This window comes from Lagenorhynchus albirostris, chromosome 14 (assembly GCF_949774975.1).
Source record: "Lagenorhynchus albirostris chromosome 14, mLagAlb1.1, whole genome shotgun sequence".
NCBI classification, from domain to species: Eukaryota; Metazoa; Chordata; class Mammalia; order Artiodactyla; family Delphinidae; genus Lagenorhynchus; species Lagenorhynchus albirostris.
The window spans coordinates 44,554,127-44,698,305 of NC_083108.1; the positions used below are offsets into that span (position 1 = coordinate 44,554,127).

Genomic DNA, 144,179 nt, shown 5'->3' on the forward strand with positions numbered 1-144,179 from the left:
TATAATTAAACTGTTTCAATTAGACCGATTAGTCAACTGAAAGGAAAATCAATTATCCTGGTAAGAAAGGAAAGAAAGGGAAGGATCATTTACCAAGTGCCTCCCATGAGCTCCAAGAGCGAGCAACGCTCCTTCACGTTCACTTTCCCATTTAATTTTCACAAGACCACAGGTAAGCATTATTATCCCAAATTTACAGATAAAGAACATAAAGGTTTAAATTCACTAAGTAATAAGTGGCTGCTGGATTCAGCTCAGCTGCTTTACCTGGCAGCATGGCTTATATTCTTTCTGTTTCATCTCCAGAAAAAGTGACTGCAAACTTAAATTTAAATAATGTAGGGGAATATTGTGTGTGTGTGTGTGTGCGTGTGTGTGTGTGTGTTTTCCTAGTGATCTCTCTTAGTATTACAAATATCTTTTACCATTTAGCTCAATCTAAAGGTGTAATCCCATACTTAATGTTTGGGGAAAGAAAAATCCCCTGGAATTAAAAACTACCTCCCAGATAAATGAATGATTTAACCGTGGAAGGTTAAAAGAGTATGGTGTTCATGGTAATAAAAATTTGTTATAAATTAAATCAGGGACAGATAATTTGATTAGTTTCTCTAGCCAGTTCTTCCTTACCCTGCTTTTCTGCATTTTCTATAACTCTGAGAAGTGCATAACACAAAATAAATAGTTCAGTTGTGAAGAAAATTTATCAAAATGAGAGGAAAAAAGAAACTTCCAAACCCCAACTCTTTTTTCCCTGGTGCAGGGGGAAGAAAACATTAAGAAGGTAGTCTTTCCTTACAAGGTTCAAAGTTTTTACCAGGAGGCAATAATTGTCCATATTATAAACGTAGAAAGTAAGCAATAGAGAATGAGGAGTATTCCCAGAGGTGTATACAATGTCCTTGACAGATAAAGTAATCTCTGTTTCTGGATTCCAGCTTCCTTTGGAAACTCTCTTCATTCTGGAACACACTAGGTTGACAGATATTGTCTAGATTTGGCCTGATGTATCAAAATATCTTTCCAGTATGGTTCTCAAATATTCAGCATGGGGAAGGCAGTACTAAGGTTCAAAAAGTAGAACAATTACTGTATATTACTCATATATCAGCCAGCATAAGGCTCTGTACATCTCTATGTATCATCCATTTATGCACAAAAAAAGAGATATTTAATGATATGATTTGGCATATTGAGGACAATACATTGGAAAGTGTATTTGATCCGAAGAAAACCGTAAATTAGACTGACTGAGTTATAAGCACTGCTTTTCCTAGGATTCACCAACCTGAAATCATTACTCTCATTTAGGGAAGCTCCCTGATGCTACAGGGAATGTTGACAGTATCTCAGAAAGACAGCAAAGGGCAAAAGACCTGACACTGACAGCTGACATGACCAGGTGAAAACTATTCAACAATTGTCCCCACTTTTCACATCATCACTCGTCTCTTCTCTCCATATAAGACTTGATGGTTCATGAATCTAGTAAAGAAGGCACACAAAAATCACAATACAGTTAGAACCATATGTAACCATTCCGTTCATCCTTTCTCTGTGTATGTGTGTTTGTTTTTTGCTTTTGTTTTGTTATTGTTTTTCTTTGTTCTTCCTTTTTTTTTTTTGTCTCTCCATAGCCCTACTGAAGTCGTTTTTCTTCTAACTTTGGATGGAAACCAAATCAGCCCCACTACCTTTCTGATCACTTTTTTGGACACAAAATACTGCTTTAATTTCACAATTATAAAAGCTAGTCTTTAATAAAGACTAGTTCTATTTAATAGTCACAATGATAAAAATTAATTTAGTGTTACAATTTTGTATAACTAATATGGGCCTCGGATAATCAAGAAGTCTGCATCTGGAGACAGAGGGGACAGTCGTGGGTCTTTTCTCAACTTGTGCTTGAGCTTGACTCCTCCTTCCTTAGGACCTCTCAATCAAGGGACACTTTCATATAATCTACTGTCACTGCTCTCAGAAACTGATAAAATGTTTGAACTATACTCTTTCTCTTGAGCGTGTTTAGTCAGTTCTTTGGATTCAACCCCATTTCTGCCTATCTTTCACTTGCACTTCCTCAGAGTTGATATGAATTTCCAGTCCCTTTGTGAAAAATACTAAGACAAGGCAAAAGTTATTTAGCTGTTTCTCCATACAGTTCTTGGTCCCAGGAAGCTAAGCCAATTAACACAGATTACACATCAAGGAGATTCCAATATACAGTTTGCACATCAAGATTTGCTTTATGACGCTCTTCTTGCTCTGCTCTCCAATCTAAAGCTATTATATCTGCCCAATCTCAGGTAGCAGCTGCCTTAAAATCATCCAGCTTGGTTCTCACATATATTCCCTTCTCCAACTTTCCATTTTAGAGACAATACTAAGATTCTGTCAAGATGGTATCCACTCTTGCTGCGATAAGTTTAATAAACTCAGCTTTGCCTGATCAGGGTTTTCTAGAGTTCTTTGGGGTGTTGGCACAGAACTTTGATGTCCCCCTGACCAAGGCAGAGGCAGCTGTGTTCTGGGTGGTTACCTGTTTCTTCCTCAGCACCTCTTAACCCGGAAAACCTTCAGCTTCTCTCAGCTCAAGTCTCTCAGTCTTTCCAGGCAACCTTGCTGCCCAGAGCCTTGGCTAATGTTTTCTTCAGGAGTGGATCACCTTTAGGCTGTAGACACCACATTTTTCTGGACAAGCCCACAGTGTACACAGAGATCTTTAGTCTTTACACACTTCAGGTGGAAGTTCACTATGTTCCCCAAAGCAATATAAGACAAGTGTGATGCTCTCTAGCCTCCTTGAAGTCCATTTCATAAGACTTGGGGTCGGGAGATGGCAGCAATATACAACCACCCTCTTAGGATTTCACAACACAGGGGTCTTAAAAGAAATAGTCCTCACAAATCCTTCTTTAATTCCTAACACATAAATCCTTATGTCCTTAATATGAGTGAGAACTTCAGGAGGCCTCTAAGTAGCTTTGGCTATCTGTGTTTTGTATATTTTACAGGGGAGCCTGTTTCACAACTCATGGATCATAGATAACAAAGGTATCTATAATTTTAGAGTCTTAGGCAAAGCATCCATTTTCATATACATGTCATGGGATAGCTCATTTTCCTAATAGAATGCCTCCCCTCCTTTCATGGTAACATAGTTTCATTATATATCCTGAAGACCCAGCTAAAGACTGAAATTCCTATCCTCCCTTGAAGCTGACTGTGACTATGTATCTAGGTTCTAACCAATGGAATTCTAAAGAAGTGATGTGCAAAACTTCCTCATCATCTATAGAGAAGAAATTGCTTATCCTCCACTACTTATCTTCTTTCTTTTACACGAAATAGAACATGGACATGGTAGGACCCAGTTTTAACCAGTACTCTAGGGAATGGAAGAACAGTAGGATGAAAGGAAACTGGGTCTCCAAAGAATCAGGTCAGGCAGAACTTTTCAACTCTAGATCATAACTTGTATGAGTAAAAATAAAATCTATATACATTTTTTGTCTACGTATTACAACAGCCCAACCTGCATACTAACAAATAAACCTCCTACTATCTATATAATAACAGAGTTAAAATCTAAGCACAGTGCAGTCAAAAAGGAGGGTAATTAATGTATGCAGAGCACTCAGAAATAATCAACATAAATAAGCACTTAATAAACATTTATTTATATTAAAATTGTTTGTTATCCAGCTTGTAGGAGAGAGGAAAACATGATTCTGATTTAGGGGATACAACAGCTTCTCTGACCCTCATATTCATCCTCTATTACAGGAGAAGATTTCACTACATGGTAAAGTGGTTCCAGTCCATAATTCCAGAGTTTAATTTCCAATATTACAGAGGTGTTGGGAATGGCAGCCTATCAGCATCATTCTTATACCCTTCTACATACACCTTCTCAGCTATGGGTTGCCTCTGATTTTGTGGTTCTTCTTCTCCCTTGCTTATTTTATTCAGCATTATTTATTGAAAAAGAGCAAGAGCAGAAGACCCACAGTATGATTTGTCCTGTTTCTAACTCACCTCTATGATATTGTCAAACACAAGTTGTGGAAATAATTTCCAGTTGACCACATGCTAGAAGAAGGAGAAGGAGAAGGAGGAAGAGGAGGAGGGAGGGGTAAGGGAGGAGGGGAGAGGTGAAGAAGAAATCTAACGTTGACATTGCTTTTCAATTCTATGAATCTTAAATGCTCCACTTGAACATAAACTCAGAATCAGACTTATCTCCAAATATCTGATGTAACAGAAGATACGTGTACGAATCATCAATTTGCTTGGGAATTTTTTGCTGAAAGAAAAGGAAGAAATGGGATTGCTTGGAGAATCTCTGGTAAGGAATGGAAGGGAAGGATACAGAAGAATGGAGTGGATGGTTCGATATCCATTCAAAACACTGATTGACCTGGCTTAAATCGAGACCTGGAGTATGGTCTTTACACTCTAGTGAAAGAGCACAGGCAAAAGTTGGAGGAGCTGATTTCATGGAGAAGTTGTGAAACTGAAATACAGGCAACACTGCTTTAGTAACCAGATGACAAGACACAGAGGGGGAAAAAAAAAACTGCATCACATCAAGGACACTTGGGATGCTGCTTTGCCATCTCAAAGGCTTCTAGTCTAAAGATTTGCAATTATTGAAAACAAACTATCAAGCATTTTTAAGAATCCCAATGCCCACTTTATCTTATAATTCAGGTTGCTCCATATGGGAAGTCTATCTAATTCCGAATATGGAAGCAAGGATGTTGATTTAGACTGGGTGATTACTAAATTTCCCCAAGTTGGCTCATTCATTACGATCAAGGAATTCAAATATTATTATAGTCTTGGTTACCCTATTGGAAGTACATGGTGGGGACACTGTAAATGTAGGTCAACGCCAGAGCAGCTGATTGAAGTTGGGTAATAATAATATAAATCTCTGGGGCTTCCCTGGTGGCGCAGTGGTTGAGAGTCCGCCTGCCGATGCAGGGGACACGGGTTCGTGCCCCGGTCCAGGAAGATCCCACATGCCGCGGAGCGGCTGGGCCCATGAGCCATGGCCGCTGAGCCTGCGCGTCCAGAGCCTGCGCTCCGCAGTGGGAGAGGCCACAACAGTGAGAGGCCTGCATACCGCAAAAAAAAAAAAATTTTTTTAAATAATAATAATATAAATCTCTGAAGTAGCAAGTTGAATTGCCTCAAGCCACAATCATTATTTGTGTAGTTTTCCAATAGGTACTCATAGGCCAAAATGTCTTGTTGTTTAGCTGTTGGTTTTCCCATCTGGTTTTTGGCATAGGAAAGACGTTGATGAATCCTTCAGAGCACACCTTAGCAAACAAGTGTAAAATAAAATAATGAATTTGAATGGATCTGGGGACAACATAGGAAATACATTTTTGAAGCAATAAACATCAGTTTGCTCCTGAAAATTTAACAGATTAGCAGCCCTTAAATGATAAGAGGGTGTCAGGGTTCCTCTTTACCTCAGCATCACAAAAGAAATTCAGGTAGCTTCCTGCTTCCTTTTATTTTCTCCATTAAACATAAACATAAAAGTAGCTTCCTCTCACTTTTCGTTTCTAAGGTTATATAGCAAAAATCACATTTATTTACATTTTCTGTAACTTTCCATTTCAGTGAATTCACAGTATTGATATTAACAAACTAAAGATTTGAAATCTGCCTTTTGAACCTATGCCCCCAAATTATATTTTTCAGGTAGCTAGATTACATCAATATAAATTACATTTAAATATCATCATTTTATGAACTATTAGACTTCCTTTTGTCATTCATTATCTCATAATTATTCATTTTAATATTAGGTCTGGAATTTTTTTTAGCTGGCATTGGTGAATCATCCTTCCTTTCTCCCAAAGAATCTCTTGCTCAAAGAAATCTTATTTCTGAATAATGTAAATGGTACATAATGTTCATCTATGTACTGCTTTGTAGCTCTGAAGAACTGTGCCTCTAAATGACAAAAAGAAAATTCAGTTTCTCATAATTTACGTAGAAAAAAATCTAAAGGCTTGACTAACACAATGGCTGTGCTAAAGTATTTGATTTATTCAATTATGAAATATTTAGAGTCACTCAGAAAATGCCTACCTATTTGTGTGCTACCTTTCTGTTATACTGATACATTAGGACTCTGCTTCCCAGTAATTCCAGGATGAGTAATGGAGTGAATCAGGTGGCCAATGATAAGAAAAGTCATCATCGTGGACATTCCAGGGCCGGCTCAAACAAATCATGTCTAAGAATTCCCCTACTGTTTCGGAAGACATTTGTTGGTCACATCTATAGCAGCTCATTTCAGGGGCATCTAAAAGGCAGCGCAGAGCTCCTTTGTTGTAGTTATTTTTGCTGCAAAACAAATTACCCCAAAACTTAGTGGCTTAAAAAGAGTAGTCACTCATTATCTCTCACAGGTTCTGTGGGTCAGGAATTCAACAGGTGGTGGGCAGGGGCAGTTCAGTGGCAGGTTCTGGCTCAATGTCTCTCACGAAATAGAAATCAGAGACTGGTTAGGACTAGGGCCATCTGAAGCTTGAGTGAAACTACAGGATTTGCTGCCCAGGTGGCTCCCTCACTTGGCCCATCAACTTGGTTGATGCTGATCGTTGGACAGAGACCTGTTTCTATCCACCTGGGCTTTTACACATGGCTGCTCGAGTGTCACAGTATGGTTCCTGGCTTTCCCCAAAACACGTGATCCAGGAGACCAAGGCAGAAGCTGTAATGCCTTTTATGATCTTGCCTCAGAAGTTATACTGGTGTCATGTTCACTGTGTTCCATTGGTCACACCAGCCACTTCTGATTCAATATGGGAGGGGACCACACAAGGGTGTAAATATCAGCAGGAGAGGATCACTGGGGGACGTAATAGAAACAGCTATTACCCAAAGCTTGTTGCACTTCATCAGTTTTTAACCACAAAAATGTAGAATTGTCTAAAAAGCTAAAAATTTCTACCACATGCATTCTGCTCCATGAATCAAAAGAAATAATACCCTCCCCACACTTTGACTGATGTGAGAGAGAGAGAGAGATTTTCCCTAAAAACAAAGCTCACATGATATAGTGTTCTGTAACAAACCCTTAAATTTTATCAAGAAAAGTAATATAACATTATAGACAGTTTAGTAAATCAAAAAAAGTCACCAACTGTAATACTATACAACACAACTCTTCATATTATGTATTCTCAGTGTTTGTTTATATGCATAAATATATTATTTGCATGGTCACAGTAATCAAGTAGATACAATTTATATCCTGCCTTTTTTTTTTTACTTAACATTTACTTAATATTTTCATGTCCCACTATTATTATACTAGTTGAATAAATTTAAGATGGTGCTGGAAAAGTTTTGTGTAGGCATATAAAGGGTTACTTGTATTGATTTCAGTTATTAATCAATGAGAATTCATGTGACCACCAAATTATCTCACTAGCTTCTCTAGTAACCTAGAATTTCTAATGTATAACAATTATATAGAAATACTTTTACTGCATTTAAATATGTAATTTAATAGATAGTACCCTTATCATGTTGTAATATAATTTCCTAAGATTGTTGCTTCTTAATAAGCTTCCTTATTTCCAATTGTTGAAATATTCATTAAATATGGCAATATTTGCTTAACAGTATTCATACATATTTTTATGACAATGAGCATTTTAAATCCCAGATATTTTCTTAATTTGTTGAATGATAAGCATAAGGAATTCTCAGTTTAATTGGGAAGACAAATAACACATGCTGTAGACAAATGACATTGACAAGAGACTTTACGCCAGCAGGGAAGAAGTAGTGTAATAAGGAAGAAAACTCCCCACGTGATCTAATTTAAAGCCCAGAAGAGCTTTAGGAATGTCTGAGAATTAATCTTTTCATTTATCCAGAATGAAAGGAGACAATTAAGGTTAAGAAAAATAAAATGGAAATGAGCAGATTTTTTTTTCAAAGCAATATTCTACCCAGTTCCCTAAGAACTGAAGGTTTATAAAGACAAATTTAGCATTAGAATATTTTATACTTCTTTCTTATGGAAAGAAGAAAACAGGATTTGAGGCTGCATACATTTACTTTAAAAGACAAATGGACAATCAACAAAAAGTGTCAAACTTGAAAATTAGATATTGAAATTAACATGATATATTATAATTATGTGCCTTTCTTTCCCTGTTCACCTGGGAGTTCCATCAGAGGAAGATTCATCTTGTACTTTTGTCACCAAGTGCACTGTCTGGCACAGAGACAAGCAAGAAACACTCGCCAAATTAACTTTTGAAATTGTCTTCTAATTTTAATGAAAGTAGAGAGTCTCAACTAACTGAATATAAAATTTGCCTCTCTTTCCTAAACTACTACTTCATTCTGTTAATTTCAACATCTTGAATGTTCTGACTTTGGCCATTGACAAGTTTAGTTGTCTTTGTAATTGACTGGAGATGGTGTTTCTAGTATTATTTCCTAAAATTACTTAAAAGCATATCAAGTCTAACGTCCAAGAAAATATATATACACACACAGACAAATACAGGGCCGTGTTAAGAACTAATAAAACATGACAAAACCCACCCCTCTCATCCACATCGTCAACCTCACTCTGAAATCAATCTCCCTTAAATATTTATGTTTTCGTTCTTTTTGATGGCTGCCTCCACTTCTCTAAATAATAAGTTTTATTACTTTTTCCAGATTTGTCAACTGTAGACCATATTTATTCATTTGCAATCACGAAATAATTTGATTTCTTCCTTTTCCTACTCTTTGAGAGTTACATTTCATTTTGAGTTATTCTATTGTTTACTTTTGGAACTTTCACTGATAGGCTTCTACTTCTATTTTCTGTTTCCTTACTGCAAATTAGTACCTTGACTCCTTGTTGGGAGAAAAAGTCTTCCATGGGTTTCTCATGCTGCAGTCTTCTGCTGGATAAGCCAAGAAGGCAAGGCCCTGACTGCTCTTTACCAAGGCTGCACTAGCAGTGAACAAGGGATGAGGTAGTGTCACCTCTGGGGCAAAAAGCAGTCTTGCTTAATGGCTGCTTTTAAAGATGGGGATTCACCAAGCTCGGTGTCCCTCACGTGTTATGCAAACCCGCTGTGTGCACAGCATCCTGCTGGATCCATCTACGTGGCACAGGGGAGGAAAAAAACTGACTGAGACAAGATGCTCACTGTGCTTGGTGTGCTGTGAGTAATATGTCCTTTGGCTCTGACCCAGTAGCCCTGGGTCTTCTGCCCGCATCTATAAAACAGTAATACGCCAACTTAGCTTGTAAGTTTGGGTGAAATTGAATCACAAAACTGACACTCCCATCTATGGAAGATGATGTAAAATGTGATTGGTCTCCCTGTCTTTTCTTCAGCCTCTTTCAGCTCATGTTCCATGCCCAAACACACACGCCACCTCAGTCAGTCATGCTCTAACTTTTACATTATTAAGGTTTTTAACATTCACCTCTCATTCTAAAACGTTAATTAATCTTTCTGTGCTTAGTCCTAAATTGGCTGTATAATCTAAAATCCAATAAACAGTTTACATTATTAATAACTATTTAGTTATTAATAAACAGTGTACTAGGATTTTATGTCTCTCTCTTTGAGACCAATGTTCCATTCCCTGAAGCAACCTAAAGAGACTTCTCAGAGCATCAGGAGTCCTTCAGTGTGAAGAGTGTCTCCTTCCTCTGAAGGAAATCTATTACTTCCCTGATATTTTCTTCCATTTTCTCTGCTCTCTCTTCCTGTACTCTTTTGAGTTGATGGTTATAGTGACTATTCACCTTCACCTGCTTTTGGCCTCTTGATTTCTGCTCTACATTCTTACAGATTTGCTTAACTTAGGCTCCACAATTTTTGATTGAATTTTTATATTTATTGTGGTATTATTTTTTAATCTATAAGAACTCTTTCTTGTTCTAATGCAGCTTTTAAAATGATCCAGTTCTAGCTTTATTGATATAACAGTCTGTCGCATCTCGTGAACTGTTGTGGGGTTTTTTTTTTCCCCTTCTATTTCACAAATTGATTTTTTTCTCCCAGGGTAGTTTTCCATTTATTAAACTTTTTTTCTTCCTATTTCACACTGACTGTTTCCTCCTTCATATGTGGTATAGAGTATGCTATGGTATGTCAATCATATTTCTCCTGCAGGATTAAAGGATTTATTCCCCCAGCTACTGAGATAGTTGTCAAGTGACCCCTCTCAGCTTTCAGTCCACTACTTGAATTGCCTCAGCTGGCTGTTCCATTTAAACAAATGCCATGTGCTTTTCTTAGGACAGCTACAACGCAACGTTTAATCAACAATGGAACATAAACCCTCAGAGCCCTTGCTCCAAAACCTTTGAAGGACTATCTCAGCTTCAAAGTCCCCTGTAGGGTCAGCTGTATCCTTGTGGTAAATGGATCATAGCACCATTTTTCCCTTTACCCAATCCTACCACCTCTCCCTACCCTACAGGTGTTGATTCCAAGACCTCTCCCTCATACATGTCCTGCGCGATACTTTCAGTGTTGGCTTCATGGGAAACCCAGACTTCAACATGTGATTGTTGGTTCCCCAATACATAAGAATTAAAACTGAGAGTGTAAGAACCCTCTGCTACTAGGTAAAATGGTAGGTGTCCATATAATTCTTCCCTCTGAATGGCAAACATTTCTGGAGGGGCTGCATAGCATCTCATTAGTAAGTTTCAACTTAGGGTAAGACTAGGAGACAGTATCAGATGTGTCGACCCACAGATGCCAGAATGAGGAAGGCTCTACTTTGTGAAGCACAACAAACACTCTAGAGGTCTTAACTATCCCCCAAATTATTTTTACATATAGTGCCAAAACGTTGTTAGTGGGATGCCTGGTAAACCCCTGGATTATAGAGGAATCAATATTTCTATACAAAGAACTTCAATGAATTCCTTTATTTTTTAAATCCCATTCTCTACCACATTTCCTAAAGCTTTGCCATGCTTCTAACAGCAGGTAAGTTCCAATTGTTACTGTAGTCTCCTCTAGACTATTCTGGACTCTGATGTGTTTTCTCCATTAACACTCTTCCATGTTCTTTCTAACTTGCAAAAATTTGTTGAAATAACCCATTCGCTGATCGATCCTCTTACTATTCTCTTCATTGAATTCAGCGTATATTTCTATGTTTTATTTCAGTGGGGTCTGAAAATGGATTAGAAATAAAGAAGTACTCAGTTTGTTATGCTAAACTGAAAACACTCTCCCAATTTAAACACTATCCTACTTACATGAGACTTCATCACGTCTATAAATTTGTAGGCATGTGCTGTCGTAGCAGTAGCACTGTCCAAAAAACCAGGAGGCTTGAGTTCTAGTTCATATATCAAATAATTAAGCACGTGGCATTGGGCAAGTAACTTTACGAAGTCTCATTTTTTTGCCCAAAATGTTTATTCAAGGATAGTTATTTAAATTTTGGAGAAAATCTTAAATATTTGTGATGACTGCAAATTTAGATACACGGCTATAGGGAAAAAAATGAACAACAAATCCAAACCGTATATTTTCATAACAGCTGAAGGCTAATATCCTACTTTAATGCTTTTCAGGATGTTAGATTTGAATATCATTTAGATTCCAACTAGAAGGAGTATTTAATTCTAGCAGCTTCACTATGTAAATTAGAATTGGCCTACTTTCTGAAGAGATTACTCGTATCTGTTGGTTCTTTAAATTATCCCGTCAGTTATGACTCATGTGTCCATAAGCCAGTTATTGATATGTTTCTGGGAACTCAACTTTCTCTAATTGTAGCTCTGTTTTTATTTATTTTTTTATTTATTCTTTTTTAACATCTTTATTACAGTATAATTGCTTTACAATGGTGTGTCAGTTTCTGCTTTATAACAAAGTGAATCAGTTATACATATACATATGTCCCCATATCTCTTCCCTCTTGCATCTCTCTCCCTCCCACCCTCCTTATCCCACCCCTCTAGGTGGTCACAAAGCACAGAGCTGATCTCCCTGTGCTATGCAGCTGCTTCCCAAGAGCTATCTATTTTACATTTGGTAGTGAATATATGTCCATGCCACTCTCTCACTTTGTCCCAGCTTACCCTTCCCACTCCCCCTATCCTCAAGTCCATTCTCTAGTAGGTCTGCATCTTTATTCCTGTCTTGCCCCTAGGTTCTTCTGACCATTTTTTTTCTTTTTTTTAGATTCCATATATATGTGTTAGCATACGGTATTTGTTTTTCTCTTTCTGACCTACTTCACTCTGTATGACAGTCTCTAGGTCTATCCACCTCACTACAAATAACTCAGTTTCATTCCTTTTTATGGTTGAGTAATATTCCATTGGATATATGTGCCACATCTTTATCCATTCATCTGTTGATGGACACTTAGGTTGCTTCCATGTCCTGGCTATTGTAAATAGAGCTGCAATGAACATTTTGGTACATGACTCTTTTTGACTTATGGTTTCTTCAAGGTATATGCCCAATAGTGGGATTGCTGGGTCGTATGGTAGTTCTATTTTGAGTTTTTTAAGGAACCTCCATACTGTTCTCCATAGTGGCTGCATCAATTTACATTCCCACCAACAGTGCAAAAGGGTTCCCTTTTCTCCACACCCTCTCCAGCATTTATTGTTTGTAGATTTTCTGATGATGGCCATTCTGACCAGTGTGAGATGATATCTCATTGTAGTTTTGATTTGCATTTCGCTAATGATTAATGATGTTGAGCATTCTTTCATGTGTTTGTTGGTAATCTGTATATCTATTTAGGGCTTCTGCCCATTTTTAGATTGAGTTGTTTGTTTTTTTGATATTGAGCTGCATGAGTTGCTTGTATGTTTTGGAGATTAATCCTTTGTCAGTTGCTTCGTTTGCAAATATTTTCTCCCATTCTGAGGGTTGTCTTTTCATCTTGTTTATGGTTTCCTTTGCTGTGCAAAAGCTTTTAAGTTTTATTAGGTCCCGTTTGTTAATTTTGTTTTTATTTCCATTTCTCTAGGAGGTGGGTCAAAAAGGATCTTGCTGTGATTTATGTCATAGAGAGTTCTGCCTAGGTTTTCCTCCAAGAGTTTGATGGTGTCTGGCCTTACATTTAGGTCTTTAATCCATTTTGAGTTTATTTTTGTGTATGGTGTTAGGGAATGTTCTAATTTCATTCTTTTACATGTAGCTGTCCAGTTTTCCCAGCACCACTTATTGAAGAGACTGTCTTTTCTCCACTGTATATTCTTGCCTCCTTTATCAAAGATAAGGTGACCATATGTGCATGGGATTATCTCTGGGCTTTCTATCCTGTTCCATTGATCTATATATCTGTTTTTGTGCCAGTACCATACTGTCTTGATTACTGTAGCTTTGTAGTATAGTCTGAAGTCAGGAAGCCTGATTCCTCCAGCTCCATTTTTCTTTCTCAAGATTGCTTTGGCTATTCGGGGTCTTTTGTGTTTCCATACAAATTGTGAAACTTTTTGTTCTAGTTCTGTGAAAAATGCCAGTGGTAGTTTGATAGGGATTGCATTGAATCTGTAGATTGCTTTGGGTAGTAGAGTCATTTTCACAATGTTGATTCTTCCAATCCAAGAACATGGTATATCTCTCCATCTATTTGTATCATCTTTAATTTCTTTCATCAGTGTCTTATACTTTTCTGCATACAGGTCTTTTGTCTTCTTAGGTAGGTTTATTCCTAGATCATTTATTCTTTTTGTTGCAATAGTAAATGGGAGTATCTTCTTAATTTCACTTTCATATTTTTCATCATTATTGTATAGGAAAGCAAGAGATTTCTGTGCATTAATTTTGTATCCTGCTACTTTACCAAATTCATTGATTAGCTCTAGTAGATTTCTGGTAGCATCTTTAGGATTCTCTATGTATAGTATCATGTCATCTGCAAACAGTGACAGCTTTACTTCTTCTTTTCCGATTTGGATTCCTTTTATTTCTTTTGCTTCTCTGACTGCTGTGGCTAAAACTTCCAAAACTATGTTGAATAATAGTGGTGAGACTGGGCAACCTTGTCTTGTTCCTGATCTTAGTGGAAATGGTTTCAATTTTTCACCATTGAGGACGATGTTGGCTGTGGGTTTGTCATATATGGCCTTTATTATGTGTAGGAAAGTTCCCTCTATGCCTACTTTCTGCAGGGTTTTTATCATAAATGGGTATTGAATTTTGTCAAAAGCTTTCTCTGCATCTATTGAGATGATCATATGGTTTTTCTCCTTCAATTTGTTAATATGGTGTATCATGTTGATTGATTTGCATATATTGAAGAATCCTTGCATTCCTGGGATAAACTCCACTTGATCATAGTGTATGATCCTTTTAATGTGCTGTTGGATTCTGTTTGCTAGTATTTTTTTGAGGTATTTTACATCTATGTTCATCAGTGATATTGGCCTGTAGTTTTCTTTCTTTGTGACATCTTTGTCTGGTTTTGGTATCAGAGTGATGGTGGCCTCGTAGAATGAGTTTGGGAGTGGTCCTCCCTCTGCTATATTTTGGAAGAGTTGAGAAGGATAGGTGTTAGCTCTCCTCTAAATGTTTGATAGAATTCACCTGTGAAGCCATCTGGTCCTGGGCTTTTGTTTGTTGGAAGATTTTTAATCACAGTTTCAATTTCAGTACTTGTGATTGGTCTGTTCATATATTCTATTTCTTCCTGGTTCAGTCATGGAAGGTTGTGCATTTCTAAGAATTTGTCCATTTCTTCCAGCTTGTCCATTTTATTGGCATATAGTTGATGGTAGTAATCTCTCATGATCCTTTGTATTTCTGCAGTGTAAGTTGTTACTTCTCCTTTTTCATTTCTAATTCTATTGATTTGTGTCTTCTCCCTTTTTTTCTTGATAATTCTAGCTAATGGTTTATCAATTTTGTTTAACATCTCAGAGAACCAGCTTTTAGTTTTATTGATCTTTGTTATTGTTTTCTTTGTTTCTATTTCATTTATTTCTGATCTGATCTTTACGATTTCTTTCCTTCTGCTAACTTTGGGGGGGTTTTTTTCTTCTTTCTCTAATTGCTTTAGGTGTAAGGTTAGGTTGTTTATTTGAGATGTTTTTTGTTTCTTAAGGTAGGCTTGTATAGCTATAAACTTCCCTCTTAGAACTGCTTTTGCTGCATCCCATAGGTTTTGGGTCGTTGTCTTTTCATTGTCATTTGTTTCTAGGTATTTTTTGATTTCCTCTTTGATTTCTTCAGTGATCTCTTGGTTTGTAGCTCTGTTTTAAAATCACAAGTGAATTTATGCGTTCATGTATGATTTGGTACAGAAGAGGGGCATTCCATTAGTTTCATTTGCTCTTGATTTGGGCATTTCAAAAATGATCTGGCCTATTTCCCTATTATATGCCCATTAAGCTTATTTTGATGAATATGAGTCATCTGCAATTTATTGAACATAACATGGAAACAAATCATTTTTAAAACTGAGCAAAACTATGTCACAGGTCAAACATGAATAAGGTCTTTATCATCTTTTTTGGAACATTTTTGTCAAATAATAATTGAAGTGTCTAATATAATTCCAGCCTTTTAAATGTTAGTCATCTATGTGGGATCTGGAGGAAAAAACACTGTAAAATTTCTGCTCCAGTATATTTGCTGCATTTATTAGAATAAAGCTTTAGATTCTTACTGTGAATAGATAGGATTTCCACATAACTAGAAATGGTGTTATAAAATTCCATCAAAGAGAACTCATTTATGAGCTGGTAGGGACTAATAATGACCTCTAATTGTGTGACAGGATTAAGCATTTGGGGCTTTCAAATTCATTTCATAGGAAAATCTTTGAATATATATTGTAAGTGAATGTCATAATTATTTTTCTAAAATAGTCAAGTAGGAAATGTGTAGAAACATTAAATGACTTAATTTTCAGGAAACTATAACACATAGATAATCTTTATAATGTAGTTCTGAATAAGAATTTCCCTGGTCATCTATTTCCAGATACCCTAAAAAAAGTCCACAATATGCCCTTGAAATCATTTCCAGATCCAGATATCTTTGACATTTGAAAGTAAATTTACATTCAAATAGAATCCATATTTTCACCATTTATTTAATTTCTTTAATTAAGCCATTGACTGTGGAGCCAAAACTAGATTTGGAAACTGACTCCACTCTTAGTAAGTATGTAACCGTGGGTGAGCTACTTAACCTTACTGTGCCTCTGTTTTCTCATCTGTAAAATGGGGATAATAATTATTTCTACCTCATAGGATTGATTTAGAAATTAAATGAGTTTTTACAGATTAAGTTCATACAAGATTCCTGACATATATAGCAAGCTTACAATATGTGTTTGCTATAACAAAAATAATTATTACTATAATGGCAAATAAAGGGCACATTTTTTCCTTTACTTTATTATATTCTCACATGTTTATTAAATCACCTTGACTTTTTTCATGTCAAAATTAATACTCTGATGTCTGCAACTTTTCATAAAATTCTAGTAATTTTCATATATTTACTCACTTTAATTTTAGGCAAAATAATGTTTAGTGAATTTTCTGTGCCAAAACTTACATTAAAAATATGGGGTGGGCTTCCCTGGTGGCGCAGTGGTTGAGAGTCCGCCTGCCGATGCAGGGGACAGGGGTTCGTGCCCCGGTCCAGGACTATCCCACATGCCACGGAGCGGCTGGGCCCGTGAGCCATGGCCGCTGAGCCTGCGCATCCAGAGCCTGTTGCTCTGCAACGGGAGAGGCCACAACAGGGAGAGGCTCGCGTACCGCAAAAAAAAAAAAAAAAAATGGGGAAAGTATCACTATTATGGAACTTCGTACCCTTAAGGAGCTTACAAGCTAGAGGACTGTTACCCACATAAATAGTGTTCAATGGAATATGTGGACAAGTGCTTTATTTTCACTTTGGAGATATAAGAGCACAGAGAAGGAAGGGTTAAATTCCACTAAACTGATGAGACAGGTGACATTTGAGATGAGCCTTGGAGAATGTGTAAGATTGCAAGAGATAGAGATGAAAGGAAGTTCATTCAGGTAGAATTTTTTAAAAAACACACTAGAAAATATGTAAAATAGAAAGCACAGGTGTATTGACATGAAGGCAAGTCATCTAGTGGTCTAATCCAACTTGAGTTCAGAAATATTTAAAAGGAAAAATTCTCATAGCCACAGGGTTAACTAATTCTTATTATCTTACTATAATGCATATATACATATCACAATACCAGTTTAAGTACCTCCTGTTATAGTTCTTACCTAAATATAAAATTAAAACTTCTATAAATTACATTAAAAACTACCAAACCAGTAAAATTCACAGCAAGAACATTAATGCAATGTAATGAATGATAATATTTGCAAGTAAATCACTGCTCAAAATAGGAAAAAGTTAAAGCCCAGGTCCTTCTGAATTTGTCATGTCTGTATATATTACCATATGCCTCGTGAAAACTCAGTTCTCCCACTCTTCCTCTATGTCCAAACTACCAGGATACACTTGCTTATAGAGCACACAAAGACATTAACTAGCAATTGTTGATGCTATTACATGATTTATGTATTAACCCGATTTCTCTTATAATTTCCTTTCAACATTTAAGGTAGTCCTTCTTGGTGCCAATATAATTATAAACACAAATACAAGTTCAATATGAAAATAATGCAATAGGTTAACCTATATATGGTTAGATACACATGTATCAATACATATATTTGGAGAGAGAGAAAGAAAAGGAGCCCGGACAGCTGTCAGTCAGCCAGTCCCTGGCTTTACCTACTGAACATAAACAATTTCACAGAACACCAGCATCGAAAAAGACCTCTCTGTGACCATCCTAGAGCAGACAGAGACAAGACCACTTCATAGTCATGTCTGAGCACAGATAAAACAAGATCAAACAGACAAACAAAAAATGATCGAACAGTGAAAAAACAAATCACGAAAATGATCAAACATGGCATTCCCCCAGCTAACATCAGTGACTGCTGTTTCCTTACCAAATGGTGTGTTAGCCTCACTCTGTTCCTCTTCCATCCCAGATAAAACATATTAAGATAACAATTGATAGAACTGCCCCCACTTTCTGAGAGCACCCAACCAAAGCTTCACTAGACTATCAAAATCCTAACACAAAGTCTAATCCTATAGGAAGGTATTAGGAAGTCTAAGCCTTCCTAGCACCCCTTTTTTGGTTCCCCATGTTGTGTAGTCTCTCTTATTGCAAGAAGCACCGATAAACACAACTTTCAGTAGAGACGTGTTCCTGGCGGTCTTTGACTAGTGTGTGTTAAATATATAGATGAATAGATAGATAGATAGATATAAATAGATCATACATACATAGCTGCATACATATGTATATGTATACATATATACATATTTGTGTGGATATATATTTGTTTTCATCTAAAGCTTTTAGTTCTCTCAAAACCCCAAGTGAGAAAAAGCAAGAACATAAATACTTAGAGGTATTAAGTTTACATCATGTCACTGATGGACTTAAAGGTCAGGCTCAAAGCTTTATTCTAGAGACAACCCTTGAAGGAGAAGTTACAGGATCCAACGTTAGAAAAGTTAACGGTTTATGTACACTACCCATGCGAACTTTATTTTCCCCAATATTTTCCTAGGCGTATTTCCATTTCTATTTCAAGGGTTCTTTATTTTTTAATAAGTCATTTCAACATTCAGGCTATAGAATGCTTCTCGCACAGACTACTATTTTTTTTTTTTGGTCCAAAGATATATGTTAGTATTTTATAGTATATATGACCTACATAATACATATTCTATATGACAGGAACCATACCATTACCCCAGTATAAAAGGGAAATATGGACATAATCCATTTCACTTAGTAACACCAAAATAGGCACAGAACTTTGAAAGAAGCTTGACCCATGCAAAGCATATTGTACTTTTCACCTCTCCTGCCAACCATCTACTAGTCATAGGTAGTAAATGACTACTGTTCCATACTTGATGATTTAGCTATAGTAATCTATTAATAGCTCACAGTCTACCTTAGAACATAATGACCCTGACCCCTTTCTTCAACTCTTTTTGTTCCTTATCCATCATTCATATTATGTTATAAATAGGGTTAACCATTACATGTATATTAACATTTCTAACACTAAATTTGAGATTTAAAATTGCTCCTATATATAACATCTAAGTAAAATTCTAAGGCAGGGGAGAATGGTGTTTAAAGACTGGAGTTATATTAAGATAAGGTTAAAGATTTGGAAAGTACATAGTACTTATTAAAACTGGTAGCATTTCCAAAAAACCTTCTATGTTGGTCAAACTGTGAGAGCAAGAAAATACTATGCAGAAGATGGAGAGACGCTCAGAAACAGGAGTCTGCAGATGCATCATCAAACCCCAAATATCCACTTACTAGAAAAAAAGGAAGACAAGAAAAACAAAAGAACAAAAAAATTGTATTTGCTAAATGTCAGTGCTAAGACCAAGATTCAGTATTCTTACTCCAAATAGGAAATGGGCTGATGCTTACAAAAGGTTACAAAGATTCAAGTATCCGGCTGTCATAGCAAATCCAAGTATGCCCTTGGCATCTGGAAGGACTGGTATTAGACAATGGAGACAAAGTTAAGGGTTCAAGGAGAAAAGGCATATTATCTACCAAGACCAGCATTACAGTAACAGTGCTAAACCAGAAATTTTCTGACTAAAGTCTTTCAGAGTCACCTTGGTCTTCAAGTCAGAATCGGTTCCAAAGTCTGAGTTAGGATTAAATCTATAAATACACGTGAAAGTGATCGTGACCATGAGAAAGAGAAAATGTAGAAGCAGAGCCAGACACCCCAGTAAAATATAATTAGGAATTTTTATTAAAATAACTATTACAATTATAAACAAATTAAATCTTGGCTATAAAAGTATTCCACTTCAAGTGAAAACAATCGTGATTAATCTGTGTAATTCAGCATTATAAGATTTTACCCATCTCTCTCCTAATTAAGATTACCAGTTGGGCTACCTGGCTCCATTTCAAAGTAAATTGTTATATTATTAACTAAATACCATAGATTTTTCTCTGTCTCATGTCTTCTAATAACAGTGACAAAAATTCAGAGAAGACTAATTAGCAAGGGCATCAACATGTATCTCAGAAGAATAAACTTACTGCTTCATTTTCTCAGCCATATGGCTGAGAGATCACACTAGGCGTGACCTTTCCAGCAGCGAGGTCAGAATTTCATTTATAAATAGATAATTGGAAATTTATCCATCTGAGATTCCATGGTGCTGAAGAACTAAGTTTTTCAGCGATAGCTATTAAAAGACCCAAAGGATAAAAACCATCTTCTTTTCAACACCATATGAGCAGGCTTGGGGGGATTGTGAAATACTTAAGTAAAAGTTATATGAAGTTATGTGTTTGTGTATGTGTGTGTGTATGTGTGTGTGTATGTGTTTCTTTCTAATTATATATGTGCATATGAACACTAGTTACAGTAAAACGAATTAAAATATGCCCTTACCATGAATGAATTTCTCAACAACTCAAGTGGCTTTTAAAGATAAATTTTTTCCATCTTATTTTTGGAAGTTCCAAAAAATTACCTACTTTCTCAGCCTTGCTCTCTATCAATGATTCTCAGTCCTGGTCGCACATTAGAATCACCTCGGGCATTCTATTAAAAATTGATGTTATATCCTACTTTCGAGATTTTGATTTAATTAGACTAGGGTACGACCCTGGTATTTTTCAACAGTTCCCCACGTGATTCTAATATATGGTCAAGGTTGAAAACTGGTCTAAATGACATGTGTGGTGAGCACAAAGATGAGCCTCTACCCCAGATCTCTCTCTAAGAGAGGACTCTCTGTCCAGCTGTAAGAATTGAGGTCAGCAGACCACCCAGCTGTTGGCTCTTTGAAAGTCTGTCTTAGCTGCTAAGAGCCACCTTGCCTGGGGTCATGCCCTTCCCAGAGCAGCCAAGTCATTGACTGAGTGAGGTGAGGGTATTAAGGTCCAGCTATAATTAAGACAATGCAGGACCCTCTGATGGGCAGAATTTGCTCCAGCTCCTCATTATGTTGACCAAGGCTTTATCAAACCTGTATCAGAATTTGACTTCTTCTGCCCAAATCTGCTCCCTACCCCTAACTTTCACATATGCTGATAATAAACATCTTCTGCTCCAAACTCCATCACAGTATATGCTTCTGGAGAACTCAGTCTGTGACAACAGAATGATATCATGCTCACGGATGGTGGTAAAGATCTTTAAACTGTGTATGCCCCTCATTTTTAACCCAGCATTACTTCAAGGTTAAGCATTCAGACTCTGGAATTAAAATTCTTGGATTCATATCCCACTTCTCTGTGACTTTGTTACCAGTAATTTATCAATACTTCTCTGTGCCTCAGTTTTCTCATCTACAAAATATACATAATTATTGTTCCATAATAGTAAGATAATTATAAGGATTAAGTGACATAATCCAAGAATCATTCTTAGCATGGTGACAGGCACACGTCACTTCATACGCTTCAAATGCTTCATAAATTGTAGCTATTTCCTGGGGGAGATTAATTCTATGTGAATTGGATACGACTGTCCTCAACCCACCCCTAGATTCAGAGATGGACCTGAGACTCCAGCCTTTCAAAGTTCTTCTGGGGGTGGGCTTTTTTATTTTGGAGGTTTTTTTGTTTTGTTTTGTTTTGTTTTTCATTTTCCCTTGGAGTAGAATCTATTTCTGTGGGAAGCTGAATAATGGCCACAAAGACATAAGAGAGAGGCAGAGAAAAGGTCATATGACAATGGAAATAAAGTTTGGAGTGATGTGCTTTGAAGATGGAGGAAGGGGCCACAAGCCAAAGAACACCAGCAGCTGGTAGAAGCTGGACAGGCAAAGAAATGGATTTTCCCCTCAATGTCTTCAGAAGAAATCAGACTGGCTGACATCTTGACTTTAGCCCAGTGAAACTCATTTTGGACTTCTGACCTCTAGAACCATAAAGGAGTAAATCTGTGTTGTTTTAAAACATCAAGTTTGGGGTAATTTGCCCCAGCAGCCATAGGAAACCAATTTAGTTTCTGACCATCTGAACACACTTCCCGTTTTAGAACCATCCCCCATTGTGTGGAAGTTGTTGGAAAGCAAGGCCCCATCTCTCTTCGTGGAGAGCAAGAGAGGCTTTTATGTCATTCTGGGAAACAAGTTCCTGAGACACTGGGGATTCTTGATAGTAAACCAGAGACTTACATCAGCTAGCTTAAGCAGATATGAAGTTAATTGAAAAGCTGCCATGAAGCTCATAAAAATATGTTGGCCGGACTTGGCTCAACAACATATGAATCCTGTCTTATAAGCTGACTTGGGTACCACTCCAGTGAGAGCCTAATACACAGCAGCAGTGACCAAACTTGAATCCCCTACCTAAGAACAACCAGACGCCTAGGGACAAGCTCATTGCCTTTAATGCTTTCCACATAAGAGGGAAGCAATTTGTCAGCACTAGAATAGAAATGGATTCTAATTTGGATTTTACCATTCTGCAAGCCATACCAGCTGTAATCTTCTCATTTGCCTTCTATGCCATCATTTTATGCTAACAGCATTGCTTAGGATCAAGAAGTCAATGCATAGCAAAATAAATAAATATTTTGGGCTGGTAGTCCAAGGATTCATTGGTTTTACATAAAAATCAGACAAAAATAGATGGTCTTGTAGAATAATGGAATGACATATAGAAGACTTAAAGAAAGCTCTAGTTTAGAAAGAACACAGCTCACCAATGGTTGCATCAAACTGAAAGCTGAGACTATTAGACCTGTTAGTCCACTGAGAGATAAGGCAACGAGAAGATTATATTGCTTCTAGGACTATGGTTATTGACAATCAGCTGGAAAACAAACATTGCAACTTTACAGCGGAAGAAAGAAGACGTATGAATGAAATCAAGAGATTGCCTGAGACAACTCCTTATATTAGCATGTTCGGCAGTAACCATGAATGGAAAACTACAGCAATCCCATACAAGTAAGAGGCTGCCATACGTCAGAAACTATGGTCTACTCACCACACTGGATAAAGAACTTAACTCCAAAAGCTGAGTTACTAGTTAAAGTAAAATGAGACACGAAGTGTATTACAGAAGAGAACTTTAAAATAGAAGTTCCAGGGGCTTCCCTGGTGGCGCAGTGGTTGGGAGTCCGCCTGCCGATGCAGGGGACGTGGGTTCATGCCCCGGTCCGGGAGGATCCCACGTGCCACAGAGCAGCTGGGCCCGTGAGCCACGGCCGCTGGGCCTGCGCGTCTGGAGCCTGTGCTCCGCAGTGGGAGAGGCCACGGCAGTGAGAGGCCCGCGTACCGCAAAAAAATAAAAAAATTAAAAAAACAGGAGTTCCAATCTCAAAAACAGTTGAGACAAGTAAGTAATGCCTTACTATATTTCCTTCCTTCCCTGATCTGTCATATATGTATTTAAACATTCAAATTGATTTTCCCTTCCTCTTTACTAAAAGGGTAGCCTTTAATGGATATTTGTCAGCTTCTGCTACGTGGCCTTTGAAAATATTTCCTAGTTGGATGGAATCCTCATTGGGTGGATTATGTTTAAAGGTAGGAACCACTCGTGAAATCTGAAGGGGGCACAACATCTCTTTTTCTGCACTCTGGCAGTTAGGACACAGGCATAGCATCTGGATTATTCCAATCTGCTGCTGCTGTCCAGAAATACTTAGAGATTTTTGTGGGTTTAGTTTGGAGAACAGGAATTACTGAGCCAATACTCTATCGTCCAATGCTAGAAAAGTCAGCAGTAGTAGGGAGTGACTGATGGCGCCTTAGCCTCCGTAACTTATGCCCGTTTATCCAGATCAGTTCTCTAGACCGCCCCCCCCCCCAATTTGGCAGACTACTAAATATTCTTCCAATAAATTTATTTTTTCTTCTTTACATAAGTTACGCAGTTAGCTTCTGTTTTGTAGCAAAGAATCCTTTTTGCTGCGTGCAATTTAGTAAACTCATAAGATGTAAATCTTGGATTGATAATGGCGATTGTTTGCTATATGAAAAGATTGTGTCTGAGAAAGGAAAATAGAGAAAGAGAGAGAGTTCTGAAAATAACATGAACCGTTGTATCTACTGGTGCTTGAAGCCATCTACCAATGGATTTTTAATTCAGTCACATGAGCTAATAAACCCCTCCCATGACCCCTAGCTTTCCTTTGTTTGTTTGTTTGCTCTACTTAGACTAGTTCCAGTTCCATTTCTGTTACTTAAAACCAAAAGAATCTTGAATAGTACATGAGTGTTTATGGGAAAAATAGCATTAATTTTACAGTTATAAGGATTTCATGTGCTATTTGCACTTTGTGGATCAAATCCTAAATAACTGTATCTAAAAGAGCTCATGGACTTGAGGACACGGGGGGGGGAAGGGTAAGCTGGGACAAAGTGAGAGAGTGGCATGGACATATATACACTACCAAATGTAAAAACGTTAGCTAGTGGGAAGCAGCCACATAGCACAGGGAGATCAGCTCGGTGCTTTGTGACCACCTAGAGGGGTGGGATAGGGAGGGTGGAGGGAGACGCAAGAGTCAGCAGATATGGGGATATACGTATATGTATAGCTGATTCACTTTGTTATAAAGCAGAAACTAAGACACCATTGTAAAGCAATTATACTCCAATAAAGATGTTAAAAAAATAAATAAATAAAATAAAATATCTCTTTCTCCCAGAAAAAAAATTAGAAGTTTGTTACTAGTAACCTCAGTTTCCTAAGTCAGCGTGAAAGAGGAGTGCTTTTTACTTGGAATTACCAGGATTTCTTCATGTCTCAGGGAATGAACTGAAGAAGCATGTCCAATTAAATGCTTCATCATATCTGAGAGTTCAAGGTAGGTATCAAAAGTTAACATGTGTGTGTGTGTCAGATAAGAAGGGTAAATAAGAGTAAGAAGCTATGGGGTCAAATGAAAGAAAGGGAGGTTCTTGGTACCAGTTCTGGAGACAACTTTTCCACTTGATCCCATTATTTTTTTGCAGGGATGTTGAGGGTCCCTGTAAAGGGGTTGAGAGAACTGGACTACTAGGTGAACCTACCACACCAATGCTGATTGTCAGTGACTCTTTACTAATCGTTTTCTGTCTGACTATTAAATAATTGACAATTAGAAAACAGAAACAGACTCACAGACGTAGAAAACAAACTTATGGTTACCAAAGGGGAAAGCAGAGGGGGAGGGGGGATAAATTAGGAGTTTCGGATGGACAGATACACACTACTCCATGTAAAATAGATAAACAACAAGGACCTACTGTATAGCACAGAGAACTATATTCAGTCTCTTGGAATAACCTGTAATGGAAAAGAATCTGAAAAAGAATATATATATATGTGTGTGTGTATATATATATATATACACACACACACGTATATATCTGAATCACTTTGCAGTACACCTGAAACTAACAGAACATTATAAGTCAAATATACTTCAATTTTTTAAAAATTGACATTATTAATAACTGTGTTGAAATTTCCTATTAAGACAGATTGATTTCTTCAAAATTCAAAATTTCACAATTCTCAGTGGCAATCCCTCCCTCTAAATACCTCCAAAGTCTTTGCCTCACACCCTCCTGGCTCTTTATGTCTTATCAATCCTCTTCCACACAAATCTTCTTCATTATAAATTTTCTCCTATGTACCATTATATCCTCTCTCTCAAGTTTCTCATTTCTCATTTTCTCATTTACACCATCCTGCTCGGTGTAAACAAAAGGATTTTCCTCACAACTCACCCTACCAAAAAGAGGAGAGGAGTTAATATTTGTTCTGTTCACTTTTATTTTGGGGGAAATTTGTTTATGCTATCACTTAAATATATACTAACACATACATCATACACATACACATATACATCTTTATGTATATGTATATACATAAAGATGGGGTGTAAATACCTACAAGGAATGGGCAGCTGGTAGGGTTATTCCTGTGAAGTAAACTGAGATGCCTGCTCCAGGGTAAAGGGCTTGGTTTGAGTCTGGGGCTGTAGAGGCCATGGCTGTGTATATCGTGCCAGTAATAGATGATGTGTCAATTTTTGTCTCTCTTCCCACATCTATCATAGCACTTTGTGTGTATGATAAATAGTAGTTTTAGTGACTGAAATAGCAGAAACACAGTTCCTATCCATTGGTAACTATTTAAAAATTCAAATAAAGGTTTTTAGTGAATAGTATGTTTATCAAAATTACAGTTATATTTGTACTTGATGAGCATCCAGTAATAAGCCCTTTTTACTAGCCATCTTTTCGGTGTGTGGCATTTATTAGGTGCTAACATGTAAAAAAGGCGCCTTCCAATCTTCATGACACAATACTGAGATCCCTTTGAGCCTATTACCAGTTGCCAAGTACAGTCCTGTGTAGCATTTTGAGTCCTTTCACTAGCAGTTAATTGATTTTGAAACATGAGGAATGTAAATTTGTGATTTATTTATCCTGGCTGCCTATAGCTAAATCAAGGTTTTAGAGGGGTTACAGCAGTAGTTCTCAGCTTGGAGCAATTTTGGCCCCCAGGAGACATCTGGCAATGTCTGAGACAACTAGGGTATGGGGTGCCACTGTCATCTGAGGCCAGGGAAGTTGCTAAATATCCCACAGTGCACAGGACAGCTGCCAGAAACAAGAATTATCTGGCCCAAAATGTCAAGTGCTGAGGTTCAGAAATCTTGAATTGGTATAAGGAACAACATACAATAAATGCGCTGTTATGAAGAAAAATATTTCTCTTAGTGTCATGATGAAAGTGATTCAGCTTTTCAACCTTTTCCTGCACGTACGTACCCCCTTGACTTGCTATACTGATTTCTATTTCATTCTAAAATGGATTTTGCATTCAAATTAACCAGGTCTGACTGCACATCATTTAAAACTTAGAAAGACAAAAGAGGCCCCTAAATAAAAAGAAGGAAAATCTTTCTTCAAATGCAAAAGATTAGATTTAGTGCTTCAACTGTTACAGAGGAGGAAGGTAGAGAGAGGGTACTAGAAGGAAGAGTTGTTAGAGATGAGCATGCTCTCTTTTTGTCATTAAGAAATAAAACATCGGGGGGCTTCCCTGGTGGTGCAGTGGTTGAGAGTCCGCCTGCCGATGCAGGGGACACGGGTTCGTGCCCCGGTCTGGGAAGATCCCACATGCCGCGGAGCGGCTGGGCCCGTGAGCCATGGCCGCTGGGCCTGCGCGTCCGGAGCCTATGCTCCAAGTGAGAGGCCCGCGTACCCCAAAAAATAAAAATAAAAAAAAGAAAGAAAACATGTCTGCCTAACAAAGTTAAATGATCCAAAGAATAAAGCCCATTACAAAGATCAAGAATTGTGACACCATGGTACAACTCAATCCATCACCAAAACCAGTTATATACATTAAAGAGTTATATCAAGCAATATTGTTATACCAAGAACAGCAAACCAACTGACACTTCCCAAATGTGTCCCTGTGTCTAAATGTATATGGCAGACGTAAAAGAAATCCGCTATGTTACGATGAAAATGGATGAGAATTTAAACCAGACTCTCACATTCTAGTTTTCCAAGAGCTAGGCCAGGCTGAATAACAATATAATACACAAATGAGCAATTTATTATTATAATGTTATCAGCAAAACTACAAGCCCATCAAATTGATATGTTGTGCATTAATAGGAATCAAAATGTCCGGATGCAGCAAAGAAGCAGCAAATTCGTTTTAGTAGACATGGATGATCTCCATGCCTAAAAATGCCTGAATAATTTAAGAGTAGTTGTGGGAACTTAAGAGATACCATACATGTTAAAGTTACACCGTATGGAGCCCCAGTTACACATCAACAGGTTTAAAAAAAATAGACTTTGTTAATTCAATACACTTTATATAGTCAAGCACCTCAGTTAGAGATGTTTTTTCAGAATTCTAGTTTCTTTTTAGTAGTCAAATGTCTATTAAAATGAACCATATGAAACTGCCATTTTTATAGGTCAAAAACTATCCAATATCAGCAATTTCAGTTGGTTGCATCTATATTTCCATACTGCTAATAATCTTGTTCTACTTCTCCTATAATATTTATGTACATTTGATGCTAACAAATAGGCCGTTGATTAAAATATGACTATTGTATGCTCTCATATTTTAACCAGATATTTCATTTTGCCATTATTTGGGGAAGGAGATAAATGGCGTCGGAGATTGTGGTGTGTGAGAAAAAGTGAGCCGGTTTTCTGTCTTGACATTTGCATAAGTCAATGCCTCTCTGAGCTACTATAATCTACTTTTTTAAATGCTTTCAAGGTGCTAAAATTTACTTTCTCTTATTAAAGATTGGCTTAATCAAAATCTTAATTTTTTTCCTAATGTTTACTATCTTATTTATTTTTATACAATACATATTAGAGAGTTTTGAATATATATTCATTTGATTTTCTAAAGACTTATAATGTTGTTTTCCTATTTTTTGATTGTGGTAAAATATATAATATAAAATTCAACTATCTTAAAACTATTTTTAAGTGTACAGCTCAGTGGTATCAAATACATTTATAATGTTGTGCAACCATCACCACAATCCATCTGCAGACCTCTTTTCATCTTGAAAAACTGAAACTCTATACCCTTTCAACAATAGCTCCTTAGTCCTGCCCCTGGAGACCACCATTCTATTTTCTCTATGATTTTGACTATTCTAAGTACCTCACATATGTGGCATCATACACTATTTGTCTTTTTGTGACTGGCTGATTTCACTTAGCCATGTCCTCAAGGGTCATTCATGTTGTAGCATGTGTCAGAATTTCCTTCATTTTTAAGGCTGAATAATATTCCATTTATGTATATGACACATTTTGTTTGTCCATTCATCAACTGATGGACCATTTGGCTTGCTTCCACATTTTAGTCACTGCGAATAATGCTGCTATAAACAAGGTTGTACAGATATCTCTTTGAGACCCTGATTTCAATTCTTTTAGGTATATACCCAGAAGTAGACTTGTTGGATCATATGGTAATTCTAATTTTAATTTTTTGAGGAACCACTGTACTGTTTTCCACAGTGGCTGTACCATTTTACATCCCCACCAATAGTGCACAAGGGCTCCAATTTCTCCATATCCTCACCAATACGTGTCATTTTCTGGTTTTGTTTTGGTTTGGGGGTGGTTTTTTTCTTTTTTGATAGTAGTCATCCTAATAGGCGTGAAGTATAATCTCATTGTAGTCTTGATTTACATTTCCCTGATGATTAGTGATGTTAAGCATTTTTTCATATGCTTATTGGTCATAGGTATATCTTCCTTGGAGAAAAGTCTATTCAAGTCATTAGTCCCTTATCAGATACATTATTTGCAAATATTTCCTCTCATTCCTTGGGTTGCCTTTTTACTCTATTGATATTGTCTTTTGATGCATAATTTTTTTAATTTTCAAGAAGTCAAATTTGTCAGATTTGTCTATTTTTTCTTTTGTTGCCTGTAGCTTTGGTGTCCTATTCTGGAAATTATTGCTAAATCCGATGTTGTGAAGCCCTTGCCCTATGTCTTCTTCTAAGATTTTTATAGCTTTAGGTCTTAACATTTAGATCTTTGATCTATTTTGAGTTAATTTTTGTATATGGTGTTATGGGTCTTATAGCTTTTTATTATTCCTCTTCTGTGTACTTCATTGTCTAAGTATATTCTGTTTACTCATTCAGAATACTTTACTTCTAGATTGTAAGCTATACTGGGATAGGAGAACATATTTGTTTCATCTTTATATCATCCTCTACCATCATATAAAGAAATTAATAGTTATCAAAATATATTTTTAATTTATAAAGGAATGAATGAATTACTTCCAAAGATAGCGGATCTAAGAGTTTAAAATCTTACTCTTTGAAGCTTATTTAGGTTTTAACTCCTATTCTCTGGACCTATTCCTGGACTTATTTGGGGGAAAAAGTAATGGGCAATAGTGTAAAGCAACACTTCAGTATGTGTGATTCTAAAGAGTGCATCTATTATGTATGATATTCGGATATTTTCAAAACTTGATGGAGAGGAAGTTATATCAAGAGGAAGTTTTTCTCACTCCCCTCCCTCTGACCTTAAAATCTGAGAGAAGAGGGATAGCGAATTAAGAGAAAAGTTCTAAGGTACAAAGTCAAGAACTTGTTCTCTGTGAATAAAAATGTTTTGCTGTCTAGAAGACATAAATAGAATGGAGATTTGCTACTGTCTAACAAGCTACATTTTGTCATACATGCAGAATATTTTTAAGTCATGATTTTCATTGAATTTAAAATGATTTTCCTGATGTCTGCTCATTACACGAAATTAAGAAAACACAAATTTTAGGAAAAGAAATGACAATCACATATAATCGCAACAAAAAGCACTGCTTACACATGGCTGTAATTTCTTGTACTTATTTTATGTAGATAGATGCATGAGTGTGAAAAATATGGAGAGAAATAGATACAGAGAGATCATGTTTGAGAGTGCAATCACAATAGAATAAAAACCAAATTTAGAGCAAGAGCACAAAAAACGTGCAAGATAAAAGCAGAATAGCTTCCTACCACAGACCTATGTTCTGCTTTTTCCATTTAACATCATACTTTAAGCATTCCCTTTGTTACTGAAAAAGTTTTTAAGTGGTTTTAAGATATTCCTTTTCATGAATATATCATACTGAATTTAGTCACTTGTCTATTGTTAAATATATACTTATTTCTAATTTTTAATATTGATCTCATGTTACAGTGAACTGTTTATACACAAAGGTTTGCACAGTGACTTTTTTCCATAAGAAAGTTTCCTATATGCAGAATAAATGGATTAAAATATACGAATCCTTCAAAATTTTTATATATAGTACTAAATTGTTATTTGTTTTAAATGATGCCAATTTACTCTTCTAGAAGTAACGGGACAATCTTACTATATCCTTACCAACATTGAATATTATTAGACTCTTAAAAATATGTTTGCTAGTTGACCATTGTAAAGCTCTATCTCAGGGTTTTGGTAATGGTAATGTTTTTGATGAGAGCTCAGTACATTTAGGACAGCACACCATCCCTAGAATGGAAAACACAGACAGTAAGCCTTCCTATACAAACTTGCAGCATCTTTCACTTGTTGTCCCATTGCTTTTTGGAAGTTATAATTTTCCACTGGATGGAGAACGTGTGTGTCTGTTTTTTTGTTTTTTTGCTTTTTTCTGGGTGGGAGAAAGTAGAGACAGAAAAAAAACCCTGATCATTACAGGAAGAGTATCCATGCTATAAAAGTAGAGTTGTCTGGTTTTATGATTTACTTAGATTACCTGGGACAGGGACAGATGGATGGATAAGGACAAAATATCTTTTTGACTTTGTTCCTGGGAGATGCTGCTGCTATTTTTTGAAGTGGAAAATGTCTGAGTGGGCTATCATTTGTTTAATGAAACTCTTCGGAAAGGTTGCGTTTAATTTTCTGTGCCGTGAATTTCAACATTTCTTATCTTCGCAAGGACACTAGTGGGAAACTTGGAGGTATTCTATATAGGCTTTGGATAAGCAAGAGTTTCAGCTACAAGAAAGAAACTCCAACTACAATGACTTAACCAAATGCACCTTTATCTTCCTCCCATTATAAGGAGTATAGACTTAGACAGTTGCTGACACTTTTTCAGCCGCTGAAGGATATAAAGCAGGAATGGGCAAACTATATCCATTGGCCAAATTTGGCTCGCCATCTATTTTAGTGACTAAAGTTTTATTGGCACACAACCATATCCATTTATTCAAATATTGTGTGTGAATACATTCACAATAGGAGAGCAGAACTGTTTGTGGCAGAGATGGCACAGCCTACAAAACCTAAAATCCTGGATTTTACAGAAAAAGCTTGTCAATCACTGATGTAAGGTATAGAATCTCTGGGATTTCTTGACATTTTCCAAGGTTGCAAAATGGCGGCTATGGTCCATTAGAGAGAAAAAAAGAAAGGGGAAAAAATAGGTAGAACTAACTGTACCTAGCCTCTATTATCCAGAAAATCTAAAGTCATCCCAGAAGATCCCATCAGTACTTATGTCACATTAGCCAAAACTTAGCTATAGGAGAGGCTGTAAAAGTGAGTATCTAAATCCTAAGGAGAAAGAAGAGGCTGAGAATTCCTGTTGGCTCAGTCCATAAGCAATGCCCTGTCGTAAGCTATTTCTAATTTTTTTAAGTTATTGAGTATTTTAGTTTGGCTTCTGCTCACTTGTTTTTCCTTCTCTGTGTGATTATATGTGCAACATTATTAGCAAACAAAGAGAAATAGGAAATATTTTAAATTATTTATATTTATAAATTTAAATTTAAAATATTTTAAATTATATATAATTTAATATTGTAAATTATATATGATCATAACTCTGGCTGTTATTTTCTGGATTGTTAATAATTCATATACATCATGTAAGACTTCTGCCTCCTTCTAAGTACAGTTTAAACCCCTGGACATTACATTTAAAACATACAGAAGACTATGAAAAATGAAGAGAAAAATGCAGACCAGCTAAGGACCTGGGAATTCAAGGAACAACATAGCAGTGAATTCTCTGTTTTCTTTTTGCCTCGTATATGTGAGACTAAATGCTGGAGAAAAGGACAAACAGAAATGCCAATAGGCACAGACAAGAGAAGCCTGAAGAAAGCTTGCTCTCTCTGTTCAAAGCACCAGTAAAAAGGCAACTTAGCGTGACCGAAAGCTTGAGACAAAAACTACTCTATTCCAAACAAATACCACAGAAAAAACTCTGCCCCCACTCCACGCACCACTAGACTAGACTCCCACTTCACCAGGTTATAATGAAGCACTATCACTCCTCTGCCAGTATCAGTGAAAGCCAAGGGCTGGAAATTTCATCCCCCAGGGGGTAATGAGGAGACCATGGTGTCAGTGGAGGGCACACGGAGAGCCTGGACTTGTCCCCCCACCTGATGATAATGAGGCACCCGTTCCCCTGCATGCTGGGGTGGAGTCAGAGAAATCATAGAGAGTCTGGACTTTCATAACCACCCGACTAGAAAGAAGCCATCCCCCACCAGTGTCCCAGGAGGTTACATGGGGAGCAAAAACAAGGCACCCATGCACCTCTCCACCAGTGTGATATCAGTAGACCTAGTGGAGAACCTGAACAACTGCAGGCATCCAGCAATAATGAGCAGACTTCCCTTCCCCAGGTTATAAACGGAGGCTAAGTAGGCAACCTGGACTTCACTCCCATGCGGCAGTAAAGAGATGGAGATGATATCCCTCTACCTCTTCAGGAACAGTACCAGAAAAAGCCTGCTGTAACAGAATCTGTCACACAACATAATTCCCAAACTGTCCAGGTTTCGGCCAAAAATTACTTGTCATACCAAGAGCCAGGAAAATCTCAATCTGGAAGAGAAAAGCCAATCAACAGATACCAGTACCAATATGATACAGGTTATTAATTACCTAATAAGAATTTGAAAGTTGCCATCACAAAATGCTTTAACAATCAATCATAGATATGTTTGAAACATATGGAAAATAGAAAGTCTCAGCAAAAAAAAAAAGGTAAAAAAAGAATCAAATAAAAATTTTACATTTTTAATTTTTAAAAAGTCTCCAGATTTATTGAGGTATAATTGACAAATTAAATTGTATATATTTAGAGGGAAGAGATATGGGAACATATGTATATGTATAACTGATTCACTTTGTTATAAAGCAGAAACTAACACACCATTGTAAAGCGATTATACCCCAATAAAGATGTTAAAAAAAATTGTATATATTTAAAGTGTACAACATAATGATTTGATAAGCATATAGTATATTGTGAAATGATTACCACAATCAAATTAATTAACACACGTATCACCTCACACAGTTACTATATTGTGTGTGTGGGGTGAGAATGCTTAAGCTATTTCTCCTAGCAGATTTCAAGTATACAATACACTACTATTAACTATAGTTACCATGCTGTTCATAGATCTCCAGAACATATGCATCTCATAAATGAAAGTTTGTACCCTTTGACCAACATATGCGCTGATATTTGTTATTTCCTTCCATCTGATAACTTTGGGCTTAGTTTGTTCTTCTATTTCTAGTTCCTTTAGGTGTAAAGTTAAGTTGTTTATGTGAGATTTTTTTCTTAATGTTGGTGTTTATGCTATAAACTTCCCTCTTAGAACTGCTTTCGATGCATCCCATGGGTTTTGATATGTTGTGCTTCCACTTTCATTTGTTTAAAGATATTTTTTGATTCTCCTTTGATTTCTTCTTTGATCCATTGGTTGGTCAGGAGTGTGTTGTTTAATTTCCACATATTTGTGAATTTTCCACTTTTCCTCCGATTATTGATTTCTAGTTTCATACCATTGTGGTCAGGAAAGATCTTGATATGATTCCAACCTTCTTAAATTTGTTGACTCGTTTTGAGACGTAACATGTAATCTATCCTGGAGAGTATTCCGTGTAGGCTTAAGAAGAAGGTGTATTCTAATGCTTTTGGTTGGAAATATTCTGTATACATCCATTAGGTTTATTTGGTCCAAATATAGTTAAAGCCCAATATTCCCTTACTGATTTTTGTCTAGATGACCTATTCATTATTGAAAGTGAGGTACTGAAGTCCTCTCAATTGTTACATTACTATCTATTTCTCACCGCAGATCTGTTAATATTTGCCTAGTATATTTAGATGCTCCAATGTTGTGTGCAAATATATTTATGATTGTTATATTCTCTTGATAGACTGATCCCTTTATCATTATCTAATGACTTTCTTTGTCTCTTGTTACACTTTTTTACTTAAAGTCTATTTTGTCTGATATAAATATGGCTACCCCTGCTAACTTTTTATTTCCATTTGCCTGGGATATCTTTTTCCATCCTGTCACTTTCAGTCTGTATGTGTCCTTAAATCTCAAGTTAGTCTCTTATAAGCAGAATATAGCTGGGTCTTGGTTTTTTATCCATTCATCCACTCTATGTCTTTTGATTGGAGGGTTTAATCCACATTAATAGTAATTATTCATTGTTAAGGATTTACTATTGCCATCTTCCTAATTGTTTCCTGGTTGATTTTTAGTTCCTTTTTTCCTTTCTTCCTCTTTTACTGTCTTTTGTGACTTTGATGGTGGTCTGTGGTGGTATCCTTTGATTCCTTCTCTTTATCTTTTGTGTATCTACCATAAGTTTTTGCTTTGTAGTTACCATGAGGCATACATAAAACTGAGTGAAATTAGCAGTGTCATATGTTAATTTATAAGATCAACATACAAATATCAATTGTGTCTATTTACTAGCAATGGAAATGGAAACCAAGAGTACCATTTACAATAGCTAAGAAAGAGAGAGAGAGAGAGAGAGAGAAAGAAAAAGTGTACATCTAATAGAACATGTGCAGGGCTTATATGCTGAAAACTACAAAATTTTAATGAATGAAATCAAAGAAGATTTAAATAAATGGAAAGACATAGCATGTTCATAGATTGGAAAACTGAACATAGTAAAGATGCCAATTCCCCCTAAATAGATAAACAGGTTTGCTTCAATTCCTATCAAAATATCAGCAAGATTTTTTGAGATATATGCAAGATTATTATAAAATGTATGGAAGGGCAGAGGAGCTAGATAGAATAGCTAAAACAATTTTTAAAAAGAAAAAGAAAATGGTAAGAATTGGTCCACCCAATTTCAAGACTTATTAGTTACACTAATCAAGATGGTGAGATTATTAGCAGAAGAACAGACATTTAGATCAATGGAACAGAATAAGGAACCCTGAAATAATCCAAAAATACTGTCAACTGACTTTTAAGAAAAATACAGAACAATTCAATGGAGTGAGGATATTCTTTTCAACAAATGGGAGTAGAGCAGTTGAGTGTTCATAGCCAAAAATATAAGGCTTAATCTAAAACTCGCACCTTATACAAAAGCTAACCTGAATGAATCATAGATTTAAATATTAAACATAAAACTATAAAACTTTTAGAAGAAAAATATACGAGAAAATGTTCAGGACCTAGGACTTGGTGAAGAATTCTTAGATTTCACCCAAAAAACAATTAGTAATTAGTAAGTTGCACACTATCAAAATTAAAATAGTTTTGCATTGTCAAAGACTCTGTTAAAAGAGTGAAAGGTGTAGCTTGTAACAAACCACAAACTGGGAGAAAATATTTATGAACCACATTTCTAACAAAGGACTCATATCTAAAAAATTTTAAGTACTCTCAAGACTCAACAATAAAAAATACTAATAATCCAGTTAGAAAATGGACAAAAGATATAAAGAGACATTTCCCAGAACAGGATTTATGGATAGAAAGATGAGTACATGAAAAATTGTTCAACATCCCCAGCCATCAGGGAAATGCAAAGTGAATATGAGATATGACTATACTGAGATATGACTACACTCCTATCAGAACAGCTAAAATAAAAAATAGTGACAATACCGAATATTGGCAAAAAGTCTGAGAAAATGAATTTCTCACCTATCGCTAATAGGAATGTAGTATGGAAAATAGTTAAGAAGTTTCCTTAAAAAAAAACACAAAAAACTAATCATACACTTCCATATAACGCAGCAGTCTCACTCCTGGGCATTTATCCCAGAGAAATGAAAACTTATATCCACACAAAACCTGTACATGTCTATTCATAGCAACTTTATTTGCAATAGCCACCAAACTGGAAAAACGAAAATATCCTTCAATGAATGAATGGTCAAACAGTGGTACATCCATACCATGGGATTAAAAGAGCCATACCAAGGAAAAATCAAATAAATAAAAAGAACTTTTGATACATGCAACAACTTGGATGGTTCTTAAGCACTGAGTTTAAAAAGCCAATCTCAAAATGTCACCTCTTATGTGATTCCATTTGAGTAATATGCTCAAAGCGATAAAATTATGGATATGGAGAGCAGATTAGGGGGGTGTCAGGGGTTAGGTATGGTTAAGGAAAGTTGGTGGGGTGAGAAGGGGGGATGAGTGTAAAGGAGTAACTCAAGGGAGATCCTCATGGTGAGGGAATAGTTCTCTTTCTTGACTGCATTGGTCGTTGCACAAATCTGCACATGTGATAAAATGACATAGAACTATGACTACACAATATACTAATGTCAATTTACTGGGTTTGATATTGTACCATTGTTATGCAAGAAGTAGCCATTGGAGAAAACTGGATAAAAGGTCCCGGGGGCTCCGTCTGTATTATCATTGCAACTTCTTTTGACTCTATAATAATTTTAAAAATATCAATATATAAAAAACGTTAAACTTTGTAGCCTAAATTGGCCTATGCCTTTCCCTATTTAATTAAATATTACTCACTTAACACTCAAAATCATCTATATCTGGATAAAGAAAGAAAGAAATTTTCCTGATTTTTTTTTTCTAGTTGAGAAAATGAGAACCTTAGAACAGGTCTACAAGTGAGATCTGAGAAAAATCTTTTGCTCTCAAGGCCACAATGTTGACTAATTTTAAATGAAGTGTTTGGATTACATATTAGGAACATAAAATGTTTAAAGACAAGCCACTTAAACAGATATCTAGGTAAATGTAAACCATATGAACTTACGTAATGATGAGCCTTGAGTATACTTGCTTAGCTTAGACTTTTACGTAAAAATAAAGCATCAGCCAAATGTATGTGGTGGTTTTTTCATGTCTATTTAATTTTTCATAAGTTCTTTATAAAATTTATTACACTGTATTAAACCACATAATAATTATTACTTACTATTTAATTTAATTAGGTATTGGTAGATCGTTAGGAACTGCTAGCCTACTAGCACATGAATGCTAATTCATGTAACTTTTAAAACAGACTCTCGGGGAAGCATAGACTAATTTGGTCATAAAGCCATAAGCTGGCTATCCAGGTACTCAATGATCTCTTAGGACCTACCAGCTCTAAAATACTGTAAAAAAGACTGTGCAATATCGGAACATATTTCAGCAGAACAACTGAAAATAGCTTAATTAGTGAGTAGAAATAGTCATAGTTTGATACAATTCTACTTGTCAGAGGCTCTCATATTAGACTTTTTAATACAGCTTTATGTTGTTAACAAAAGATATAACTAATGCAAAATTGAAAATATTATGGGTTCAAATGGCAGACTAAATACGTGCATTTATTTCAGCTGCCTACCCCAAATCCAACTGCAATACAAGGAAGATATATAGAAGATAATAAATCTGTAACAATACTAAAAATGAGAAGAACCCTTTAGCAAACATGATATTTTGACAAATATCTGGATGATAGAACAAATGAAACCACATTGACAAAGAGGCTAAAAGATGCACAGGAGAAAATGGAAGTGGCAGAGTGGGCCTCCACTTGGGTAGTGTTTTCAAATACTTTCATGTTTTCTTTGGTTTTATTGTTACATTTCACTTTTTAACTTTTGTGGAATTTGTTGATTAGTATAGAGATACATCTTTATTCTTTTTCCTATGGGGCAGTTTCTCAACACCATTGACTACATGGTCCATCTGACTTAGTCTGGGTTCCTTCCAAAAGCAGAGTCTGGAACAGAGGTTATCTACTTTTTGAGAGTGTCTTCTCAAGGAGCAGGAGTAACGGAGGGGGGTCAACAGAGAAGGACTGAAAGTCAATTCAAGTATTATCCAGTGTGCCACAGCTTCAGGGGACTAGGTACCCAGTGAGGGACATTCTGAGGTGCTTTACAACATGTGACTCAATTGAATCTCAAAAGAGAGAAGAATTCATCCACTAACTCCCATCCCTCTTCATGTGGCGTGGATCACGGTCAAGTGTGCTCACGTGGGACTATCAGAGAAGCTCCAGGACAGGAAGCAAGAGATACTCAGCACATACTTACGATGGGGAGCTGATAGCAAGGAGGTCAAAACCTGTACAGAACAGTGCCCCAGCACTGGGCTGGAATCAGAGGTCAAGCCAAGAGGATGTAGGGCAGCGCCCCAGTGGTGTCAGACACACCTTCCTTTCAGAACTGATTTGAAGTGCTCACTTAACCACACATTAAATTTCTATAGATATATTAAGTCTCTTCCCAGAGTCTTTATTATGTTGCACTGGTCAATTTTATTATTATTCCCGTGCCAAGAAAACCATTTTTTATTATAGTAGCTTTATAGTATAAGTTGATATCTGCTAGGAGCATGTCTCTTATGATTGTACTGTTTCAAATACGTAATGGATATTTTCCTTATTTTATATTCCAGATGTGCTTCAGAATCACTTTAACAAAACAAAAACATCCTGTCAGGATGTTGATGTTGTATTGCTTTGAACCCCCAGATTAATTTGAGAAGACTTGAGAACTTTATGACATTATGCTTTCCCATCCAAGAATATAATATTTTGCCCCATTTGTTCTAGTCTTCTTTTATGTCCTTTGGTTAAATTTTATATATCTCTTTGTACATGTATTGCATAGTTCTTGCTAGGTTTATACCTATGTATTAGGTAGCTGTTAACAGATTTTTTTCATCACATTTTCTAATTGGTACTGTTGCATGACAAAGCTGTAGAATTTTGTATGTTGATTTTCTGTGTGATGATCTTGTTAAATGAACAAGAGTTATCTGTTTTCAACAATTTCCATTTTGTTAATTCATTGGGATTTCTAGGTGTCCAACCAGAGACTACAGTTTGTTTATACTTAAACCCATTTTAATTTTAATATTTTAATGAAATTGCTCTTCCTGAAGTTATCAGTTGCCTCCATGTTGCAAATTCATGGTTACTTCTTCAACTGTCCTCCTATTTGATTTTTCATCTGAATCTCACAGATATGACCACTTCTTCCTTCTTGAAATACTTGATTTTCTTGGTTTTGGTGATAACCCTCTCTTCTGATATTTATTTTATTTCTCCAGCCACTCTTTTCTGGTCCTTTTCTCCATCTTACTACTAAACTTTGAGATCCTCATGATTCTGTTCCAGGCTTCTTTTGTTCTCACTAAAAACTTCCCCTTGGAAAATTCCTATCACACCCATGAGTTTAAATACTATCTATCGTTTGTTAACCCCTAAATTTACATTAGCAATCCAGTGACAAACCAAAACTGTGGCAGCAGAGAATTTGCCCCTGATGCAGACAATAAAGAGATGCTTTGCCTGACAATTACAAAACAGACTAACAGTCAGCTATTTATCACCATTCGCTGGAAATTTTAAACATCAGTGATAAAATACTCCTCTCTGAAAAAAACAAACCAACAAAACTTGATGGATTAAGTTCTAAACAATTGCTATGATGATTGTTGAGTTTCAATAATGTATGTGTAAGCTTCAAACTAGTACATTTTAATCTCATACCCTTTAATAAAGAATATATTCTAATGGAAATTAACTGGGGGAAACTCTTATACAGTCAGCCCCTGATGTACCTGGAGTCACCTAGACACATCAGTTTCAAGATTAATTTCATAAAGGTTAAAAACAGTTTGAGCTTGATTCATACACTCTCCAAATCCAATGGTACAACATATTCCTGCTTTTAAATAGTAGATTCCAAATAACCAGTGATAGCACAGTAATTATAAAGATGAAGAAACAGAACTTGAGTTATTCCAGTTCTGTCATTCGATGTGACCACTTGATGTTTTAATTCAGACTTGCAGGTTTTCAACTGCAGAAATATTTCAAAACCACTAGAATCAATCCGGAAGAAACAAAGACATGAACATTATTGTAATTTCTGGAATTTATTATGAAATGGGATTTTTATGAATCTACCCCAAACTTATCATTATATTTAAAGTTCTCTTTGTATATCTTTTGCTTCATGTGAAAGAGGTTTTGTGAAAATAAAATGAATAAAAAGAATTATTCAATTATCTAGGGGGGAAGATATATTGACAAATTTTGCTGTCCTAGTTATTGAATGAAACATATGTGATAAAGACACATATTTTCATAAAACCTTTGAGAAATTTACAAAAGGTTCAAAAACAAACTGTAATGTCATTATCCATTATGTTTGCAAAACAATAGGTAGGTATAATTTATTCTACCTTTCTCAAGATACTTTAATATAATTAAAAAGTATTGTTCCATTACTTTTTCTTTTTGTGTACTAGAAATACAAATACTCGATAAGAAATGTTTCCCTGCACTTTTTCTGGTTATTTTTTATTAACTGCTTCATATCAGAACTATTACTGAAAATAATTTGGTCACATATAAAAGAGGAACGTGGGCTTCCCTGGTGGCGCAGTGGTTGAGAGTCCGCCTGCCGATGTAGGGAACACGGGTTCGTGCCCCGGTCCAGGAAGATCCCACATGCCGCGGAGCGGCTGGGCCCGTGAGCCATGGCCGCTGAGCCTGCGCGTCCGGAGCCTGCGCTCCGCAACGGGAGAGGCCACAACAGTGAGAGGCCCACGCACGACAAAAAAAAAAAAAAAAGAGGAACGTTTTAAAAAGTGATCCCTCCATCTTGGTATAAAGTGGTCAAGAGCTCATGTCTGGACGCCAGACCTTAGTATTCAATCTCCCTTTTTGACATTTCCATTCTAAATCATTTCAAGTCTAACATATCTTAAACTGGACATTTGATATTCTTGCCAAAATCCACCCCTCCTAAGTTTTTTCTAATCTCAGTAAATGATATTTCCGTCCCTCTCTTTGTCTATTTTAGAAAGTGAAGAGGCGTATTTGATTCCTCTCCTTCCCTCATGACTCCTCATTTAACATCCATCAAAAACTTCTGTGGCTTCTTTCTCCAAAATAGACCTGGGCTCCAGTTCTAACTCTAATAAATCTAGTCTAAAGAATGTTATGGTGACCTAAAATATGGATAAAAGAGAAAAGCACAAGGTAAAAAAAAAATTGAAGCCAAAGTCATTTTTTCCTAATATTGTTTGAGATCCACAGTGATGACAGACAGGCCTGTAAGGGCACACATGGAAAACAGTGAGTGTAGGTGGGAGGGGAAAGGCAAACATTCGTTCCTAAAAGGCCTTACCCTCCCCTCTCCCCAGACCCCCCTCTTATACCTGAAGCCCAGAACTCCTTTCAGATATTGACATAATGCCCATTGGAAGAGTATCACTCAAGTGACATGAAGAATTACAGAGGAAAGAAGAAATAAGTAGAAACGAGGATATGAAGAACAGATGTGACAGATGAGAATATAGTCTACAATATTGTTGTGGGAAAATAAAAGTTTTTAGAACTAATGATTTGTGTAAGTGATTTGCACAGCAAGCCTACATATTTCATTTAGCTTCAGAGCACTTCACCTGTGTGTATTTGCTTTACTGTTATGTTTCCATGAATTAAAGAAAAAGACTGAGTGATTTTGAATGCCTTCGTGTTTTGGTAAATCAAAGAAATAAAACACTGTTAATTGCTCCTACAAAAAACCTTATGTATAACCCATTGTAAGCCTCAATTCTCGAGGCTGAGCTTTTTATTCTCATGTATTTTGATCTGCTTAGAATTTAGCCTCATAAAGTTGCACTGGACCAAATCCAGGTTGGGAATGTTGACCATGAGTCTCTGAAAACTCATGAATAATTACCAAAACTAACTTTGTTATACTTCTGACCCAGACATTAAGCTGAGGGCTGACTTCGAGGGATCTGGGATGGCTTTCAGAAGCTTTATGTGTTTATCCACCTCTCCCCATGGAGCTTCACTCAGAAAGAACAGCTGCATCATATTCCAAAAAACAAACTTCCAAACCATAAAATCACTAGATGCTAAGTGAGTTAGGCCAACACTCTATCTGAAAGGGAATTATAAATTCAGGCATCATTGCTTTGGCACTACTCAAATGTGATGTGTACTTTATGGTTCAGAATTAAGAGTATGAATCCATGTATGTCACCAGATATCACATGTTCAGTTTTTAGTAAATGGGACTCCTAGACCTTGATGTACTAGGCAATATGTAATATAAAAGCTGGACAATAAAGCAAAGAAAATGTCACTTTTTTTCTTTCTTTAGAGTGTAAATTGCTTGAAGAGAGAACCTCAGAGGATACTGGGTTCCTTTTCTGTTTTTGCTAAAAATTTCCTAGACCTTGGTGTAGTCTGCAAAAAATGACGCAATTCTTCACCTTTCCACGTATCCATAACCTTCGCCATAAACTCTGCAGGGCTCTCCTACTCTGACTCTGGCCATGTGATTTGGTTTGGCCAATGGACCTTACCAAATGTAACACAAGCAGAAGGTTGAAAAGTGCTTGCATGACTGGGCTTTTCTGCTCCCTGCTGCTCTAAGATTTCCGTGAGAATATTCCCAAGCTAGGATAGTGAGAGTCACTGTAGTCATTCCAGAGGAGACTATCTAGGTCTGCCAGCAGGCAGCCAACCTCCAGACACATGAGCTAGTCCAGTCAGGATGAGCAGAGCCGCCTAGATGACCCACAGCTGACTGCAGACAAGTAAGCCAACCCAGCCGGGATCAGCTAACCCCCTCAGCCTCATGAGCCAAATATAAACAGTTGTGTGTATATAACCGACGTGGCTGAGTGTTACACAGCACTACTGTGGCATTAGACATCTGATACAACCTTCTCATCTTTTAAACAGATTTCAAAGCACTTTAATACTTTCCACAAGGTTAGTATGATGTAATAAAGACATAGATATCACAGAAGAATCCAAAGTATCTTAAGTCAGAGTGCCAGATCTGCTACTTACTGGTTTTGTGACACATGGAAAAGTATTTAAATTCTCTGCACCAGACAACTGGGTAATTATGAGGATTAAAAGCTATGTTGTACCAAACTCGTTGTGTGACCCTGGGCAAGTTACTTAATCGCTTAATCTCATTTTTTCATTAGTGAAATGACTTTTAGAATGGTTGTTATCCCTCTAGAGTAACTGTGATGTTTTTTTTTCAAAAAAAAATGATATAAAGCATTTAACACAGAGCTCAACAGTTAGAAAGTGTTGAATATATACTAAAAACTATTATTTTATCTATTAACTCCAATTTTAGTTCTGACCAAAAAAAGCAGGGCATGGTGACTGAAAGATTTTCACTAAAATGCACTTGTTACTCAAGAAGGTCTTCAGGGCCCTGAGTGCAAGAATCTGTCTCCTGTGGCTTCCTTTTATTAGCACAAATGAGTTGTTTGATAACAAATTAGCTAATTGTCACCTTGGAAGGTGATAAAGTCTTCATAGCACGGAATGAATTTTAAAATCTGGTGGTTTAACTGGAGAAAGCAGAGAGGTAAGCTATCTCTTGTTAGCCAGCAGGCCCATATGAAATACCTCGTAGGAAACCCCTGAGGATGGTGAGAGCCCTGTGGGTGACACGTAGGACAGAGAAGGATGTTGAAGAGAGTGATGTGAAATCAGATAATCCTGGCGAATTTTTTTTTTAAAGAAGTCATAATTTCCATTTTATTTACAATGCATTTGAATTTAGAAAAACAGAAAGTTCTCAAATTCATTTTTAAGATTAAATCAAATTCATTTATTGATTAAAAATAACTTGAAAACCATTCTCATTGCATAAGTAAAATGTCTAATTAAAAGATTAACACAAAAATGTATTAAAACGATAATACCTTATTACCAAGTAGAATTTATTTTGGAAATGAATTTAACCCCACTCAGCATATGAATTTAACATATTTTCAGTTAGAGTTAGGACAGGTTTTGTTGTTGTAGTTATTTTGTAAGATACTTGTAGAGAAGAAAAAATGTCTAAAGGAGCTATGAAAATACTGGTGTGTGTCTGTGTGTGTGTGTGTGTGTGTTTAGGAGACATGGGCTTTGCTTACAAGGGTCCAGACTATGCTTTAAAGATATATCCTATAGATGTGGGATATATAAAAATATCAAAGGAATGGAATAGAAAATACGAAAAGAGATCCCTATACGTTTAGTATGTGACAAAATTGATGTTTCCATCCTGTGGGAAAGGTATGGATTCTTTAATAAACTGCTTGCCCAACTGATTATTCACGGTGAAAGAAATATAAAAGGATATGAATCTTCTACTGTATACAAAATTAAATGCTAGATGGATTAAAACTGAAATACGAAAAGTAAAATAATTACAATCCTTCAAAAACATATACCATAGTATATTTAAAATATTAAATATCCCAAAAGAGTAAAACTAATTTGTAGCTACATTCATAAAAACGAACACATTCCATAAACATAATAGTAAACAAAATGTGCAGAGCAGTATACTCGGCATGGATCCATGAATACAAGGGTCATGAAGAGAACTAAACAATACATTGTTCAGGAATATGCATATGTATTTTAAAGCCATAAACAAAAGGAAAAGGATTATTAACACAAAAATGCAAGACGTTGATTATCTGCAGGAGGATAAAAATGAGATGTTATTGGGAGAAAACGCTATAATTAAGCTGAGGTGGCACATGGATGTTCAGTATACTCAAACATTACGTATGTATTATAGAAAGCTACATATATACATAAATAATACATATTTATGACAAACTCAGAATTATAAAAATTTGGAACACTGCATGTCTACTTTAGGGGTTAGGAGAATTTCTTTTCTTTTTTTTTTTTTACATCTTTATTGGAGTATAATTGCTTTACGATGGTGTGTTAGTTTCTGCTCTATAACAAAGTGAATCAGTTATACATATACATATATCCCCATATTCCTTCCCTCTTGCATCTCCCTCCCACCCTTCATATCCCACCCCTCTAGGTGGTCACAAAGCACCGAGCTGATCTCCCTGTGCTATGCGGCTGCTTCCCACTAGCTATCTATTTTACGTTTGGTAGTGTATATATGTCCATGTCTCTCTCTCACTTTGTCACAGCTTACCTTTCCCCTTCCTCATATCCTCAAGTCCATTCTCTAGTAGGTCTGTGTCTTTATTCCTGTCTTACCCCTTGGTTCTTCACGACATTTTTTTTTCTTTTTTTTTTCTTAAATTCCATACTAGTGAATAAACCAAGCTGTACAATATGGAGGGCTCCCATGAGATAGTTGATTGATGCTACAAATAATAGAATTTGGTCCCCTAGAGAGTCTGTGATGTAGCGATTTAGGTGCCAAAGACGAGTGCCCCAAATCAAATGTAACAGAGAAGGAAGAATGAAAACAGTCTACAGGGCTCAGTAGAGGCAGAGATAGGACAGGAATCCTTTTCAGCCTAAAGGCAGAGAAGTGTTAACAATTTTCAACAGCTCAAGGATCTCAAGGCAGACAAAATAAAAACTGCTGGCAATTAAATGACAGGGTCTACCTGAGCACTAAAAGACCCATAGAAAGGATTTCTCTGTTTTTGTATTCTGCAGATAATGAATCTCAATATTTTAGGATGCTTTTTATTAGTGCGTGGCAATATGAGGAATAATGCCATTTGGGAGAAATAAATACCCAAGAGAACATCTTTTATGCCTCTGAAAGGGAGCTGGAACTTGGTAAAGCCCTCCGGCAAACTGTGCCCCAAGGACCAAGACCTTCCAAGATGAAAAGCAGAAAAGAGACAGCTCTAGAGGGCAAGAGGCTGCCTCTGATTTAATGTGCACGAACACAAGTGGTCCAGAAGTGAGGACGAGGAGGAGGACAGCAGGGCCAATGAGAACAAGTCTGTACACAAGAGAAGAGCAAATTATAAGGAAAGTGTCACAGCAAGACAGATGATTTAAGGAAACAATAGTCACTCTTTTCATAAGGCCTGTTTGGTTTGTGCAATTAAAAGCCTTAGTCTGGGGCTTCCCTGGTGGTGCAGTGGTTGAGAGTCTGCCTGCCGATGCAGGGGACGCGGGTTCGTGACCCGGTCCGGGAAGATCCCACATGCCGCGGAGCGGCTGGGCCCGTGAGCCATGGCCGCTGAGCCTGCGCGTCCGGAGCCTGTGCTCCGCAACGGGAGAGGCCACGACAGTGAGAGGCCCGCGTACCACAAAAAAAAAGCCTTAGTCTGCTACTGCTGACCAGTGACTTGGTGGATCAGAATAATGTTATTCCCACTCCACACCCAGATAGGGGCAAGCCATCATCACCTAATCACTTCCCTAAGAACTGATTTTCTTTGTCTGCCCTTAGAGTTCTGAGCTGAATGGGTCTAACTTTTCCTTAAATTTGATGGAGGAATCAGTTACAATTAAAACAGCTAAAAAGAAACAGTAAGAGGTCTTGAATCTTTGTCCCAGAGCTGCCAGCGGCCTGAACTTGGGCATTTAATTCCTCCTTGGTGAAAACAAGGAGGCTCAATTAAAGAGATGTTGTTTGTTAGCAGGTTCCTGACTGGAAACATTGTTCTATAAAAACACTGCAAGGCGTTTTTAAAAACAGCAGCACAGAAATTATAAAAAGCAGCACAGAAACTGCCATCAGAAGTGCACAGGAGATTCTTTCTACAAAAATACAGAAAACCCAGAAGTTTTTCTTTGCCTTCAACAACAAGGTGGCCCCAAAATTTTAACATGGATTTCCATATTTGGATGCCATAGACCTAGGTTAACACAGTCAAACTTACTGTTTTCCAAAAGGGCTGTAATATTTAAAGTATTTTCCCCAAGATCATATACACACTAACATTAGAATTGATCTTATTAATTTATTAATTAGTTCAATAAATGTTTTGGAGGACCTGCTATATATGTATTTCTCTAGGTGTCAGGGATAGATCACTGAAACCAAATAAATACACAAAAAAGAAAAATCCCAATTCCCATGGAACTTGCATGCTAAGGGGGGGAACTGAACAAATATAAATAAATAAGTAAATAAAGTGAACAGATATAAATAAACAAATAAGTAAACAAACACATATATTAGAAGATGTAAGTGTTTTGGAGAAAAATAGAGGGTCAAGAGGTCATGAGGTATTTGAGGAAGAAGCCAAATTGCTCAAGGTGACTTTCACTGACCTTTAAAGAAAGATCTACAGGAGGTAGAAGGAATGAACTTCCCAGGCAAAAAGAACAGCAAAAGGATGTAATGACGCTGAGGTAGGCACATGCCTGTGTATACAAGAACAGCAAGGGAGCTGGTGGGGCTGCAGCAAAATGGATGAGGGGGAAAGTGGTAGGAGATGATGTCAGAAAAGAAGTGGGAGCTACGTCGGCTCCACCCACCAGTGGGTGGAGCCACATCGGCTCCACCCACCAGTGGGCCAGCACTACCACCAGGACCCCTGGGGCCCGCAGCCAGCTGCCTCGTGACCTGGCCCCACCCACCAGGGGACAGGCTCTAGGACCAGGGTTCCTTGGGCCATGCAACCAGCCATATCAGTTCCAACCCCACCCACCAGTGGCCAGCAGCCACTGTACTAGGCAAGGCTGGCAACCAACTGGACCAGGGATCAGCCACACCCACCAACACACCCACTGTAGACAGTCTGCCATCACACAAGGGCCCACGCAGACTACATAGAGAGCAGCCCTAGAGTACATAGCTCTGGTGACCAGAGGGGCAATGCACTGCTGGGCCCCATAGGATGTCTCCTACATAAGGCTCATTCTATGAGTATCACTTGTACCCAAACCAAAGATATCACACACAAAAAAATTATAGGCCAATATCACTGATGAACATAGATGCAGAAATACTTAACAAAAGATTAGCAAATCAAATTCAATAATATATTAAAAGGATCACACACCACAATCAGTGAGGTTTATCCCGTGGGTACAAGGATTGCTCGATATCTGCAGATCAATCAAGGCAATCCACCACATTAAGAAACTGAAGAATAAAAATCATATGATGATCTCAATAGATGGAGAAAAAGCTTTTGACAAAATTCAACAGCAATTTATGATTTAAAAAAATAATAATAAAACTGTCCACAAAGTGGGTATAGAGGGAACATACTTCAACATAATAACGGCCATATATGACAAGCTCACAGCTAACATCATACTCAACAGCAAAAAGCTAAAAGCATTTCTTCTAAGATCAGTAACAAGACAAGGATGCCCACTCTCACCACTTTTATTTAATGTAATACTGGAAGTCCTAGTGACAGCAATCAGACAATAAAAAGAAATAAAAGGAATCCAAATTGGAAAGGAAGAAGTAAAACTGTTCCTGTTTGCAGATGACATGACACTATACATAGAAAATCCTAAAGTTTCCACCAAAAAACTACTAGAACTCATCAATGAATTCAGTAAAGTGCAGGATACAAAATTAATATACAGAAATTTGTTGCATTTCTATACACTAACAATGAACAATCAGAAAGAGAATTTAAGAAAATCCTATATAAAATAGCATTTAAAAATACCTAGGAATAAATCTAACTAAGGAGGTAAAAGACCTATACTCAGAAAACTATAAGACACTGATGAAAAAAACTGAAAACAGTACAAACAGATGGAAAGATATACCGTGTTCATGGATTGAAAAAATTAATATTGTTAAAATGACCATACTACCCCAAGGCAATCTACAGATTCAATGCAATTCCTATCAAAATACCAATGGCAATTTTCATAGAACCAGAACAAATATCTCTAAACTCTGTATGGAAACACAAAGACCCTGAATAGCCAAAACGATTTTGAGAAAGAAGAACAAAGCCAGAGGTATCACAATCCCTGATTTCAAATTATCCTACAAGTTACAGTAATCAAAATGGTATGGTATTGGCACCAAGACAGACACACAGATCAATGGAACAGAAAAGAGAACCCAGAAATAAACCCACACACTTATGGTCAATCAATCTATGGCAAAGGAGGCAAGAATAGACAAGGGAGAAAAGACAGTCTTCAATAAGCTGTGCTGGGAAAACTGGACAGCTACATGTAAAAGAATGAAATTAGAACATTCTCTAACACCATATACAAAAATAAACTCAAAATGGATTAAATACCTAAATGTAAGCCTGAATACTATAAAACTTCTAGAAGAAAACACAGACAGTATGCTATTTGACATTGGTTTTAGCAATATTTTTTTTGGATATGTCTCCTCAGAGAAGAGAAACAAAAGCAAAAATAAACAAATGGGACTACATTAAACTAAAATCTTTGCACAGCAAAGGAAACTGTCAACAAAATGAAAAGACTGCCTACTGAATGGGAAAAGATATTTGCAAAAACTACACCCAATAAGGGGTTAATATCCAAAATATAAAAAGAACTTATACAGTTCAACATCAAAAAAATTAAAACCTGATTAAAAAATGGGCAGAGAACCTGAAAGAGGACATGCAGATGGCCAACAACAACATGAAAAGATGCTCAACATCACTGATTATCAGGGAAATGCAAATCAAAACCACAATGAGATATCACCTCACAACTGTCAGAATGGCTATTATCAAAAAGACAGCAAATAAAAAGTGTTTGAAGACGTGGATAAAAGGAAACCCTCATGCACTATTGGTGGGAATGTAAAGTGATGCAACCACTATGGAAAACAGTATGGAGTTTCCTCAAAATTAAAAAATAGAACCATCCTATGATCCAGCAATTCTACTCCTGGGTATTTATCTGAAAAACAAAAACGTTAATTAGAAAAGATATATGTACCCCCTATGTTCACTGCAGCATTATTTACAATAAAAAAGGTATGGAAGCAACCTAAATGCCCATCGATAGATGAATTGATAAAGAAGATATAGTATATACATATATATATATATATATATATGATGGAATATTGCTCAGCCATAAAAAATGAAATCTTTCCATTTGTGACAACATGGGTATACCCTAGAAGGTATTCTACTAAGTGAAATGTCAGAGAAAGACAAATACTGCATGATTTCACTTATATGTGAAATTGAAAAACAAAACAAATGAACAAACACAACAGAAACAGAGTTACAGACACAGAGAACAAACAGGAGGTTGCCAGAGGGAAGGGGAGTTGGTGGAGGGGAGGAAAAAATGGGTGAGGGAGATTAAGAGGTACAGTCCTCCAGTTAGAAAGCAAATGAGTCATGGATATGAAACGTACAGTTCATATTTAAATGAGGAATGTAGTTAATAATCATGTAATATCTTTGTATGGTGACATACGGTAATGAGATTTATCATGATGAACATTTTGAAATGTATAAAAATACCAGATTACAATGTTTTGTACTGGGAACTAACATAGTTTTATAGGTCAATTATATTTAAAAAACAAACTCATAGAAAACAAGATTGCATCTGTAGTTGGGGGTGGGGGATTGGAGGAAGGTAGTCAAAAGGTACAAACTTCCATTTATAAGATAAATAAGTACTAGGGATGTAATGTAGAACATGACAAATATAATTAAAACTGCTCTATGTTATTAATGAAAGTTGTTAAGTGAATAAATCCTAAGAGTTCTCATCCCAAGGAAACAATTTTTCTCTTTAATTCTGTATCTATACGGGACGATGGATGTTTACTTAACATTGTGGTAATCATTTCACGATGCATGTAAATCCAATCATTATGCCGTACACCTTAAACTTATACAGTGTCATATGTCATTTATATATCAATAAAAGTGGAAGAGACAAAAAAAAAAAAGATTGGCATGCCTATCTGTATTCAAGGGAAAAATCCAAGTGAGCAAGTAGATACAAAGCCTGGAATTTTGGGAAACATCCAGTTTAGAACAATAAACATAGAAGTCAGCAGCAGCAGTTGGTGTTTATAGCCATGAGACTGGATGACATTAACAAAGGAATGAATGAAAGCAGAAAAGAAAAGAGGTCTGTGAACTGAGTCCTGAGCATTCTAATGTTAAAAGACTGGAGGTGAAGTGTCACTTACTAAGGTGACTGAGAAGTGGTCAGCAAGCCTGAAGGAAAACAAGGATAATGTTGTGTCCTGGAAGTCAAGTGAAGAGAGTGCTTCAAGGAGAAGGGAGTTATCAGGTGGATCAACTGAGAAATAGCCATCAGATTTAGTAACGTGAAGGAGGTAGAGTGTTGATGGAGCACTGTCCTTTCACTGAAGTGAGAAAGGTTATCAGGTGAGAGAGAGGAAAGGGAAGAGGTGTTTGGGGTTTGTGGAGATGGGAAAGTATGCTGCAGTTTCCCAGGAAAGAGGAAGAGGAAATGGGCGAGGGGTGCACAGTGTGATTCTTGATTCCATGATTCCAACTGTGCCAGCAATCAAGAATTTTAAGTGGGATGAGTCACCAAGGTGTGTCTTTTCCTCCAAACACATTGAGCCATGGAGGGGACTGATGGAGTAAGCAGAGAGTGGGATTTAACCAGAATTAAGATGAGTGTGAAGAAACGAGAGAAGGAGGGAATGAGAGAAGGTCAAGGACGTCAAACATCTGTGCAAGGGAGTGATGACAACTGACCATGCAATGGAAGCTGGGAAGAGAGGAATGAAGACGTGAAGGGAGGGAAGACAAGTGAAAATCAATGTGTTATAAGTCCCAATGAGAAGAAAAGAAAGATTGGTGAAGTACGGGCACCAGAGGAAGTGAGCTGGAAAAATAGGTGGTAATTTGAATGTAGGATACTTAAAATTAGAATTGGAGTCACATTTATGGGAAATGCTAAGACCAAGGGTATAAGCATGAGTGTGAGGGGTGGAAGGAAGTTGTTGTTGGACAAGATCTTAGGAGGAGAGGAGATCAAAGAATTGAGAGTCCAGCGTATTGGAGAGACATTCTACATGGATATTGAAATCACAACGCATTGTGTCAAGAGTAGTATTTGAGAGCACCATGTTTAGGGGAAGAAAAACACACCGAGTTCTTGAAATGTATTCTTTTATGTGTGCCCAAGAATTTGTAAAATGACTTAAGGGACTAGATCAACAGGGAGTACACACCATACTTTACTTGAATTGATTTATGGGAGAAGCTGTAAGTTGTGTTCACATTCTCGTATTGCTAAGCATTTGACTCTCTCTGGTGCTTCTCTCCATGTGCTCTGGGCAACATGTTTTATTTTATTGACCAAAATCTCATTTATAGCTCAATTAATGCAGTGGAGAAAACACAGTACATGTCAAGCCCTTTCATTCTTTATGGTCTGCACTGTGATTTTGGCAAGCCAAAGCCAATTCATTCAAAAGAGAGAGCAAAGGAGAGCAGATTTCAGTTCATCCTTATTAAGAGCCAGAAATTCCTCCTGCTCATACAAAATCTGTGGAAATGTTGATACCAAAGTTACTGTGTCTTAGAGTTCAGGACCCTTTGGAAATTTTAGTATGTTTTTTAACTTACTTTGAGGTTTATTAAAAATGCCAGCCACAACATTCAAACGTGTATACACACATGCAAACACATATAGAAAGCACAATTTACCAGGGATATGTCATATTTTATTCTCATCACTGAATAAATTTTCATCCGCATTCTAGTCACTTGCTAATATTTCCTTTCAGAGTCACTTGGGCAATTTACTGTGCTATCCTGTTGCTAACAGGTACCTATACCTAAATCATTTGTGCTAAAAATGTGGATGCAGAATATGGCACTTGATATCATTCTGCAATGTAGCATCCTTTGAGTATTGTTTGATTTTATCCATACTTCCTTCACTAGAGATTAAAACCTACTATACACAGTGTGCTATCAATTTTGGTGCAAAAGTTCTTGTCAAGGGACTTCTTACAAATACGATATAATAATATAACTGATCTGTTTTCCCTCTACTAACAACTATATAAAATAATTGATTGCTTTGCTTCTCTTCTGTATGAAGGAAAAAGATGAGATTTGGGATAAACCACAGTTATGTTTTATTAATGCATATCCACTTAAAATAAAACCAACATAAGCTGTGGATAAATCAATATGCTAAGGTTATATGTCCTTGAACTTTAAAAAATGGTTTGATACCCTATAATAAAATCTTATTTTCAACAAATGTTTCTTGGTGATATAGACAGTGCCACATAAATTTTTTAAAGTGACAAAAATAGATGGTAGTGTATCAGATTCAGGGTCAAGTTGTAAGATATTTTCTTAATTTATTTTTATTTGTCAGAGACAAGGGTTGGCTATTTAACATCCAGCTAAAGTTGCTGAAAAGGCTATGAAGTTATAAAAAGGATTTGAGTTGGTCAGGAATACCAAAAGAAAAAAATCGATATTGAATTTTATCATATAAACCGTAACAGTGAAAACATGAACAAACTTTAGAGGAAAATAAATTGTATTTAATTGTAAAAGGGATTTATAATGTCATATGAGATTTAAAGATGATGAGGGGTGAATGAAATATTAATTGGAAAATAAGAATTGTTTATTTTTTCTTTTTTTCCTATACTTAGCATCAATTTAATACATCTTTTACTATCTTATGACTTAAATAAGACTATGATCCAGTTCCTAATTAGATGTACATCTTCAGCTTTAGATTTTTTTCTGCTTTCCATCATTATTCTATTGTAAAGTACAAAACAACAGAAGGGGTATCCGATATTCTCAGGAATCCCAGCCATCACAGTTTCCTAACCACCTCTTTTCCTGACTCAGAACTCCATCAAGCCCTGGGCTACTGGATGTTTAATTCATGCATATTTGGCAAGGTTTATCTCATCTGCAACTTGAACAATACATTCTCGTATAATTCAAATTTGTGTTACTACTACCAACACAACAATAACGTAAGTTCAACATCTGGTGTATGAAGTGGAAAGGCTCTAAAAAGGAACACATGAAAAACAAAAGTATAAAGCAAAAGATCTGTACTGTTTCCTGAAATCTGTGCCAGGTCTAATGCTGGGTCAAATGCAGCTGCCAACCTCTCCTGCTTTTGAAGTTCCATGCACTTTATCTCTTCTTCCTTTTGGCTACAAAATCTGTTCCATCTTACATCTCCCATAATGGGCGTGAAGCAAAAATGAAGAATCTCTATCACTCTCCAAATCTCACTAACTCTTTGGAGTTCTATGGCAGGGACTCCACATGGAGCCCAGTTCTGTACAGGACATTGTTAAACTCATAGCCAGTTGAAAATATTGGCCAAATGTTTTCAATCCCACTATCACTTCCCACCATGAATTGTGAATTACATAAAGCTAGTAGGTGGCCATAAAATGCACCAAAACCTATACTGATATTCATTCTTTCTCAGAGTGCTGCTCTACTCTAAATAAGAGGCTAGAGAAGGTATTCTAGCTCCAAAACTAGATGTATTCCTAGTGAGTCGTTACCCTTCTGATGTGGAACGTGGAGTTCTTGATTCCTGGCTATGATAAGGATTGCTAAAAACAGGAGGAAACCTCAAATCAAAAAGGAGGACCCTCCACACAGGCATGATGAAGTATGTGAAATGGGCAGTCACACGATATTCTCCTCTTCTTAGAAATCGAACCCCCAAATGTTAATTGAGCACATGGGCCCCCAGAATAAAGACCGCATAACCAGCTTTCATGTGAGCATCTAAGTTCCAGCCAATTCAATATATTCAGAGGTGGTGGTGAAACTTTTAGGAAGTGCCCTGCTGCTGGTATACAGATGAGATGGCTGAAGTTGAAACAGGCATCTTGGACCACAAAATGGAAGTCAAAATGGAAGTTGAAGATGATGAAGAAACTAAGTAGAAGAAATCTGGCCCTTGATGAACGTGGAAGCCCTGGACCTCTTACCGAGACTTACATAAGAAAAAAATAATTGTATCTTATATCTGCCACTGTTACATATTTTTCTTGTCACATGCAGACAAAACTAATCATAACTAATACATTAGAGAAGACTAATTGTCTCATTTTATTAGAAGCATTCAGAAACAATTATGAAAAAGTCCCTTTCCCAGGTGCTCCTATGAGATGATTTCAACATTATATGCATTTCAAGAAGCATAATAGCATTGGAGAAGGTAGTTAATTCAACACATTTTGTTCCCTCATCCCTCATCTTCTCTGAATGCTACAGTTCCCTTTCAAGCTTTTAATGTAGTGTTGCAATCATTACAAATGTTCATAGCATTGCTGGTTCTCCTTACAGACATCTGGTGGGGTTGCCCTTCGCAGACCACTTGAGCTCAGGTGGCTATGTGACTAGCTTGGCCAATGAAATATGAGCAGAAGTAACATATGTCACTTCCATGTGAAAGCTTTAAGAACATGTGTGACATTCCCAATACCCGCTTTGTCCCACAGTAGTAATTATAAGAGTACTTGCCAAGATTGTGCCTCTGTCACTTTGGATCCCTGAATAAATGTTATGAATGCCTTTGTCAACCCACACACAACACAAAAAAAACAAAACATGATGCAAAACAAGAACTAAACTTTATTTTATTGAAACTCTAATTTAAGGGGAGAGGGGTTGTTTTTGCAGCAAAAATTAGCCTATCCTGACTGATACAGGTAACTCTCTGAGCAGTTATTATGACCCAAATCATCCTGTGCATGACTGTATATTGAGGAAGCCGAATTCAACAAATTCTTAAAGGTTGAACAGACAAGTATCAAATTTCTTTCCTAAGGGTTTTCTCTCTCCACTGGACTCCCCAGTATCATCATTCAAACACTCTCAGGTCTCTCTTCCTTCACACAGCATCTTTCAACACGTGCCTTTTCAAGACACTACCTCATGTATCTTCTTGGTTCTGTTTCCAAACATCTATGAAAGTAAGTCTCTATTAGCTCCCTCCACCTACCCAAAGCTCTCATCATTTATATCCAGATCATTCCCAAATGACCTGCAGGTCTTGTCCCCACCACTCTGCTGAAAACACTCTCTGTAAAAATATCAATGACTTCATAGTTACCAAAACTACAGCCTTCATCCTCCTCAACTACTTTGCCCCTTGGGCCCCTGATGACATTTCTCCATAGCTTTAATGATAAAGCTCCTCTAGAGAAGCTTTTCCTGCCTCTCTTATCTCTTTAACCACTTTTCTCCATCTCCTTTCCTGATTGCTTTTCTAACATCAGCCGCCACCAAGATTCTCCAATCAATCTCCTTTTCATTTACTCTCTTTATTTTTTTACATCTCTCCAGATGGGCTCATCAACCCCATCATTTATGAACTGATGTCTCAAAATCTGTTATCTATAGCCCCAAAACTCACTCAACAATTATTCACAAACTTCACAGAGCTCTAGCTTCTCATAACCAAGCAGAAATCATTATCTTCTGCCTCAATTTGAGGCTGCTTCTTCTATTTTCTACCATATCTCAACTCAGTATGCTAAAAACCCCAGTAATTCTGGACTCCTCTTTCTCCCATCTCCAGTCAGTTCCTTCAACCAGTTTCTCTGCATTATCACTGGCGATTCTTTCGTTCGTATTTGTTTCATCTCTACTAGCTCTTGGAATAGGCTCCTTACTGATCTCTCTGCCTTTGTTGTCTACCTTTCATTTATGAGATCTCCTAAATTCTCTCTCTCAATTCTTGATTTGATTATATATTCCCTATAAAATGAAATGCAAGTTATCATTGATTACAAAGCCCTCTAAATCTGACTTTATAACATGTTTGCTTTATGTCCTACACTACCCAACGAATGCCATAATGCAAAACCTTAGATGACTCTGTATGCCTCAGATATTTACAATCCCCAGGGTTCCTCTTCCTTGTTACATGTCTCTACTATGCTTTATGTTTCCATCTCCCTATTTCCTCAACTAGGCCATGAACTACTCCATCTTATTAAACTTGGTATTTGCAATACCTAATCTATCTATTCTAAGCAATAAAAAATTCTAAGCTTCTATCATTTTTTGGTAAAAAAAAAAAATGAATAGACCTGCTGTAGTTTCTTTCATCTTTACTACTGCTTTTTTTATTTCAGTCAAGCTCAGTGTAAAACTAGTTTTCACTCTTTGTGAAAGTTCATGTTATCAAAAAGCAAGTCTTTCACTTAGGCAGAAAGTATTTTATGATCTTTTGTAGAAGAGGAAAGTCAGTGCTAAATTACTTAGAAATAGTTTCAGAATGCTATAAAGTAAAAGCTGTGATGAATAACTTGTCCGTACTTTGTATGCTGAGACATTTTTGAGCAAATCTTAAAAGCAAAGCATAGGAATTTAGTCATGAGACTTTCAGCAAGATTAATGGAAGTAATGCTCCTTAAATCCCCTGGCACAGCTTTGAAAATGTCCCACTTGCTATCAGGGATGTCGTTGTGACTTAAAATTCTGGCTTTAGTTTCAGGTTGCAGATTGAAGGAAGCAGTGGATGTGTTTGATATTGACAACCTTGTGGCCTTAATTATATAATAACAGGATATCAGGTTTTGATGATAATCTAGAGACTATTCTATCTGATACTTGAATTCTTTCTACAGTGCTAGTCAAGTAATCATGCTTGACTAGCTCTGTAGAAATAACCATTTCTACAAATGACCATTTCATTTAGACAAACCAAAGACAAAGATTAGATTAACTTAATTTATGGTGGTGAAAGATATAAATTTTAAAACTTTAGAGAAAGGACATGTCATCATTGCATAGCTTCCCAAATACCCCAGTAAATTTTGAAGCTTCTAATGATAGTTGAAGGACACTCATTAAAAAGAGGCATCATATTTATTTAGTGTGGGCTCATTAATGTTAGAACATTCTTGAAAGAGATCTCTCTATACTTAGCTGATCATGGGATAGCTCTTGTTCACAGATACCCTTAAGATGAGACATCTGTAGAAATTTCTCCTCAGAGGGGAAATTTTCCTCCATTTCTGGTAGAGAGAGGAATATTCAGGAAGCTAACATTAAACTTAAATTTTTAAGAATATTTATTTAGAGGAGCCAACATGCTCTGGAGTTTTCTAAAACGAATATTTTCCTTTCAGAGATCTTCCACATAAAGAAACCATTCTTAGATTTGATGGAAAATTCTGCAAACTCTGTGTGAGTCCCATCTTGATTTAAATCTGCAGTGGTCCAACCATTGTGCAAAACTTAACAACCATCATTCTAAAATTCCACATTCTTTTCCCTCTGTAGTCAAGAAGCGAAATACATTAATGCTTGAAAAAATGTTTCGTTCTAATAATATTTATGGTACCATTTTTCTCCTGTCGAAATCATCTTAAGAAACTTCTGAAACACTAAACTTCCACTAAATGCGCCACCAATTTAAGCCAAAAGGATGTCAACAGCAAACATATTTTAGCATGAACTATAATCTATATTTCCAAAGAGGTGGCTGGTTCTAACGCAGGCTTCTGCCAGAGTGCCAACCTAAGAAGAAGCAAACCAAACATATTTTAAATGGAAAAGCCTAGAGTTCAAAGAATGGCAAGCTACAATCCAAGCGTTTTACAGTTTGATTCATAAAGTAACTAGAGAGTGTGCTTTTGAAGTGTTATTGTTTCCCTTGGCAATAAGCAGAATCTTTGTATATCGAAGGCAATCATACTCCCTGGTCTAAATTATTTTAATCTAAGTAGTCCTTTACACAAAGATCATTATCTCTTAAATATCTAAAATGTTCAATACAATCTTCTTGGTAATGAAACAGGCAGCTCTCACATTGAAAGTCTGTGCTTTTGTGGGGAAAACTCATCATAATAACAATGTAGATTGAGACTGGGTATTGAAAATACACGTTCTTTTGTTTTAAAAGGACAGTGAAATATATTTGAGAAACAAGTTCTGAGTTTTGTTGACCTGATAGGCAATGCAGAATATCAAATAATGCCACTGGGAAGACAGAGGAGAGAAGGCAACAGAGGATGCTTTCTGGATTTCTGGAATATTTAGGGCATGAGAGGCAAGGAAGATGGATAAAGGACAAGATAGAATAACCTCTCCAAGACATTCATCCTAAGGAATGGCTGAAGAAAGGGAAAACATGTGGCTCTAAGAAATCAGAGTAGACCCATAATTGGACTTCAAATGCCTTTGAGGAAAAGTCTGCATCCAACATTGAGGGAGTAAATAGTTTGAGACACAAAGGATGCCCCATCTTTAGGAACCAAAGTAATTGAGAGTTGGCATGCTTTTAGCCACGTTCTCTGAAAGTAGATTTGACCCCGAGTCATAGGGGCCAAAATACATTACAAAATCTTTAACCAAAATAGCTTTTGATCTGATAATAAAAGCATAGACAGGCATTGTGGGATAAATTGACACAAAGGTTGGAGGATGAAAAAGGATGAAATAAAATTAAAAATCAATGTGATTAATTTTGTTAATCTATGCCTACCCTAGTTGAATACAAAAGAAACAAAACTTTAATGTATTTATTCCTCCTTGACATATATATGTCATTTTTGTTGTTGTTATATAAGTGTTAACATATGTTTTAGTGTTCAGTTGGATTACACATGTCTTTGTCTTGATGAAGAGCTAAGTGAACACGGAGAAAGTATTTTCGGCAGACCCTCCAAAGAGGGGAGGTGGAGTAACGTTATTTGAATATTGGTGACTTGAATGGAAGCTGAACATTTGTACCCCAGATTTACGTGGGAAATTGGCTTTTTTCAAACATAACTTTTACCCTTTACTCTAGGCAAATGATTAACCTTTGATGTTGGAATGCTGTGTTTATGTCATTACTGTACTTGTATGTCTGTTTTACCAAGTGACCACACTCTAAAGAAATATATAGGTTAAAACGTGAGCAAGTTATTATTTGTCCATAACCTCAATATACTTGAATGGCCTTTACATGCTACCTAGTTTTAGCAAAACCAAAGTACAGAGGTTCAAAGAAACTTCTAACATGTCTAATTATCTTTGTCCGATATTACACTTGTAATTATATAATTGAGATCACATGGCCATGGTGGAGAGGCATTCCATCTAAAACTTATCCCAAATCACTTCTTTGTGGGCAAACTTTCTCTAGCCACTCTCCACAGTCAAAAAGGAAAGTTGTCTAATTTAGTCTAGATTATAGCATTCCCAAGTAAAAATAAAGTTCTTTAAACCATAGCTATGGAGGAAGAATTCTTCCTAAATTTACACAGGCACCAGAATTTTGGACTTCATAGTTGATCTGATTAAATTAATTTAGGTATCAATAATGAACTGTACCTAGACTGGGTCTTTAAATTGTGATGTTTTGAGTATTGCAAAATAAAGTTTCAGGAAGAGTTTACCCCACGCTCTTTTGAGAACCATATACATTTTTATGCCTACTTATACAAAGGGAACTATAAGGGATACACTGAAGGTTTTTATAACAACTTTCAGTTCCTTGCTAAGGGAATTTGTTTTCATTTCCCCCATCAAGTTTAAAGTGACTCTTTCTATGGAAAGAAATATTTCCCATTTCATCGAAGACAGTGACTAACAATGGAAAATAATTGCAGCCAACAGAGCAACCAAAGAAACACATACAAAAGCAACAGAGAGGTGCAAGCCATACTTATCCATTCCTGCACTTACAAACAACTATCAAGCCTAAACAAAGTTTATATAAGCAAAGTTTGTATTGCAGAGAAGACTGGACCCTAAGGCAGAAGACCAGTATTTATGAACACAGAAGAACATCCCAGGTGGGATAACATATCCCTGGCTGGGGCGGCTATGACTTTTCTTTGAGAGAATAAAATGAGGTGACTCATCTTTATCTAAAGAATATTGTGAGGTAGCAAGGTACAGTGGATGCCAATTGCTTTTCCTTTTTCACACTTGCCTTTCACACTTCCTCTTTCACACTTGCTTTTCCTTTTTCACACGTGTGGATTCCATTCACACAGATGCACATACACTATGATTCCTGTGGAAGCTTGCAGTGACCTCACGCTCTGGTCATAGTTCATTGATTCAGAAGTGAGCCCTTGACCCTAGATGGGCCCGTATGAGTCCCTGGTCGGAAATTTTGCAACTGGGACTGAAGAACTCAAATCTGGTTTATATGATGAAGAGGAGGGGAGCTGTCATAGGCTGGTGCCATTGAGTAAAGAAGTAGAGAAAAGGGATTTGTGATGAAAGGGAAAAATGAGTCAAACAGCATAGTATGGCAAGGATATTAGAATAATGTTTGATTGTTTCAGACATCTAGTGTTATTCCTCTCCCCAGGTTTGTAGACACCCAGATGTTCTTATCTCCACTAGTTTGAATTGGTTTAATGTTACTAGCAAACAAAACAGCCCAAAATATAACACTAGAGTATAGCACATGTGACCTAAAGAGGTAGGATGGATGTCTTGCTTTCAGGAAAATGGTGCCCACGAGTGTATTGGATTCTAACCACCTGGACTTCCTTCTCCTTGACTCAGGAGATACAGCTGACTTCAATGAACAGGGTGCTGAATATGCTGTTAGCCTCTGTCATCCCCGGGAACTTAACTGCACCGACCACCAAGAGGCAGATGCTTCATGGTCCCATCAAGTCCAGTGCTTCACTCTTCGGTTGATAGTGCTTAAAATACACTAATTTATAGTTCTTATCAAGGTAGACTGAGCCAAGCAGCTAAGTGAATTCTCGAAAAGAGCCCCCAGGCAATCAAAAATAAGCCTGATAGAAGATAAACTGATATAATGAATTTCATGTAAAGGTATATGTGAAAGACACTGAGTATCACATGCAAGTTTTACTTGTGATAAATAATACAGGATATAAAAAATAAATAAATAAATACAGGATAACACTTTTAATCTCTTAATACCAAACATTACACAGATAACACTTGCTTTTCTTACAGTTGCTTCTGGTTGCCTAGCTACTAGTTACTTGGTTCTCTGCAGCGTTACCCTATAAAATTTTCTACTCTGAGAGGTTTAAGGTGAATCTGTGTTTTATAAGTCAGGGCCCACAGCAAAATCTACTCAATCCCAAGACTCAGGTTAACGAAAATCAATTCAATGTGAACTTAGAATGCATGCCATGAGGGGCAGGACTGACTTACACATCAAAGAAAGTGCTTACATGATGTGATTTTAGGTGGGCCCTCTCCAATACCTTCCTCATCCATTGATTCATATAGAAATTCGACCATTCTCTCAAAAAGTTAATCCATTATGAATGAAAATTCCCAAGAACAGGCAGTGAATTACACTGTTTTCTATAATTCACATCTTGACGGAAATGAACAATGTGAACACGTTAGTGGAGGAGTGAAGGGAGGTGGGACCATGTACATTTCCCAGACCTGTGGCTGGTAAAACAGTACCAAACCGGGTGACAGAGTTTGCCAGAAGCAAATCCTTTCACTTGATGACTTTTCCTTACTTTTTACCTTACTGGAAGGGCTTAAATGACATTTGTGAACATTTTAAAGACATGAATGGCAATTATGAACAAGATTATTTTTGTTTTAAATACTATGTCAGAAGTTTCAGCAAACTGATATCTAGGTGACAAAAGTGTCTGAATTACTGGTCACTGTTGCCTGAAGGACTATTTTTGTGTATGATGACTCACAATAATTATGACTATTATTTCATTAGCACATATTCTAGTAAATATTATAAATGATGCTTTCCTTGATCATTTGGATCACAGAAATATAAAATCACTGCTAAATTATTAAAGTGCAATATCCTTCAAAGGGGAAACCACGTAATAATCGATTTCTTTATCTCTGACAGTGCCTAGAACAGAAGCTGGGAAACATCAGAAACACTAAATATTTCAACTCTTGAAAATTATTTAAAACAAGATATTAAAAAAATCTAAAAAGTCTAGGTTCAATTATTTTATTTTATATTTGGTCTTAGTTCTTCTTATCATAATCTTAGATTTTCTTTCCCCTAATTCTTTAATAAAATCATGAGTCACAGGAAATCATGCTACTCATTGGAAATATAATCTTTTTTGAATGTTATAATCTTTTTTGAAAGTCAAATAGTTAATATGTGTGCTTTCATCTTGTACATAACACAAAATACTACGGCAGTGTTTCTTGATCTTAGATACAGCTATAAACACTTTTGAACATAGAACATGCATTAGCCACTCACAAAATTCATGTTCTCAGTAACATAGTTTGCAAAATACTGGTTTAAATTTCCCTACACTTTCTCACCAGGAAATGCATCCAGCTAACTCAACACTTTCTTCCCTAATTTTCAAGGCTTCATTTTCTTAACTGGAACAAAAATGATCATGACCACCTTCTTCCCTTCTCACAATGGCTGTACTTACAGCGCAGGGAAAGATTTACTTCTGGCTGTCTGTTCAGGAACTATACCTCTCGATAAAAAGCTTACATAAAACTTAGGTAAATGTTTTTACACTTCAATATTGAAACAGATGACTTTATTAAGGGTTATAATTTTAAAATCTACTTTTAATTTTTAAAGGTCCACAGTCACTTTTTAAACTGTTCAAAACATATCATGGAAATTACAAATCTGAGTTGCCAACAATCTCACAAGGAGGACTACCCTGGTGGCGCAGTGGTTAAAAATCTGCCTGCCAATGCAGGGGACATGGGTTCGAGCCCTAGTCTGGGAAGATCCCACATGCCGCGGAGCAACTAAGTCCATGCGCAACAACTACTGAGCCTGCGCTCTACAGCCCGTAAGCCACAACTACTGAGCCCGTGTGCCACAACTACTGAAGCCCACGTGCCCAGAGCCTGTGCTCTACAACAAGAGAAGCCACCACAAAGAGAAGTCCGCACATGGCAACAAAAAGTAGCCCTCACTCGCTGCAACTAGAGAAAGCCCGCGCACAGCAACAAAGACGCAACGCAGCCAAAAATAAATTAATTAATTAATAAAAAAAAATCTCACAAGAACTCCAGCCTCAGGGCTCCTATATCTGCCCCCCCGCATTCCCACTCTTTTAGAATAACCTCATTTCCAAATATTTGTTGGAAGCCTTTTATGAGTCCAGCAGTATTTTCTGTACTTGAAGATATACAAGTAAAGGAGGCAGGCAATTCCCTGCCCCCAAGTATCTTATAACACAGTAGTGGATAGACAATTAGCAAAGAAATAAACCTTTACCCTAAATTTTTCATCCCCAAATCTATCTCCAGGGAAACCCTGCCTCTGATGGTTACGTGCTGTCACTAGGCCTCTGTTATTTTGAGAATCTGATGACTCCTTTTGCTATCAGTGAGCTCAATTCTGTAAGACCATCCCCTACTCTCAGTCCTGGCTTGTAGAAGATGGCTACTACCTACCTTCTCAGTGATGCAAGTGCCCCTTGGACTAATGCATTCCTGGCGATGCTGGCTGACAGTGTCCTCTCCCTTTAAACACGGCCATCGGGAGAGATTCTCAGCCTCACTTATTTGAGTTTTTTGAGCCTTCTTCTACCATTTTCTGCAAGAGTTCTGGCATTTTTATCACACTTAGAATGGGCCATTGCTTTCTTCAAGATTTCAAGAGCCAAAGCAGCATCATGTTAGCTCCAGGGCCCTTGCCAGGTAATTAAATATTCCAGTGTTAGACAGTGCTTCCTATCAACAAACTCTTCTTTATCCAACTTTCTTTAATGGTCCTCTTGCTCTAGTACTCTCATAATCCAGTCCTAGAGATATCTTCAGATTCCTGACAGTGTATTTTGGCTAGGTCCTTCCGCTGTTTATTAGAATAGCACTTTTCCTCCCCTTACAGGCTCAGCATTTCATCTCTCTGACCAGTTCATTCTGTGACTTCACTCTTGTTACTGTTCTGGTGGCCTGAAGGAGACGGGAAGGGTCATATCCTGAAGGTGGGGATGGGGACATGTCCCATTTTGCAAAGCAGATGTTTTCATCATCTTCAAGCAAGTGGGAACAGGAGACATGAAGCACTACTACAAGTACAGATGGTTCATGAAAATCTTGAGTTATAATGTTTTCCAGTACATCAGTCCAGATGTCTCTGTCCAAAGTATCAGGGTTCCAGTTGTTCCAACTAGGGCCGTGACTTTGGCATAAGACTTGCCGGGACTAAGAAATCAATTTTCTTGTGAGTTCTGTTGCTCTTATGATTAGGTCCTGGTCCTGGTCCTCAGCTCTTTCACCCTCTGGCTGTAGGAGATTAGAGTTTCTTCATATGCTTCTCAGAAGGTCCCCTTGCTTCCACACTTAGCCATTAATTTTTTTTTATTGAATGCATCAATGACTCCCAGCAACAACAATCAAATTCTATAATTCTTACAATTACTACCTCTTCCAACCTTATAAAGCACCTGAGATATTGCCCCACTGATGCATTTTCTTCCATCCCATTCCAGCTCATCATGAATGAAAATTGTTAACAGTTGTACCACTGCAACTGTGCCAAGAGCTTCCCATGCTCTTCCTACCACCAGTGATGGGGTCTTCACTGGTCCTCGTTGCAACTGGCTGGTGGCAATTCAGTTCCAAAATCTCATTTTAGATTCTGTCTCCTCAGAGCACTCCAGGTGCCACCTCTCTTGCTTTGGAAAAGAGAGAGGTGAGTTTTTACTCCAGACTGGAGAAAGAAGTACCTTAATCCTGAGAGGCAGATCTGAGCAGTGCAAAAGAGCATCCGTTACAAGCAGAAGACAAGATGGTACGTGCAGCTGCAATGCAGAAGATGGCAGTGCAGATGCAAGTTGGTTACTTGATTTGATGGAGGCAAGATAAGGTAATTCTTTTTAATTTTCTCTCTCCACGAGAAACAAAATGAAATAAATAGTTGAAGATGAGTAAAGGGACTTTGAGAAGAAAAAATAATGACATCATTCTTTTTAATGGTGGTACAGCAAATCGACAGGAAAGTATGATAAGATTGCCAGGAACCCCTGAAACTTACTTGAGATATATTGTCATAAATTTAGGTGAAACAAATTAGCATATTTGCGTGTTGTTCTTCAGCAACATTTAGCTTCTCAAGAACAAGCATAGAGTAGGCAGAGAGATGAGCTTAACAAGGTTGAGGTTTTGCTTGTGAGTACAGTGGTGGGAGAGAGGAATACTGGAATTGGTCTTATAGGGAAGGAAGTAAATTTCATATGAATTGTAGAATCTAAACTAAGGAGAGATACTGAGGATGTGAAGGATACCAATGACGAAAAAATATGATAGGATAATAGAGTCAAATGATTGGAAAATCTTTATGGGCTAAATAATTACAGAAGCAGGTGATACTAGACTTAGTAAGCTAGAAAAACAGGAAATGCTGAGGTTACAGTGGGTTGCTTATAAGAGAGAATCGGGTGCACCTATCAAAATGAAAATCTGTAGAGTACCTCCAAGGGGTTGGATACTTGAGTTGGTTTTGAGGAAATGATCATTGGAAGTGAGCAGCTCATGGATGTGAAAAGCCAGGCTGTGGACTGGGTTATCTAACTGATGTTAAAGTCACCAGAAGAAAGGTAGGAGGGTGGTGGTAACAAAAAGGTAAGAATCATGTTTAAACTGCTAATAAATAAGGCAGAGTTACCAGGCACTTGGTAAATACTGCAACAAGGAGGGGCACTGCAATTCAAACAGCTCAAGTTTTAGGGCAATGAAGGGCTAACTGAACTTGAATGGTGATAAAAGGAAAAAGGACATTTACACCATCTCTAGGCATTGTGTTATATGGGGTGTGAGAAAGAGAGAAAAAGAATTTTTTTAAACAGGCTGTAAGGCTGTAGAGGAATCCAACATCCTCAAGTGAAAGTTAGGTTTCAATAAAACCAGAAGGGAAAAGCAGTATTTAGAGAGGTTAAAGATGACACACAATTTTACTGATAAAATAACCTGAGTTCCAGAAAGCACGGTGGGTGTATAGGCAGTGGGGGTATGGAGAGAGGAGAGAGGAAGAAGGATGGTAACTAGGGCAGTGTGTAGATTATATCAGATTACAGGATCTCTAGAGCCAAATGGAGGTGTATAAAGGTAACCACATATGTCTTGAGGGGTCTGGACTTCTGGTGAAGACTGAGATCAAGAATAAGTACAGCATGAAGATATTGATCCTGATAAACTCTTAGGAAAAAGTGAATATTCAGTTTTAGTTACAATCTTCCTAAAACTGTCTCTGGACCATTTGTTATGGTGAAGTCATTGGCTTGGAGGCTGGGTGGGGCAGTCTCAAGATCCTAGAAATCTCCTTTTGTCTTTCTTAATCCTGGTATGAATAAGATCATGGGCAGTGAAAGACCCATGACCCAGGAAAGCCAATCTTCAAACTTCAACATCTGGCTATATGGATTGCTCTGGGACAAATAAAATCTTGCCCAAGATTCCTAATCAGAGCTAGCTGCAAAGACGTATTTTCTCTTTGGTGACTGAGGCATCTGTTACTGAACCCATGTTCCCCGCCAAGTCTATCTGCTGATGAGAGAATGGGCGCTCCACAGAGAGAAGCAGAGAAGAAAGAGGAAAAGCCGACTTTACATATTCCAGTCTCTGAATTCAGTTGTCACTAATGCCAACACCAACCACACCCTTTTATATGTGAGTCAATACATTGTGCTTTTTCTATTAGTCTGATTCAAGTTGTATATAGTGTCACTTGCAGCAAACACACTCAACCTGGACATATATTTAAAATAAACCCATTTTAAGCAGTGGGACAGTTCCAGATCATACTCTTGAAAGTTAAATAGAATGACCTTGACAGGTCATCTAATCCATTTCTTTGCCTTCAAGCAGAAGGACACTTAAACCATCCAGGAATGCATGTGGATTTTTAATAAATACCATCTGTTGGTGACATATGCCTGTGGGATTCGTATGTGTAAATTACAATTATGAGACACTCAAAAAAAAACAAAAAACAACTATACTTTGCCTTTGCCTTCTCTGGAAAGTGATGAATCATGTTAAACAGTGCATACTTTGTTTCTCTTTTTGAAAGGGCATCACCAATTACTTTAGCAATTGATTTGAAACAAAGCTGAAACTACCTTAATGAGACTCTCAAAATTTCTGCTTTTTAAAAACATATTCAACTATTATAAAATTTTTAGTTTTACAAAGTCTTACCTTGGACAAGGACTTGTTTTCTGCCATTATGGAAGAAGAAATGTAAGTTCATGCAAAACACTTTCTTCCCAGAACAGTATGACCTCATTTCTGACGTTATCAAAGGTGCTTCCAGAAAACACTCCACAAACCAGGGCAATGTTGGCGTTTTTTCCGTGAGAGCCAGGACCAGTGATCAATGCTCAACAAATAACAAAGCTTTTTCTAAAAGTTAAAGAGAAAGGTTTGTTCAGGATCCTAAGAGAGTACTACCAATAAGAGGGAAAAGGATGAGATCGACATCAAATCATAACACATCAGGTACTTTACTGTTCCATTATTGTTAATAACACATGAAATTGTAAGTAATATTTGTTTTTGTTTTTGTTTTGCGGTACGCGGGCCTCTCACTGTTGTGGTCTCTCCCATTGCGGAGCACAGGCTCTGGACGCACAGGCTTAGTGGCCATGGCTCACAGGCCCAGCCGCTCCGCGGCATGTGGGATCTTCCCGGACCGGGGCACGAACCCGCGTCCCCTGCATCAGCAGGCGGACGCTCAACCACTGCGCCACCAGGGAAGCCCTGTAAGTAATATATGAAATCAGACTGAGTCCATCTAAGGATTGCAAGTCCAGACACGGATAAACACCTATTTCAGGCTTAACTCTGTGAAGGGGGTATATATGGTGACTATTCATTCCTGAAGTCGAAACAGACCAAGAAATCAGTGAAGTCAGCCCCATTCAAGTCCTTCCCACAATGCACAATGTTGCCTGAGAGAGCTCTTTAACTGGGATTTTATAAATTCAGAAAAAAAGGATGGGGAGGGAGTTAAATGAAATTTAATGTCCCCATTCTATACAATACACTATTTATGTTTAAAATATGTGTGTTTCAAAATAAGTGTAGGCTTGTATGTGTGTATATCTGTTTGTTTGCATATTGTGCATATATTTGTCTCCCTGAGTCTCTCTCACTATTTCTGTAAAACATCACAGTGGGAAGAGTGTTACAGACGGTTTTTCTCAGAATTCTCCAGGCCCGAAAGGCACTGTGGTACTTCATCTGTAATAGACACCAGCCACTGGAATGACTTAGCATAAATAAAATGTGATATTCAAATCAAAAAAGAAAACTTGTTTCTTTGTGCAATTTACCCCTTTCTATATAATAAAAGGAATCATATTTTCTTCAAACACTTTTCTAAATGCAATAAACAGCTCTCTCCTACTTCTGGTTGAAAGTGAAGCCAAGTTATTTCACAGTCAATAGCTCCAAGAAATAGCATTTTACATTTTTTTTCTACAAAATATATGTAATTTGTTAAGAATTAAATAATATTTTGTATACTTTGAGTTTTCCTTTATTACATGTACTACATTAAGATGTTAACAATTTATGAGAAATTTTAATTCAAATGTTGTACCTTTACCTATATTTCCCAAAGTGAACTCCACTGAATTCTAATCACAAGAAATAATTGGCAGGGTCTTTATGAAAAATACATTTGGAAAATGCTCTTATTAATATATTGAAATCCCTTAGACATGCACTCTCACGCACAAATTTATATAACCTCATATAATCCAAGATTCCCCAGATTTATTTTACCATAGACCACTCTAAGAGAAATGCCATAGACTACCTTGAGGGAGACACCATTTCTATTGACTTAACTTTAAGTGGACAAGTCTACTGTTCATAGAAATGAATTGCATGTAAAAGTACTAAAAAAAAAAAAAACCACTCATTTATTCACAAATGGTTGTGTAAACACTCCTTCCTCCCTGGAGAACTGGAGAAACCCTTGGCCAAGGATGCCTGAGGATGTGACCCCCCTCATCTTGTACTTTCCCCCTCACGTCTCTGGCCCACACTGCTCCCCATGCCCTACCATAGCTACTTCTGTGTATCATACCTGATATGTTAATTGCAAAGAATCCTCAGACTTGAAATCTCTAATTGCCCTGAATTCAGTCTGTCTCTGAGGTACATTTTCATTAATTTAACTTAATACCAATAAGAGGAGAACAAAAAGGAATGAGGGAGAACATAGGCTGTGTTTTAGGTAAGATGCTCAGTGCAGGAGCTGTCCTGGCAAAGGAACTAGCTTTGATGCACTCAGAGACATAAAACCATGGTCTTCTTGACCAAGAAGACAAAAATATAAGTTGAGCATTTTTTCTTGTTCCAAACAGACCTTAAGTGCATCTTTTATATTTTTCTTCGCACTTTTCTAAAGTATTTTCTAGCTCTGTCTGGACCTTCTAATAGTCTGAGTATATCACGGGTATATGCCACACTTCTATCTTCATCCTGTGCTCTTCTTACTAGCTTTCAAATACAAAGTTTTTAAATATCTGATCATCTGAGAGCAAACTAAACAGCCATAAGACCTCATCAAATACTGCATCTTTGCCATCTCATCAGCTCCTCTGTAATTACATCCCTCCCCTGACCATTTCTAAGTGGATCATTTCATCTTCACTAACTTCTGCAATTTTTAATGCTTACCCATCAAACTTTTTCTTAAACCTTTGGTTTTTCAGCAATATAAAATTTGAATAAGTGAGCAAATGAGTAGTACTGAACTCAAATCAACTCATCATCAACTCAAAAGACATTATAAAAGAAGGGAAAATGTTTCAAAACAGAACCCAGAAGATTCAAAGTTAATTTTCAGGTTCTGCATCACTTCACTGTTTTATATTTTTACAAGTTCTTCCAACAGATAGAACAATAAAGGGAGATAAAGCCGTGGATCAATAAATAATGATTACAAAGAATTATTTCACTACATTCTAACAGGTAAGTAAATTATATCCTGAAAGTGCTTTGATTGGCTCAGATCTTTAGTGCTTTGCTAAGGAAACAATATTTTAGGTTCAAGGCTTCTAAGAGATCAAGTGACTATGGACAGCTTCCTAATCAGAAACAACATGCATAATCCAGGCCAGTCATCTCATGATTATCTACCTTTGGTCAGCGGGTTGCCTGGATAAGAGAATATGGACGAACCCCGCCAAAGAAAAATAAAATCACTATAATAAACAACTCACTGAGGAAATGTCATTTTCATACATATTTGCAGAGATTTTATTCATTGAAATTAGACGCTTCCAAAATGTTTGCACTGCCTCAAACCCAGTGGAATTTCTACATGCAAATTCCTTCTCCGAGTAAGTCATTTCCACTTCTTTCTTTGAAAAAGGTCAAATGTGGCCTCCTCCAGGAACATACTCATGACCTGCTCTCTGCCTAAAACAAGGGTTAGGGCATCTTCTTCTTGGGGGGGGCCCTTCGATGACTTGCCCCCTTTTTCCCACCCAGCTCTGGAATAGGAACTTCTATGTACCCTACACATAATTTTTGCAATGACATTTAACAGTAGTATCCTCATGACCCAATGACATATCTACTTGTATGTCATCCCCAGAAGACAGTGCTTTCCTGGATGGCAGGGCTGGGGATTTTCCCTCTGTGTTTTCAGTACATGTATTCTACAAGAAGGTTTCTCCAAAGAATTGGGAAATAAAATAAAGGCTGCCCTCTTAGACTGAGATTTAAAATCAACAAAAGATAGAAATGAATATATCTTTTTAGTTCAAAATCAGACCAATCAACTCTGAGCCTTCTCGTACATGCACATATCTGGTTGACTGAAACTTAGTTATTAATAATTTGTTGTGGGGAAATGGAGCTCTCCAGTTCTCTAAGATCATGAGAGAGTCCCAGGGGGTTTACTTTTTTGGCCACACTGCGCAGCTTGTGGGATCTTAGTTCCCAGACCACGGATTGAACCTGGGTCCTCCACAGTGAAAGCATGGAGTTCTAACCACTGGAATGCTAGGCAATTTCCCCAGGGATTTAGATAGACCAAAACATTTAGGTACGCCCTGCTCTCCAGTCTACTTAGGACACTGTTGATACCATCTGAGCTTGTGGAGCAGCCTTCTGTTCCCATGCTAAGCCTGGCCACAGAAATCTTTCACCGTCAGTCTCGAGGTCTCCGCGGTTAATGTTCAGGCCGTAGGCATCCCTGTGTCACACTGCCTCTTTATCCTCTTAGGAGGCTGCATAGGACCCCATCCCAGGTACCCAACATGCAACCCTGATTGTCTACCCAGGGTCCAGGGTAGAGGCCTCTCAGAACTCCTCCACCCAATCACTCATCCTTCCTCACTCCTTTTTGTTTGTTTGGTTTGGTTTGGTTTTGGCCACACCAAGCAGCATGCGGGCTCTTAGTTCCCGGACCAGGGATCAAACCCATGCCCCCTGCAGAGGAAGCACGGATTCTTAACCACGGGACCACCAGGGAAGTCCCTCACCTCACTTTTTTTCCCTTTAGCCTGGCTCTCCCTTATCTCTCCTCAATGTGAACTTTCCCCTGAGGGAGAAGAAGTAGCATAAGGATAATTTACCTTTGGTTCTACAACGCTGGCCTCTCTTTCCTGAGGTGTAAGTGGGAAAGGAGATGTTAACAACAGATAGTTTCTTTTTATTTTCTATTAGCTCACTTGTTAAGCATCCTTCAGAGGAAAAGACTAGTCAGCCATGTCAGCAAAAACAAGGAATCACTGAGGTGAGCATTGTTAGCGCTAATTCAAAGACACACCCAGGAAGAGGCAACCTTAGCTGAGCGTTTTCAGGTGTTGTAGCCCCTTTGCGGGGCTGACACATTTGTGAAGATTCACTGCATTAGGTCAACCTTCAAAGCTTCTACTTCCCGTGATTCAAGTTCCAGATTTACACCCAAACCCTTCTAGCTATAGCTTGGCTTCCTCTGCAGTTCAGCTGATGAGGATAAAATGTGACAGGCATGCGTGAGTGCTGATTCCAGGCTGCGTGGCAGTTGTGTTTTCTTATTGTGGAGTAATAAGTTGGCATTCTGATTTCATAATTCAGTCTCAGGAGCTTTGATAATGTGCACCTTTGGCTAGAGAAATGGATTCCCTATGTACGAGCTGACAATATACAGAAGGTGGAAGGCCAAATCGGGGTCATGCTACCACAGACAGCCTTGGGAGACCGCAGGGAAGCTGTCCCCCCAGCACCCGACAAGCCCCCCTAGGGTCCTCAGATGCTTTCCCTTTATCTCTTCTGCAGTCTGAATCCATACAAGGGGCTCAGTAGCTATCTGTTGAATGATTAAACATTTTCCATTTCTGTAGCATCGTTTAGATTAAAAAACAAGTCCCAAGCATCATATTTTTTGATTCTTAAAAATAGTAAGGGTACATATGAAAGTTAATATGTTCATTTTATAGGTGAAAAGAACTGTGCCATAGTGTTTTGTTGACTTGTTTGAGGTCACGATGCTAGTAACAACCAAGCCGCAATACCCTCAAAAAAGTGACTGCAGATATTTTTAACCTGGACGTATCACTGATGCCTTATTACCAAAAATATGCCACTCAAAACACATATAGATAAATAATAGTATAATAGCTAAAAGTTATGCAGCCCTTACTATGCGCAAGGTACTGTGCTAAGCAACTTACGTACATTAATGTGTTCAGTCCTATGAAGTCAGTACAAACTCCTATTCTTTCATTTTACAAGTGAGGAAAATAAACCTCAGAGAAATTATGTAGGTTGTTTAAGGTCACCCGGTTAGGAAGTCGCAGAACTGGGAATTAAACCCGGACACTCAAAACCTATGGTCTTACCCTATGTTGTATAGTAAATATATGAAAATCCTTGCCTGGTTGGATACCGTAAATCTTGGATTCTTCTTCCAGCTTGATTTGTCATGTGCAAGAGGCATCTTTTCCATTTGGTTTAGTAGCCATGTTTGAGATTTGGCTTCTGTGCTCATATCTCATCATGCTTGTACTTGGAAATCTGTCACTTCCTCCAGCCCCACCACGTCTGCCAACTTATGCTTTCGTTTTTTTAAAATAAGTTTATTTATTTTATTTATCTTATTTTTGGCTGTGTTGGGTCTTTGTTGCTGCGTGCGGGCTTTCTCTAGTTGCAGTGAGCGGGGGCTGCTCTTCGTTGTGGAGCACGGGCTCTAGGCACGTGGGCTTCAGTAGCTGTGGCTCGCGGTCTATAGAGCGCAGACATAGTAGCTGTGGCACACGGGCTTAGTTGCTCCGCGTCATGTGGGATCTTACTGGACCAGGGCTTGAACCCATGTCCCCTGCATTGGCAGGCGGATTCTTAACCACTGCGCCACCAGGGAAGTCCACTTAATGCTTTCTAAGATAAGGACAATCCCCAAAATTGACACCTAAACTCCCAGTTCAAGATAACCTAAACTCCCAATTCTAGATTTCCCCAGTCTGACTCAAACTGCTTCCAAATAGGCCTAGTTATGATAGACAAAATGAGATGAATTTTTATTCTATTGAAAGACAATTCCATTGGAATACAAGCACTAAATAACATCCCACCCCCAACATTTCTCAGATTTCAGATCAACTTAATAGACAGCAACCTGTATTTCAACAGGTATCTCACCTAACAGAATCCTTCGTGATATTCTTGAGAGTATTCTCTCCCCAGGCCACCCACCACAAACATCCATGTTACTCTTTCCTTCAATAAATACTTATTGAACCACTAATAGGTATAAGCCACAAGCCTAAGCTGATGCCTTTGAGAAACAAGGCAAAGGCATAGCCATTGTTGTCAATCCGCTTACTATTTATTAGAGTTAGAGGATGTACAAAAAGGAGTATTAGAAGAAAAGTATTATTAGTTGCAAAAGGTATGTATTTAAAAACTGTGGAGGTTTAGAGGAGGGATTGTTTCATTTATTTTAAGGAGTCAGGAGGCCTCATAAAGAAAGTCACATTTAAGTTGGAGTTAAACAGGAGTGCCAAGGCAAGATGCTATTCCATGTTGAGCAAACAGCAAGATCAAAGGACAGGGGCTGAGACAAAGCAGAACATTCATTTAGCTGGGCTGGAGCACTGGATGGATTGAAGGATATAGCAAGGAGTCATCTGGAAAGGTGGGTTGGGACCAGAGTATATTGCACCTTGAATGTACAGCCCTGCATTATACTCTGAAGTAACCATGGAAGGGAGTAGCGTTCTTTTTGTTACACAGCACAGTGGTTAATAGCAAGGGACACCGGAGTCAGATAAATTTCCAGCTTTACCCCATAGTATTTCAGTGATTTTGAGAAAATCACTTAACCACTCTAAGTCTCAGCTTCCTCATCTGTGAAATGATAATGAATATAAGAACTACATGTCAAGGGGTTGTGATGACAATTAAAGCGGCGATTACAAAAGGATACTGGACATTGAGGTTAGCGATAGTAGGTACTAGGGAACATTATTAGTGTTAAATGAGTAAATAAATAGTGAAAGACTTTTAAATTTCTTATAACTCACTCTGCATGCCTTGGAATAATTTCTAACTCATCTGTGTCCCTTTGACTGTGACAAAGGAATTCTACATGTGTGCAGTTGAGCTTATATGGATACCTATGTCCCTTCAGCCCTTCTACCACTTCTGTGATTGCACTGGCCTTTCTGGCAGACACATCACACTGATAGTTTATATGAATCTTCTATGTAGATAAAACCTAAAGGACTTTTCCACAAATACTGTACCTGCCATGGAAGGCCTCCTGAATCCTGACCTCATGCAATTATTTTTTTTCCTAAATGTAGAAAACTTTACACCATCTCTGTTAATTTAATTTTATTAATTTCAATCAAACTTTTCCTTATAGAAATCTTTCTAAACATACTAATTTTATCTAGCATGTAACTATAAATCACCTGAAAAGTTGATAAGCATTGAACTTATCGCTAAAAATATCTAACTGGGTTAGAACAAAACAGTTCTGAATTAAATAGCTTTATAGGTCCCCTCTGGTTTATTAATCCATTAATCACTACTGTTAGGCTATGATCATTCAACCAGCTAGACTTTTCTTAATATTTGTACATTCTTTTTGCTCAAAAGGCTATCTTGACACTTTGGATCATATACTCTGCCCAACTAGGATGTAAGTTATCTGCCCCATTATCTATAATAAAAAGGTAAAAACTAGATGTTGTTTCCAAGACTTGTACTTTGTTAACATGTGCTGGGTTTCTATGATCACTGTTTTCTTAACTAAACACTCCCCAATATTTGTTTTATATCTGTGCTTTTCTCAAAGTTCCCAATGTACACACAGAAGAAGGTTTGCTCACCAGGAAAGATCTGGCCAAATGTCCTTATGGGAGCTTTTCCAGGGAAGTCAGTATAGATTCTGAAATTTACACATTGCTGTGTGGGTAGGCAGCATGGAGTTGGATCAGGAGACAGTGCAAGACTTTTAGCTACATCTACTTAATATATCATGACATATGTTTATCTACAAAACCCTTTATAAGGCAGCCTGAGTAGCTTAGGTATTACATGTTATACTATTTGTAAGGCATATTTTAAGGTATTTTGCAAAGAGAACATATTCTGAAGTCTTTAACTTTTATGTGGAACTATCATGGATGCAAAGGAAGAACACGATAATTCTGTTTCCTAAGGTCATTTCATTCAAAGACAACAGCTGGAAATTCTGCTATTTTGAATAGGCTTTAGCAATTAACAGCATAAAAAAATTAACAGAGAATGCAAAGATTTTATTCTACCCAGCAATCAAAAGTAGTTGTTCTATCAAAAGGAGCTGAAAGAGACTTCTTTTGACCCTGACCACCAGTTCCATTTGTAGTTCATTGTCCCAAATCTCTTGTCCTAAAAAGCCTTCACAGAGCAAACACCTTAGTAGCTTGTTCTGTCACCTCTATTGCACTTTGTCCAATAAATTGTGTCAATATACTTCCTATTCTCAAGCTTTTCTTCTGACTCCACGGGATGCTGGCATCATTCCAAACCTGCTGGGTCCCAATCCTGGTTTTATAGAAATTTTTTTAAAAAATCAATGAGAGAAAAAAATGTTTCTGGATAGCTCAGCTGACGTAGCCACAGGCAGGAGCTGGCTGGCGCTATTCGGTATTATCCACATGACCAGCTAGACAGAGACTTTGTTATTTCACAGTTCACCTTGCCATCCAAGTCACTCAATTGTTGCAATCAGTGCTAGTGCTTCGGGGTGAAAATAAATAAATAACAAATGTGGGCTAGCAGAGGTTCTGGCTGGCTCTGGGAATACACATAGAACAGCAGTACAGCCTGCTGGGGTCTAAATCAACTAATCAATTCTTGATTTTTTTTCTTTTTCTTTTTTTTTTGTTTATACTTTGTCAGCTAATAGATTGTGACCCATGAAATTACTTCTTTGAAAAGGAGCTTGCTGTAGGTAATCCTCTTCTTTCTAAAAGAAAATCTACTGACTAGGGCATCATTGAGTGAGAGCCCCTAGCACGGGTTGCTGCAAGTCAAGAGGCAAAAAGGGTAGGGTTATCTAGTAAGCAACAAGAAGAGACTCCTTGCTTTGAAGTAGATGAACTCTTTAAAAGGTGTTAGAAGGTACCTTCCCATGCAATAGCCTAGGGAATGATACAGTTCATCCGAAGAGCCTCATTCAGAATGGGAAAAATAAAAATACAAACCTATCCAACTTGGCATGAAAAACATAAATGGGTTTGAATAATTGAAAGCAAGACGACGTTACCATACTGCAGCCAAAACTCGAAACAGCATGCTGGTTCCTGTTACATAGAAAAGCAATCTAGGGCATTAGCTCATGTGTCATTCTTTCTACTTTCCTTTAAGAAAACTCTAGCAAGAGGATTTGTGTTTTAAAGATCAATGCCAGATATGAGCACCATGAAGAATGAGTAGGCATGTTTCTAAAATGTTGAAGAGGCAGGTTTTTAGGAGAAAATACACCTATTCCTAATTTGAAGTCCTGCCTTTCCTGTTTTGTGCCAAGTAACAGGCTTTGTCATCCATTACAGAAGCACAGGATGTTTAAATGTTAAAGGAGTGAGAGGAAAAGGAGGTTGCTAGAGACGATTCCATTTCTATTACCTGTTTTAAAAGTAAGAAGAGCATCATTTTAATAAACGAATGAAATACCTGTTTTCATCAGCAACAGTAGCATTTCATAGCTTTGCTTCGCTATCCTAACCTCTCCCCAATTAGTTCTCATTCTCTACCATTGCATTGCAGCACAACTCAGATTTGTACAAAATATAACATACCTTTCCCTCATGCATGATGTCCAAGTTACAGTCAGAACTTGACAGTAGTTCAAGTCATGCAACCAAGTAGGTTTCATTTATAAATAGAAATTCTTGTCAGTTTCACAAGGTAGGAGGAAAAAATATAAAAACAAGTGGTGAAGAAATAAAGAGAGCTGATGCGTTGTCACTAGGACACACTGTTTGGAGTAAAAGGTTAATTTCATCAGCAGAAAAATTACAATCAGAGCAGAAATGGCTGTAATCAAACAGAAGTGCATAGCGGGGACAACATATATTGGAAAGCAATGGGAAACTGGATGGAACTTGGAACAACTAGCACATAAAGACCTGTTATTGAATGAGACTAGACAAGAGAATGTATGACCAATAAATTCCAATTTGATTAAGAAGGTTATAAGTATCTGGCGGAGGAGAAAGAAGACGGCTGTCTACTGATTGTGGGAGGAGAGCTTATTGATTGCCATAGCCTCTGAGCCTGTCAAATGCTCCAGGCTTAACAAAACACTCTGTCACACCTCCTTTTTCTCTCTTACATGTCAATATCCCACCCACTCCCACTTTCTGTAGGCGCTTCCTCTACAAAGAGTGACTTGTCTCATTTCTGCAAGCTAAGCAGATGAAACCTGGGTGTAGAGAAGTCCACTGTGACTGGTAAAGTAAACCAGATTTTCTCCTTTAATTAACCATTTGCTTCAATTATTTACTGAAATGGAACTGCCTCTCAACACTACCCCTAGAGCAGGAGGATGCACCTGGGCCTGGCACTACCTGGCAATGCAAGTCTGGTCACTCCCTACGGTGGGCAGGTGATGTGTCCCAGTGCCGAGGTGGGGCCGTATCCAAATCACTGAAGATAGATTTCAAACCACACAGGCCTACCACACAATTGCACCCTAAGGCTACGGTCGCCCCATAGGTTGGTAAATCTCTCCCAGCATTTATAATTAGCTTCAACACATCCAATGCTCACCTCCACTCCAAAATGAGAAGCCATTTGAGACTGAGGTTCAAAAAAGGAGAAAATTATAAGGAAATTCATATTCACTGTGGCTTATTTTTATACTTTCAAAGGTTGAATTTATAAAATAAAAGGATCCAAAGGAGTTATTTTGCTTATTTGTTTTATAGGGTTTTTAAAATATTATGTGTTTGTTTCCTTCTTATATAAATAATGCCAAGTGAAATAAATGTGAAAGTAAAGAATATTTAGTATGAATTCAGAGATTCTTTTTCCTATTTGACATATCAGAAAAGTCACAATCTATATAAAAGAAATCCTACCGTAGGTCTTAGTTGTGGTTAATCTCATTTAATTAAGAATTTATAAGAAGGTCTATGAAATGGGGTCATTATACTTCAGACTAGGTCAGATGGTTTCATAAGATGATATTTGGAAAAATACATTTTGATTAATTAATTAATTAATTTACTGGTCACTCCATGAAGCCTCAGGATTTCTGCCATGTACATAACTTCCTATGAATTCACCTTTCTTATTCTAAAGCTTAAGCCCTTTCAATGTCACCTTCAAGTAGCCTGAGAAATCTCTTTGATTTCTCAGGCTACTGAGAAAGAAATCTCTTTATCATTGAACCACAGCAATAGTATTTGACTAGATGGGTGGATTGACATTTCCTGTTTTTGTACCAATTTTTCCATCAAAGATAGTATACTGGTGTCAGGGATGATTTAGACACAGATGTTATCTTGCTACACTGTTATGCCTCTATGATTACTTGGTATGAGCTGTAAACCAGATAACAATGGATCTAAGTTAAATATCAGTTTGTGTATCAAATGTGCACTGTGTTGTACATTCGTGTGACCTATCTAGGAAGAGAAAAGAAACTGTTAGTGAGCATTCTGTATGAATTCAGATGTGCTGACAAGATGGGGTTATATGTGCAAAAGATTTACTGAGGGGGAGCAAGATGCAGGTCTGACACCTGTGAAAAGGAAGACAAGGGAAGATGATTGGGTAGAAGGAGTTTCCAACTGCAGCACAGTTTCAAAAGTTTCAGCAAGGTTGATGGGGACTCCTCAAGTCAATCCATAAAAGGAGTTCTATATCTCATAGGAAAGGGCTGCCTTAGTACCCCCACTATGTCAGTCATTGGCTGGGAGCAGCCCACCAGGAAGAATGGTCTCAAGGCAAACATGATGTGGGGGCCAGGGGGGCAGCTGCTAGTGCTGTCAGTCAATTATGCTCCACCAGCTGGAGATCTGATAGTTGTATTTTCATGGCCACCATCATTAGTGTAACTTTGCAACATTTCATTTTAGCTCAGATAAAGAGATTGGCTAAATCACTGACTTCAATTCATTTAAAACATGGGTAATATCAAGGACTTATAATGGAGATTAATTTCTTTCATAAACTTTTAATAAGCACATACTATAAACTGTTTCTAAGCCAGCTGCCATGGACAGAAAAGCTATTACAACACAATACCAGCCTCAAGGAACTTGCACGTACAGTTGTACACGACAGAAGGAAAAACAGGCAATAGATGTGCATTGCTTGCTAAAACCAAATAAGATGTATTTTATCATAACATGGGAATCTTTTAACATGCTTATGATATGTTCACCCAATGAAACATTTAATTAAGCACTTGAGTACAAAAAAAAAAGAAAACTGTTATGGTCAGCCATTTTCCCAAAGCAGACAGTAAACCAAGTGGTACTGTAAGGAAAAATCAACATCTTCATTTTTAAACTTAGAGCATTTCTGTTAAAATAATTTAACATTTTGCAAATGATACAGAATTTTTATAATTAATGAGTTATTTTCCTTTAATTAGATATGCTTATAAAAATATATGACCTCACTTTTTGTTTTTTTCATTAATTTCAGCGACGTTTCTGAAAAACTAGAAATTCCATGATTTCAACTGATAACACCTCACACATGTAAGAATGAGGATTATGAAAGTTCATTCTTAAGGAAGAAAATCACCCCAAGAATTATTTATTGAATATCTATTCTTTGCCAGATACTTCTCTAGATGTTAGGGATATAGCAGTGAAGAAAACAGGTAAAATCCCTGTCTTCAGGAAGCTCACATCCCTGTCAGCGGTGAGGATGGAGAGACAAAATAAACAAGATAAGTAAGATACAACATGATATGGACCTATATACACTACCAAACATAAAATAGATAGCTAGTGGGAAGCAGACGCATAGCAGAGCAAGATCAGCTCGGTGCTTTGTGACCACCTAGAGGGGTGGGATAGGGAGGGTGGGAGGGAGGGAGATGCAAGAGGGAAGAGATATGGGGACATATGTATATGTATAACTGATTCACTTTGTTATAAAGTAGAAACTGACACACCATTGTAAAGAAATTATACTCTAATAAAGATGTTAAAAAAATTTTTTTAATTAAAAATAAAATAAAATTAAAACTTAATCTCCAAAAAAAAAAAAGATGACAATATTCTCTGACCTGAAAGGGCAATACTCACTTAGGAGTATGAAGGGGAGGGGTATTTATGCTATTTCTCCAGGAAGACAATGGAGGTAAACAGGAGATAAACAAGTAACAATTTAAAGCAGGAACATACAGAAAGAATGTGTTGCTTTCCAGACGATGCAAGCACCGTGACCGGATGGAGGGTCAGGGAAGGTGGGATGGGACAGAGGCAGGCCCAGGCACAGGCCAGGCCAGATCAGGGAGGACTGAGTTGCCATGCAAGGGGGATTTGACCTTATCCTATAAGCAGCAGGAAAACAATAAAAGATTTTAAGGATGCAAATGAAAAAAAAAAAAAGATATAACATGATAGTAATACACCTGCTAAGGAGAAAAAAGAAAGCAGAAAAGGGGAGGATAGAAATTTAGAGGTATGAAGAGATAAGTACTAGAAGTTTACATAGGTGGACCAAGAATGAAAACTTTACTGAATTATAAAAATTGTATTCATTTTTTTCCAACAAGCATTTGTTTGTAGGTGCCAGGTGATGTGAACACAGAGAGGAATAAGACAGTATCACCGCCCTCACATGGCCTTTTAAGTAGTGAGAGAAAGAAAATCAACAATCAATGCTACATTCCAAAAAAGCTAAGACACAAGCTAAAATTAAAATATCAAAATACCCTTATTTTCGCATTTCTAAATCAGCTGGTGATGAAAATACTGATAGATTTCACTACATAAACAAAAGTTGAAGCCTCCTGATATCAAATAAACCAGCAACTGTGCAGTGTGATGATGCCAGCAGTATAGCTTTTCTAAATAATAAATCAGGAGTGTTAAAGAAGACAAAACAAACAAAACTACGGACAATATCCTCTACAAAACTAGGAACAAGGAATCCCCGTGAACTTAGGACAGGCATGAGTGTGGCCCAAACACCAAGAGCTGTGTGCCCTGAACAGCATAACAACTAAGTGGTTGGAGCACTGAGGAGTGAAAGGGGCATACCCACTTATACCACAAGCCATGGGAACCAAATCTTACTCCAAAATAATCACAACCAAAATGAGATAACCCTATGGAGGCAGGGACTAAAGGATCTGGGAACAGCCTAAATGTCCTTACAGGATACAAGTTTCACAGAGAGCAAACAGCTTCTGAATGTGAGAAGATCAAACACAGCTGTGTCGGTGTAGGTTCCGGAGACATTCAGAGCAAATACTCATTTTCAGAAGTGAAAAACTTTACTCTCAAGGAACACTAGTGGAAATACATGCTAAGGTGAGTGGGTCAGGAACACTGAGTGTAAAAAAGAGAGTGAAGCTTCAGAGAGAGCATAGAGGCGCCCAAAGAATGCTAGTCGTGAAAAGTAGTATAAAGGCAAAATTACAAGGCTGAATCTGACAGGCCTACATGACTCAGGGTTGAAGAATGCAGTTGAAGACAGAAAATATTTCTGATCTACACATATCTATAAAAGACAGAAAAGCAACTACAGAAAGGCCTTTCCTTGAGTATTTCACATAAAAACAGAAAGGAAATTCTCAGTCCAAGGAGCTCTCCACAAGAACATCTTCCTAATAGCCTAAGAAAATACACGGCTTTGAAACGTGGGGTGCGGGAGCTTACAGGCTATAGTGTTTCAATCTGAAAAATAAATAGACATGGCAACAAACGTGCACACAAAAATGACCCTTCACGGCTGGAGGTTTTTAAAAGGCCAATTGTAAGAAACTTAAAATTGAATGACAGAGAAATATTACCAAATGTTAGGTAGTAATTTTAAATTAAATGTACAAAGAGTTTTAATGACTTGGGAAAATGCACCACAGCTTTAGGCTCTTCCAAATCATCGTGAGACAGTCCTAGAATTTTTATTCTGCTAACCAATTTAATGAATAGAATATTCCACAGCTATCTACTTCATAACCAAAATATCCACTGGGGTATCCTTGAAATGATTTCTCTGTGCCCTTAGAATACAAATTACCTCCACTCCTTCTTTTGCAAGAAGTTATATTTTTACTTAAATAAGTAATAAATTATATTTCTCTTTGTTAAAAAACACAACAAGGGCTTTCCTGGTGGTGAACTGGTTGAGAGTCCGCCTGCCGATGCAGGGGACACAGGTTCGTGCCCCGGTCCGGGAAGATCCCACATGCCGCGGAGCAGCTGGGCCCGTGAGCCATGGCCGCTGAGCCTGAGCGTCTGGAGCCTGAGCTCCGCAATGGGAGAGGCCACAACAGTGAGAGGCCCGCGTACCGCAAAAAAAAAAAAACACACAACAAAGCAAATGAGGCAAACATCTAGTACATGAAGCATAACGTGAAAGCCTCATTTACCACTACACCAGCCCCTGTTCCTTTTCTCAGAGGAAATCACAGGGTGAATCCTTCTATTCTACTCTCCACAAATTCATACAAATGCAAAATATATATACATAGGTATATGTTTTCATATGTTATATATGAAAATGTTATATATGAGACCTATGTATATAATTATATATACATATGTATATGTGTATACACACACACTCACATACACAGGCAAATACCAATCCAATGATGTCTTTACATAAAATTTCTGTCCATTATCAAAGACTTCAGCAATTTATTTCCCATCAACAGTGTTTGCTCACATTCTGGCCAAAAAAAGTTCTTATCAATTACTTCAAATTTGTCAACCTTATGGAAGAAAAGTGTCTTTATTATTTTAATTTGCATTTAGAAGTGTAATAATTTTCATATGTTTATCAACCATTTGAGTATCTTCAACAATAAATTGGGACTTCCTTGGTGGTGCAGTGGTTAAGAATCCGCCTGCCAATGCAGGGCACACAGGTTCGAGCCCTAGTCCAGGAAGATCCCACATGCCACGGGGCAACTCAGCCCGTACACCACAACTACTGAGCCTGCACTCCAGAGCCCGTGAGCCACAACTACCGAGCCCACATGCCACAACTACTGAAGTCCGCGTGCCTAGAGCCTGTGCTCTGCAACAAGAGAAGCCACCGCAAGGAGAGGCTTGCGCTCCGCAACAAAGAGTAGCCCCCGCTCGCCGCAACTAGAGAAAGCCTGCGAGCAGCAACAAAGACCCAACACAGCCAAAAATAAATAAATCAATTCATTAATAAAAATATAATGAATTGCCTGTTCATATCCATTATTCATTTTCCTATTTAACTGTTTATCTTTTTCCTTTAGATCCATACTTGCTCTTTATATTTATGCATATTTATCCATTATCTATTGATGTGTGGCCAACATTTTCTCCTGTTCTTTATTTTTGAGATATTTTAGTAGAAGTCTTAAATTTTTTATTAGATCAAATTTGCCAGTTTTTAAGGCTTTTGGGATTTGTGATTCTTTAATGAAGAAATTTTACCCCCTGTTATTTAAAAAAAATAATAATTGAATTATCTTCTCCTATTCTTTTTATTGTTCATGTACACATGATCTTTTCAACTTCCTGCATATAGTTTCTAGAAAAATATCCACTTTTCTGGATTTTTCCATTTGTTGCCACGCAATTTACCCATTATTTTTAATGTTTTAATCACTTCAATATTGATAACTAAAACAACTCTAATTTCTAATTTTAAATAGATTTATTCCATATTTCACTAAATCAGACTTGCCAAGGTTAACTCTATTTTACTGATTTTTTAAAAAGCATCAGCTTTTAGTTTTAGGCATAAAATAACTCTAAAAATAGTTCAGGGGGCGGGTCCTGCACCGTGGCAGGAAAGTGGCAGGAAAGCAGCCACCTCCGCGCATTTTCCTGGGAGCTGAGGGCGAGTCCCAGGCCTACCACTGGCGCCGCCAAGGACTTGGAATTTGTGGCTAAGAAGGAGCTGGTCCCCATTATCCCGAACTTCAGCCTGGACAAGATCTACCTCATTGGGGGCGACCTGGGCCCCTTCTGCCCTGTCTCCTCAGTGCAGGTGCCTCTGTGGCGGGCGATCAACCCAAACCCAAGAAGGGTCGGCTGCTTCTTTCCGAGTGGACGGACACAGAAAAGTTGGAGAAGATGAAGGATCATGAAGGAAAGGAAGAAACGTTCCCCCCTGACCTAGCCCTTACTCCAGGGGAACTTACCAAACTCCTACTAAATAAGGTTTCGGACAACATCCCGAAAGCAGATGAGATCTGGCCACTCGCTAGCCAAGCTCTGGGCGTCTGCCGACAGCTTAGTGAGACAACGGGTGACACGCGCCGAGCTGGATAACTTGACCTTGATGGAGGTCAACACCCCCGGGCCTTCCTCCCACCAGCTCCACTACAAACTCCGCACACACCTGCAACCTTCTGAAGGTGCCCAGTCTCAAGACTTCGAGGGAGAGACAGGTTCGTCCAGGCCCTTGTCTGAGGCAGGAGGCTCCCGGGTGGTGTGTGAGCGCTCAGGACTGGAGAGAGAGACTCACATTTCTGGAGTTCTAGAACCACTTTTGAATGTCTGAAAAAAAAGTGCAGTGAAGCAAGGAACGGCTCTGTAACATTGTTAGAAAGCATTGTTAGAAAGGCTTGTGCTTAGTCCTCGACACGTGCTGTAATTCCACATCTGTATCTAGGAACCAGCTGGCCTTTCATGCGGGAAAGAAAAAAAGCTTTGGCAGAACAAGCGGTTTCCCCCAGCAGGGCCTTCAGGCTCTTGATCGCAACTGTCATGCGCAGGTGAGTGGCCCTGGCTGGAAACTGTCATGCGCAGGTGAGTGCTGGGTGACGTCACTTGTTGCTTTCAAAAGATAGGGAGATAGCGGGAGTGCCGATGAGGCCGTGGCATTTTTCTTTTCCCTTTTTGATCCTGATCTCTTGAGCTAAATTTAGGATCTCCCACAGAGGTGGTTCACACAGAGGAGGAGAGCACATGAGTGGCTAGCGACGGTTGACCCATGTTTGTCCTCTAAGCTCTGATACACAATGAAGACGGAATAAAAAAAAAATTCAGCAATGCTTCATTAATTCCTGTCTTTAATTTTATTAATTCTTTCATTCTATTTTCTTTAGTTTTATTTTATTATTTTCCTAGCATCTGAATTCATATGTTAATTCTTTTTCTTTTCCAGTTTTTATTTTTAAATATACATATGTATTTGATTTATATGGTGTGTTTAAAATTTTATCTCTCTTCTGAATAGATTTTGAGCTTTTTAATAGCAAAATTACGCTGCCAATGACATCTGTGTTTTGATATTTGCACACAGTCTGAGATTTGCCTATTAATAGAAAATTTCAAAGTGTTTAAATGTATTTTCATGATTAATATGTCGGGTCTTCTTTAATCTAGTTTCATGCTTTTGAGTTATTGTGCTTCCTTTACATTATACTTTATTTAATTTTTTCCTTTTCATTTTAAAGGTAAACATCCTGTTTTTGTTTTATAACTGTTAGGCTTGCATTTTTAAAATATTAAATTTCAAATATCTTTATTTATGAATATTAGTATTTTAAGGGCCTATCCTGACCTCTTCCATGTAGAATGAGAAAATTACCAAACTCTTTTATTCCACTTCTACCCTTCCGTGCTTTCATTTTTTTTAAGAATCAGTACTTAAACCTTGATTATCTTTTTTTTTTTTTTTTTTTTTTTTTTTTTTGCGGTACTTGGGCCTCTCACTGTTGTGGCCTCTCCTGTCGCGGAGCACAGGCTCCGGACGCGCAGGCTCAGCAGCCATGGCTCACGGGCCCAGCCACTCCGCGGCATGTGGGATCTTCCCGGACCGGGGCACGAACCAGCGTCGCCTGCATCGGCAGGTGGACTCTCAACCACTGCGCCACCAGGGAAGCCCCTTGATTATCATTTTTAAACTATTTTATCATTACAAGTTTGTTATAGTAATTTTGCAATTTTCCATCTTTTTTTCTGAACACAGTTTACAAATTCTTTGTTAAAATGTTTATTTAATTGTGCCTCTAAATCAATTCTAAATCAATAGAACTGAACTTGAATATGACTTTAAATTGCTTGATAGTTGCTTGTTTTCAGAACAATATAAATAAAGTGAAATACAGCAGATATTTTCCTGGGAGCTGAACAATATAAATGCTAGCTTTTTAGTCTTTCCCTTTACTTTTCCCAGTGAATATGGAAACTTGACTGGGTCCAGATCTCTTACATCACAACCTTTTCCCTTAAAATCCCTTATGTCAAGAATGGGTTTAGGAATGGTAACAGGATGGGAACTCCCTCAGCCTGAGCGTGGCTGAGCAAACGCCTTGGCAGTAGGTTTACCACACTAGTCACCTGACTGCAAACAGCCCCAAGCACTAAACATGCCACATTTCACTCCTCTGGGGCCATGTTGCAAAAGTGTTGGAAACTTCTGTGATAGATCTTGCTCTGTTGTTTTCTCTTCTTTATAAGTTTTGGAAAAGTTTGAAATCCAGGTATTTTTTCTTTCATTGTATTTAATTTTTTTTCCTTCATCCTAGATGCTTGTAGTTTCTTTTTTATTTTTAAATGTACAGACTTTTATCAGAATGTGTTTACATTCAGTTCCTTTTCATTTAAACTTGACAACTCATGGGCCATATGAGTTTACAGAGTAAGTTTATCCTGGGTGTTTTCTCTCATAATATTTTTACATTTTCTTTTAGGTCATTTGTTATGATTCTTCTTTAGGAAAACAACAAGTTTCCATATTTCGTTGTTTATCTTTTGTGTTTATCATCTTTCCATTAATTGTTTGCACCTCTTTTTGCTGTCCTATGCATTTTAGGCAACATCTTAAGTTAATCTTTTATGTAATTTTTGATCTTCTGCCATGTCAGTCCTATTCTTTACTTTGTCTGCAACAGGTAAAAATTTTATTTCCACTTTTTAATAAATTTTATAACATTTTTATTTATTGTACTTAACCTTTATATTACTTTACATCTCTTGGCCCACACATTTTTTTCATCTCTATCACCTTATGTCATCTCTTTTCTGTATTGTCATATGTATAATGTTTTATAAAACTTGATTAGTTTCAAAGTTTTATACTGATTAAACTACAATGAAATATGTATCTACTTATTATGTATGTATTATTTATCCTTTCTTTTTGTTATGAAATCTCTTCATAGGCTTTACTTTGTTTTCTTTTTCCTTCACATATGCCAGAGTGGTGATAATTCTATACAGGCATCTATTTTTCTGCAAAAACAGAGAACTATATGATTTAGGGACCTCTCATTCTCCAATTGAACACCACTGATTTCCTTGCATTTGATCTAAAGTTGGAAAGTTAGTTGACTGTCTGTTTTTTCAATTATCGAAAAGCCTGAGGAATACAGACAAAGAATTTTGTCCAGTGGGAAAGCTATCTTTCAGTGTTTCTGTAAATAGAAAAGTTAAAAATATCTTATGCTACACATCAGATCCAGCATCTGAGTGTTATTACCAACTGCCTCAAGAAAGAATTTCTGTGTTTTTAAAAAGAAAAAAAAAAAACCTGTCAAAATCTGTTGTCACTCACACTCTACCTCTACCCTCCACCTAAGCTCAAGCCTTCTGGCATATCTACACTCAATTCCACCTGGTTGCCATCAACCTCACCAAAGAAGAGCCCTGAAGCTTTGGGCAGGTGCCTTTTCCTATCTAAAGTAAAAACTCCAGAGCACCCATTTAAGTTTGTATGTAACTTAATTCCATGTTTTTTTTCTACTCAGGTAACTGTTCCTCAGACTCATATGAATACCTTGAATAAACACCAAATCTTGTCTTCTCTCTCCATTGTGCCCCAACATTGCTAGACAAATAATTGTTTGTTCAGTGTTTGCTTCCTTACTTGCCTGCATGGCTGATTGGCTGATTAGAGAAGTTCCTATTACCACGAGCAGTCTGGTGTTTGGGACCCCCATTTCAAATGTAGATTCATACTGCTGGTTTGGGGGATTCCTAAAGTTTGGAACCTGTGTGATTATATTTCAATACACCAGTAAAAGAAAAAACATGGCAATCATATCTCAGTACAAATCCCAATCCTTTATTCTATCTGATCAGGAATATCTGCTGTATTTCACTTTATCTCCTTTAAGGTGATAAAAAGATAAGTGACCAGTAAGGACTCTGTAGATACAGTAGTAATGTGACTTTAAAAAGAGAAGTAAGTATGGGCACCAGGTCAGAGGTGAGGTCTGTTCAGGGCAGAAAGACCTTTCCTGGTGGGCTATTTGGTCTGTGAATATCTAGTCCAGTGCTGGCCAATAGAACTTTTGGCAATGATGGACATGTTTTATATCTGTACATTTGGTACAGTAGCCACATGTGGCTATTGAACCCTTGGAATATGCCAGAATGACTGAGAAAGTGTACCTTTAATTTTATTCAACTGTGATCAATTTTAGTTTAAATAGCCACATGCACTGAAGACCAAACAAAACTCCTGGTCAGATCCTTGACTTGTCTTTAATCAACTTCCCTCCCGTACAATCCAATCCTCCAGTTATCCCCAGCTTACTTCAAGGAGATTTTGAAGCAAATTATTAACTTCCTTAGCTTTTTGTTTGTTTGTTTTTAGATAGATCACTCTAGATTTTAAAGGACCATGTGTGTTATATCTGGAAGGTTGAAGGAAGGAAGTATCAACCTCTTTCCTCCAGGAATTCTGAGTCTTGTCTCACAGCTACGACACAACTTACGGTCAAATATGAGTTCGCTGGAAGACTCGGGGGCCCTGTAAGTTTGACAAGGATTTTAGGAAGGAACTGGACTCTTTTATCTTCACATTGTCTTTTCTTCTCCCTGCTAAGTCTCTTCCATTCATGGAAGAGTCAGCCATCAGTGAACTCAGTAGTCCTCATCCACTCTTCCCTAAAACTAGCAAAATCTGTTCTTGTAAAAACAAACACCTAAACCTCATGCTGTTTGTTAAGTGTGTGAGGAGATTTACTATAGCAGATATTCAACTTCTAATATCACTGTGTCCGTAAAATTCTGCATTTCCACTGCTACTTATCATATTCTACTTTTAAGGAAAAAACTTTTTGCCTAATGACCTATTTTATGCAGAGCATGTGGTTGAAATTAAAGTACTACTGTTCATTCTACATACAAAATATTTTTCATCTTGGGAAAAACATTGATTACTCCCCGAGAACACTGCTGCACAGTAGTTACTACTTTACCATTTTGCAGATGAAGAGGGAGAAGAGGAAATGAATAAAGACTAAAAGGAGAACATCTGTGTGTGGAGCCCTAGCTGGAATCAAAGTTAGACTTTTAAGGTCTATGATTTTTCATCTCAACCTCAGACCTGTCCTCGCTCTATATAAAGTTATAACTATAATTCACTCTCAATTAACTGAGTATATTTTACATAGTTAACCTAAACTCATTCCAACAAACAGCCTTCCGAAAGAAAAAAGAAAGAAAGAAGCTAATAAGACTAGCCACATCGTGCTGTTAATTGCCGTCAAATGTTGTGTTGACTTGTTCCATGGGAAGGACTCAGCAGTAAATATGTGTGGAACAGGGATAGTGCTACTTCCTTCCTCCACCCTGGTTTAGTCACCTGGAAAATATCACGAAACCACTCAGTCCTTATGTACCATCACAGGATTTATAAATCATCCACAAAAATGGCTGCTTCTGCCCCCAAATCTCTGTGTAACTATACATAATGGTATGTGGATGGGTGGGCATAGGGGGCTTGTAACTACTTAGGGAATCTTTAGGTTCATAAGAAAGAGAGGAAGTTGTTTCTCTTTTGAGAAACATCTTTGAAGGTTTTACTCCAGAGGAAAATCTCCGTTATAAATATCCTGTCCACTTGATTTCACCTATCCTGATGCCTAAAATTTTGCCAAATAGAATTGCATTTTAGTTAACAATAATTCTGTTTTAAAATCCAAATATCTTTGAGAATATTGTAGGTCTGTCCATTCACCAACACCTCAGCAAGCTTTGTTAGAGAAATTTGATTTTTAATTTGTGGGAGCTGCAGAATAACTGCAGAGTATGCAGTAGAACAGGCCTGGATAACCATGCAAAATGTAGACTAGTGGTCCTCATACTTTCGAACATGTAACATCAAATTCTAGAATTTGGAGAAATGGGAAGTTCTTAGTCCCACTCCAGAGATTCTAAATCAGTAGGTTTGATGTAGGTACAGGAATTTGCATTCAAACAAGTATCTCTAGGTGATTCTGATGCATGTTGCTCAGTTGCAGGAAATGTTATGCCCTGGAGGCGTGCACAGCACATTCTGTGCACCCTACATGGGGCCCTGTGCATCTCCCATTTTGATAAGCGTTTAGGTAATTTGAGTGCATGAAGCATAGGGGATCATGAGGAAAGGGCTAAAATGGAAAGATAGATGAATATTTGAAAATGACTCAGTGCCATTTCAAAATTTCATTAAAGTTTGGCTTTGCAACGTCCCATTTTCTTCCTCCTCTTCCTTCTTCTGCTCCAGTTCTACAAAACTCCCTACTCACACAGCCTATAATCTATTTTACATAGTCTTATATCATATAGACAAAATATTTTTTTCTGTATTGCCTTGGGAATCTGTCAATAATTTTAACATTACTTCAATAAGAAAATTTATAAAGTACAAACAATCCAACACACCCCTTCCCAAAGGTAGAAACTTAAATGCATACTAAAAAGGAAATCAGGCGGAAAAAATGCCAAGAGAAAAATAAAGCAACTCTATCTTGTCAAGAACCAGCATGTAAATTGATTATATTGCCTCTCAAAAAACAAAAATTGCAGTTATTAGGAGTGAATGAAGGGATTATTGCCACATTCTAGGGTTTCCAAAGTCTTTATATTGTTCCTTAGAATGTTTCAATTAAATTTTTAAAATGTAATATAAATTCACAACCAGATAAGTACAAAAGAATATTCTAAAGCCATTTATGAATGAATTTTGGACTATTCATCTGCTTCTCTCCATTAGGACAGTCAAACTGTAATGTCTTTATTCCTTTGTTATATGAAGCGTGGAACTCAGACTTGCAGCATCACCTGGGAACTTGTTAGGAATTAAGAATTACAGGCCTTACCTCAGATCAACTGAATTCAAATCTACATTTCAACAAGATTTCTAGTGACTTGTATGCACATCAACATTTGAGAAGCACTGTTTTATTTCATAGCAGGACTTACCTCTGAGGGAACTCAGAGCCTGCATGCTATGGACACTCTCCAGTGTTGGTGATATTATCTTGAGTCTGGGTCTGAAATATTCAGAGATTATGACTTTAGAATTGATTTTCAGAAATAAATTCATTTTTATGAATGCATGTTTCTATCAAAAAATTATATTGTTGACATTTTAATTCCTATTAAGGATTCTATAAAACAAGGCTAAGGTCCTCAATTTGGTAACTGACCAATGGATAGAGATAATGGCAGAGTCTCTTTCAATAGAGAATAGGACCAAGAATCCTACTAATTAGGATTTTTTAAATACATGTTCAAAAACACATAATACTGTAAAATAAATGCCTTTTCCACACTTATCCATTTATTTACCCTAGTTAGACTATGGTTGGCCACTTTCAATCAAAATGCAGAAGAGAAAACTGTTACCTTGAGCAGCCAGAAAGCCCTCTACATTTCTTGGGTTATGAAATTCAGAAACAAAATTTAATGCCTTCCTTCATGACTCTTCACCTCAAACATCTTAAATCCTCAGTAAAAGACATCAACAAAATTGTGAAAAACACACAATAAAATGGAGGAAAAAAAAGAAGAAATGGATAAAAGGGTTCATTCATAAGTGACATTTTAAAATTTATCTTTTTAATTTAAGCTATTTATTTTGCTTGGTCATTGATTAGCTCCTAGAAAGTAGGTTCCAGATCCTGAAACTAGGGTTTGTTTCTCTGGTGACTTAATCCTATCACCCGCTGTGTTAAGTAAAGTAATTATTTTACCCTGGATCAAGGACAGAGTTTCTGTCCTTTGAGGACTATTTCCCTCACTTTATTCCTTAACTGTAACTGCATCCCATACCCAAGCCAATCAGCATGAAAATATATGCATAATTTTTAAAAGCAAGTTGCAAAAGAGTAGGTAGATGAACACAAAGCCATTAGCATAATCAAACAATTCAACATTCCTTTAATGAATTCCTGATGTATGCAATGAAAAAGCTTCTTTTATTCACCATAATAAAACACTATACAATTTTGATGACCTAATTTTTGCTCATTTAAATTATTTTATTTTTAATTTACTTTGATTTACTGATTTCTTATTGCTAACTTTGTATCACTTTAATTCATGACAATCTCTGATTGTTTTCTCTTAGCATTTTTACAGAGTTTCATCCATTTTAACAATCTCTTTTCAAACATTTTGATATTTCCTAATCAATTACAATACTGTAGGCAATCAGCTTCTCAAGGACAGGGCTTAGGCATCACTTGGGCTACATCAAATGTATGTAGCACTTCCATATTAATGGGAGTACCATTAGTATGGAAATGCTACATACATTTGGCAGAAAAAAAAGTCACAGCTAGTATTAATCTTTGATGAGTACATACCCTCACTTATATGAATAGAATAAAGGGAGACAGATGTTTGTGGTTTAGCTTATATAATTCAAAATCTTCATTTGTGCTATATAATTGCATATATTTACTTTTACTAATAGATGGAGAGTACATGTAGCTAGACACAGCATTTAAACAGAAAGAAATACAGCTTGATTTTATAGGATTTTGCCCTTATTAGGAGTTGGGAGCTCAGCTACCTCTGTAAATACACAAACAGACCTATACAACCATATGCAATGCTTGTAGAGTTTCTCAGTGTCTATCATGTAGCTTAATGCTATCGAAGTACTCCAGTGATAATAAACTCAAGGCTCAAAGGACAGTAAGAATATTATTCCATATAATGTATTATGCATCAATAGTTTTAGCCAGGCAGATCCTACCAGCCTCTCGGGCCACCGCAGCAGAGCTAATGAAAAGAATAGTAACTGATTCAAAAAATGGAAAAGTAGAAAGAAGAAAGGGAGACCAAAGGGAGTAAAAATATAGCAGTAAAAACAGAGACCCTTCTTTCTGGCCTTTTTTTTTCTTTTTTCCTTCTAGCCATATTTTTCTATCCACCTTTCGTTCTACAAGTCTACTCTGTGGATTCTCTGCTGTTATCTGTCATTCTCCATTCCCCAAACCTTCATCCAAGCCTTCTTTTGCCTCCACTTTTCTTTCTCTTGTTCTGTTTTTTCCCTCTGTTTATTTGCCATCAAGCTCAATTCAAGGTTAAAGTTAAATACATACTTGTTGCCAATCAGCCCCAGATATTTACTTGTCAAATTAAAGCTTCTAATTCAAATCAATCCATTATTATGACCACACGCTAATTGTAACCCTAATTAATATGTATATCCCACAGTTCATGACATTAATTCCACCTGAGCAATATTCTTGTTTTTTTCTGCATGGAAAAACTACTCTGTCACAAACAGCAAATTTTAAAGATTCGTTGAAGTCCGTTTGCCCTGTAATAGTGTCTGGTTGTCATTTTTCAAGAAAGATAAATCGGGTCCATTACCAGGAAATAGTTGCTATTGCCAGTTTTTTTAACACCAAAACTATTCCCTGATCTTTAAAATCCCTTTCTATTGATCTCTCTCATATCGGATTGTATTGGAAAGACATATTTTAGACAGTTTAAGATCCTTTCTCATCATTGCATAAGAAATGAAACAGACAATTTCTATTGATGGTTACTCAGAGATACGTGCTTCATTTCTTGGGACCCATACGAAAAAATCACGCACTCTTAATATCAGGCAGATTACACAAATTTGCATGATTATTCTGAAAAGATGATTTAACAAGATGTTTGAAGTAGCACAGAGAGAAGTTTTTTCAGCTTCATTATTTTCCAAAACAACACAGATTACCAGCATTGCAAAACTTCCTCCGTCTAGCTTAAACGTACTACATGCTCGAGTGTTTTAACATGTGGATTTTTTAATCCTAAAGGAGGACTTGCCCCTGAATATCAGGAATTTGCCAACTTAATTAAACTATCGCAGTAGTGTTTTGAGGACATTCATAATTCTCTTCTGGCTTTGCTAGTCCCTTCCATCAAAGCCACGTATTCTGAGGGTCCCTTACATTTTGCATCCCGCTCTCTGCTCAGATCGCGTTTCATCATCAAGCACATTTCACAGCAAGTGTGTGTGCACGTCTGCTCATCTTTTTTATGCTTGCTGTTCACATAAAGACAAGAATCCCATTTATGAAAACTGGCGCAGGAGAGTATCAGTCAAAAATTGGGGGACCATCAAACTTTAAAATGTGCGGCAAGAATGCTATGGGAATTTTGTGATATAAATTTGGTGGGTGGTGTGGAAGCTTATTATTGTGCTGTATTTTATCTTTGTAAAAGGCCTTAACATTTTAGGCAAAATGACCCCAAATAAAATAATACCACGTGATAGATAGAGAGAAGGATGGATAGATAGATAGGATAGATGTGTACATATATATGAACATAGAACAACATTTGATATGTATGAGTTACTTAAACATGAGTGAAGAAGGAATTGAGAAGAAAAGCTTCTCACTCCTTCAGTTCCCTGGTTAAGACCTCAGCTTGCCTTCCTACACACTCTGACTCCTGATAGCAGCTCTTGCCCACTTCCCCCTGCCCCTCTGTCCCCTCTGATTCAAGAAATTGAATGTCGCAACCCAATAATATGCTTCAAGCAGTCTCTGTCACACAAGTAACGTCATTAGGATCATGAAAAAAAAGTCATCAAAAATATAACTAATAACCGCCCTTGTGTCACTGCCATACAAATGCTTTCACACTGGCCTTTTTATGATTAAAAAAAAGTATTCGACCACAGCTATTTTTTTAGAGAGAGAGCAAAATTCAATACTCTACCGTTCAAAAAACTTTTGCAAGCTAGACCTGAACTTATACATTGAACCTAAATTATGTTTGAAATAGGTTCCTTTATATAGTTTAGAACAAATGGTTTCCAGATGAGAGTCAAAACTCAAATATAGAGCCTCGAATTCAGAACTGTTCCATTGGTTTATGAAATTTGTAGGCTGAGGCATCATTTTGCCTTAAAATCATTTTGGCTCAAAATCTGCTAAAAGCATATATTTTTGGTCTCTTGGCTCCTTGGAGAATGGTTATCATGGATGCTATGGAATTTCCATCAATTCCTAAAACAACCAAATATTCTACTTTTGGAGACCTAAATAAATAAGAAACACAGCTTTTTTGAACTTGTAGCATAGTATCAAGTTCAAAAGGAAAGTTTGGAGCTAAATCCATTAGATGGAACAAAAACAGAGCAGATCTAGGCAAATCATCTGCATTGCCTCTGTCATCCTATTCCTTTCCATTTTTTGGATTTTCTTTTTTTTTCTGTATTACCAGATGCAGAGTCTCCTGCCTTGGGAAAGGGAAATATAAAAAGAGTACGTGTGTTTTATTCTTTCACAGAATGTTCTTCTCTTTTGAAACCAGAAAATATTCAGAATCATAAAATAATTTGAGATTTACATTTTTTATGACAAATCCATCCCTCTTTTAGCACAGTGAATGTATGCTGCAGCTTACTGATATAGTAACAATGTAACATGAAAGAGAAAGACCAGAATTTTGATTTGGGAGAATTGGGGGTGAATTCTAATTTCAATGCCTACTAAGTAAAGATCTCGCTGAGTTTCAATTTTCTCCTCTGTAAAATGGGAATAATATCTAGTGTTCAAGGATGTTGGGAGGGTCAGAGATAATGTATATAAGTCGATAACACAGTCTTTGACCCATAATAGATGGTCAGTGTGAGAACTATTACACTGCTGATATTCTAGGAACAAACAGAATTCACATGCCTGCCCTCAGATTTATTCAGCAGTACCTCCTTGAATCTGTGTATATCCAAGAGCATCTCAGGTATGATCTGTCATTGTTAGTTATCTCTATTCTCCCTCTAAGAAAAAGCCCGGTTTCACTATGGGTTTAAGTATGAATTGGAACTTGGTAGTCACAATTCTAAAATAATTGGAAACTAACTAACTACTGTCACATGAACCAGCAAAGCAGCTTATGCCCTTTTCCACTTTCTCCAATACATTTTCTTGCATGCAGCGTTCCTTTGACAAATCTTATCATAATTTATATTTAAAGAAGCACCAATAAATTGTACATGTAGTTCAAAGTTGTTAAAAGAAAACTACTTGAAACATACTAGGAAATAAATCTCTGACAAATCTGTCTCCCCATTTCCCATGATTTCTTCTGTCTTCTTCTTTGTCCCTCCCTTATCACTGAAGTCCCAATTCTCTCCATTTGCAAAGGTTACCTCTCTCCCTTGAAAGGCAATTCCTGTCTCCTTTATAACTATCACAGTAATATGGTGGCATATTTTTTACTGTGATTATTATTCACAAGCAAGTACAAAGCTGTTGCTTCTGTAATAACACACGCCGGAAACCTGGGAATTGCTTTCATCTTCTTTATCTGTAGCAGCAACTCATCCCAAGGTCACCTTGGGCTGCCGTGTACTGTCTGTTACCTCTGTCACTTCCTTAATGCGTGACCTTTCATGTCCTGGCACTCCTCACTTGACCCATCATAAAGACTCCAAATTGGTCTTCCTGCCTCTAGTCTTGCACCTCTGCAATTTTTCTCCCCACTGTTAACAGAATGTTCTTTTAAAAGCACAAATCTCACCATAGCACCAACTGTGTAAATCTTTTTTCTTTTGTCTACTTCATGAAAATCGCAAGTCTGGGGCACAGCTGCCTGTTGTCTCCTGAGAAGGTAGGTTTGGGCAGGGGCTCAGAGCTTGGGTTTTAGAGTTGCCCTCTCCTGGGCTTACAGACCGGTTTCTGCACTTACTAGCTGTGTGTCTTTTACACCGATCCAACTTCTCCAGCTTTGGTTTCTCTCTGTAAAATGAGGATTGCCTGGAGCATTAAATGCAATAATTAATTTATAGTGACTAGCAGAGGGCCTCCCTCCCACATAGAAATCACTTGGCAAGTGGTTACTGTTATTCTTAACATGATGCCCTACTTTCAGTCTACCGTCATTGTCTACTTCTCCCCCGTCCAACTCCACACACCGGCAGTTCCCTGACAGGGTTACACGTTCTCAGACCTCTTCACCTTAGAACACACTACCTCTGCCTAGAGGATTCTCCGCCCCTGCTCACCTCATTAATAACAGTAATAATAATATTAATAATGCAAAGTACCTATGACTCAGTGCCCACAATCTTGGGCAAGCAAGAAATAAAACATTTTAGTATAACTAAAATTATTTTTCTTTTTTGACCTCCATTTTTCTGGGGAGTGAAAACTTACTATCAATCAATGCATGAATCCGTCTCCCTTTTAGCATCCTCTTGGGGCTGTGTCAGTTCTGAAACACTCACATTGCACCAGAGTCCCGGGAAGGGGCTGCTGTTCAGTGATCTTTATCGGCTGTCCTTGCATCCCTGATAATTATACTGTCTTCATCTAGCCCTTGGTCATCAATCAGGCAGTCCTGGAAACTCCATGCTAGTTCCATGCTCTTCTTGGTCACTCAAGTATTTATTCTGCTACTCCTGCCTCACTCTTGAAACTATGAGACAGTCTGGTATTTCTGCCTACATCCCCCAGATAGTGATTTCTTCTCTGGGGTCTTGTCACGTCCCTGAGTATAACTGTGTCTGCACGTGGATGCACAAGGTACTCTGCAGAGGCTCTGCCCACCCTCTCCTACCAAGATTTAACCCTTCTGGTGGCGGGATCTGGGGGGAGGTGCAATGTCCCTTCTGAGGGACCCACCAGCTGAGACCCCATGAATCCTTCTTCTCAACTTTATCTAGTCCGACTAATCAGAGTTTTTTCTAGGCCTTGAGTCCTTTGGAGTCTATTCATGTTCTACCCCAAAGTTTTTTTTTCTCTGCCTGTGGCTGTAACAAACCTTTCCATGAAGCAATGAAATCACCAGCTTCACTGCTCTAATTGCGAACGGCAAAGCAACAGTAGGCAATATTGGAAGAAAACAATATTTCTTACATTTCAAGGTATTATAGCAGTGCAATATTAAAAGTAGCTAACAGTTACTGGGTGAGTTACATACACCCTCACACAATTTACAGTCTGTATCAGTTGGGGTCCCAGGAGGCCACAGACAGTGCACTCGAATTAGGATGCTTGGAGTTGGGCTTAATAAAAGGACTATTTGCAAATATTTGGGCAGAGTGTAGACAAACCAGAAGAGGGAATGCAGTTCTCTGGGGCTAGCAATGGGGTGGGGAAGGTTACCATCTCTACACCCAAAGAAACAAAGATAGGGAGCAGTATCCTGAATCCAGAATGAGGGGATCCTGGAGATCTATCACCTTAAGGGAAGTAGCTACCTTTAATTAAGAGACAGGCAGCTTCCCACTAGCTATCTACCTTATGTTTGGTGGTGTATATATGTCCATGCCTCTCTCTCGCTTTGGCACAGCTCCCGCATAGCACAGGGAGATCAGCTCTGTGCTTTGTGACCGCCTGGAGGGGTGGGATAGGGAGGGTGGGAAGGAGGGAGACGCAAGAGGGAAGAGATATGGGAACATATGGATATGTATAACTGATTCATTTTGTTATAAAGCAGAAACTAACACACCATTGTAAAGCAATTATACCCCAATAAAGATGTTTAAAAAAGGAAAAAAAAAAAGAGACAGACAGCCAGCGGCAATTCTGTCAGCAGGAAGCCCTTGGAATAAATACCACAACCTCTTTCCCTGCCCTCACTCACATCTCCTTCCAGGGCTCAGGAATGGAAAGTTAGAGCACAAACAAGGGACACCTGTAGAAGTAGGCCATCAAGGGTTTGTAGAGCAGAGAGTAAGATGGGGAAGAGTGGAGAGCAGCTCCACAGGGTCGGATGGAAGAAACCAGCACACAGTCCATGAGAAAACTCCTCTGTATTCTTTAAGTTCAACTCTGTCTTAGCTCTGGCTGCTATAAGAAAATACAAGAGATTGGGTGGCTTAAACAAAAGACATTTATTTTATTTTTTTAACATCTTTATTGAAGTATAATTGCTTTACAATGTTGTGTTAGTTTCTGCTGTATAACAAAGTGAATCAGCTGTATGTATACATATATCCCCATATCCCCTCACTCTTGCGTATCCCTCCCACCCTCCCTATCCCACCCCTCTAGGTGGTTGCAAAGCACCGAGCTGATCTCCCCGTGCTATGCAGCTGCTTCCCACTAGCTATCTATTTTACACTGGGTAGTGTATATATGTCCATGCCACCCTCTCACTTCATCCCAGATTACCCTTCCCCCTCCCCGTGTCCTCAAGTCCATTCTCTGCATCTATGTCTCTATTCCTGAAAAAAGACATATATTTTCTCTCAGCTCTAAAGGCTGGAAGTCTGAGATCAGGGTGCCAGCATGGTCGGGCTTTGGTGAGGGCTCTCTACCTGGCTTGCAGACGGCCACCTCCTCACTGTGTCTTCTCATGGCCTTTCCTCAGTAAGTGCACGTGGAGAGAGAGGTCTCTCTTCCTCTTCCTGTAAGGCCACTGACCCCATCATGAGGGCCTAACTCTCATGGCATAATCTAACCCTAATCACCTCCCCAAAGAGCCACCTCCAAATACCATCGCATTGGGAATTAGGATTTCAATGTATGAATTTTCGGAGCAGTGAGAGGGACACAAACATTCAGTCCACAACGAACACAGATAATGTTTTCTTTAATGAAATCTTCCTCATCCAGCAGAATTGGCTTTTCCTAGATTTTACTCCATGCTACAATGCTTTGTACATATTCCTCTGTGAAAGACATACAAATATTGTATTCTATTTTTACTGCAAATGTCTTTCTCTTTCACTGGCTTGAGTGCCTTAAGAAGAAAGAAAAATATTTTTTTTTCTGACACCAATGACAATGCCTAAAATATAAAATATAGAATGATGGCTGAATGAACAGATAAATGAATAAATGTCTTTTCTCCATTGCTCTGGATCAAACTCCTTAAAGAATAATCCTTTCACAGATAAATAAACTAATTTATGATATCACCCTTCTTTTCCTGAGAAAATATGTGTTGTTTAATCATGGCATTTCATAAGTAATACCCTAGCATTTGTCAAATAAAAACAGTTTTGATTTGATAGTGTGAATTTTAGGCAGAGCAAGAGGAAAGGAAAAAAGGAGTTTGTGGCACGGTGATAAAATATATACTGTATCTATTTGGAGGCAGGCATATCTATGAAGTTCCCTAACTTGTCAACTAGAATTTACTTGAGTTGAACACAGATGTTAACATGAATTCAGCAGGAAATCCCTACACACGATCCCATCTAAAATTACTGCACAACCTAACATACTTTGGGGCCAGAATAAAGTTTTCTTGTTTTGAACAAAGCAAATATATATTGATAAATTGGAGTTAACTATTAATTACCTGTCTCAGGCAGAGGGGCAAGCACAGTTTTGCAGTCAGTGCACCGTACAAAGACCCTTGATCCACAGGGGTGCAGAGATTAATTTCTTGCTAAACTTTAGCCTTGACGTGGGCCTACATGTAGCTGAAGAAAAGGTGCTTTTTAAATTTAAATAAAAGTGTAATTAATTGACCCAGAAGGAGCTGACCCAAAGGAAGCACCTTTTCAATTTACTGAGAGGTCTCGTTAGGTCAGCTGCAGCCCTGACCTCAAGCTCACTTCAAATTCAATACATTCAAATAAGCTGTCCATCCTGTGCCTCTCTCTTTTTAATAATACAATCATCATCCTCAGCTTGTTTGTTCAAGATCAGGGTATTAGTTTTGACTCTACCATCTTCTTTAAGCCCTCCATCAATCACCAGTTTTGGCACTCTTCCTGAAATGAGGTGGGATTTAAATAAATAAAGAAATGTCGTATACAATTGTGTGCCAGGGACTATTGTTTAGGAAAAAAAAGAAAAAAGAAAAAATATATATAAATATATGACAAACAGCAGGTTCTCAAAAAGCAAAGCATTTAGTTTGGGAGACAAAAGATAAAAACATGGAGTGACAAATAACTGAAAAGGACAAAAAATGGAAAGTGTTGAATAATAAGCACAGAAATAGTCATTACAATCCCCTTGTGTCCCTCACTCTAGCTCCTCTCCTTGTCCTGCCCTCCTACGTAGTAACCTGCATCTCCATCGGCCTCCTTCACCTGTTGCCACCCAGTACAATAATTGATGTTTTCTAAATCTTGTGCAAAAAGTGAATATGGGCATTTTCAGATAACATTTTTAATAATGGAAAACATACAAGCTGAGTGAAAACAATGTGTGAAATATGCAAACGAATTTTTAGGACAAGCCCTTCCAAATACCTTGCTCACATACTTCAAAAATTAATTTTTAACAGGCATACAGCTCTCTCATGTGTTTTTTGTTATTCTTTTTGGGTTTTTTTTTTTGCGGTACGTGGGCCTCTCACTGTTGTGGCCTCTCCCGTTGCAGAGCAAAGGCTCGGGACGCGCAGGCTCAGCAGCCATGGCTCACAGGCCCAGCCGCTCCGCGGCATGAGGGATCTTCCCGGACCGGGGCACGAACCCATGTCCCCTGCATCGGCAGGCGGACTCTCAACCACTGCGCCACCAGGGAAGCCCTCTCAACTTTTGCAGTTGCCATCTAAAACTTTTCTACATATCTTCAAGCAAAGGATGTAATTTCTAGCAAATTGTAAGTGTTGACTTGTTTAAAAAAAACTGTTATCTAGCTCATTTAAATATATCCAGTGGAAAATTACCATATCAATTTGATACCCTTCAATATCCATTTTAAAAGTACATGACCCAACTGTTTTTTACACCATTTTTTCTCCTTGAATTCAGATTTCTATTCCATTTCACTGTAAAAATTTAACTTTATGTGACATATTTTTATGCATGAAGTTTAGTGTTGGTAACCCATCCATATATTTCTATTTTCCAGGACAACTAAGATTCTAAATATTTTAATTAAATTAATATTTTGATAATTAGTATATAATTTATCAAACCAACATAAATACATCTGATATTTTGATCAATAATTAGTCAGCATACAATGTAAAATATTACCAGAAATGAAAGAGATGAAACTTTTTAAAAATTATTTCAGTATCTGTGAATACTTATTAATTATTGCTAGAATAAGACACAGTTCTATATCAATTCTATTCTTTTTACTCATTTGTGGAAGTAAGTATTAGGCAGCCTTGTTCAAATAAATTATTAGTTGGGAATAAAAATCCTTCTTTTTTCCTGTAGTAACATCACTCATTTAAACTTCCTCCAAGTTTTATGTAAAAAACACACCTAATCAAAATCAAAATTAATAACCAATCAAGTGTCAACCTGGGTAGGTTCTTTACATTTTGTTGAAGAAATGCATTGGAAATCACTTGTCCTGTAAAGGATTTCTTACCAGGTCCTTCATTAGTGGCTCTCACTTTCTTAACATCAACAACTATATTTCAGATTGTCTCCTTGTTTGACATGAAGGATGTTTTTTTGCCCCAGAGCAGTACACCAGAATGAGATTCTGGACTGGTAAGAGGAAACCTGTTTGTTTTAAAAGTAGGAGAAGGGTCATGGCGAAAATCTGCATGGCATCTCAACCACAGATCAATTTTCAGAAAAATAAAAATGAAAGTTGAGAATTTAGAAATTAATTTCCTTAGAACCATGCCCTTGAAAGGTGTCCATGGAACCTCAAGGATACTAATATCCCATTTTGAAGACTGCTACCCAACCTACATCTTTCCCATCAGATCAGATGGCCCAAACAATTCTTCTAAAATAAGATATCACCAGGCCACTCTAGCGCTCAATAACTCCCAATGCTCCTCCAATGCATAAGATATAAACACACAGACCCATGAATCAATCTAACTGTGACCCCTGGCCTTTCTTAATCTGTCCTTCACCTTGACCTCCTTCCTGGGAATCTAAAATAAGCAGTCTCTGCTCTAGCCACATGCTATTCCTCCCCATTGTAAGTGCACAGTTGCTCATTTTCAGATCAAGTCTTTGCTCCTGTGACTTCCTTAGCTTGGAAGTTCTTCCCAGTCCTTTCTATCTACTTGTGGTCATCTTCTCAGATACCTTCCTTCAGGAAATTGCCCCTTCCCACTGCAGACTCAACTGATCAATGAATTCTGGTGAACTTATATACAAAACTTGGCTATCAATGTGGGGACTACTTCTTTTGAGGAGAGGAAGATTAACAATAATCAGTTGTATTACTTAAACAGATGATCTTTTATTGTTTGCTACTCTTTCAAATTTATTAATTTTACATTTCCAATCAGGTGGTAATTGGACAGTGCATTTAGAAGTGTTATGTATCTCTCGCACTAACAAACTAGATGCACAGAAATGGAAGCAAAAAAGGGTTTGATTTCACCCAAACTCAACCAACAAACATAAAATAGCCTTTTCTTCTGAATCTTTTTGGGTCTTTTACGTCTTTCCAAAAGTCCTTCAGGCATCAAATAACCAATTAAATCTTCCAAAAGAACTGTAGCAAGTGAACTAGTTAAGTACTTATTCACTACAAGTTTTAGTGAATGGGTACAAAAACAATTTCAACAAGATAAGTTATCATTTAGCTGCGGATCCCCCACTGGACAGTAGAAGCACCTACATATCAGTGATTTGAAACTGTAGAATTCTATCAGGAGAAAGTATCCTAAGTAAATGGATTTGTGGGCTGTGAAGTGCATTTTCCCCATATAGAACAAGAGTTTACTCATCACAATAACACCTTGGGTCACTAGTCTTGGTTTAAAAAAATAAAGCTTTCTTGTTTCCTACATGCCGTTACCAAACGGACTGGAAAATGACAAGACAGAGATTGAATTTAAAATATTGAAACCTAACTAAAACCTCAGTACTAAACATTATTAACCTTGGGTTTGTTTTATTTGCCACAGCCAACTAACGCCCTCATCTGAAATGAACTGACTGTCTAAGAAAAGGCCATGTGGAGTTTCTTTGTAAAACATAAGTAAAGTTATAGCCCTCATGTCTAACTAATAATGGGTATTTCCCCTACTCTAGAAGCCTGTAGGCACTTACTCATAGTTTGAATTCTAACTACAGTTTTCATATGTACTACTAATTTGATGATGACTTGTTCTATACTATTTTTATATTTAAATATTTCAATTATATAATTTTATAATTTCCAAGGAAATTATAGAGATTTTATTAAAAAAAGAATTTTTTACCCAAGTTTAGCCCAGAGATAGCCACATACTCTGTGATAAATCAGTATTTCCTAAGGAATCACAGGTAAGATACAGCATGGTACTAAGTATTCTAACAAGATGTCTTTCTTGCCTTAATTTACAAAAATTAGAATTTCTTTAAAAGAGGGCTCTATGAAATTATTTGAGCGCTGGGGGGGCTAGATGAGTGAACTTCTCACAAAGGGTGAAACCGAGGATGTGTTTGTAGAAAAATGTAGACCCTAAGTATAACTGTATTGTTGAAATTAGATGCTGCTGTACAATGTACAAGAAAAAGGCAAAGGGTGAAAAGTGATTGAGATCCTGGAGCACAATCTCGGATTTATTCCTTATGAATCACAGTTTTGGTGAAGTGGAGAACAGAAAATTAACCCAGAAAGATAGGTTAGGTTACCCCCGTGTGCTTCTGTCTAAGTACGTCTTATAATTCTCTGATTATTTCGCCGTTTTCTTTACTCGTCTGTAAGTTCTTGAGTGCAGGAATCTTTTTATCCCTGTGCCTAGCCTAGGGACTTGGATGTAGCAGACACTCAAAAGACAGTTGTAAAGGTAGTGATCTTGGAAAGAAAAACAGCAGCGGAAGTTTCTGGCCACTGAGTAGGGCAGGGAGTCTGAGTTTCTCTAAACAATGCACTGCTGCAGCCTGCCCAAAAGTATATTGCAGCCCATCCAGGGAAGACAGAATGGAGTTTACTGAAAGTACGATACGGTCAGGTCCAGTAGAACAATAAGAAAGAGGTAATTATACATGTTTTACTAGTTCCTAGTGAGTTGGATTAGGAGTTATAATGAAAACCCATGTAGGCATTCAGGGCCAGTTTCAAGAGCGTGTGACCCGTGTGATTGCACAGGGCTCGGCAGTTAAAGGAGCCCATACTTGGTTTAAGGCTCTGTTGTCACCAATTTGGAATGAATTTTTAATAATTCTCATAAAAGGGGCCCCCATTTTCATTTTTCACTGACCTCACAGATTAGGTAGCCAGTCCTGTGTACATTATTTCCAGAATTATTAACAAGTTAACTCATTAGTGAATCTGTATACAAAGAGTACTCATGATGCCATTTAATTATTTCCAAGTAATACCTTAGTTTCTAAAGCTAGTTGTTCTTCCTCTAGTCTCCCTTCTCTGTACTTGTCTCAGCCTAGGTCTCTCTGATATCAGAGCCTCCTACAAAGGCTTAAGTGCATGTGTTTTCTTTGAGGGTCTAGGGAATGAAGCTGGGAAGGACAGTAGACCCATATGTGGATGTGTAATCAAGTTCCCTACAGCACAGGTGCAGAATGCTCATCCCATGGGCCCTCCGGGGGATGGGGGGGCTGTGGACTGTCTCCCACAGGAGGAGAAGTGTAACATGTATCTGTTGGCTTCCATCCCCCATGGTCAAGGACTGCCCCTGAGAAGTGTGCAGTCCCCCACAATTCAGTCCTTTCTGACTTGTATTTTTATTATTTCTTGAGATATCTGATTGAACCCCTTAAAAGGAAGGCTCCAATGTCAGACATAGTTCCTAACATAGAGACATAAACAAAGAGGGTGTCAAAGTGCAATTCAGATTAGTCTGAGATCCTGCATGTTTAGACCAAAACAGTAAGTGACAAGAGCTGCCGTGTTCCAGTGCACAGTGCCAGGCTTCTCGGGCAAACCATGCTTGCAGCATTTGACCATGGTCCTCATCTAGGCAGCACTCCCCACCAGGTCAAAGACCTCCAGCCTCTGCCAGGAGGGCATCCATTCTTTGGAGTGAGTTGTGGGGACCGTGGAGGAGGTGCTTCGCCTTCACCTTAAGAGAAAGAGAGGAGCTTTAAGGGAACCATCTAAAGAGTGCGTTATGTGTATGTGTCCTCTGGAGTTTGGAAGGTCCTGAGGTGTGGCATCTGACACATGCCTGATAATTACCAAACAGATGATGCATTGCCACAGTCACCTGCCTGGCCAAAGAGGAGAGAATTAGAGGGCTAAACTAGGAGCAAACTGCACTTTCGCAGATGGCAAGACAAGGAGGTTCATTAAGTTTTTTTCCCAAGAGCCAATAGAATTTTAGAGGGCCTTTGACACCCCGAAAGGGAAAGGAGGTAGATGGAGGTAGGGTGTGATAAATTGCAAACCAGAAGACAAGTACAAGCCACGTTTTGGAGACTTTCAATTAAAGCTACTCATCAAAGAAATCTTGGGAAACACACAAAGGCCAAAGAAGCCCAAGGCATGAGTATGCGATTCCTCTGCTATCCTCTACCCACAGCTCTCCTTCGGGTGCCACCAGGAACTAAGGCAAGCAAACGTTAACGTTACAGGTTTCCAGGCCGAAGTAGTATTAAACTGAGGCAAGAGAGAAAAATCATATTAGCTTTCAGAGTTTTAATTATGACATTGAACCAAACACATTGATCTCTAGGATGTTGTTCTTGGTTCAAAAGATAATCAGGGGCTTCCCTGGTGGCGCAGTGGTTGAGAGTCCACCTGAGGACGCAGGGGACACGGGTTCGTGCCCCAGTCCGGGAAGATCCCACATGCCGCGGAGTGGCTGGGCCCGTGAGCCATGGCCACTGAGCCTGCGCGTCCGGAGCCTGTGCTCCGCAACGGGAGAGGCCACAACAGTGAGAGGCCCGCATACCGCAATAAAATAAAAAAAAAAAAAGATAATCAGAGGCTTTTTTTTAAATCTCAGCATGACGAGAAGATCTGTGTGACCTCCCTGACATTTCATTCATGGAGCAGGAAATCTCTAGTCTACAGTTGGGGTTGGAAGGGGCCACGGGGAAAATGTCTTCTGCTGTCTCTATATTGAGTCCAACAAATTCAATATATTTGTTAGAACTCTTCAATACTCGTTAGATGACTGCATGCATGAATAAATTAATTAAGTCCTCGTTGAAGACTTCTTGTACCGTCATTGAAGTCAGATTCTAACAAAACTCAGTCAGAAATTCCTACAAAATCGACACCTTCACTGGAAGGGTTGTAAACCAGGTAGCCATGAAGACATCATACCTTCACAGAGCCAATATTAAATGCATACACTTCACTGATTAAGAGGGGGTGTATTTCAAAGTGTGGAATACAGGAAACACAGGCAAATTATGCAATTATTCTGCCTTTTACTACAAAGCCCTTTGATGTAAAAAGATCTCATTAAGAACTGGTATAGGGAGAGGTGAAATGAGCAGAGGAAGCTTTATTAAGTCTATTTTTGTGTGTGTGAGAAAAAAGTGTATAGACTGAGTCAGATTAATCAGAAAACAAAGTTGGAAATCCTGAGTGGTTGAAATAAAAGATAAAATAAAAAAGGAAGGGAAAATAAATTTGGAGAGGAAAGTAGTATGCAAATTATCTTTCCATATTTTATCCCATAATTTTGTTCCAGACTTGACTGAACCTTACCTCCTCCTTTGCCATATTCCCTGGAACCCATTTCATTTCTTAACTCCAAAAGAGTCTGTCATCCATTCTCTCCATGTATCATTTTATTCTCTGTGCTAACTGACTAATTAATATTCATTCAAACATCTGTTACAGAATTTATCATGAAACCAGAACAAAATTATTTATATATAAGTATCCCTTGCTTTTCCTCTCCCTTTCCCTCTTGTTCGTCTCCCTTTCTAAAGAAAAAAGATACCTTCTGATTAGTTGTTTGATCATCCTTTTATAGTGCAGAATTTAAGTGACAGATTGAATTTCTTGAGGAAGGCAGTCGAATTTAGGAGCTGATTATATTTCTCTGTGGTCCTTGCTCAGTTGGGAACGTCAAATAAGGCTTCTGAGAAGGAAACAGTTGTAGAATTATCTAGCAGAAGAAAAGATGATGTGAATAGAAGATATCAGTATGGCTGAGTAGGTGAGAGGGAGGAAGGGAATTTGGGGACTTGCCAAGGAGAGCAGCGCTGGGTGTCAGCAAAGAGAGGGTTGGGTTTTGATGGGAATGTGAGAGTAAGGGACAAAGAGAGAGGCTTTGGAGCAACCGTGTGATTCTGAGGAGGCCGAAGAACAGGAAAAATGATGAAAGGGAGTCTTAAGAAATGTCGCTGTGGGTTATACAGCTACTTCTATTAATATTCTTTAAAGGGTGAATGTTGTGGAAAACATAGTCATTTTCTTTTTTATTATTATTATTTTTTAAAATTTTTATTGGAGTATAGTTGATTTACAATGTTGTGTTAGTTTCTGGTGTACAGCAATGTGAATCAGTTATCCATATACATATATCCACTCTTTTTTAGATTCTTTTCCCATATAGACCATTACAGAGTATTAAGTAGAGTTCCCTGTGTTATATAGCAGGTTCCAATTAGTTATCTATTTTATATACAGTAGTGTGTATATGTCAATCCCAATCTCCCAACTTATCCCTCCCCGCCCTTATTGCCTGGTAACCATAACATTTTCTTATATAAAAGTCATTACTATCCCTCTTTTTCCTGATTTAAAAAAAAATATTTAGATAGCAGGTTAAGGGAGATCTTTATCTGAAGGAGTATCTACACCAGTCCCAAGGCACAAATCATGATTTGATCATCAGTCTCTGCACTAGCATTGTTCTTGGCCTGTGACTGTTTTAAACTTGATAATGTGTCCTGGGCCTGACAAATAGATGTAATGGGAAGTCTGACCAAGAGAGAAGGGCCTCTACTCCTGAATACAAAAGCAAAATTATTCAAGATAAAGCTCTTTTCCCCTTTCTCCTTCTTTCATGCCTTCTGCCTTGAAGCAGAATTGGTGGCTGAGGCTGGAGCAGCCATCTTGGACCATGAAGGTAAAAACCAAGAAAATCAAAAACCTTAGGGACTTAAGCACTGACTTATTATTAACTATTGATACTACTTATTGAGCCACTGACTTAATGCCATTGACCACTGCTTTAGAATGTTTCTGTAGCGTGAGAAAACTCCTATTTGTTTAAACCACTGTAGTGGGTTTTCTGTTACTTATCACTGAATGTATTCTTAGCTAATCAAGTATAGATCCCTCTTGATTACTAGCATTATTTCTAGGAATGGATAAAGTATCACTTCAAACCAGAACTGTCAGCAACCCTGGGATTAATTAGCTTTATTATCATAATACAAAATAATTATGTGCATATGTATACCTCCCAAGTTGGGAGAACCTCAGGAAGAAAGATTGTGTTCTGTTAGTTTACCTATCTCTAATCTTATCACAAGTACAAGGTATACTATAGCAGCTTATTAAATGCTGGCTGAGCAAAGGGATACAAAGCAAGAGAAAGAGGAACTAGCAGTTTAGGTATAAACACAGGTTCTTCAAAGCCAACTCAGAAAAGCTTTCATTGATGAATACCTTTTCCCCTACCTTTAATCATTTGAACTATATGAATAATGAAGTAGGTTAACATTGAATTTTCTCAGTTCTAGGTTTGTTTCTAAGTTCATCTTCCCTACACATCAGCCCTACCCAACCCAGCCCCCATTTAGTGTTGCTTAGGTAATCACTCAACCCATAGGATAAATAAATCCAGCTTACATCATATTTTTTACATTCATTTTTTTTCCTTTGTGACAGGATGCTTGAATCAAAATACTGATTTACACTTTCTGCATAAATTTACATATTATGTTCAAGCATCCTTAACTCTAATCTTGTAAAATAAAAACCAATTAATTAGTGCAACCTACTGCAATTGTATTTAAACCCAATATTCACAGCATGACACACAGTGTATTTTTAAACCAATTAATTTAATCACATTCTAGTTCTAAAAAAGCAGACACATGAAGACAAAGAGCTAGTGACAGGCATGGAAAAAGAGATAGAACCAGAGGCGGCTGGAACCCCAATATGGATTCAAACTGAACATCAATATTAACATCAAATTTTAGATTAGCAGTCTAAAAGTCAGAAATATTTATTAGAATGTTTAAGAACCTAATGTCATCAGCAACTGTTATCGTTTTTCTTTTTTTTTGCGGTACGCGGGCCTCTCACTGCTGTGGCCTCTCTCATTGAGGAGCACAGGCTCCGGACCCGCAGGCTCGGCGGCCATGGCTCCCGGGCCTAGCCGCTCCACGGCATGTGGCATCCTCCCAGACCGGGGCACGAACCTATGTCCCCTGTATTGGCAGGCGGACTCTCAACCACTGCGCCACCAGGGAAGCCCAACTTTTCTCTTGTGATAATAAGAGATCTATTCTGGATTTTGAAAAGGGACAATTTACTCTCAGTACAGTTCTGTGTAAGTTATATTGCCAGATATTATGTAAGAATTGGGTTCTCTCTCCAGACTACTACTGCAATCGCTGCTGTTACTGCAGTCCAAAGAAATGCCTCTTTTTGCTGAACTATTACTCTTATGGTTACTATCACACAATTTAACACTTAATCATTCAAAAATATTTTATGTAAGTTGTTTTCTCTTGTTAATTTGATTATAATCTCTACAAAGGCCAAGGTGTGTTTCTGTAGGTGCCTCAGTCCCTGGCAATTCCTTGAAGGATAGGTGTGCAATAACTTGAACCAGACAGCACTTATTGAGTTGTGAAGAATAAAACATTTAAGAGCCATTATAGCTTCACAGAGATCATTTAGTCTTATTTATAAGTGACCCAGAGCACTGATATGCTAAGGGACAATTTTGAGAAAAGTCATACTGTAGAAGCAGACCCACACATTGGCCAGTGTTGGAACAAGCTGAAAAGAATAACTTCAGAGTTCAAGAAAGTAGAGGAAATGATGGAAAAAATGATGAAAGATGAAGGATTATGAGGAAAAATCAGAAGTTATTTAAAAAAGTAACAATGGGAATTCCATAACTTAAAAATTATCTAAAATTAGGAGCTCAAAATATAGGTTCAATAGCAGTTTGAACACAGCAGGATACATTTTGAGTAAACTCAAAACAAATTTAAAAAATCAAAACTGAAGCACAGAGAGAAATTAATGATAATGGAAGAGAGCCGACAGGACATGTGGGCAGAGTAGAAAATATAATATTTATAAAATTAGAGTATAAAAAAGAATTGAGAAAGGAAAAGGGTAAAACAATTACTGTAGAAATAATAACCAAGCATTTTTTAAAAATTATATAAAAGAAACATACAAAATCACAAAGCTCAGCAAGCTCCTAGTAGGATAAATACAGAGAAAACACATGTAGGCTCATCTTGGTAAAACTGCTAAGCACTTAATTAAAAGAGTAAAATCTTTAAAGCAGACAATAATCTTCAAAGAACAGCAATAAGACTGACAGATTACTTCAACAGTAATCAACTTCTTAACAATAAAAATGCCTCCAAATAGAAGACAATGGAATGACATTTAAATGTTGAATGAAAATAAATGCTAACCTATAACTCTAAACACACCAAAATATTCTTTAAACATTAAAGAAATATGGTTTACACCTTTCTGTTTAATGAGAGTATTTATTGCCAACAGACAACTAAACGTGATGGCAGGGGGTTCTTCAAAAGAAAGATTTCCCTAGACCAACAAAACAAAACCAGGAAAGAATGAAGCAGACCAGAAAGGGTATATATGTGACTAAATTAAAAGAAATATTGACTATAAAAAACAATATTTGTAATGACTTACAGAATTAAATATATTTTTATGGGACATTATGTGTCAAAGTAATGCAAATGCTGTGAGGAGTTTAAATAGAATTAAAGAGTGCCAATGTTTTAGAACTAGTGGGGAATGTTCGAAATAAAAATTGGAATTAGTTTATAATATGACAAGCATGCATACTGAAATCTCCAGAGTAGCCAGAAAAAAGTACAAATAAAAGTTTTAAAATGTCCGTTTAACAGGTTATTAGAAGGAAAAAAAGTAAAATAAGAAAAACATTTTGAATGTTTTGATTACACAAAATGAGGTCAAGAAAGAAAAGGAACAGGATCATAAAAGAGATGAGCTAAAGAGTAAAGGAATAATAAGATGATAGACGGTCTTTATTACATTAAATGCATATGAGCTAAATAATGTTAAGCTTAAAAATCAGAGATTAAGTGTTAGGCTGAATAGAAATGATCTATATGGTAGTTTGCAAGGTGCACTTTAAATATAACAACATAGAAAGACTAAAGTAAAAGAACTGAAGAAAATATACAACACCTCACAAAAGTGAACAAAAAAATTGTTTTAGCTGGTTTAGATAAACTAATACCAGACAAAGTAGGCCTGCAGGCAAGAAACGTTGTTAGAGATTAAAGTTAAAAGGATATTTCAAAATTATTAAAAGTCAGTCCAACAAGAAGATATCAGAATATTAAATTATATGTTCCCAATAACATATCTTCAAAATAAGCAAAGCAGGCATCATAGAATTAAAAGGAGAAATGGGTTACTGCAAAAGACATTAACATAATTTTCTCCATAACTAGTAGGAAAAAAATGAAAAGATTAGAAGAATATAACCAATCTAAACAACAAATTTAACAAAGTTGATCTAACTAGCACATACAAAATAGTGCACTCAACAGTAGCACTCCTATCTCTTCACAGGTATGTGGAATATTTACCAAAACTAACCACATGCTGACATAAGAAAAGCATCAACAAATAAAGGAGTCAAATCATCCTGAGTATACTTTCTGACCACAGTAGAAGTGAGCTAGGAATTCAATAACAAAAACAATTATAAAATCCCTAATTTCTAAGAATTAAAGTGCGCACCTCTAATTAATCCACAAGTCAAAGCAGAAATCAGAAAAGAAATTAGAAAATATTTTGAACAGAATGATAATGAAGACACATCATATCAAAACTTGTGAGATGCAGCTAAAGCCATGTCCAAAGAGAAATTTATGCATTAGAAAGAAAAAAGTCTAAAAATAAATGACTGAAGCTTATATTTTAAGAAAATAAAACAAAACAAGTAAATTAAGAAAGTAAATTTTAGAAATATCAAAAATGCAAACACAAATTAATGAAAAATTTTAAAAGCATGCAATATAAAAAATCAACAAAGCCAAAAGTTGGTTTTTTGAAAATACTAATAAAATTGATGGAGTCATAGCAAGGCATGTCAAATTAAGGGTAGAGAAAACACAAATTACCAATATCAGGAATTAAAAAAGAGAAATCATTACAAATTCTGGAGAGTCTGCAAGTTATATTGTAAGTAATTTTATACCAATAAAGATTGTAATTTGGATGAAATGAATAATTTTTTGAACATCAACAGAATAAAGAATAAAATATATTATGCATTTAATTGAATTCAACACCCCCTTCATGATCAAAACTTTGAGCAAAATAGAAATAGAGGAGACCTTCCTTAATCTGATAAGTAGAATAAAATATATTATGCATTTAATTGAATTCAACACCCCCTTCATGATCAAAACTTTGAGCAAAATAGAAATAGAGGAGACCTTCCTTAATCTGATAAGTAGCTACCAAAACTCCTATAGAAACATCACATTTAGCAGGGAAATAATTCTTCCTCCATGAGATTGGGAGTGAATGAAGGATGTTCACTTAATTTAAGGATACTATTTAAATTCAACAATGTGCTGAAAGTACTTGTCAGTGAAATGAAATAAGAAAAAACTCATTAAAAGGGATTTGAACTGGAAAAGAAGAAAGAGAACTTTTATTGTTTGTGGAAGATATGATTATGTAGCTAGAAATCTAAAAAATACACAGGCAGTCTATTAGAATTAATAACTGATTATTCCAATTCACTGAACATAAAATCGATGTATACATTAGTTGTGTTTCTATGAACCAACAATGAAGAAATAGGAAATTGCATTTTAAAAACTGATATTATTTATCATTGCACCAAAAATATCAAATACTCAAGTATAAATCAAATTTTTAAAATGTGCAAGACTGCTACACAGAAAACTAGAAAACGTTATTAAGTGAAACTAAAGGACTAAATATCTAGAGAGAGCATATTTATGGAATAAAATACTCAATATTTCAGAAATGTAAGTATTCTCCAAATACTCTATAGATTTCATTCAATCTCAATCAAAATCCCAGCAGCTTTTGTTTTGGTTCTTATTGTTGTCATTTAATTTGTATGGAAATGCAGTGGGCCAGGAATAGTCAAGGCAAATTTTCAAAAAGAAATAAAATAAAAACTGAAAGATTTACAATTCCAAATATATTACACAATATAACGTGTTATTGGTACAAAGACAGACAAATGGAAAATTGGAAGAGATCAATCAAAAAACATAACCTACGTGTATATGAATGATTGATTTATGTATGACAAAGGTGGTTTTGCAGTGCAGTGGGAGAAGGAAAGGTTTTTCATTAAGTGGGTCAGTTGGATATGCATATTTTAAGTGCTTTGACTCCTAATTAACATTACAGCAAATTCAGATGGATTAAAGATCTTAATGTGAAAAGTAAAATGTTTTAAGAAGGAAATATAGAAAAACAGTTCATGACATTAGCATAAGGAAAGAATTCTTAAATAAGACATAAAAGTCACTTAACAAAGATGCTAAAATGTATTAAATTAACATTCAGAACTTGTATTTAACAAAAGATACACTTAAGGAAAAAAGGAGGCAAACCATAAAGGAGAAGAAGTTTCTAACCCATATATTAAATAGAGGACTTATATCCAGAATATGAACTCCTAAAAACATTAAGAGAAAGACAACATATATGACAGGGGGAAAAATGGACAAACGAATTAAATGAAAACTTTATAAAAGAGGATATAAATGGTCAATATGTATATTAAAGTTGTTTAACTTCATGATAGCCATTCTGACAGGTGTGAGGTGGTATCTAATTGTGGTTTTGATTTGCATTTCCCTGTAAATTTGTGATGTTGAGCATCTTTTCATGTGCCTATTAGCCATCTGTATGGTTTCTTTGGAAAAATATCTATTCAGGACCTCTGCCCATTTTTTAATTGGGTTGTTTTTTGATATCGTGTTTTATGAATTCTTTGTATATTTTGGATATTAACCCTTTATCAGATATATCCTTTGCAAATATCTTCTCCCATTCAGAAGCCTGTCTTTTCATTTCATTGATAGTTTCCTATCAGATTAAAATCTTTTAAGTTCGATGTAGTCCAATTTTTTTATTTTTTTATTTTGTTTCCTTTGCCTAAGAAGACAGGCAATATATATTGTCTCACCAATTACAGGCAATACATATTGCCTGTCTCTTCAGGCAAGGGAAACAAAATAAAAATACTGATGTCAAAGAGCATACTGCCTATGTATTCTTCTAAAAGTGTTATGGTTTCAGGTCTTACATTCAAGTCTTACATTTTGAATTTGTTTTTGTATTTGGTGAGAGAAAGTAGTCCAGTTTGATTCTTTTTATGTAGCTGTCCAGTTTTTCCAACACCATTTATTAAAGAGGCAATCTTTTCCCCATTGAATATTCTTGCTCCCTTTGACATAGTTTAATTGACCATATAAGTCTGAGTTTATTTCTGGGCTCTCTATATGTCTGTTTTTGTGCCAGTATCATACTGTTTTGATTACTGTAGCTTTGTAATATAATCAAAAGACAACGAATAGGGCTTCCCTGGTGGTGCAGTGGTTAAGAATCCACCTGCCAATGTAGGCGACACAGGTTCGAGCTCTGGTCCAGGAAGATCCCACATGCTACGGAGCAACTAAGCCTGTGCACCACAACTACTGAGCCTGGCTCTAGAGTCCATGTGCCACAACTACTGAAGCCCATGTGCCTAGAGCCTGTGCTCCACAACAAGAGAAGCCACCACAATGAGAAGCCCGTGCACCGCAACAAAGAGTAGCCCCCACTCACCGCAACAGAGAAAGCCCGTGTGCAGCAACGAAGGCCAAACGCAGCCAAAAATAAAAAAATAAAATAAATTTTTAAAAAAAGAAAACAAATAGCACGTGTTGCCAAGGATGTGGAGATCCATATTCATATATGATCCAGAAATTTCACTTTTAGGTATACCTGAAGAAAATAAAAATACTAATTCAAAAAGATATATTCATGGGACTTCCCTGGTGGCACAAGGGTTAAGAATCAGCCTGCCAATGCAGGGGACATGGGTTTGAGCCCTGGTCTGGGAAGATCCCACATGCCCTGGAGCAACTAAGCCTGTGTGCCATAGCTACTGATCCTGAGCTCTAGAGCTCGTGAGCCACAACGACTGAGCCTGCGTGCCACAACTACTGAAGCCTGCATGCCTAGAGCCTGTGCTCCACAACAAGAGAAGCCACCACAATGAGAAGCTTGCGCACCGCAACGAAGAGTAGCCTCTGCTCTCCGCAACTAGAGAAAGCCCAAGTGCAGAAACAAAGACCCAACGCAGACAAAAATTAATTAATTAATTATTTTAAAAATATACATTCACTCCAATGTTTATTGCAGGTTTATTTACAGTAGCCGAGATAATGGAAGCAACCTATGTGTTCATCAATATATGAATGGATAAAGAAGATGTGGTATGTAAATAAAATGGAGTATTATTCAGCCATTAAAAATGAAATCTTGTCATTTGTGACAACATGGATAAATGTAGAAGGTATTATGCTAAGTGAAATAAATCAGAAGGAGAAAGACAAATACCGTATGATCTCACTTATATGTAGAACCTAAAAAAACAAAATGAACAAAACAAAACAAAAACAGACTCATAGATACAGAGGATAAACAGGGGGTTGCCATGGGGTGGGGAGGGGTGGGCAAAATAGGCAAAGGAGATTAAGAAATGCAAACCTCCAGTTATAAAATAAATAAGCCACATAGGTAATATACAGCACAAGGAATATGGTCAATAATATTGTAATAACTTTGTATAGGGACAGGTGGTTACTAGCCTTATCGTGGTGATCATTTCATAATATATGCAAATGTCAATCACTATGTAGCACAGCTGAAAAATAACATAATGTATGTCAAGTATAATAAAAACAATAAATAAAAAGCTTTTGCACAGGAAACCATAAACAAGACCAAAAGACAACCCTCAGAATGGGAGCAAATATTTGCAAATGAAGCAACTGACAAAGGATTAATCTCCAAAATTTACAAGCAGCTCATGCAGCTCAATACCAAAAAAACAACCCAATCCAAAAATGGGCAGAAGACCTAAATAGACACTTCTCCAAAGAAGATATACAGATTGCCAACAAACACATGAAAGAATGCTCAACATCATTAATCATTAGAAAAATGCAAATCAAAACTACAATGAGGGCTTCCCTGGTGGCGCAGTGGTTGAGAGTCTGCCTGCCGATGCAGGGACCACGGATTGGTATCCCGGTCCGGGAAGATTCCCACATGCCGCAGAGCGGCTAGGCCCGTGAGCCATGGCCGCTGAGCCTGCGCGTCCGGAGCCTGTGCTCCGCAACGGGAGAGGCCACAACAGTGAGAGGCCTGCGTACCGGAAAAAAAAAAACCTACAATGAGATATCACCTCACACTGGTCAGAATGGCCATCATCAAAAAATCTAGAAACAGTCCACACACTAGGAAGCCCCTTCGTGGGCGGAGACTGTGGGTGGCAGAAGGGGAAAGCTTCAGAGCCGCGAAGGAGAGCACAGCAACAGGGGTGCGGAGGACAAAGAGGAGAGATTCCCGCACAGAGGATAGGTGCCGACCGGCACTCACCAGGCCTAGAGGCTTGTCTGCTCACCCGCCAGGGCGGGCGGGGCTGAGAGTTGAGGCTCGGGCTTCGGTCGGAGCGCCAAGGAGAGGACTGGAGTTGGCGGCGTGAACACAGCCTGCAGGGGGTTAGTGGACCACGGCTAGCCGGGAGGGTCCGGGGAAAAGCCTGGACCTGCCGAAGACGCAAGAAACTTTTTCTTCCCTGTTTGTTTCCTGGTGCGCGAGGAGAGCGGATTAAGAGCGCTGCTTAAAGGAGCTCCAGAGACAGGCGCGAGCCGCGGCTACAAGCGCGAACCCCAGAGACAGGCATAAGACGCTAAGGCTGCTGCTGCCGCCACCAAGAAGCCTGTGTGCGAGCACAGGTCACCATCCACACCCTCCTTCCGGGGAGCCTGTGCAGCCCACCACTGCCAGGGTCCCGGTATCCAGGGACAACTCCCCCGGGAGAACGCACGGTGCGCCTCAGGCTGGTGCAACGTCACGCCGGCCTCTGCCGCCGCAGGCCCGCCCCGCACTCCGCGCCCCTCCCTCCTCCCGGCCTGAGTGAGCCAGAGCCCCCGAATCAGCGGCTCCTTTAACCCTGTCCTGTCTGAGCGAAGAACAGACGCCCTCCAGCAACCTATACGCAGAGGCGGGGCCAAATCCAAAGCTGAGCCCCCGGGAGCTGTGAGAACAAAGAAGAGAAAGGGAAATCTCTCCCAGCAGCCTCAGAAGCAGCGGATTAAAGCTCCACAATCAACTTGATGTACCCTGCATCTGTGGAATACATGAATAGAAAACGAATCATCCCAAATTAAGGAGGTGGACTTTGAGAGGAAGATTTATGATTTTTTTCCCCTTTTCCTCTTTTTGTGAGTGTGTATGTGTATGCTTCTGTGTGAGATTTTGTCTGTACAGCTTTGCTTCCACCATTTGTTCTAGGGTTCTATCCGTCTGTTTTTGTTTTTTTTTAATTTTTTTCTTTTTTTCTCTTTTTTATTTTAATAACTTTATTATATTTTACCTTACTTTATTTTATTTTACTTTATCTTTTTTTCCTTCCTTCCCTCCTTCCTCCCTCCCTCTTTCTTTCTTTCTTTCTTTCTTTCTTTCTTTCTTCTTCTACTAATTCTTTCTACTTTTTCTCCCTTTTATTCTGAGCCGTGTGGATGAAAGGGTCTTGGTGTTGCAGCCAGGAGTCAGTGCTGTGCCTCTGAGATAGGAGAGCCAACTTCAGGACACTGGTCCACAAGAGAGCTCCCAGCTCCACATAATATCAAAAGGTGAAAATCTCCCAGAGATCTCCATCTCAACACCAGCACCCAGCTTCACTCAACGACCAACAAGCTACAGTGCTGGACATCCTATGCCAAACAACAAGCAAGATAGGAACACAACCCCACCCATTAGCAGAGAGGCTGCCTAAAATCATAATAAGTCCACAGACACCCCAAGACACACCACCAGACGTGGACCTGCCCACCAGAAAGACAAGATCCAGCCTCCTCCACCAGAACACAGGCACTAGTCCCCTCCACCAGGAAGCCTACACAACCCACTGAACCAACCTTAGCCACTGGGGACAGACACCAAAAACAACGGGAGCTACGAACCTGCAGCCTGCAAAAAGGAGACACCAAACACAGTAAGATAAGCAAAATGAGAAGACAGAAAAACACACAGCAGGTGAAGGAGCAAGACAAAAACCCACCAGACCTAACAAATGAAGAGGAAATAGGCAGTCTACCTGAAAAGGAATTCAGAATAATGACAGTAAAGGTGATCCAAAATCGTGGAAATAGAATAGACAAAATGCAAGAAAAAATTAACAAGGACCTAGAAGAACTAAAGATGAAACAAACAACAATTAACAACACAATAAATGAAATTAAAAATACTCTAGATGGGATCAATAGCAGAATAACTGAGGCAGAAGAACAGATAAGTGACCTGGAAGATAAAATAGTGGAAATAACTACTGCAGAGCAAAATAAAGAAAAAAGAATGAAAAGAACTGAGGACAGTCTCAGAGACCTCTGGGACAACATTAAATGCACCAACATTTGAATTATAGGGGTTTCAGAAGAAGAAGAGAAAAAGAAAGGGACTGAGAAAATATTTGGAGAGATTATAGTTAAAAACTTCCCTAATATGGGAAAGGAAATAGTTAATCAAGTCCAGGAAGCACAGAGAGTCCCATACAGGATAAATCCAAGTAGAAATGCTCCAAGACACATATTAATCAAACTGTCAAAAATTAAATACAAAGAAAACATATTAAAAGCAGCAAGGGAAAAACAACAAATAACACACAAGGGAATCCCCATAAGGTTAACAGCTGATCTTTCAGCAGAAACTCTGCAATCCAGAAGGGGCTGGCAGGACATATTTAAAGTGATGAAGATGAAAAACCTGCAACCAAGATTACTCTACTCAGCAAGGATCTCATTCAGGTTTGATGGAGAAATTAAAACGTTTACAGGCAAGCAAAAGCTGAGAGTTCAGCACCACCAAACCAGCTTTACAACAAATGCTAAAGGAACTTCTCTAGGCAAGAAGCACAAGAGAAGGAAAAGACCTATAATAACAAACCCAAAACAATTAAGAAAATGGGAATAGGAACATACATATCGATATCTACCTTAAATGTAAATGGACTAAATGCTCCCACCAAAAGACACAGATTGGCTGAATGGATACAAAAACAAGACCCATATATTTGCTGTCTAAAAGAGACCCACTTCAGACCTAGAGACACATACAGACTGAAAGTGAGGGGATGGAAAAAGATATTTCATGCAAATGGAAACCAGAAGAAAGCTGGAGTAGCAATTCTCATATCAGACAAAATGGACTTTAAAATAAAGACTATTTGAAGAGACAAAGAAGGACACTACATAATGATCAAGGGATTGATCCAAGAAAAAGCTATAACAATTGTAAATATTTATCCACCCAACATAGGAGCACCTCAATACATAAGGCAAATACTAACAGCCATAAAAGGGGAAATTGACAGTAACACATTCATAGTAGGGGACTTTAACACCCCACTTTCACCCATGGACAGATCATCCAAAATGAAAATAAATAAGGAAACGCAAGCTTTAAATGATACATTAAACAAGATGGACTCAATTGATATTTATAGGACATTCCATCCAAAAACAACAGAATACACATTTTTCTCAAGGGCTCATGGAACGTTCTCCAGGATAGATCACATCTTGGGTCACAAATCAAGCCTTGGTAAATTTAAGAAAATTGAAATTGTATCAAGTATCTTTTCCGACAACAATGCTATGAGACTAGATATCAATTACAGGAAAAGGTCTGTAAAAAATACAAACACATGGAGGCTAAACAATACACTACTTAATAACGAAGTGAACACTGAAGAAATCAAAGAGGAAATTAAAAAATAGCTAGAAACAAATGACAATGGAGACACGACACCCAAAATCTATGGGATGCAACAAAAGCAGTTCTAAGAGAGAAGTTTATAGCAATACAATCCTACCTTAAGAAACAGGAAACATCTCGAATAAACAACCTAACCTTGCACCTAAAGCAAATAGAGAAAGAAGAACAAAAAACCCCCCAAAGTTAGCAGAAGGAAAGAAATCATAAAAATCAGATCAGAAATAAATGAAAAAGAAATGAAAGAAATGATTGCAAAGATCAATAAAACTAAAAGCTGGTTCTTTGAGAAGATAAACAAATTGATAAACCATTAGCCAGACACATCAAGAAAAAAAGGGAGAAGACTCAAATCAATAGAATTAGAAATGAAAAAGGAGAAGTGACAACTGACACTGCAGAAATACAAAAGATCATGAGAGATTACTACAAGCAACTCTATGCCAATAAAATGGACAACCTGGAAGAAATGGACAAATTCTTAGAAATGCACAACCTGCCAAGACTGAATCAGGAAGAAATAGAAAATATGAACAGATCAATCACAAGCACTGAAATTGAAACTGTGATTAAAAATCTTCCAACAAACAAAAGCCCAGAACCAGATGGCTTCACAGGGGAATTCTATCAAACATTTAGAGAAGAGCTAACACCTATCCTTCTCAAACTCTTCCAAAATATAGCAGAGGGAGGAACACTCCCAAACTCATTCTACAAGGCCACCATCACGCTGATACCAAAACCAGACAAGGATATCACAAAGAAAGAAAACTACAGGCCAATATCACTGATGAACATAGATGCAAAAATCCTCAACAAAATACTAGCAAACAGAATCCAACAGCACATTAAACGGATCATACATCATGATCAAGTGGGGTTTATTCCAGGAATGCAAGGATTCTTCAATATACACAAATCAATCAACGTGATACACCATATTATCAAATTGAAGGAGAAAAACCATATGATCATCTCAATAGATGCAGAGAAAGCTTTCAACAAAATTCAACACCCATTTATGAAAAGAAACCTGCAGAAAGTAGGCTTAGAGGGAACTTTCCTCAACATAATAAAGGCCATATATGACAAACCCGCAGCCAACATCGTCCTCAATGGTGAAAAACTGAAACCATTTCCACTAAGATCAGGAAAAAGACAAGGTTGCCCAGTCTCACCACTATTATTCAACATAGTTTTGGAAGTTTTAGCCACAGAAATCAGAGAGGAAAAGGAAATAAAAGGAATCCAAATCGGAAAAGAAGAAGTAAAGCTGTCACTATTTGCAGATGACATGATACTATACATAAAGAATCCTAAAGATGCTACCAGAAAACTACTAGAGCTAATCAGTGAATTTGGTAAAGTAGCAGGATACAAAATTAATGCACAGAAATCTCTGGCATTCCTATACACTAAGGATGAAAAATCTGAAAGTGAAATCAAGAAAACACTCCCATTTACCATTGCAACAAAAAGAATAAAATATCTAGGAATAAACCACCTAAGGAGACAAAAGACCTGTATGCAGAAAATTATAAGACACTGATGAAAGAAATCAAAGATGATACAAATAGATGGAGAGATATACCATGCTCTTGGATTGGAAGAATCAACATTGTGAAAATGACTCTACTACCCAAAGCAATCTATAGATTCAATGCAATCCCTATCAAACTACCAATGACATTTTTTACAGAACTAGAACAAAAAATTTCACAATTTCTATGGAAACACAAAAGACCCCGAATAGCCAAAGCAATCTTGAGAACGAAAAACGGAGCTGAAGTAATCAGGCTCCCTGACTTCAGACTATACTACAAAGCTACAGTAATCAAGACAGTATGGTACTGGCACAAAAACAGAAAGATAGATCAATGGAACAGGATAGAAAGCCCAGAGGTAAACCCATGCACATATGGTCACCTTATCTTTGATAAAGGAGGCAGGAATGTAGAGTGGAGAAAGGACAGCCTCTTCAATAAGTGGTAGTGGGAAAACTGGACAGGTACATGTAAAAGTATGAGATTAGATCACTCCCTAACACCATACATAAAAATAAGCTCAAAATGGATTAAAGACCTAAATGTAAGGCCAGAAACTATCAAACTCTTAGAGGAAAACATAGGCAGACACTCTATGACATAAATCACAGCAAGATCATTTTTGACCCACCTCCTAGAGAAATGGAAACAAAAACAAAAATAAATGGGACCTAATGAAACTTCAAAGCTTTTGCACAGCAAAGGAAACCATAAACAAGACCAAAAGACAACCCTCAGGATGGGAGCCAATATTTGCAAATGAAGCAACTGACAAAGGATTAATCTCCAAAATTTACAAGCAGCTCATGCAGCTCAATAACAAAATAACAAACAACCCAATCCAAAAATGGGCAGAAGACCTAAATAGACATTTCTCCAAAGAAGATATACAGACTGCCAACAAACACATGAAAGAATGCTCAACATCATTAATCATTAGAGAAATGCAAATCAAAGCTACAATGAGATATCATCTCACACCAGTCAGAATGGCCATCATCAAAAAATCTAGAAACAATAAATGCTGGAGAGGGTGTGGAGAAAAGGGAACCCTCTTGCACTGCTGGTGGGAATGTGAATCGGTTCAGCCACTATGGAGAACAGTATGGAGGTTCCTTAAAAAACTACAAATAGAACTACCATATGACCCAGCAATCCCACTACTGGGCATATACCCTGAGAAAACCAAAATTCAAAAAGAGTCATGTACCAAAATGTCATTGCAGCTCTATTTACTACAGTCCGGAGATGGAAACAACCTAGGTGCCCATCATCAGATGAATGGATAAAGAAGAAGTGGCACATATATACAATGGAATATTACTCAGCCATAAAAAGAAACGAAATTAAGCTATTTGTAATGAGGTGGATAGACCTAGAGTGTGTCATACAGAGTGAAGTAAGTCAGAAAGAGAAAGACAAATACCGTATGCTAACACATATATATGGAATTTAAGAAAAATAAAATGTCATGAAGAACCTAGGGGTAAGACAGGAATAAAGACACAGACCTACTGGAGAATGGACTTGAGGATATGGGGAGTGAGAAGGGTGAGCTGTGACAGGGCGTGAGAGAGGCATGGACATATATACACTAACAAACGTAAGGTAGATAGCTAGTGGGAAGCAGCCGCATGGCACAAGGATATCGGCTCGGTGCTTTGTGACCGCCTGGAGGGGTGGGATAGGGAGGGTGGGAGGGAGGGAGACGCAAGAGGGAAGAGATATGGGGACATATGTATACGTATAACTGATTCACTTTGTTATAAAGCAGAAACTAACACACCATTGTAAAGCAATTATACCCCAATAAAGATGTTAAAAAAAAATAACAAAAAACCAAAAAACCCAATCCAAAAATGGGCAGCGGACCTAAATAGACATTTCTCCAAAGAAGATATACAGACTGCCAACAAACACATGAAAGAATGCTCAACATCATTAATCATTAGAGAAATGCAAATCAAAGCTACAATGAGATATCATCTCACAGCAGAATGGCCATCATCAAAAAATCTAGAAACAATAAATGCTGGAGAGAGTGTGGAGAAAAGGGAACCCTTTTGTACTGTTGGTGGGAATGTAAATTGATACAGCCACTGTGGAGAACAGTATGGAAGTTCCTTAAAAAACTACAAATAGAACTACCATATGACCCAGCAATCCCACTACTGGGCATATACCCTGAGAAAACCATAATTTAAAAAGAGTCATGTACCAAAATGTTCATTGCAGCTCTATTTACTACAGCCCGGAGATGGAAACAACCTAAGTGCCCATCATCGGATGAATGGATAAAGAAGATGTGGCACATATATACAATGGAATATTATTCAGCCATGAAAAGAAACGAAATTCAGTTATTTGTAGTGAGGTGGATGGACCTAGAGTCTGTCATACAGAGTGAAGTAAGTCAGAAAGAGAAAAACAAATACTGTATGCTAACACATATGTATGGCATCTAAGAAAAAAAAAAAAAGGTCATGAAGAACCTAGGGGTAAGACGGGAATAAAGACACAGATCTACTAGACAAAGGACTTGAGGATATGAGGAGGGGGAAGGGTAAGCTGTGACAAAGTGAGAGAGTGGCATGGACTCTACCAAACGTACAATACACTACCAAATGTAAAATAGATAGCTAGTGGGAAGCAGCCGCATAGCATAGCGAGATAAGCTCGGTGCTTTGTGACCACCTAGAGGGGTGGGATAGGGAGGGTGGGAGGGAGGGAGATGCAAGAGGGAAGAGACATGGGAACATATGTATATGTATAACTGATTCACTTTGTTATAAAGCAGAAACTAACACACCATTGTAAAGCAATTATACTCCAATAAAGATGTTAAGGGCTTCCCGGGTGGCACAGTGGTTGAGAGTCCGCCTGCCGATGCAGGGGACACGGGTTCGTGCCCCGGTCCTGGAAGATCCCCCATGCCACAGAGCGGCTGGGCCCATGAGCCATGGCGGCTGGGCCTGCGCGTCCGGAGCCTGTGCTCTGCAGCGGAAGAGGCCACAACAGTGGGAAGCCCGCATACCGCAAAAAAAAAAGAAAAAAAAAAGACGTTAAAAATAAATAAATAAAAAATTTTAAATATACATAGATAGATAAATAGTTGGTTAACTTCATTAGTCTTCAGGAAATGCAAATTAGAACCACAGTATGACACCAGTACACCCCCACCAGAATAACTAAAAATTTTTTAACACTGTCCAGGGTTGGCAGGAATTCAGAGAAACCAGAAATTGCATACACTCACACAGGAGGGCAAATTGACATACTGAGTTTAGAAAACTGTTTGGTCATATCTACTAGGCATATACCTACTTTACAATTCAGCAATTTCACTTGTAGAAAATACCCTGCAGAAATGCATACATTCACTCTCCAAAAAGGATGAGCATAAGAATATTGATTACAGCAATTCTTGCAATAGTCCCAAATGCTTATCAGCAAAACAGGCACAAATAAACAGTAGGAGATTCCCAAGGTGGAGTATTACACAGTAATGAAAAGGTTGGAGGATGTCATCAAGAGGACATGACTGGTTGACCTGTGAGCTGGATCCAGGTAATCAGAGACTCCTCACCCCCTCCCCATCCTTGGAATGTACTTTCTACCCACCATTCCCACACTAGGAGCTATTTCTAGGACATAGCCTTGAGAAAGTAAGGTGTTGTTGAGACCATCTGAATTGAATATGTATCTGAACCCAGCTAAGGTATCTATATAAATTTTTAAGACTCTGGCAGATGGATGCAGATATATACTTACTTTGTAGCCACCAAGACAAGCCTCGTATATAATTTCCCTTGCTTATTAAAGCTGACACTTACCAATCTGGGGTGACCTGCTTCTTTTTTTAGTTCTCCTTACCCTCTCTGTATGGGGGTCAATTTCAGATTTCACCCAGGAAGCTTCTCAGGTTTTGAACCACAAAATAAATGTACTACAACTATATATAATAATGTGGGTGAATCTAACAAACATAGCCTAAGCAAAAGAAGGCAGACACAAAAGAATGCATATTGTTTGATTCCATTTTTATACAAGTCAAAAATGGGGGAATTAATCCCTGGTATTACCTTTGCTGAGCCAGTGCCTAGGAGGAGACCTGAGGTTGGCTTCCGAAGCCTGAGTAATGTTCTCTTGGTCTGGATACTGGTCTGGATTCTGATGAAATGCATCTGTTCACCTTGTAAAATTCCTTTATGGATTTGTGTTTTTTCATCATGTATGTTATACATAATAAAAAGTTCAAAAAATTAATCACAGCATATACATAGGCTAGTATCATGGGAAGAGTACATGAATGATTATACTGTGGCAAATAATTGTGTGCAAGACACTCATAGAACTTTATATATTTATCATATAATTGAATTCACACAAAAATCAAGGGAGTTGGAATTATTAGTCCAATTTTCCCAGTGAGGCAATTAAGGATTAAAGAGTTTAAGAAACTTGTCAAAGAGCACAGTTAGTTAATGACGAGAGCTGTAATTCTGTCTATGATCTTCCTACCATGTAATTCTTCCTCCTAAAAGTTATGGATTTTTAGAGCTAATCCATGTTGTAATAATTCATAATAAGCTTAATTTGATGCTGTCGCAGATTGGGTTCCCTGGAAGATCAAAACCTGTGAAAGGAAAGGAAGGAAGCAGGATGGGACTGAGGGAAGAGAGGTCTTTCTCCCAATAAGACCTCAGCCAGCCTGGCAGGGAGCCCATCACTGGGTCCCTCACTGACTCTCCGTAGCTGAAAAGAGTGCACAGTTGGAGTCTGCCTGCCAACAACTCTCCACCATGGGCAGCAAGTCCTTCCTTGAAAAAGGAAATGGGTAGCGCATCTCCAGTTCTACCACAAGGATTTCGATGACCTTGGGTTTTTTTAACCCTCACAATAAACCTATAGGGTAGTCATGCATGTGTTCTCAAGGCCTTTGCACAAGCTATTACCTCTATCAGGAACCCTCTTCCCTCAGTGACCTGAGTAACTCTTTTACCTTCTTCAAGTCTTAGCTCAACCATCACCTTCTCAACCGGAACAATGTATGTGAAATCACAGCCAACTCCCATCCTTTGCTCCACATCCTCTTTCCCTTATTCTACATTTGCTTCATTCCTTTGCATATATCGTCTCCTAGCATATTACATTGTTTATTTTTTACTTTATCTTTCTTATTATCGGGCACCTCCTCCTCCTAGAATATAAACTCCACAGTGACAGGAATCTTTGTTTTGTTTACTGATGTGTTCCTAGAATATTAGCTGACACATAGCAGGTCTCAATAAATATTTGTCACATTAAATTGAATAAAAGTTAATCCTTACCCTTGAACATACACCCACTAGTGAACTATGATTAAGATCAACATCAAAAGAAAAGGAAGTTACAGCTTCCAGAGTGAGGAATGAGGAGGTGGATGCCTGCCCTTTAGAGAGAGGAGGTGAGGTGTTAAATAATTGTGTTGTTAGTGTTCCCTGCTCCATTTTCCCTAAGAGAGTCTTCACACTGTGTGTCACTGATGAGGGAAGTAGGAAGGACAATAAAAGACAGTCATTGCAGTAGGCACAATGTACAAGTTGCTAAAAACCTATTCCTGGACATTATTTTAGTTTAAGATAGAGCAATTCCTACCTACAAATGGAGCTAAGTAATAACAAAAGTACAGAAATATAGGCATCATAGGAAAAGGTTAAAAATGCAATCATCTATTCTAATAAAAACTATAATAGCTAACATGCATTGAATGTTTATTATGTGTTAATTACAGTTTAAGTCTTTTTCATGAATTATTTTGTTTAGTATTCACATTTCTATAAACTAGGTCCTATCATTATTTCACTCCTATTTAAGCTACATTATCCTGGCATCATAATATAAAATTATTACTTTTACAGATTAGAAAATCAAAGCCTAGAGAGATTAATCAAGGTCACAGACTTAGTCTATGGTGAGGCAGGAGTTGAACCCAGGCAATCTGATTGCCAAGCCCGTAACCACCCTGCTTCATCTCCCCTACCTCCAATTGGACTTCACACAAATGCAAAATCAACTTCTCTTGTGATAATCTACTGACATACTGGAGTATGTCTGTTTCAGCATGTGGTGTTACCCTGACTCATCAGAGGGAAGTCAGGAGCCTTTGGGACATCTACTTCTGTGGTTGTGTTGTGACTTGTTCATACATGGGGTAACCCCGTGCGATGCTCCACTTGTCGACTCCCTATGGAGTCGAGGGGGAGGGGGAGGCCCCTGCCCACCTCTACCCTCATCAACCCACCCTTTAGAGGCGGTAGGAACCCAGGGAGTGTGATCACAGAGGGTGAGCCTCCTTTGCCTTGAACACAGGCCAAGCTTCACAGGACATGAGAAACCTCTGCTTTTGCTCAGCCCTCGCTTTCTGGTTCCTAGGTTTTTCTTCTAAGCAGCAATACTGAAAAGTCAAACTAATAAAGCTACATTGGTTTTTACCTTCCCGGACTTGGCCAACTCTGCAGGATCCAGAAGCTTGAGATTAGAATCTTACATACATAAGTCAAATGCTTCCCTTCCTTGACCTCAGGGCTTCGTTTGTGGCACAAAATCCTCTCAAACTTTCCCCCAGACTTTCCTCAAAGGCAGAAATACTAGAGCCATTGAGGCCCAACTTCTAATTACTGGGACTTTCAGTTGCATATATGTTTTCTCATTTGCATACTATTAGAGTGAGGCAGCGTTTGTGTTGCGCTGAGTGCAGCATTCCAGGTGCAGCAAAGGTGGGCGTGGAGCAAAGGAATTAAGTCACACCAGTTATATAAGATAAATATGCAAACATTTAAATCAAAGAATCTCCTATACCAGCCTTTTGAGGGTTTTAACGCATTTTTTCTTAAAGTATTCTTAACTATTCTTAAACTATAATTGACCAAAGGAAAGGTACTATCCTGATTTATGTATATTATTGTAATATATTTTCCACAACCCTATGAAGCTGGTCTTATCTTATCCTGCTTTATGGATGAGAAAACTAAAGATGAAGTAATTAGCCCAATATTTCATAGCCAATAAATAGCAGAGCAAGAATTTTAACCAAAGAACTGTCTAACTCCAAGGCCTGTTCTGCCTTTAATTTTCTCCTCCCACATCCTCCACTTTTACAAGGTCATCATCCTAATTAACTGACACCATTTTGATGGGCTTTATTTCCACCATCACTAAATTTATGAAAGGTTGATATATATGTCTGCCTATTGCTGATACATTTCAGCAAAAATTATTGAATGACTTCTGTGTGCTGGGGTCAAGGCAAAGATAAATAAAACATGATCAAAGACCCGAGAGGCTCATAATTTAGCAGGAATAAGTTGAATCATATTTTGTCATTTGCTAGAACACCCTGTTGTTATTTTTCAAAAAGTCTGTTTGGAAATGTCAATAATGATTATAATAATTTGTCAAAAAATACACAATGAAATATGATATGAAAAATCATCAGACTGATCATTTTTCTCATTCTTTGATAGGTATACAACACGAATGCAATTATTCTGTCACCTCTAAAAGACGATGGCTTTAACAAGTACACATACTGCAGAGTGTGGCCATGTTACCTTCATCAATACTTTCCCAGAAACTATTCGATCCGCAGTTAATTCACCTATAAGCTAAAATCTGTAAGTGATATTTTATCTGGAATGCTTATGACCAACATGAGCTCACATGTCACATAGATGAAAATTCAAAACATCCCAAAATCCCAGAGAAAGGATGAGCGAGAAGTACTTAGCTGGCTCTGTTAGACTGTCTTTTTTGATTAGCTCTGCCAAAGTACTTCAGCCAGGTTTAATCATATGCTTCTCTTTGATTCCACTTCTCTTGGTACGCGGCACTACACCTGGACATAATATTCCCTCTTAAATCACTTGGACATACTCACTTTTGTAATGTTTTCCAAATACATCACTACCTCTATCTCTAGCAGCTATTATCTTACAAAAATGGAAGACATGGTCTGCAGCACAAGCAATAATGCCCAGAGTTAGAGCCTCCATGTAACTTAACAGTGTTCCATGTTCTCAGTTCTGCTCTATCTCAAGGATTTCATTTGACATTGTGTCCAAAGTGAACTCTGAAAATTATATAACTTCTTTCAGGAAAACTTCTTCCCTTGTTTAATCCAGTGTTTCCTACTTTGGAATGTCAGTTTTTCTCTCCCAGGCTAGACCAGTGGTTTTCAAATTATGTGGAGTGGAATTCATTCTTTTTTCAAACACAATTGTTCAAAAGCACACAGCACATCATATAGGAAAAGGTGAACTGTTTTCTCAAGAAATTGAATCCTTTGTTTTTTGGAAGATTTATCACTGCAACCATAGGCTCTATAGAGCAGTGTGATAATCACTCCCTTAGATATTTCTTGTGTATCTTGGGAAAAGCATCGCCTTATATTTGTATTGTGACTGCCCCTTAGATGCTAATATTCTTCAATTTGTGGATCTTTTATAACTTTGTAAACTTGGGATAACTGGAATCGTATGGAACTGGGCTCAAACTCTGATTCCACTGCTTGCCTATTGTGTGACCTTGAGCAATTTATTCAAACTCTCTATGTCAGGGTTTTCTTATCTCTGAAGGGAAAAGAACAATCTTTGTGATATATGGTGATTTTGAGGAGTAATGAGGTCAAGTTCATTGGATCTTTGACATTCAGCAAAGCTCTCTGGAGTGACCTTGTCTTCTCAACCGCACTGTATATACACTAATATATATACTAATAAATCATTCAGACCACAAAATGTAGTAAAATGTAACTATACTAGTGTCTTCACTATCGATTGTTCTCAGAAATTGTTTGAAAGGCTATTGGTTCTCTGAGGCACGTTTCCGTTGAGGGTCACAATTTTTGTCACTAGTTAACTGCCTCCAACTTTCACAAAAATTTTACCTCACTTGACAAGATATGTTTCACTTCTGTTGGTGGGAACGTAAATTGTACAGCCACTATGGAAAACAGTATGAAGTTTCTTCGAAAAGTTAAAAATAGAACTGCAATACGATCCAGTAATCCCACTTCTGGGTATATATCTAAAGGAAATGAAAACCGGATACAGACTAAGTATCTGTATTCCCATGTTTATTGTATCATTAGTCACAATAGCCAAGATATGAAAACAACCCAAGTGTCTGTCCACAGATGAACAGATAAAGATGTGCTATATGGGAATTCCCTGGTAGTCCAGTGGTTAGAACTCCAGGCTTTCGCTGCTGAGGGCCCAGGTTTGATCCCTGTTTGGGGAACTATAATCCCTCAAGCTGCACAGTGCAGCCATAAATAAATAAATAAGCAAACAAATGGAAGGTTTTTTTAAAAGATGTGCTATAGGGGCTTCCCTGGTGGTGCAGTGGTTGAGAATCTGCCTGCCAATGCAGGGGACGCAGGTTCGAGCCCTGGTCTGGGAGGATCCCACATGCCGTAGAGCAACTGGGCCCGTGAGCCACAGCTACTGAGCCTGCGCGTCTGGAGCCTGTGCTCCACAAAAAGAGAGGCCGCGATAGTGAGAGGCCCGTGCACCGCGATGAAGAGTGGCCCCCACTTGCCACAACTAGAGAAAGCCCTCGCACAGAAACGAAGACGCAACACAGCAAAAATAAATTAATTAATTAAAGTCTTAAAAAAAAAAAAAGATGTGCTATATATATATATATTCAAACGGTGAAGTGGTTGAGTCTAGGAGGAAAGGAGTAGAGAGTAGAAGAAACAGTAATATAAAAACATAGCCAAAGATTTAGGTAAAAGAAATCCACAGCTCAAAGGTTCAGGGACAATAAGTGGTCAAAATCTGGATCCCAATCTGTTTAACAATTTGGAGCACCTGCAAGAATAATTGATTTTGAGTCAGAGACAGAGAGACAAAGTGACCTAAATATTTTTCATTGACTCTAAGCTATCTAGAAAACTGGTTATATTTGGGAGCATTAGAATCCAGGCTCCATTAGCACTGCAGGGTTTTCTATTTTATTCACTACTGTATATTCAGCATATAGAAGACGAGCCAAATGATTGCATATACTAGGCACTCAATGAATATTCATTGAATGAACACAAATTAATGAACAAGACCAAGTTATTTTTAGAAGCTGGAAATATTCATACTCCAATATGGATAAAATAAAATCCAATATTTAGTATGGAATAAATAAGATGACACTTTATCAAGATTCACATGCTTTAACAATATATTGATTGATTGATGGCCTGCAAGATATCTATCTGCTATAATTTAGAAGTACAATAATTCAAATGTGTCAAGTGAAAGTAAAAAGTAACTAGTAAGAGTGATCCTATTCTTTTCCCCTTGTGCTTCTTTCAGGTCCTAATGCATTACCTGCCTTTGGCTTTTGTTTCCTTCCATTATAAATAAAACGGCTGCAAGCTAATATCTGATTAATTCTTGCCTTTGAATAGCAATGATGGTATTGACTCCAACCTAGGATAATGACTTTCCTTGTGGTTTTTTCCCTTCAATTTTCTTTATTAAGTTAAAAAAGAGGCCACCGCTTTAGAATAAAAAAGCAGCAAGATATTAAATACAAAAGATATTACAAATCTTTCACAGAATAACAAGCTGAACAGTATTTCTTGGAAACAACATGACAGAAAATCAGGGTTTTGTTAAAGACACTAGACTAAAATAGGTTAGAATAGATTATTTTTTAATTTCTTACTGAACAGCAAGTCTAACGTTTTAAATAAAACTAACATTAAAATTATAAACTTTTGTTGAATCTTATATGATAATTTGTTAGTTTGTGCAACACATCTATTTGCATAGCCAATTCCTATTTCTCTAAAGAGGGACAATCTAATAGAGTATTCCTAGGGGCTGGGAATGGAGGGGAGAAGGAAGTACCATATACTGAATACCTTAAGACTTTCTGTTATGGTTTTAGAAAGGAATGCTTTTCATTAAAACTTTCCCATATGAAATCAAGTAACTGGTGATACCTACCTGTATGCCCACATAGAACTAATAACCCAAATACAGAACTAAGAACTCAGAACTAAAACTTTGCGTGCAAAGGCTGGGCCAGGTGTTTGCATTGCTTGCTGCACTTGGGAACGGCCAACCCACCTCATGGTTGGGTCAGTTTCTGATGACCATGTACCATTGTTCTATCACTGGGGGTATTACAAGCTGTCATGTGAATAATTTCTGGGGGAAAAAGTTATTCTTGAAAGTTAATTTTGGCTTTAAGAAAGAGAAATTACCAAGGAACTTAATTCAGATTGACTAGAGAATTCTAAAACATTCATTGTCCTTTGCAAGCCCCAAGTTTCTGTCTCTTCTTTGGCACATCCAGTTCTATGTTGTCTCTCTTTTTTAGTCATATTATGGAAAAGTCATTGTCTCTCCTCGGGTCTACTCTTAATCTTCCCCGTGACTCCCAAGTCTGGAGTCATTCATTTATATTAGAACACGATTAATGCCAATATTCAACAGGAGGAACGACAAAAATTGTGTTAAGAGAAGATGCGAAATGACTTGTGTCTTTCAGCAGTGCTACAATAGTATTAGAATATTGGTAGGGAAAGACTTACCTACCTACTAGGTGTTGCAGTCCCAATGTGTACCTGGTCCACCCATGTCTTGGGCTTTCGTTGTACAAAATTTGAGGATATTGAGAATATTGCCATAACTTTCTCCAATTACTTAAGTCTTCTCTTTACTCTCAGAAAAAGGAGTTGTATGTTGGCTCCAGTTATAATTACTCTATTCCCAACTGTATTTTGCTGGGCAGAAATTTCAGATTATGAAGTGCGATTAGTATTCTGTACTTTATATTTTTATCAACCTACACACACACACACACACACACACACACACACACACACACACACACACAGCTTTATTCTTATGATTTTCACTGGCCTTTTATTTACTTTTGTTTGATTTTAGTCATTCTACTCAATATTTACACGACAGAAGCCCAGCTCACACTATTTGTTGATTCACAAATGCAAAGATAAGACAATTGTGGCCAAATTCAGGGATTTAACTGTTTTATCATTGATCGCCTCTTTATCCCGCAATTCTGCTTTGACTGTGTTGTCATGCTTTTTGGATAGGCTCTCTCCATGTGGCAGGTGCCAGTCATTTCAAGCTTATACATTCCTTGCAGTTAAGGCAAGAGTATCTCTTTCCTGATGGTTGCTGACTGCTCAGAAGTTATTAATTAACTGTAAAATCTCTTGCCATCTTGAGAGGCTAAAACAATCTTAAATCATCTAGACCTGGTTCCTTTTTGCTTAGCAAATCTTCCTTCAAAGTACCTCTCTTCTCCCATTTTACTATAAGCAGCAAGAACAGTCGGTACTTTCAACACTTTGCTTGGATATCTCCTTAGTTAGATAACCAAGTTCATTACTTATAGATGTTTTTCCACATAATTACCAGTGAATTTCATTAAGCTTTTACATAACGTGGATTCCCCCATCACAAGTTTCTAATAACATGTTCCTTACTTTCTTTGAAGCCCTCACTGGAAGTCCTCAAATTCCAGATTTCTACTAAATGCTCAAGTCCTCAAAATCCTTTCAGTCTTCCCACTGACTGAATCCAAAGCCATTACCATATTTTTAGACATTGGTACAGCAGTATTCACTGTTACAGGTTGAATCATGTCTCCTCAAAAGACACTATAGTTTTACCCTCTCCCCAGTACTTGTGAACGAGACTTCATTTGGGAATAAAGCCTTTGCAAATAAGCAAGTTAAGATCTTGAACTTCTAACTTTCAGAACTGTGAGAGGATAAATTTCTATTGTTTAAGCCATTCAATTTGTTGTACCTTGTTTCTACAGACCCAGCTAAAACACCATGTTCCAGATATTAAAACTGGATTAGTTACCTATTACTGTGTAGCATTACTATCATAAATTCAGCTGCTTAAAATGACACACATTTATCACCTCAAACTTTCTGTGAAGTAGGTGTCCAGGCATAGCTTAGCTGGATCCTCGGCAAGTCTGTCATCAAGGCATCAGCCAGGGCTGAGTTCTCATCAGAAGCTCCCCTGGAAAGGGGTCTGATTCCTAGGTCATGTGTTGTGGGCAGAATTCAAGATAAAGGTTTCAGTTTCTTGATAGCTGTTGGCCAGAGCTGCCATAAGTTCTGTACTTACTATATTGCTCTTTCCCTATGGCTGCTCAGAACATGGCAGCAGGATTGAGAGTTTAGGATTAGTAGATGCAAAGTAGTATAGTATATAGGATGCAGATGCAAACTAGTATAGTATTTAGGATGGATAAACAACAAGGTCCTACTGTATAGCACAGGGAACTATACTCAATATCCTGTGAGAAACCATAACGGAAAATAATATGAAAAAGAATATATATATGTATAACTGAATCACTTTGCTGTACAGCAGAAATTAACACAACATTGTAAATCAACTATACTTCAATAAAATTAAAAACTGAATAAATAAAGAACATGGCAGCAGGCTTCTTCAAAGCCAGCAAAGGAGAGTCTCCTAACAAGGTGGACATTACAATCTTATTTAAAATAATTGTGTGCATGTAATAAGATTCATCTAGTCACCTTTGTCATATTCCACTCTTTAGAACAAAGCCATAGGCCTTACTCACATCCAAGGTAAGAAGATTATACAAGGGCAAGAAATATAAAACACACTGGCAAAGGGGGAAACGGGGAGGTGTTATCAAAGGGCACAAGTTTTGGTTAAACAAGTCCTGGAGGTCTACTGAACAGCATAGTTCTTATAGTTAATACTGTTGTATACTTGAAAATTTTTCTAAGAGGGTAGACCTTATGTTGAACCCAACTTTTCATACAAATAATAATGATAATAATAATTAAAGAGGGCAGAAGGAAACTTCTGGAGCTTATGGATATGCTTATGGCATAGACTGGTGATGGATTTATGGATGTATACTTCTCTCCAAACCCATCAAATTGTGTACACTAAATATGTACAGCTTTCTGTATGTAAATTACACCTTTTAATAAAATCTTTTTAAATAGAATTTTTAAAAGAGCCATCCTCAAATAACATATTGCAAAACAGTTTTCCCAAAAAGACATATGTGTGCCTGTATTTGTACGTGTGTGTATATATACATATATATATGAAATATATCATGTATTCTGTTATTAGTTCTCAAAACTGCAATAAAAATGCATGGTGACAAAGGTGTTCAACTTGAGACGATCTGTTCTTCAGAGAAATAGCCCTATACTGAGTTATTATTTTATCAACTATACTAGCATTTACTTAGGCAGTGGGGAAGAGTGAAAAGTGCCGTAGTTTGTGACTTGTCCAAGAAGTAAATACTGCGGTCAGTATTTTATATCCTAGTGCTCTTAAACTTGTCAAAATGAATTTTGTCCAAAGCTTGTGCATAAGACCAGGATAAACTAAATACAAATAACTGTCAGAAGGACTATCTTCAATCACTTTCTCTCCTCCTTCTAAAAGTATTATGCCACTAACATATCACATGATCTTCGTTGTAATTTCCTGAATCTTTACCTTTCTATATAATCTCCTCTGTTATAAGCTTTTCTTTGCCTTATTCTTAACGTAAATCCTTTGTAGGTGTAGGGAGGATGAGAAAAGACATGCCAGGTCGTTTTCTGTAGGTATGTTTTTTCTAGCAGGCCCAATGGCCACCCTAAGGGGTACATCAACTTTTCCGTTTGCTTGTCTTCAGGGAATGAATTGTGTGTGGTTAATCCAAAGCCTATCCTCACTCTCAACATTCTAACCAGAACAGAGATTTTAATGAGATGCATGGATGAGCTGATCTGAGAGCCTTCCTTAGATGTCATTACTTCATTTTTCTAACCAATCTACCTAGCCACTTCTTTGACTAAGCCTGGTAAATGTAATATCTGTTATATTGGCTAAGAATAGCATATTTGTGAGGTCAGATCATTTTTTCTTATACACCAGGCTGCCAGCTATTATGGTTATAACTTCAAATATTTCAAATTACGCTTGGGAGCACCACTGTGATCTGAAATTAACTTTTCAAGACTGTACAAGGAAATAAAACACTTCGAGAGCATGAAAATTTTAGTCTGGGTCATGTTCCTTTCTGTCTGAACTAATGTTTATATAATATAAATACTTTAATACTTTAATATAAATACTTTAATTTAATTTCCTTAGCGCATTGCTAACCTTTCCACAACAACATTTTTCAGCCCGATTATAAACTGAAGAGTCAGAGACAAAGACAGTACATTTAACTCCAGTGCCTAGAAAAGCAACAAGCAAAAATATGGTTGCTGCACCAAGGCATGGGATGTAGTGAGGAATAGATGGGAAGAAGGGTAAATACCTGCAGAGATGACCGGTAGGATGAGCCTGTAGGTCAACAGTACCAGAGGCCAAAACAAACAATTCATGAATCAAACAGGCTGAACCAGAGGCCAAGCGGTAACCTCTGTTGGCTGTGAGCTAGGTTTCACATCCAGATCTGTCCAATTCCAACAAATGCCACTTGTATTCCACGGCACTGCCTGATAGAGTTAGCAGATGGCAAGGGCAAGCATACAGTCTTCATTTAAAAAAAATCTTATTATTCCAAATGATACTGCAATACAACACTAACTCTAAACTATGGAAAGGAAATGCTTAAAGCATATTTCAACAGTAAGAAATACATTGTAAGTTAATTTAAATGACCAATAGAAGTCGTTGAAGTTTGATAAAGAGATAGAGCCTTTTCAAACTTCTAAGCAGTAGAAACTAAATTTCGCAGTGGGTAATAGTTACCCCAGTCAGTTTTTAATACGTGAAGTAAGGCAAGTGACACAACAATTGATTATCTCCTAGAATATTTTAAAAGTGAAAATAGAAAGAAACAAGTTGCATGGCTGTTATCTGCAAACAAATAAGAAGCTCAAGAACTACAGTTAGTAATTTGACTAAAGTTACTTGACTAGATATTTTTATGTTGTATAACAAGGCAGTGCAATTTTTATTTCTGTAAAATAAGCCTACTAGTGTTATAAATCAATTACATAACTCAGCTAACAAAATGAGCTAAAACTTAAGAGTAACTTCTGTCGGCCCTAATGTTTCTAAAGGTCATTAAATGTTAGACTATTCTCTGAACCCAAAGTTTTCTCTTCACTGAAACAGAGAAAACTGCAGACGTTTATCTCTCTCATAGTGTTACATATTCATAAAAGTTGTTTAAAATTATAAGAAATCAATATATTAAGGACCTGTTCTGTGTTCAGTGTTTTACTAGGCACTAGCAGAAATAAAGAGTAACCTCCGTATTCTTCTGGAACTTATATGCTGTCCGAATCAACAACATATGAACAATTCAGGAAAATTTAATACTAACCTTATTAACTCTTAACTGTGAAGATTCAGTGAACGTTAGACCCATATAAGCATCAAAGGTAAGAGATGTCTCTAAAGGGAAGTTGTATATTAACAAGCCCTCAAATATGACTAGGATTTCAACTAGGTGAAAAGGAGGAATGAGTAATTTTCAGGCAAAAGACATAACAGGTAAAAATAACAAAAAGCCGTGAACTCATAAAATGGTGGTCAAAGGGCCCCCATGCTTTGCAGACAGCCAAGTGGCAACACCACTTTCCTTCCGCTTTTGGAGAACACCCTATTAAACTGATAAAGTTTTCATGCTGAAAGAGCAAGGATTCAAAGAATCAAGTAGAAGACCTGACTGGGTGCAAGATTCACTCTGCCTGTTCCCATTCATTACATTGCCTGTCTCACTCTGATTCTTTCTGAATTGTAACTTTCCTAAAGGATGAAAAAGAAACCTCAATCATAGTGAGTGAAAAATCTGTACCTAATTGGAAAAACAGTGACATTAATTTAAAAGATAGTATATACCCCTTTGGGGGGCAAAAACATAAAGCATACTGTATCATTTTGATATAGTATTTAGCATTCAGCACTAAAAAATACAGGAAAAAACAGTATGCTTTTTAAAAATTGAAGTATAGCTGATATACAATATTATATAAGTTACAGGTATGCAATATAGTGATTCACAGTTTTTAAAGGTTAGACTCCATTTATGGTTATTATAAAATACTGGGCTATATTTCCTGTGTTGTACACTATATCCTTTGGTCAGTTTCTGACACTTACCATGGATAGTTAATTTCAATAAAAGGTCAAGTCCTTTTATAGTGAATCTTAAGCATAAGGAGGAAAAAATAAAAAATCAAGGGATGACAGGATCAGTGAGTATTGTAGGCCACCGTGCTCCGGCTCTCTACAGGAGATGTGCTAGAATGAATACACAGTAGGGTTTGCAGTTAGAGCCACCACACTGGCCTATCTTTGCTTTAAATGTCTCAGACAACATTTATTCCAGAATACCATATACTTATGTAACAGAGCATATAAATTGAAAGATATTAACATGAAAATATGAAATGACACCATATCCAAAATATTGGTAAGTAATACAACAGTTATTGGGCAAAGGATAAACTACAATTACATTAAATAATCGTCACCGTCATCTGCCAACCTGTGTACAAATTCTGAAGTGCTTTTGCATAATCAAAGTAGGCACACTTAAAAAGTATATGTTAGCAATAAGTAGCAAGATATATGGGCAATTCCATCCCTAAATGACTCAGCAGCAATGTCTGTAAAGGGACACACCCCCAGTTATGAATATGTAGATATGCTAGAATATGAGGTTATTGAAGCATTGATAAGCACAGAAAAAAAGCAATATTAATTCAAAAATGATAAATGTAAAAAGAAATAAAACCAACATTCAAAATATAGTGAAAGATTTCAGGAATGGCAGGTGACTAATACCTTTCTTCTTTCTGAAAGACAAAAACCTCTAATTACATAGGACATTCTGTATAGAAAATGAATTCAGTACAGACTTGATGGAAAGCATGGCATTTACTAAAGCAACCCTACCTTCTCCTTCCTAAATATCTTAGATATTCTTGGTGATACATACACAAATAAAATCAAAGATTAACTTTGACTTTGAAGATGGTTACATGGTTATTTTGCTTAGAGTAGTCATCAGATTTTGAAAAAAAAAAGTAATATATTAAATGCATATAATATAAACACCTCAGTATTTGCCATGGGTTAAGAAGATGACCACTAGTGAGAAACACTTTTATTCCCTTAATAGGATTGTGGAACATAAACACATGCATATATATTTGAGAATGTATTTTAAAACGGTTTAAAATTATGTTAAAATAGAGTAACGTTTGCCAAGAAATATATAAGCCATAATGTAAGAGGTAGGCAATAAGAGATTATCATCTTTACTTAGCAACCAAGGTAAAACAACAATATTGTGTATATCATTTTACACCCAGTGATGCATTCGGTTCCTTTATGTTTGTGTTATACAGGGTTTGGTACATGTTTGTCAGGACTCCTCAGGTGTTCATGACAGAAATCCAATGCAAACTGTATTTAGCAAATGGAGAATGTATTAGGTCAAATAAATGAATAGTCTAGTTGTAGGTCTCTCTAAACCTGGCTTGATCCAGGGTTCAAGCTGAGTTTTCAGGATTTACTTTGGCTCTACCTCTTGGCACTATTTAGGCTACGTGGCTTCAATTTCAGGCAGTATCTCTCTCTTCTCTTTGGTACCTTTCTCTGCCTACATGTAAAGCCTAATTCTCTATGAGGAGATTTATGTATGTAGAAGCTGATATATATATAGCAACATGTTGCAATCTAAAAAACAGAGTATTGAGAGAAAAAGAAATAAAATAACATCTATAGCCAGTACAATAAGTCTAAATTAATAACATACACACATTGGGGCTTCCCTGGTGGTGCAGTGGTTAAGAATCCGCCTGCCAATGCAAGGGACACGGGTTCGAGCCCTGGTCCGGGAAGATCCCACGTGCCGCGGAGCAACTAAGCCTGTGCACCACAACTACTGAGCCTGTGCTCTAGAGCCTGTAAGCCACACTACGGAAGGCTGCGTGCCACAACTACTGAAGCTTGTGCCCTTAGAGCCCATGCTCCACGGCAAGAGAAACCACCACAATGAGAAGCCCACGCACCACAATGAAGAGTAGCCCCTGCTCACCATAACTAGAGAAAGCCCACGCACAGCAATGGAGAACCAACACAGCCATAAATAAATAAATAAATAAATAACATATATATACACACACACACACACACACACACACATATCCAGACATGTCATGTCATCAAGAAGAAAAAGATGACCCTACAAGCTCCCAAAGAGGAATCAAACAAGCCAATTATCATCTGACTTTGTAGTGGAAAAACCAATTGTTGAAAAATTTAAAAAATAATGCTTTCAAAATAGTTTT

General features: G+C 37.5%; 1 pseudogene; it reads left to right on the plus strand.

The window, feature by feature from the left end:
- The first annotated feature begins 22,863 nt into the window (after positions 1-22,863).
- LOC132532198 (DNA replication complex GINS protein PSF2-like) lies at positions 22,864-86,620 on the plus strand (annotated as a pseudogene).
- Positions 86,621-144,179: the final 57,559 nt, after the last annotated feature.